At 41.1% G+C, this 140040-nt stretch overlaps 2 protein-coding genes and 1 long non-coding RNA gene across 3 annotated transcripts; 2 read left to right on the forward strand and 1 right to left on the reverse strand.

Annotated features, from left to right (window-relative positions):
* Positions 1-8844: 8844 nt before the first annotated feature.
* LOC111972488 (uncharacterized) lies at positions 8845-9763 on the forward strand. Its single transcript, XR_002878463.2, has 3 exons — positions 8845-8917; positions 9049-9114; positions 9246-9763. It is a non-coding gene; the product is annotated as an uncharacterized lncRNA (long non-coding RNA).
* Positions 9764-45535: 35772 nt separating this feature from the next.
* LOC111973287 (5-hydroxytryptamine receptor 1B-like) lies at positions 45536-48304 on the reverse strand. Its single transcript, XM_024000601.1, has one exon. It carries the CDS (start codon positions 48190-48192, stop codon positions 47035-47037), a length of 1158 nt encoding a protein of 385 aa, XP_023856369.1. The 5' UTR covers positions 48193-48304; the 3' UTR covers positions 45536-47034.
* Positions 48305-53805: 5501 nt separating this feature from the next.
* LOC111973280 (meiosis-specific protein MEI4-like) lies at positions 53806-104271 on the forward strand. Its single transcript, XM_024000596.1, has 5 exons — positions 53806-54087; positions 54414-54665; positions 56844-57403; positions 74707-74838; positions 103344-104271. The coding sequence occupies exons 1-5, from the start codon at positions 54060-54062 to the stop codon at positions 103620-103622; spliced, it is 1251 nt and encodes a 416-aa protein (XP_023856364.1). The 5' UTR covers positions 53806-54059; the 3' UTR covers positions 103623-104271.
* Positions 104272-140040: the final 35769 nt, after the last annotated feature.

The following is a 140040-nucleotide window of genomic DNA, read 5'->3' on the forward strand; positions in this document are numbered from 1 at the left end:
ATCTAATCAAATAATATTATCTCACAATAAAGAATTGTGTAAGTAAAGTCATACAGTACATGACCAAAAGTATGTGGACACCTGCTTGTCGAACTTCTCATTCCAAAATCATGGGGATTAATATGGAGTTGGTCCCCCCTTTGCAGCTATAACAGCCTCCACTCTTCTGGGAAGGCTTTCCACTAGAAGTTGGAACATTGCTGCGGGGACTTGCTTCCATTCAGCCATGAGCATTATTGAGGTCGGGCACTGATGTTGGGCGATAAAGGCCTTCACTGGAACTAAGGGGCCTGGCCCTGGCCCGAACCATGAAAAACAGCCCCAGAACATTATTCCTCCTCCACCAAACTTTACAGTTGTCGCTGTGCATTGGGGCAAGTAGCGGCTCCTGGAAGCCGCCAAACAAAGATTTGTCCGTCGGACGGTGGTGAAGCGTGAGTCATCATTTCAGAGAACGCGTTTCCACCGCTGCTCCAGAGTCCAATGGCAGCACGCTTTACACCACTCCAGCCAACAATTGTACAATATATGTGCAATCCATGGCTGCTCGGCCATGGAAACCCATTTCATGAAGCGCCTGACAATCAGTTATTGTGCTGACGTTGCTTCCAGAGGAACTCGGTAGAGAGTGTTGCAACCGAGAACAGAGGATTTTTACACGCTTCAACACTCGTAGGTCCCGTTCTGTGAGCTTGTGTGGCCTACCACTTTGCGGCTCAGCCGTTGCGGCTCCTAGATGTTTCCAGTTCACAATAACAGCACTTACAGTTGATCGAGGCAGCTCTAGCAGGGAGGAAATTTGACGCGAACTGACTTGTTGGAAAGGTGGCATTCTATGACGGTGCCACAATGAAAGTCCCTGAGCTATTCAGTAAGGCCATTCTACTGCCAATGTTTGTCTATGGAGATGGCATGACTGTGTGCTTGATTTTATTCCCGTCAGCAAAGGGTTTGCTGGGGTGTCCACATACTTTTGTGTATATAAATTATAATGTACAACTTCACATTAGAGATTAATCTTTCAAATTAGGGCTGTATATGTTAGAAATGTCTAAACTTAGATTGTGGTGTGCTTAATAGGTACACCTGCCCTAGCTCATTTAAAAAGTACTCAGAGTAAGAGAAATTGAGTTACTTTTCAAATTAAAACATTGACCTTGATCATTCGTTATTTTCGCTAAGGTTACCTGAATATATTATGCTTACTGGATAAAGTTAAAGCAAGCCAGTCAGACTGCCTTACTGAGACAAAATGCAATATAACATTTTGGGGAAATAGTTTTGGGGATGGCCTTGTCTCCGAGAAATTATCCTGGGAGCCAGCTGATTTTACATTTTGGTCATTAGCTAGCCCTATGGTGGGCAACTGGCATCGAGTCCCCCCAAAATAAATATAAAAGTTACTCACCAGGAAGAACGGATGCAACGAAGCACCAGTTGATTCTTAAGATTAAAAACTGATTAATTAGCTGTGAAAGACAACATCCGAAGAATAGAACGAAAGTGAGATGATGCTGTAATGGAAAGTATTAGCCAATATGAATTGTTCAATATGACATGGCGCTCTCAGCGACGCAATCAAACATTGGATAATGTATTTGGTTGCAATAAAACGTTTGCATGTACGTCGAACCCAACCACACATTCTGTAATGCAATATGTATAGTTAAAAGGAACCGATAGCTGAGCGTTGAAGCGAATCATGATTGCCATACTGCGACAAGATATGGGCACATGCCAGATGTGTCCAGCCCAATGCTGGCCTTGCATTGCATTGCATTGCCTTGCATTGCTACAATTAAGAATGGACAATCATGAAATGGACACCAACGACTATATGTATCTATGTGACTGGATACTCACTAAACGAAGCAAACATTTTCTGAAGGGTTTAGATGAAATGCTACAGTACCAGTCCAAAATTTGGACACACCTACTCATTCAAGGGTTTTTCTTTATTTTGACTATTTTCTATACTGTAGAATAATAATGAAGACATCAAAACTATGAAATAACACATATGGAATCATGTAGTAACCAAAAAAAGTGTCAAACAAATCAAAATATGTTTTATTTTAGATTCTTCAAAGTAGCCACCCTTTGCCTTGATGACAGCTTTGCACACTCTTGGAATTCTCTCAACCAGCTTCACCTGGAATGCTTTTCCAACAGTCTTGAAGGAGTTCCCACATATGCTGAGCACTAGTTGGCTGCTTTTTCATCACTCTGCGGACCAACTCATTTCAATTGGGTTGAGGTCAGGTGATTGTGGAGGCGAGGTCATCTGATGCAGCACTCCATCACTCTCCTTCTTGGTCAAATAGACCTTACACAGTTGATAGTCCCAATAAGCGCAAACCAGATGGGATGGTGTATCGCTGAAGAATGTTGTGGTAGTCATGCTGGTTAAGTGTACCTTGTCTTCTAAATAAATCACAGACAGTGTCACCAGCAAAGCACCATAACACCTCCTCCTCCATGCTTCACGGTGGGAACCACACATGCAGAGATAATCCGTTCACTTAGTCTGCGTCTCACAAAGACACGGTGGTTGAACCAAAAATCTCAAATTTTGACTCATCATACCAAAGGACAGATTTCCACCTGTCTAATGTCCATTGCTTGTGTTTCTTGGCCCAAGCAAGTCTCTTCTTATTATTGGTGTCCTTTAGTAGTGGTTTCTTTGCAGCAATTCGACCATGAAGGCCTGATTCACGCAGTCTCCTCTGAACAGTTGATGTTGAGATGTGTCTGTTACTTGAACTCTGTGAAGCATTTATTTGGGCTGCAATGTTTGAGGCTGGTAACTCTAATGAACTTATCCTTGGCAGCAGAGGTAACTCTGGGTCTTCCTTTCCTGTGGCGGTCCTCATGAGAGCCAGTTTCGTCATAGGTCTTGATGGTTTTTGCGACTGCACTTTCAAAGTTCTTCAAATGTTCCTTATTGACTGACCTTCATGTCTTAAAGTAATGATGGACTGCGGTTTCTCTTTGCTTATTTGAGCTGTTCTTGCCATAATATGGACTTGGTTTTTTACCAAATAGGGTTATATTCTGTATGCCATCCCTACCTTGTCACAACACAACTGATTGGCTCAAACGCATTAAGGAAAGAAATTCCACAAATTAACAAGGCACACCTGTTAATTGAAATGCATTCAAGGTGACTACCTCATGAAGCTGGTTGAGAGAATGCCAAGAGTGTGCAAAGCTGTCAATCAACACAAAGGGTGGCTACTTTGAAGAATCTCAAATATAAAAATATATTTTGATTTGTTTAACACTTTTTTGGTTACTATAAGATTCCACGTGTTATTACGTAGTTTTGATGTCTTCACTATTATTCTATGAGTAGGTGTGTCTAAACTTTTGACTGGCACTGTACGTCTGCTTGTAGGTGAATCCAACCAACGCATGCTGTAATGCAATTTGTATAGATACAATTACGCGCTTGCTGTGCAACAATTATGCGCTTGCTGTGCATCAAACAAGCAGAGAGAGGTAGAGGAAGAAGATATTTCAACGTATAAGCACAAGGACAGAATTCGGTGTTTGTGCGAGCTGAAATAATGCTGCGACCGAAACCCATTAGAGTGCTTAAGAGTATGGAGATAGCGACTAGGGTGTAAAACCAGATCAACAAACATATATAACGAGGAGGAAGGAAAGCCCCTGTGGAAGTTGTAAGCTCACCACAATAAAAAAAAACAGTAAGAAGACTGCCTCAAGAAAACATCAATGCAGAGTGAAACAACCTTGTCTGAGTGTTTGATGTACAGCAGAAAAGGAATAGCAGCAGGTAGCTTAGTATCATGAATAAAACGCTTGTATTACATTGAAAAGTCATACAGATTGAATATGAATAGGACTAGTGTGCATTTCACCCATTGTGTTACGTGAAGCAGTCTCTAGGCCTATGAGCTGAGGCCCACTATTACCGTTAAAACGGAATGCAAGTGCAATGACCTGCAAACTACTGAGCCTGAAAAATCCCCCCAAAGTACATGGATGGTAAAATAGTAAAACCCAGACTCCGAGACGAACTGTCAACACAATGAGATCGTCCAGACAGAGTCCGAGATGATCTGTTGATCCAGAACCGAACCAGTGTGCATATGTAATAAGATCCCGTTTGGAGTGTGATGGAAAAGCTTACGTGGAGCTAGGGCCAGGCGATATGACGATATATATATATATATCTCGTGTGATGGTAGAAAAACATCTATAGTTTATTTAGTTGTGTCGCAAATCACACTCTTTACGGCAATATTTTTCGTCAATTGGACGACGCTTTGGGTTCTTCCACACGTGCTGTGTGGAAGTAAATTTGCTCACATATTTACCAATGTTATCGGTAATTTTTTCAATAAAATCCAGGAAGTAATTTTCGATTAATCCGCGCCGAGCCGCGACTTGGGTCAGAGTCGGAACTTCTTGGTTCAAAGATTTGTATCAACCAGATGACACAAACTGAAGAAAACATTTGCTCTAGTAGGTCGATTTTTGTAACATGTTTTAAAGCCAATCAGATTGGTTTTTGGCAATTCAATGACGAGTCAACATTTGTTGCATAAATACATATAGTTTTTCATACATTCTAAATAAAATAGTAAATGTCACATTTTTAAATAAAATTGCAAAAGTCTAAATACTGATCCAACTAGCCTAAAAACTAACCTAAAAACTGCTACTGCCTAGGCAAAGTTCTAAGGAGGTTAAAAGTATTTTTCGTTGAACCACCAGTTTAAGTAAATGTATTTGAATTATAAAACCATCCTCGCAGTCCTTTCTGCCATGACTCAAGTTGTTTGCTTGCTGTACTCCGTTAGATAGTTTTGTATAATCCTATATGGCGCTCTATAAGTTAAAACACTTATAAGACAAATTATCATTGTACTACAATATGCATTAAACATTTATGTTAAATTAAGCTAAACTGCACATGAATACAGTATTTTTCTGCTTGCTGTATTGTTACAATGTTAATACACCTGCTTTTGTATTCAAATTGTGACTAGTTTCCATCCCCGCTTTACAGCTCAAGGTTTGCAGTCACCCTACCATGCTGTCTTGGAGTGCTGCTTTTGGAGGTTGGAAGAAGGGTGTGGATCCACTAGCCATGTCTGGGAACACACAGTATGACAGACAGTTAAAGAGATTTAATACAGATTCATTCAACCACCTCCTTACAACTTCTAATCATCCCTCCTACTCTCAATCTCTACTCCTCATATTCTGATCATCAACCAACTGTCACGCCCTGACTTTAGTTATATTTGTTTTCTTTATTATTTGGTTAGGTCAGGGTGTGACAAGGGTGGTTTGTTTAGTTTTTGTATTGTCTAGGGTTTTTGTCTTGTCTAGGTTTTTTTTGTTTATCTATGGGGATTTTGTATTGTCTAGGGGAATGTAGGTTTATGGTGGCCTGAATTGGTTCCCAATCAGAGACAGCTGTTTATCGTTGTCTCTGATTGGGGATCCTATTTAGGTTGCCATTTTCCATTTTGGTGTTGTGGGTAGTTGTCCATGTTTAGTTGCCTGTGAGCACTACTTTGGCGTCACGTTTCGGTTGGAGGTTTATTGTTTTGTTGGTGACATCGTTAATAAAGAAGTACGTACGCTCACAACGCTGCGCCTTGGTCCATTTCTTCAACAGACGATCGTGACACCAACAACAATCTATAACACACACCGTTAGAAACTGTTTTTCCTCTCACCATTGTGAGACTTGGAGATGGGTGTGGAACCACTAGCCATGATGTCTGGGAACACAGTATGACAGACAGAGAAAGTGAAGAGATTCAACCACCTCCTTCCAACTTCTGTCCTACTCTCAATCTACTCCTCATATTCTGGTCATCATGCTTAAACCAAACACACAGACAGTCTTTGAAGTTGTGTGTCATTCTCTCCCTCTTTAGATTTTTCACCTCCTGGAACAAACCTGGAAACTCTGAAAATATAGAACATAATGGGCTACCGTTACACTTGCATGCAATATGCCTTCAACTAATAGATTGGTAGACACTATACAACTGCACCTACTAACAGATACAACTGAACCTAATCACAGTATCTATGGGTATATACACAAGTAAACCTGGACTTGCATGCAGGGTGAGAATATTCAGTGGGAGCATCCACAAACAGGAAAGCGTACCTTCAGTCACGGAGAGATTGTCTGAGGGCTCCATTTTCTCGTTAGAGCTCCCTTATTTGAAAGTTTGCAGTGGTTAGCTGCATTTGCATTTCCTGTTTTGACACTAAGGTGAGGTCCTCCTCATTCTCTGTGTCACTTTGAGGTCTGGCCTGGAAGAACAAATTTGTAACACTTACAAATTTAGACATGAATAGGGGACATTTTTTTAAAGACAAAATCCACAAATTGGCACTATTTGTGGCAAATTGTTTAAATGTATTTGGTTGTGTTGAGGATAAATCAGATTTTTATGACAAAGTGTTATGCTAATATTAGTGATTAGTACATTAAATAGGTGAGACAGGGTTAAATTCACCTTTAATGCATCAACTTAAATTGCACAATTAATGCTCAGTGTTAGAAACTTACTTGACATGATATACTGGTCATTAGTTCCACCTGGTGTTTTTTTCCAGACTTGGCCTAATTCCTTTTCTGTGATACACTCTGGTAGAGTAACACAGCTAGTCAGGAAATGACAGGTTTTGCGTAAAGATCCAGCTAGTCAATTTCACAACTAAGCATACTGTAGCCGCCCGCACAGATAGCTGTGTGTTATGTGTTAGGCTATTAGTTAGTTGTGTTGTACTTACCAGTACCCAGTGTTCGCGGGGTCCGACATGCTAATCAACCTGCTATCTGCCAATCACGGGAATGCCTAGAATGTTCTGATGCAGGGCATCCTGGCGGTTGGCGGAGTGGCGTGGAGGGGGGTTGGGCAGGGGGATGGAGCATTGGAATTTAAGACCAGGTTTAGCCATTGTTCTCTCTCTTACGTCTGGTCTTCACAAGAGAAGGTCACCGTTGTTTTATAGGGTATCCTTCATTTATTTGGCGTGGGCTACCGCCAACAGTAGCCTGTGTGAAGTTGGGTTAATAAACTGGACATTCGTAAACTCAACCCTCTGTCTGGACAATTGTTCCTTTATGATCTAGTCAGGTCATTACAATATGCGGGTTCTTTATTTTCTCCCTTCTCTTGCACATTCTGACCTGGTCCTTTTTTAAAAACATTTCTACTACCGTTAGTCTCGCGATCTTCTATAAAGTAAAAATGAACATTATTAGCTAGGCGATAGCTAGGAGCGGCTCACATCACTCACCATGTCTCATACCCCCCTCGCCCCATAATATCATAAGCTGTGTTTGCAACTTAGCTTACTAGCTAGCTATATCTTTTATTTTACCAGGCAAGTCAGTTAAGAACAAATTCTTACTTACAACGGCCTGGCAATCAGCCCAGTTAGTATGTATTAGCTAGCATTTGTACAAACCAGCAGCTAGTTAGCTGGTGGATCGGCCTGCCGAACAACTAACTAGCATGCTACCTACACATACTAGTGAACTTTATACGTGATATAACTAGCTCCTTAGCTAGCTAGGGTTAGCTACATCAGTTATTATTGTTATAGCCAATGTCTTGGCTGTATTATTTTTTTATAACCAAGTTTAACGATTGATAACATTAACCATATCGTGCTAGCTAGCTACGTTAGACTGTGTCATTAGTTGGGTAGCTAGCTAGTTAGCCATGACATAGGCGGGATATCTCTTCCCTGTGCGCTGTCAATTAACAATATATTCTTTCAAATTGTCGCACGTCCCATCAAACTCTTCAGTATTTTAAACTGGAACAATTTCTGATATCCCTTCTTCCTCAACAACAAAAAATTCCACAAGTGCTTACATGTTTGGTGATATTTTAAACTTTCGCCCATGCGCACGATTTAGTTATTCGACAGTAGACAATGGACCTGATTGGACATCTCAGAGCTTCTGCTCTTTTCTGTCCATAAAAAACAAATGTATTGGTGGAAGAGGCAGGGCAGGCCATGAGCAAGCAAGGCATCCCCAGAGGCTAAATGCCCTAATTTTTTTTTTTTTTATCAGAACAGGCATAGATTAGTTTCACCTTTTTCTTTTCCCGACTTGAGTTTGTAATGTTTTCAACAACAAAAAAGAGGAAAAAAAATGTCATTAAGGTTATAGCTCACAACTGTGCACGATTTAGTTACGTAGAGCTTGGCGCCTTTTATGCTTTGCCGCAAAGTTTTTTTTATCGCTAGCTACGGAATCAGTTTCATTAGCAGTTGACGTGATGCAAGCAGTTTTCAACAATTAGCTAATTTGCTTACCCTTGTAAGAAATGACTCCAGTCCGGGTGATAAGGGGACCATATATAAAATGGATGCGTGATGAATACTTCCCTTTTCCTCGACAGACCAGGCAGGAATATTAAGGTATTGTTGTTGTAATATTGCTTTAGCCAGGTGTGAGCTCTAGAAAACGAGATTCATTTTTTAAATGTAGCTACAACCATATTACTGCTTGGGGTGTTCAATTGCTTATGCTATGCTCTTACTGGTGTGTATACAATAGCTGTATATCTGCTAGCTAGATACAGTAACTAGTTAACCTGCTAGCAAGATGGTACATTGTCAATGTTTGTATTCAGTATCTAGTTTCTAGCTAGTTACTTACCAACCTCAATCAACATGGCTCTGATTATTTACAAGCCCCCCCACCCCACACACACACACACACATTCAGTTTCTTAGCCTCACCTTTGTGAAGTCAGAGTCATGTATTCTACCTAATAATTTCATTAGATAATGTTCTGTGTTGGTTTTCTCTGTTAATTTTTTAGGACCCTCTAACACACCCCAATCAACCTGGCTCTGATGATTTAGACTGTGATGATGCCCGAGATGGTGTCAGGTGCACAAACACACACACACACACATTCCGTTTCTTAGCCTTATCCTTGTGAAGTTAGTGTTATGTATTCTACAAAATATTTTAGTTACATAATGTTCTGTGTTGGTTTTCTCCATGTATTCCTAATTTAGGGCCCCCAGACACAACCCAATCAACCTGGCTCTGATCATTTAGACCGTGATGATGCCCCTGAGATGGTTAGTGTCAGGTGCACAAACACACACAACTCTCAGGCCTTAGCAATCTGTTCTACCTTTGCAGATGTATTATGTGTTTCCTTCTGGATTAAACAAATGTCTAAATATACCTTGCATCTAACTCTTTTCAGAACGAAGAAAGGATTTACCCTGGGGCATCAGTAACAAAGGGGCAATGCCTTATGGCAATAATGTTCTTTGTTCTGCGTCATCACCTGACTGGAACTTCCCTGATATACCTACTTGCCTTGCTGAATTTGCTTGTCCCCAACTTGGTTCCAACATCTAAATATCTCTTCAAAAAGTTTTTGGGTAATCCAGCCTTGACAGCTGTCTCATTTATTTTGTGATGAATGCCAAAATTAACTCGAAGACACAGATTGCTCACATTGTGGAACGTCCTTCATCAGAGAAACAAAACGTTTATTTTTGTCAATACCTTTGAGGGACCTTCTGTGAGATACACTGGAGAACCATGGAATAGATATTTTGAGGAAAACGGGGAAGTAAGAAGAATATGGAATTGAGGATGTCATGGATAGATGGAAAGATGTACCAGACATAACTGAAAGAGATGAGGCTATCTGCTGATGATTTAACATTAACCTGGAACTGTGATGGAGTACCTGTTTTTAACTCCTCAAATTACTCAGTTTGGCCCCTTCAATTTACCATAAATGAATTGCCTTACATACATCGGAAAGAAAATGTGATGAAAATGTGATGCAGGACTTTGGTTTGGCCCAGAAAACCCCAGAATGGATACCTTTTTAAAACCTTTTATTGATGAATGTTGCTATTTAGCCCAAAACCCATTACTTTGGAGAGATAACAGTTGGATTCTGAAGAGGACAAAGGTCTTCTCCTTGATTTGTTCCTCAGATGCAATTGCCAGGCCAATCCTTCGTTACTGTAAGCAATTCAATGGTGAATATGGTTGTGACTGTTGCTTGCACCCCGGTAAAGTTGTCCACAAAGGTAGAGAGGGGAGGATTTCGGCAAGGCTGACCAGTAGCGTGTGTCACATAAAGTATTTGACTCTATCCACAAAATTAAGGAAATTAGAAGGGGGAGGGGGGGGGGTTCGGCAAGGCTATTTTCTTGACTACCGAAATTCTCTCCCCCCTTCTATCTTGGGACTGCAAGACTTGGCACACTTCAGAATCATTTTGGTAGCTCATGTTGACCAGTAGTGTGTGCCACAGAAATCAAAATTTGAGTATAAAGAAACAAACTTATTTTAGAAACATTTTGTAATGTTTAAGAAAATAATGGTAATACACAAATATTATCACACAATACAAAAACATCACAGAAAGTTAAGTTTGTTAACAAACATTAAATAAGAAATACAAATTTCGATCTTTGCATAAAATGACAAATCAAATATAAAAAGACAATAAATGACAAACAAATATTGGAAAGCTGCAACAGCTCGACTGAACATTTAGTCCACTTTTTATGGAAAGTTTTCCAGGTGATATCGTCACCTGGAACTCAAGCCTAACCTAGTCCTGACAGGCAGTGCAGACATAATCCTCCAATGGTGAGATGGTTTTCATACAGGACTGGTGGAACCATCGTGGGCAGCGGTTACAACCAATCGGAAATGTAGGATGAAAAATGTTAATATATTTAAAACATTTTCTTGAATTACAATTATTTCATTATCAGACAAAGCAGATGATACTACCTCTAGAAATATTACTGCTTATACAAATTCATACTCGTAAAGATGTGCTTTTAGAAGTGTACAAGCAATTACCCAGTTAGTGTCTTCCTCATTATTGTCCACCTCCCCACAGAAATGGCACAGTTGGCTCAGGTCATCTAGCAAAACATGTCAAGTAGTCTATACATCTTTACATGTATTTTTCTGAGCAAACGGAACAAGGGAATAGTATAGGTTTCGTGTAACATAATTATTGTGTTTTAATGACCATCTAGTCAGAAGTTGGATCAAAGATAACCTTGAAAGATCCATGTAACTTTTTAAAAATCTATAATTATATTAAATTAGAAATTGAACATACCAGTGTTTTGGAGGAGAGTGACTGCTATTTCTTCTCTCATGGTGTTAACATCTTTGTCCATATTTTTAAAGACAATCAACTCCTTCAGAACACATTCAGCAAACTGGGGGAAAATTTGATGGGCTTTTCAGTTTTCCCCAACAAAATTGTTACACTAAAGATTATAATTCGCAAGTATACAATGACACAGCTATAATATAATTTGACAGTTCTGTTTTGCCTTTCAGTCAGTATACTTTCAGTAGGTTAATTGTACATTGCTTATACTCTCATACTTACTTTCAAGGCAAAGACCCCACAAGAAGTAACATATAGTTGGCATGGGTGAGGAAGGGTACCACACGCCCATCTGGAGATATTACCCCCCTTCTCTCTCAGGAATGATCTGAGCAATAAAAGTACAACATTTTGAAACACTTTATTGATTACAATATAGAGATAGCAACTGCGACCTGGCCAAGATAAAGCAAAGCAGTTCGACACATACAACAACACAGAGTTACACATGGAATAAACAAACACAATCAATAATACAGTAGAAAAATCTATATACAGCATGTGCAAAGGAGGTAGGGTAAGAGGTAAGGCAATAAATAGGCCATGGTGGCGAAGTAATTACAATATAGCAATTTAACACTGGAATGGTAGAATGTGCAGAAGATGAATGTGCAAGTAGAGATACTGGGGTGCAAAGGAGCAAGATAAATAAATAAATACAGTATGGGGATGAGGTAGATTGGATGGGCTATTTACAGATGAGCTATGTACAGGTGTAGTGATCTGTGAGCTGGTGAGGGAGGTAAGAGTCTCCAGCTTTAGTGATTTTTGCAGTTCGTTCCAGTCATTGGCAGCAGAGAACTGGAAGGAGAGGCTGCCAAAGGAAGAATTGGCTTTGGGGATGACCAGTGAGATATACCTGCTGGAGCGCGTGCTACTGGTGGGTGCTGCTATGGTGACCAGTGAGCTGAGATAAGGCGGGGCTTTACCTAGCAGAGACAATGTAAATGACGTGATCATCTTGGATTATCTAACATCTGAAAATGTGCAGGCATTCCCTTGGATGAAGAGCATCTCTGTCTTGCTGATTATGTGCTGTCATCCAGGTGGAAATGTCACCTGCATATCTGATGTAGGAAAGGAGATAAGTTGAGTGTCCTGTTAATATGTTTATGTACAGTTGAAGTCGGAAGTTTACATACACCTTAGCCAAATACATTTAAACGCAGTTTTTCACAATTCCTGACATTTAATCCTCGTTAAAATTCCCTGTCTTAGGTCAGTTAGGATCACCAATTTATTTTAAGAATGTGAAATGTCAGAATAATAGAGAGAATGATTTATTTAAGCTTTTATTTCTTTCATCACATTCCCAATAAATTGCAATATCCGTACTGTGAGATGCCTAAGACAGCGCTACAGGGAGACAGGACGGACAGCTGATCGTCCTCGCAGTGGCAGACCACGTGTAACAACACCTGCACAGGATCGGTACATCCGAACATCACACCTGCAGGACAGGTACAGGATGGCAACAACAACTACCTGAGTTACACCAGGAATGCACAATCCCTCCATCAGTGCTAGGCTGAGAGGCTGGACTGAGGGCTCGTACAGCAGGTCCTCACCAGACATCACCGGCAACAACGTCGCCTATAGGCACAAACCCACCATCGCTGGACCAGACAGGACTGGCAAAAAGTGCTCTTCACTGACGAGTCGCAGTTTTGTCTCACCAGGGGTGATGGTCGGATTTGCCCCTTCCTGCAGGCTCATCCTGACATGACCCTCCAGCATGACAATGCCACCAACCATACTGCTCGTTCTGTGAGTGATTTCCTGTAAGACAGGAATGTCAGTGTTCTGCCATGGCCAGCGAAGAGCCCGGATCTCAATCCCATTGAGCACGTCTGGGACCTGTTGGATCGGAGGGTGAGGGCTAGGGCCATTCCCCCCAGAAATGTCCGGGAACTTGCAGGTGCCTTGGGGGAAGAGTGGGGTAACATCTCACAGCAAGAACTGGCAAATCTGGTGCAGTCCATGAGGAGGAGATGCACTGCAGTACTTAATGCAGCTGGTGGCCACACCAGATACTGACTGGTACTTTTGATTTTGACCCCCCCTTTGTTCAGGGACACATTATTCCATTTCTGTTAGTCACATGTCTGTGGAACTTGTTCAGTTTATGTCTCAGTTGTTGAATCTTGTTATGTTCATACAAATATTTACACTAGAGGTCGACCAATTATGATTTTTCAACGCCGGTACCGATTATTGTAGGACCCAAAAAAGACGATACCGATTAATCGGCCAATTTTTATATGTACAGTGGGGCAAAAAAAACGATTTAGTCAGCCACCAATTGTGCAAGTTCTCCCACTTAAAAAGATGAGAGGCCTGTAATTTTCATCATAGGTACACTTCAACTATGACACACAAAATGAGAAAAAAAATCCAGAAAATCACATTGTAGGATTTTTTATGAATTTATTTGCAAATTATGGTGGAAAATAAGTATTTGGTCAATAACAAAAGTTTATCTCAATACTTTGTTATATACCCTTTGTTGGCAATGACAGAGGTCAAAAGTTTTCTGTAAGTCTTCACAAGGTTTTCACACACTGTTGCTGGTATTTTGGCCCATTCCTCCATGCAGATCATATAACTAAAATCTAAAGACGGTGACATCTAGTGGAAGCCCTAGGAAGTGTTTGTTCATCCATAACTAGAAGGGGTATCATTTGACACTGTTTAGAAAATCGACTTCCTGTTTTGACCTCTTCTCAGGTTTTTGTCTGCCAAATGAGTTCTGGTATACTTACAGACATAATTCAAACAGTTTTAGAAACTTCAGAGTGTTTTCTATACAATAGTAATAATAATATGCATGTATTACCTTCTGGGACAGAGTAGGAGGAAATTCCGTTTGGGCACGCAATTTGTTCAGAGTCGAAATGCTGCCCCCTATCCCGATGAAGATATATATATATTTGTAATAATGACAATTACAACCGTACTGAATGGACACTTATTTTAACTTAATATAATACATCAATCAAATCTATTTTGTCTCAAATAAATAATGAAACCTGTTCAATTTGGTTTAAATAATGCAAAAACACAGTGTTGGAGAAGAAAGTAAAAGTGCAATATGTGCCATGTAAAAAAGCTAACGTTTAAGTTCCTTGCTCAGAACATGAGAACATACGAATGAGTCTCCAATATTCCCAGGTAAGAAGTTTTAGGTTGTAGTTATAATAGGACTATTTCTCTCTATACCATTTGTATTTCATATACCTTTGACTATTGGATGTTCTAATAGGTACTTTAGTATTGCCAGCCTAATCTCGGGAGTTGATAGGCTTGAAGCCATAAACAGCGCAATGCTTGAAGCACAGCGAAGAGCTGCTGGCAAATGCAGGAAAGTGCTGTTTGAATGAATGCTTACGAGCCTGCTGCTGCCTACCACCGCTCAGTCAGACTGCTCTATCAAATCATGAACTTAATTATGATATAATAACACAGAAATACGAGCCTTAGGTCATTAATATGGTCAAATCCAGAAACTATAATTTCGAAAACAAAACGTTTATTCTTTCAGCAAAATACGGAACCGTTCCGTAATTTATCTAACGGGTGGCATCCATAAGTCTAAATATTGCTGTTACATTGCACAACTTTCAATGTTATGTCATAATTATGTAAAAATCTGGCAAATTAATTACTGTCTCTGTTAGGAAGAAATGGTCTTCACAAAGTTCGCAACGAGCCAGGCGGCCCAAACTGCTGCATATACCCTGACTCTGCTTGCACAGAACGCAAGAGAAGTGACACAATTTCTCTAGTTAAAATAAATTCGTGTTAGCAGGCTATATTAACTAAATATGCAGGTTTAAAAAATATATACTTGTGTATTGATTTTAAGAAAGGCGCTGATGTTTATGGTTAGGTACACATTGGTGCAACGACAGCGCATTTTTGGGGAATGCGCTTGTTATATCACCCGTTTGGCGAAGTAGGCTGTGAATCAATGATAAATTAACAGGCACCGCATCGATTATATGCAACGCAGGACAAGCTAGATAAACTAGTAATATCATCAACCGTGTGTAGTTAACTAGTGATTATGTTAAGATTGATTGTTTTTTATAAGATAAGTTTAATGCTAGCTAGCACCTTACCTTGGCTCCTTGCTGCACTCGCATAACAGGTAGTCAGCCTGCCACGCAGTCTCCAATGTAATCAGCCATAATCGTTGTCCAAAAATGCCGATTAACGATTTTGTTATGAAAACTTAAAATCGGCCATTCCGATTAATCGGTCGACCTCTAATTTACACATGTTAAGTTTGCTGGGGGTGTCCTATTGAGGGCGAAGGGACCTATTGAAGAGGGGATTCTTCATGGAGGCACATTCAGTCATAGTTTTGTTTATTGTACATTTATTTTTTTCTCCTTTTTTTCTATTATTGTAACAGTTTACTGTGATTATGGATATGCACTCATGTTGACTTGTATATTTGAACTTTCTTTTTGGCCCAGAGTACAAATGTTTGATTTATTATTGTTATTATTATTTTATTATTACTACTGTACCTACATTCTTAACTAAAACAGAAAGTGTAAAAAAAAAAATAAGAAAATCCATAAGAGGGAAGAGCACGACGGGATGAGTAGAGAGAACAGTAGAGGGCTCTGAAAAATCGTCAGGCAAGAAAATAGCCTTGCCAACCCCCCCCCCCCCCTTCTTATTTCCTTAATTTTGTGGCTAGAGTCAAATACTACCTGTGGTACACAGTCAAATACTTTCTATAGAACAAACTTCACGTCAGGATAGGCAACCAAAATTAATAATTAATGTATGTGTGTTATTACACAGAAGAGGGAGTAAAATGTAGGCAAGCAATAAACATTTCAGAACAACTACTAATCGAATAAGACATGGGGGGATGCTGAATTTTGGCAAAGAGATTTATTTATAGACAAATACACTTGAAACAAATAGCCAAACCGAAAACTGCAGACATTACTAGTGCCTCACCCACGATCAAACAGACATTCAAAAAATCAGAAATCTCAAATGGCAAACAAGTCGCAGCAATGAACAATTGAGTGCATGCGCGTTCAAGGAGTTTCAGGGATGCCCATTCGATGATCCGATCTCGGGTTGACATTAGTTCAAGTCCACTCCATTTCATGTATAGATCAGCTACAGCAAAACCACCTGCGTAGCCCCACGGTCGGCTTTCACGGGCCAGGCACGGCAAATTCATGGAAATTAACACTGGTGTTTTATGCCATTCCTATACATTTAGGACAGAACTAAAAGAGAGGCAAGCGCAAAACAGGGTAGAGAAACGGCACAAACACATTAAGCAGGAGAGAGGCCTAGGCGTAACCAGCTCGCAGGCTATACACCTGAAATGAATTATGCATAAACTGCAAATGCGTGCTATTCGTGCTCATTCAACATGACATGATACGTACAGACGTAGCCCTATAATGAGTGAATAAAAGTGCCTCCAATTACACACGAAAGCCACTACAATAGCCTAACAGCTATAATGTAATAATAATTTATGCATTGCGTACAGACCATTGAGAATGAATGTGACAATATATGAAGATGAATGTCATCAGAGAAATATATACATGATTTATACTTGCGAGTCACTTATCCAGTAATGGCTACTAACAGTAGCCTGTGCACTCCTGTCTGACTGCAGAGAAAATATTGGGCTTTGAGATCTCCATTCACTTCCTGCAAAATAAAGTTTGACAAAAAGCAGATAGTTATTATTCCTATTATGAATCCCGAAAGTAAAGAGAACCTAAATGCTCGTATGTATCCCATTTAACAGACAATGCATGAATAGTGCATTTACAAAGCTAAATCTTCTTCTTTGAGATTGGGTTGGCGGATCGCCACCTACCATACTGGAGTGTGAGGCCAGTCACGGCCTACCAACGGTACATTTAAATTGACTTCATTAGTCCTCTTCCTCTAAGTGAAATAGAGCCCTAGACACCACTTTCCTCCCCCCACTAAACCACCCAAACCCCAACCAGGTCCAGCCTCTCTAACGCTTTCACACAATCTCTCCCTATCTACATTATACAGTTAACAAAATATCAACACACGCTCCACTGTTTCCTCCACTAAACACTCATCACACACTTGTTTCATGTCTGCCCATCATCCACAACGTGACATTCAAACTGTAGTCTACTCCACACAACTTCCTCTGTCCTACATCCCATACTCCCCACCTCTTACTTTACTGACCGGTGCACACGGTCAAATTACCTCCCCTTACTACTAGCATCCCAAAGATCGAGTCCTTTTGCCCGGATCAAGGACTTGACTTGCCTGCGGCCCAGCGGGACCTGAATATCTACCCCCTTGCTCCTCACCACACTCTTAGCCAACACAACAGCCTTCTCACTACCCTCCACACCCACATGGGCGGGAACCCAGCAAAAGCTTACCTCCAATCCCATTAACAGCACCATCATATCCACAAACAAGTCTCCCCTATCCGACCTGCCCATCTTCACACTACTCAACACTGCAGCCGAATCAGAGCGGATCACCACTCTGAGTGGTTTCACCACCTCCACCCATCTCAGACCTATAATCATGGCCGCCAACTCGGCCGCATACACTGACACATAATCAGTTAACCGCTTACATACTCTAACATTAAAATCTGGGATATACACCCCTGTCCCCACCCTACCACTGACTGGATCGTTTGAGCCATCTGTATATATCCTTAGAAAAACGAATAAAACTGATTTATCTAGATATCTCTCCGCACACCGTCTAACCTCCTCACCCCATTCTCTCCTACCATCAATCATATCCACATCTACACTTGGTTTCGGAAACAGCCATGGAGGTACGTTCCCGAATGCAATTGCTGGCCCTATCTCTCTCTTTCGCCCAGTCCATATTCTACCACTTTCTGCCCAATTGTCCACCCGTATGCCCTCTGCTCACACTCCTTTCTTCCAGCATTCCCCAGTTGCTGTGACCACAGGATGTCCTTCTGAACTCCCTTTCAACCTCACCCAGTACGCTAAATCAAGTTTGTCCCTCCTTATCCTCAGTGGCAGTTCCCCACTATCCACCTGCAATGCCTCAACAGGTGTTGTCCTGAAGGCACCCACACACAATCTCAGTGCCCTTGACCGTATCCTATCCAGGCGCTCTAGTACCATTTTGGCTGCCGATCCATATACAAAGTAACCATAATCTAAAGATGACCTGATCAATGCCTGATACATATACAACAGTGTTTGTCTATCTGACCCTCAATCATATCCTGCCACTGCCCTCGTGATGTTTCGCACCTTCCTACATTTAATTTCAATAAATGTCACCTTCCTACACTTAATTTAATCTCAACCTCTAATCAAACTACATATCTAAATACTTAAGCTCAGACACCCTACCTTTATCCTTACTGTATATATGCAGCCTAACATCTTTAACCTTCCTCCTAGAAAACACCATCAATCAGGACTTGGCCATAGACATCCTAAACCTCCATGTCAGAGACCAATCTTCCACAACTCCCACAGCTTCTTGCATCTTCCTCATCACATTTCACATTCCGACCTCTTTTCCGTACATCCCCATCATCAGCATACAAGGCCACTCCCTGTCCCACCGCCTTAAATATGTAATCTCTCATCAGGGTGAACAACACTGGACTAACCACACTTCCCTGAGGAGTACCATTGTCCACTTTAATCCACATTGACAATTCTGACCCCACCCTCAATGCCCAAATGCACTCAACTTGAGCTACAATCCTTCCCTCCACATGGTATCATAAGCTTTCTCAATGTCAAAATACACATCACTCATCACCTATTTTTTTGTCAGGGCCTTGGCTATCTCTGTACTAACTGTCACCAGAGCATCCATGGCAGACCTCCCTCTCCTGAACCCACTCTGTGCTACGCTCATCAAATCCTTAACTTCCAAGAAATACATCATCCTACTCACTATCATCTTTTCCTTGGATGTCAACACGATGGCCTATAACTGGTATCACCCCAGTCCGCCACACCTTATTATACAACCCTAATAATGCTTCCAATGCACTGTTCGGTGCATGCTTAAACATCACAAAGCTAAATCCATCTGGATCAGCTGAGATTAATTAAATGTATCAACATCGGATGACCACTAGACATGCAGCATGGTTGAGTGAAAAAGTGGACCACGTGACATGCGATGCAGTAATAAAAAACAAAAGTACAGAGATACTAAATATGTCTGCGTACTAGGTTCGGTTTGCTCCTAGGTTTGCTCCTAGCAGAACTCGGCTAGGTGACGCGAACGTCTGTGCTTCGCATACTAATTCAAACTATTTCCTCAAAATAGTCCGATTTAATCTAAGATAAATCAAGAAATATGTAATTAATTTAGACTTTTTTTTGCCAAGGTTGTAATTTTAATCTAATTCAATCTGTCTGCAATATTAAAGCTGATCTACCCCCTAAAAAATAAAAATACATCTGAATTTTATTGAAGAATCCCTACTGTTGACCAATCACAGGGACGAAGAGCCGTAGACTTCGGCTACCGAATTTCGACAAGCCTCAATAAAGAATGTGTGCTCGAACTGCCGAACACAAACAAACTGTTTTGACTGGGACGCATACGGTAGTGCACCCTTGACTGGGGAAGGACAATGCGAACTCCCCAGCAATTGTATTAGGAGGGTCGGAAAACCAAGATTGAAACATCTGGGTAACCGGAGGTCTGCCCCATGAGTTAAGGAAAACATTCTCACTTGTTTGAATAGGCCTACCGTTCACAGCTTGCCGACCATGGTCATAGATAATATAACTTCAGCTTATATAGTGCAAAGAAAAGAAGGTAGGCTAATTGACAGAGCAATAATTCCCCCACACAAAAAGTATTCTCCGAAGCGTGGTGGCCTACACGACTAGCCACGTTAGGCAAAAGCATCCCAACGTGCCTGAACAAAGATCGAGTGGGTGACTCGACGGCATGCTTCTGCTGCAAGAAGCGAGTCGGAGAGAGAAGTTGTCTGTTGCTGAAAAACAAGAACAAGATGCGTTGACATATAAATACATCCCAAGATTTATACCAATTGGTTGAGAGAGAGAAAAGGCACCCTATTCCCTATATAGTGCACTACTTTTGAACAGAGATATGCGGGCCCTGGTCAAAAGCGGTGCACTAAGTAAAGAATAGTGTACGATTTGGGATAAAGACATACAATTGATGTATTTCTAGTAGCTGTTGGACAAACGGCATCAGAGTTTGATTAAAACGAGGCAAAGCAATTCTCAAACAAAAACATCCCAAATACTGTACATCACCCAGGAGGTCAGTGTGAATAGGACACACTGTACAGTACCAGTCAGAATGACCACACATACTGTATTTATCATTTAAAAGTTGTTTAATCTTTCCCCTTAGCCATCCACAGAGAAAGTGATTAACATATTGTTTGTTGTTAGGCAGCTGTGACACGTGATTTCGCGTCAATGGATCATTGATGCTTCTCCATATGAAAACACTGATAATTATGTTGTCAATTCTTGAGCCACCATAGCATAAAAGCCTCTTTCTGAGGCGTGATGAGCCAGCTGAATGTTTAATTATCCCTTTCTCCTATGCTGGTCTGATGGTCTCAAAAGGCTCATCAAACTGTTTAGCATACATGTGCACAGCCAAAAAGAGGCAGTTTTTCTTTCTAAAATTACTAAGTGTCCTTAATTAGTCAATTTCCCTGCTAGGCTATATATCACAGTCATAGCCAGCCATCACCATGTCTTGAGACGTCTTAACCAAGGTTATTATAGTAAACTAAAAGTCAAAGTGAAAACTAATCATGATAAAACAATTTATTAAACAGAAATAAAATAATGAACAAACCCGTTTCAAAAACGAAAAATATACTGAAACTATTATTTTTGACTCTTGTCAGTGTGATCTGTCAAAGAAAAATTATTGATGTGGGGAGGTACAGTACTTATGTTAAAACACAATCTATTTTGCACTAACATTCTCTGTATATGATTGAGCATGTATTGGATTAAATATGTAAAAATGTATCTGGGGAGAGAATCTGCTTCACGACGTGGTCTCAGCAAGACGCAGACTGCTGTATCTTGACATTTATGTCCAGAATCTCTGGCACAGTGCAATCAAAGCCAACAGTTCTCCTGAGTGAAGCAGGAAAAGAGATAGAAATGAAGCAGCCAGAACACGCTCTGCACATCCCAAATGGCACAATATTCCCTATATGGTGCACTACTTTTGACTGAGCCCTATGGACCCTGGTCAAAGGGAGTGCACTACAAAGGGAATAGGGTGCAATTTGGGACTCAACCGGAGCACACTGGGCAATGGATCCACTCTTCATTCCAGGCCCAAAGCTATGAAATTCATGAACCACCCATGAGACATTTATTTCTCAAAGTGAGAAAATGAGTACTGTACATCTCTAAAAATCTCCCTACATATAACAGCTTGGAGATACAATTGGGAAGACCAATTCGCAATTTATTTTATATGAAGGCAAGTGGTTAATCACGTTCAAAGTCCCTACGTAGATTTGCAACTATGATCTTTTAAATGGAGAGTCACTCAAAAATGGAGAGACAATCATATCTTGTGGATACAGAGATGTACATGAGAGAGATTTGTATAGCCAAAATAGTCCATGTATGAAAATGATTTGACATTTAAAATATATTATTTGTATTCTCATATTATTTGTAATTGATGTCTGAGTAAATGTCGAGACTGAAAAGCTGTCTGAGTTATTGAAGCTCAGGAGGAATTTCACATTGGGCAGCATAATAGTAAAGGCCAAGTTCAGCTACTTTCCAGACAGAATAAGATTATATTTTAGATCGAGGAAGTGTCTGGTGATCAGGGTTGGTGTCAATTCTGAATTGAGTTGCATATTGCTCATTCTTGAATTTGAATTGGCCACACCCTACAGGAAGCAGAATTGTAATTGAATTTGAATTAAAGAAAGTATAATTTAATTCAATGAAATTCAAATGCTTTATTTATTCTGCACATCACCATAATTGTTTTTATTTTGACATCATGTATGGTGACCAATACCATGTACCATGTAGCATAACTCTAGATTGTTGTCATCATTCTTCCTTAAACTGAAAATATTGTGTAAAGATTGTTTTGGAGTCAGTGGGAGTTGGTATGGTGTAGTATATACCTTGGCAACTAAACTATAAAGGCAAAACTATCCTTAGTTATTGGCTGTAGGCCTATAGTTAGTTTCAAAGACCATCTGAGGGAAACTATTAGGGAACGTAAATGTCCTTATAGCCCAATATAAGCCCGGGAGTTCATAAAAGTTTGAGTATGATGTAGGTAACTGGCCCAAAAAATTAATAATTTAATGGCTAAATAGTAGCATGTCTCAAAAGTAAGTCATAAGATTATAGTAAGTGGCTGAGAAGGAAATGCCCGGAATAGTATATGGTCTGCCTTTTGGTGCCTAGTGTGTATCATATTGAGATTGTCTTGTGTATATACAGTTGATGTTGGAAGTTTACATACACCTTAGCCAAATACATTTAAACTTTTTCACAACTCCTGACATTTAATCCTAGTACAAATTCCCTGTTTTAGGTCAGTTAGGATCACCACTTTATTTTAAGAATGTGAAATGTCAGAATAATAGAGAGAATTATTTATGTCAGCTTTTATTTCTTTCTGTCACGTTCCTGACCTATTTTTATGTTATTTTGATTATGTTTAGTTGGTCAGGGCGTGAGTTGGGGTGGGCATTGTATGTTGTGTGTGTTTTGGTTAGTCTATGGGTGTTGTATGTGTATGGGATAGAGTATTGTTAGGTTGTCTAGTTATGTCTATGGCTGCCTAGATTGGGTCTCAATCAGAGACAGCTGTCATTCATTTGTCTCTGATTGGGAGCCATATTTAAGGTAGCCATAGGCAGTAGGCTTTTGTGTGTAGTTGTCTTGTTTAACGTTTGTTGCTCGTCTGGGCACTTGCGTTATTTAGCTTCACGATCATTTGTTGTTTTGTTTGTTTGTAATAGTGTTTTCGTTTCATGTTCATCTTCGTTCGTTTAATTAAAAGAAGATGGCTTATTTTCCTCATGCTGCGTTTTGGTCCGTCTCTCCTCCACACGATCGTGACACTTTCATCACATTCCCAGTGGGTCAGAAGTTTGCATACACTCAATTAGTATTTTATAGCATTGCCTTTACATTGTTTAACTTGGGTCAAACGTTACCACAAGCTTCCCACAATAAGTTGGGTGAATTTTGGCCCATTCCTCCTGACAGAGCTGGTGTAACTGAGTCAGGTTTGTAGGCCTCCTTGCTCGCACACGCTTTTCAGTTCTGGACACAAATGTTCTATAGGATTGAGGTCAGGGCTTTGTGATGGCCCCTCCAATACCTTAAGCCATTTAGCCACAACTTTGGAAGTATGCTTGTGGTCATTGTCCATTTGGAAGACCCATTTGCGACCAAGCTTTAACTTCCTGACTGATGTCTTGAGATGTTGCTTCAATATATCCACATAATATTCCTCCCTCATGATGCCATCTATTTTGTGAAGTGCACCAGTCCCTCCTGCAGCAAAGCACCCCCACAACATGATGCTGCCACCCCCGTGCTTCACGATTGGGATGGTGTTCTTCGGCTTGCAAGCCTCCCACTTTTCCCCCCAAACATAACGATGGTCATTATGGCCAAACAGTTCTATTTTTGTTTCATCAGACCAAAGGACGTTTCTCCAAAAAGTACAATCTTTGTCCCCATGTGCAGTTGCAAACGGTAGTCTGGCTTTTTTATGGCAGTTTTGGAGCAGTGGCTTCATCCTTGCTGAGAGGACTTTCAGGTTATGTTGATATAGGACTCGTTTGACTGTGGAAATAGATACTTTTGTACCTGTTTCCTCCAGCATCTTCACAAGGTTTCTTTGCTGTTGTTCTTGGATTAATTTGCACTTTTCGCACCAAAGTACGTTCATCTCTAGGAGACGGAACGCATCTCCTTCCTGAGCGGTATGACGGCTGCGTGGTCCCATGGTGTTTATACTTGCGTACTATTGTTTGTACAGATGAACGTGGTACCTTCAGGCGTTTGGAAATTGCTCCCAAGGATGAACCATACTTGTGGAGGTCTACATTTCTTTTTTCTGAGGTCTTGGCTGATTTCTTTGGATTTTCCCATGATGTCAAGCAAAGAGGCAGTAAGTTTCAAGGTAGGCCTTGAAATACATCCACAGGTACACCTCCAATTGACTCAAATTATGTCAATTAGCCTATCAGAAGCTACTAAAGCCTTGACATTTTCTGGAATTTTCCAAGCTGTTTAAAGGCACAGTCAACTTAGTGTATGTAAACTTCTGACCCACTGGAATTGTGATACAGTGAATTATAAGTGAAATAATCTGTCTGTAAAGAATTGTTTGAAAGATGACTTGTGTCATGCACAAAGTACTGTAGATGTGTATGTAAAACTTCCGACTTCAACTGTATTAGGGATTGATTGTTTTATATATTAAGGGTATGTGAGACAAGGGTGATGTACCTGTCCATAGTTGTTTATTAGGAAAGGGAATTGTACTAATTATCTCATGTTATGAAACAAACAACAATTTTGTCTGTCATTGTCTGTTGCCACTACAATTGCCATCTAACCTTGTTGCATTCCCCCTTCCCTCTTCAAAATGACCACAAAGGAAATAAGCTTTTAAGCTTTGTGTTATCCTTGATGATTTAAAAAAGAAAAATGGTGGGGCAAAAAAAGTATTTAGTCAGCCACCAATTGTGCAAGTTCTCCCACTTAAAAAGATGAGAGAAGCCTGTAATTTTCATCATAGGTACACTTCAACTATGACAGACAAAATGAGAAAAAAAATCCAGAAGATCACATTGTAGGATTTTTAATGAATTTATTTGCAAATTATGGTGGAAAATAAGTATTTGGTCAATAACAAAAGTTTCTCAATACTTTGTTATATACCCTTTGTTGGCAATGACAGAGGTCAAACGTTTTCTGTACGTCTTCACAAGGTTTTCACACACTGTTGCTGGTATTTTGGCCCATTCCTCCATGCAGATCTCCTCTAGAGCAGTGATGTTTTGGGGCTGTTGCTGGGCAACACGGACTTTCAACTCCCTCCAAAGATTTTCTATGGGGTTGAGATCTGGAGACTGGCTAGGCCACTCCAGGACCTTGAAATGCTTCTTACGAAGCCACTCCTTCGTTGCCCCGCGGCGGTTTGGATCATTGTCATGCTGAAAGACCCAGCACGTTTCATCTTCAATGCCCTTGCTGATGGAAGAGGTTTTCACTCAAAATCTCACAATACATGCCCCATTCATTCTTTCCTTTACACGGATCAGTCGTCCTGGTCCTTTGCAGAAAAACACCCAAAGCATGATGTTCCACCCCATGCTTCACAGTAGGTATGGTGTTCTTTGGATGCAACTCAGCATTCTTTGTCTCCAAACACGACGAGTTGAGTTTTTACCAAAAAGTTCTATTTTGGTTTCATCTGACCATATGACATCTCCCAATCTTCTCTGGATCATCCAAATGCTCTCTAGCAAACTTCAACGGCCTGGACATGTACTGGCTTAAGCAGGGGCACGTCTGGCACTGCAGGATTTGAGTCCTGGCGCGTAGTGTGTTATTGATGTAGGCTTTGTTACTTTGTCCAGCTCTCTGCAGTGCATTCACTAGGTCCCCGTGGTTCTGGGATTTTTGCTCACCGTTCTTGTGCATTTTGACCCCACGGGTGAGATCTTGCGTGGAGCCCCAGATCGAGGGAGATTATCAGTAGTCTTGTATGTCTTCCATTTCCTAATAATTGCTCCCACAGTTGATTTCTTCAACCAAGCGCTTACCTATTGCAGATTCAGTCTTCCCAGCCTGGTGCAGGTCTACAATTTGTTTCTGGTGTCCTTTGACAGCTCTTGGTCTTGCCATATGTGGATTTGGAGTGTGACTGTTTGAGGTTGTGGACAGGTGTCTTTTATACTGATAACAAGTTCAAACAGGTGCATTAATACAGGTAACGAGTGAAGGACGAGGACCTCTTAAAGAAGAAGTTACAGGTCTGTGAGAGCCAAAATCTTGCTTGTTTGTAGTGACAAATACTTATTTTCCACCATAATTTGCAAATAAATTCATTACAATCCTACAATGTGATTTCTGGATTTTCTTTCCTCATTTTGTCTGTCATAGTTGAAGTGTGCCTATGATGAAAATTACAAGCCTCTCTCATATTTTTAAGTGGGAGAACTTGCACAATTGTGGCTGACTAAATACTTTATTCCCCACTGTATGTATGTATTTAAAAATTTTCTAATAAATTGAATCAATCAAAACTAATCCATATGGCTCTTCTGGCTGTAGGGTACTGTCACCTAGCAAAATAGGTGTATATCTTGATTCAGTTTAATTAACTATCTAGTTATCGTTTAAAAATAGTTTCATCATCGCAGAGAAACTGTTTGTTATAGGCAGCTGTAACTCATGATTTCACGTCAATGGACATTGATGCTTCCCATATGTAAAACACTGATAATTATGTTGTCAATTCATGAGCCACCATAGCATAAAAGCCTCTTCCTGAGGTTGATGACCCAGCTGAATTTAATTATCCCTTTCTCCTCTGCTGGTCTGATGGTCTCCAAAAGGTCATCAGACTATTTGCATACATGTTCACAGCCAAAAAAGAGGCAATGTCTTTCAAAAATGACTAAGAGTGTCCTTCATTAGTCAAGATTAGCCTACTAGGCTATAACACAGTCATAGCCAGCCTCATCATCAAGACATGTCTTGAGACGTCTTAAAACTTCTTCAGGCTGCAACCGACGTCGGGATTAATATACAAACAGCCACTGCAAGTGCGGGCGCGAAATTCAAAATCTATTTTTTTTAAATATTTAACTTCACACATTAACAAGTCCAATACAGCATTTGAAAGATAAACATCTTGTTCAATCCAGCCAACATGTCCGATTTTTTAAATGTTTTACAGAGAAAACACCACATATATTTATGTTAGCTCACCAAATACAAAAGTGGAATTATGATTATGATTATGGAATTATGATTCAAGTAGCATGCACAAACCAACCGAAATAAACTAAAACCAACCTAAAGAACCAGAAAAACTACCTCAGATGACGTCATATAACATGTTACACAATAAATCTATGTTTTTGTCATAAAAAGTGCATATTTTAGCTATAAATCAGTTTTACATTGATGCTACCATAAATGCTACCACATAGCTAAAGTCTGAATCCAGACGGAGTAGCCAGAGAAATACATACACCAACGTCGACTACTAATTACACCTCATAAAACATTTCAGAAAACATATGGTGGATAGCTAATGAAAGACAATAATCGTGTGAATAAAGCAATATTTCGATTTTTGAAGTGTTTTACAGCGAAAAACAATATATCGTTATATTAGCTAACAACATAAGCTAGCATAAGACAACACTAGCATAAGTCAAGCGCTAGCCTAGCACAGTTAGCATACAACAGTTCGACAGATATATGAAAAAGCATCCCAAATTGGGTCCTTATCTTTGTTGATATTCCATCAGAATGTTGTAACGGGGTCCAATGTCCAGTAGAGTCTTTAGTTGGGTTCCAGAACGAACTATTTCCCTCTTTGGTTAGCAAGCACAATAGCATTGCGGCGCTAATCTGTCTTTCTTCAAAAAATTCTTCCGTCTCATCACATCTAAAGTCCAGAATAAATTGCAATAATATAATTAAAGTATATTGAAAAAACATACTTTAGGATGATTTTGTGACATGTATCAAATAATATCGAAGTCAGAGATCATATTCACCTTTATCGACCTTCTTCCAGTAGCCGAGACCAAATTATGCTTCGCGCCCGGAATTTTTTTTTAACTGCGCAGGTCTCACAAGAAGGGTTGTTTTCAGTCCATGGACGAGATATTCGACTGCTTTCAATCTCACTTCCGCATTACACCCTGATGAAGGAGTGTGACGTGTTTCTACGGTCCCAAGTCTAATGACCTTTTATAGACAAGGTCTTAAAGACACACATCGCATTTTGGAAAACTCAATTCGGCTGGGAAAATGGCTGTAAAAATATTTCTGTTCGACTTAGAGAAATAATTCAAACCTTTTTAGAAACTATAGACTGTTATCTATCCAACAGTAGTAAATATATGCATATTGTAAAATAAAAAGTTTCTTAGGAGGCCGTTTGAAAATGTGCACATATTTTCCAGTTTTTTCAATATTCACCTTGCAGCCATAAGAAGTTAACCAAGGTTTTATGGTAAGCTGAAACTGAAACTAATCATAAATAAACTATTTTGTAAACTGAAATAAAAAAATATACCAACCTGTTTAAAAAACTAAAACTATATTAAACTATTGTATTTGGCTCCAAAACTAACTAAAACAAAAATCACCATGAATTATGTTCAGTTTGAGTTATTAATGTAAAATACATATCCAGGTGTTGTAAGATCTGGCAGGCGTCAGCGACATCTGAGCAGAGGAACGCACCCATTGAGATGAGCCTCGCGCTTCAACTCTCCTGGTTGTTGCGGAAATTGACCCGCTACTACTGTTTACTTTGTGCATTTACGACATCTCGCTGAGTCTACCTTTAAAGAAGCACTCAGCAATTTTTTAAATTACTTTTCCTGTTGAAAAACAATACACCTGGACTTCATCACTACCTTGATTACTTCCCCTTTATCTAGCACTCTGTAGCCTCACTCATCAGGCAGTATTGGTTCTGTTTTCTTGTCCAGACGCTTCATTTCTCTTGTTCTGTATCTATCTATGTTCGTTATTATTAAACTCACCAACTGCATCTGCTTCTTGCGTCTCCGTTACAAAAGAACAAAAGAGGAAAGGCCAACCCCCCCCCCCTTGTGCCATGTCATGACATAGCTGGACCACATATTGAGATGTGTCTTTTGTTAAGAAAATCAGGTGATAAATTAAGTGAAAAGGAGACTGGTGTAGGTCTTTTAAATCTAACTTAACGTATGACCTGACCCATCACCTTATGCAATACTGCCCCACAGTGGCAAGAAGTGACATCCCCAAAAAACGAAATAGCTATACAACACATTTGTCACTAACACTAACACTGAAACTAAAACTAAATAATAAAAACAAAATAGAAATGTTTTTATAGAATTTTATTTAAAAAAATGTAAATAAGATCTGAATTATAACTGAATCTAAACTGAATCACAAATAAAAATACAAATAAAAACTAATATAAAAACACAAATTTATCATATCCTTGGTCTTAAAGGGGAATTTCACCCTGGGGTAATCTGGGCTTGTTTTCATCATGACCGAGGCATTTCTAGGTCAGTAAGATTTGTTTCACACATAATTGCCCTGGGGGAAGGCAGGTCGGGTCTTCGCTCACTGAATGATACACCCTATGACGGATATATTGTGAATGGCTGGCTAACATACTACTGTGAAACAGTGGGGGAAATCTAATTATTTTCTGTTTGCTTACTTAGGTAGCTAAACAACCACATGTAGGCTTATCTATGGCTAAATATAGGAGAGGTTTTACAATCAGAGATCTATTGTATTTCGATTGTAAAACCTCTTTTCTTTTTAGTCGTAGATATGGCTACAAAACAGCAACATTATATAACATTATAACCAGCCACCTAAAGCTAGGTTTACCAGCAACCGTTAGCACATGACTGGAGTTGGCTAGCTCGTTAGCCTGGCACCTGCTAACTTGTTACAATGCACCAGGCCTCCCGTTTTTAACTTTTTAGCAAACGTGTAACATCAACAACTGCAAATAGTTTTACTAGCTAGTTATGTAACATAATTAATGAGGGCTGACATTGGTTATGATAATGACAGTAGACAATACTGTGTTGTGCCTGGGCTTCTTCCTGGAGTAGATTCCGAGAGATACAGAATTCCTTTGCCTGCGTGTGTCATTGTAGCAGAACTGTATCCCGTGAACTGTATCCCTCTCGATGGATTGGACATTATGCTGGATTTCAAGTAGAAGATGACTCAGGAGGAGCTGAATGGCAGTTTGGTCATGACAACACTCTTCCCACAGCTGAACAAGTGTTCCCTGAATTTAATGTATGTTTTTTTGGAATGGCAGTTTCATCACAACCACCTCTCCGATCATCTGCTAATCACCAGGTCTCTTAGCTAAAGATTGTTACACCAGATAATGTGATTTAACCAAAGATTTTTGGTATCCATTACTGGGAGTTACAGGATAGGTACTGTTTAGTGTAGCACAGAATTTTCAACCAACCTTAGCTTGGCAATGATGTCTTCGTCCTTGATTCATGGAAACATGCCTCTCATAAAATGTCCGTGTCCAGTTGCAAGGGGTCAGTTAGAATTGAGAAAACGCTCAGTTATTAAAATAAATACTTTTGAATAATCCAACAATGTGTACGCCTCCATCTTGTCCATTTCAAGTCTTCTCTCATTGATCGAGACAGGTGTTTGTCATCATGACATGCGGAACTTTGGGATGGACACTCACCTGTCTCGATCAACAAGAGAAGATTTGAACACGGTTGGATTTCTTCGTGGAGCAAAAAAGTATTTATTTTAATAATGCATTTTCTATATTCAAACGGACTCCCTGGTTAAATCCCTATCTGTTGTAACAATCTGTAGCTACAGTTCTCTACACTTCACTACACCTGAGACACACTGAACTGTACAACAATGTACTGTATTTTTTTGTGCTACTTTTACCATATACTGTAACATTCTTGTTGAATACCCAGTTCTCTTTCTGAGTAAACATTAAATATGGTACACTCCCCTGTATTTTAGATTTTGACAAATAAACATTATTTGGATATCTGAATGTCTAACATCTGTTTGATGCTTCAGAGACCTGTACAGTTTATGTTAATATATTCTGTGAATCCATAAGGCAGATACATTTAGAAGATTTATTGAAAAGATCCCTATTTATTTACGGTCCTTTATCCGGCTTCGGTACACTGACAATGGTGTTTGGCATAGTAGGCTATGGAAGCAGAGTGCTAGTGGTAAATGGTCTTGGGGGCTGCAGAAGGTGTGAAAAGTCTTAGGAGGGATGTTCTTACACGGTATGTATTGTTGTGCATGGGAGATTGAGGAGAAATTGCACCTTTCAATCATTGTCCTACACAACAATACAAAAAAAACCTTCCTCATCTCAAAGACCTATCTGTAAAACTCCCCCAGCCCATTGACTTTGACAGATCATTCTTGTCAATAGTAGCAGGGGATTTTGTTATACGTGTCTTTGTATCATGTTTTGAGAATTTGCAGAGAGAAGAATGAGGTGGTTGTGATTAATTTTACATGGTCTGGAATGTACTCTGTGGTCCTCAGGCTACATCTAACCACCTGTAACTACATCTAACCCCCTTTAACCCCATAACACAAACACTATCCAATTCATGTTTATGCCATGCTTACTGTAAATGTAGCTATCTATCCGCTTGTAAATATTTTTTGCCAACTAACCTTCATCTTGTGCAGGGCAATGGATTGGAAACATGCTGGTGGAATCAGATTATATACCACCTACAACAAAACACACATCAATACATAATTTTACCACCCCACTAATTGTATCGATCTCTATTAGACTGGCTAGCTTAGCACACCTAACATGCTGTTAGCTAGTTAGTGTCACTAAATTGGCAGCAAGATGATTGCTAGCCAGCTGAGAAACTAACAAACCATAGACAATTTATACACATTCATTATTACTACCAACACACCGAGAGTGAGTTAGCTATATCGACAATATATTTTTTTAGTAATGGAGTGTTTTCCAGACAAGGGTGGAATAGATGGCTACTAGATTGAGTTACTATTATTTGCTAACGTTAGCTAACTTACGATATCTAATGTTAGTCAAAGATAGAACGAACAGACAAACATGTTTACTCTTTCGAAGGTAGCTACTAGTCTAGCAGTGACTACCATGGCATATGCAAAATTGATTGACAATGTGTATCCGAAAGATAGCTAGCTATATGATTTAGGTGATGGCTTTTAGAGTTCAATACAGCAGGACTGTAACATTAGCTAATGTAGCTAATTTACCTGGTCCAGCTAACGTTACCTTACCTCTAATCGAGAATCTTCCGGTTTGTTGTGAAGGGAGAAAACTATGGTATCGTATCACTTCTCAGCTGTCATCTAAATGGATTCCCTATCCATTCAACCTGAAAATACCTCTGATAATCTTTGGTCACCGTAAGTGTAACAGTTTAACTTTAGTCCGTCCCCTCGCCCCAACCCGGGCGCGAACCAGGGACCCTCTGCACACATCAACAACAGTCACCCACGAAGCATCGTTACCCATCGCTCCACAAAGGCCGCGGCTCTTGCAGAGCAAGGGGAACCACTACTTCAAGGTCTCAGAGCAAGTGACGTCACCGATTGAAAGGCTATTAGCGCGCACCACCGCTAACTAGCTAGCCATTTCACATCCATTACATAAGCATCATTCTTGATAGCCGCAAACCATTGGCAGCATCAGGGTAAATTTCTGGTAGGTAGAATGGTGAAAGATAAATATTTTTTTTCGCTTGTTTGTAATTAGCACAGGCAGACAGAACACCAAACAGGCATGATGACAAACGTTAGTGAAAAACAAAAATTTTCCCCCAAAAATGCCAAGAGAAGTTCTGAGATTACTGTGAGTTGGTCGTTCGAAGTAAACAACGCCATGGACCAAGTTAGTGGGCAAGCCCCATCTATCTAGTGAGCAGTGGTGTAAAGTACTTAAGTAAAAATACTTTAAAGTACTACTTAAGTCGTTTTTTGGGGTATTGTACTTTACTTTACTATTTATATTTTTGATAACTTATTTTTACTTCACTGCATTACTTCCCGATTTACCAGTGAAATGAAAATCATATCTTGTGGAGAGATATTTGTATAACCAAAATAGTATGAGAATTCTTTGACATTTAATATATCTTATTTGTAATTGATGTCTGAGTAAATGTCGAGACTGAAAAGCTGTCTGAGTTGTCGAAGCGCCGCCAAATGTTGAGGTCAGAGGGAATTTTACCATGGGCAGCATAATTGTAAAGGTCAAATTCAGCTACTTTCCAGACAGAATGAGATGATCGAGGAAGTGTCAGGGTTGGGGTCAATTCTGAATTGAGTTGTGAATTGCTCTTGAATTCCAATTAAATTCTTGAATTTGAATTTGCCACACCCCACAGGAAGCAGAATTTGAATTTCATTTGAATTAAAGGAAGTATAATTGAATTCAATGAAATCAATGACATTCAAATGGCTTATTTATTCTACACATCACCATAACATTTGTTATTTTCACTGACCTTAGAGAGCCTTTTTTATGTCTCTTTTTGGTTTGGTCAGGGTGTGATTTGGGTGGGCATTCTATGTCCTTTATTTCTATGATTTGTGTTTCTATGTTTTGGCCGGGTATGGTTCTCAATCAGGGACAGCTGTCTATCGTTGTCTCTGATTGGGAATCATACTTAGGCAGCCCTTTTTCCCACCTGTGATTGTGGGTAGTTATCTTTGTTAGTGGCACTATAGCCCTCAGAAGCTTCACGTTTGTTTTGTTTCTTGTTGGTGACATTCTATAATAAAAGGAAATGTATGCTCACCACGCTGCACTTTGGTCCACTTCTTTCGATGGCCGTGACAGTTTTTGACATCATGTATGGTGAACAATACCAAGTAGCATTGGTTGAAACATTTCATTTTTAAAACTCTTTCTCCTAAAACAATTTTAAATAAATACAGTGGGCTGGAAATATTCTAAGATCATGTTGTGGGCTATCTATAATAAATTAATCCAAACCCTTGATAAGTGGCATATCCTTGTGATAAAATAATTGTCGAATGAGACTTCATGTTCCACATCTTAGTTGAATTGGTTTAAATTGCTTCAAATTAAGTTATAGTTCCTTCAATTCAAATTCAATAAAATGTTTGCTTACTGTGCGGTGTGGCCAATTAAAATGTATTGTTTGAATTTGAATTAAACTCTGAAATTCCTAATTGACCCTAACCCAGCAGGTGGTTTAGATGAGATATGTTTTACAATATTCATCTCTGAGCATTGAATCTTAGCCCTCTATCATACTATGGGCTTTATTTTAACAAACCTAACCCAATGATACATCTTAGCGCTGGCAGCTATTTTTCACTGCAGGAATTATTAGTGCAATAACTGGTGATGGCGCAAAAGGGCTGGGTTTTGATGAGTAAATAAATCATACAGTGCCTTCAGAAAGTATTCACACCATTATATTTTTCCACATTATGTTGTGTTTCATGACCTACGGAGCAGCGACCAACATGCATATCAAAGAGTATCTCTCCTCTTTCAGTAGCAGAAGTTTGAGTTTCACGTTAAAGCAATGGTGTTGGGTTTACACAGATGCTTTTCCATAGTCGGCCTATGGTTTTTAGGGGTTCTTCATTTTAAATATACTAAACGTTCCATGTTCTGGTCGTTTCATGGACACTCATGTTAATCGTATTTTCATACACTCCAAGATTTAAGACTAGCAATGGATCATTGGTTTTAATCACTACAATTAACACTGCTTTTGATCCTCTCTTTCATGTTATGCTACCTGCATGCCGATCACGGGCGGCACCTGGCAAACCTCTCTTCAACATTGATGCTAGCAACAATGACAAGATACTGGAACTCATCATGGCTCTGGTTCCTTCGCTATCGCTGCGGGCTAGCTCTGAGCTATAGACATCTCACTCCAGCATGGGTGCTGCTACTGCTTCGCAATCGGTCCCAGCTTCACCCTGAAGATTATGGGCCGATGATCCTCTGCTGCTTGTGAACGTTACATTTGATTAAATGTTCTGAGATCGTGGACGCCTAGAGGAGTTCCTGCAGTAATTGCTAATTTTGCCATGACTGTCTAGTAGCTATGTTGCTTTTCTCTTGCAGCATTGCAATCTGCTATATAACACTGACTGTATATATAGCTGCAACTGGTTGGCTGGGTTCCCAGGTAGAATATTGTCATGTACCAGATGACAGCTCATTTTGCCTCCGCGAGGGCACTGGGCTGTGCGTCACATGAGAATTAGCCTACTCATAAGTCTCAGAAGCTATCTCAGTGGCGTGATTACGGCACAGTGTAGATGTGTAGATTATTTTCATTTATCAAGATGGCAGGTTCATCTTGCCTCAGCAAAGTCACTGGGAGCTGAGTAACATGGGAAATGAACTTACTGCGGTTTTCTGAGGTGCTATTTCAGTAAGGTGTGCCTGCTATAGCCCACAAATAGTTTCACCTGCTTGCTACACATACAGAGGCTTGCGAAAGTATTCACCCCACTAGGCATTTTTCCTATTTTATTGCCTTACAACCTGGAATTAAAATAGATTTTTGGGGGGTTTGTATAATTTGATTTACACAACATGCATACCACTTTGAAGAAACAAAATATGTTTTATTGTGAAACAAGCAAGAAATAAGACAAAAAAATGTAAAACTTGAGCGTGCATAACAACTCACCCCCTACTCACCCCAAAGTAAATACTTTGTAGAGCCACCTTTTGTAGCAATTACAGCTGCAAGTCTCTTGGGGTATGTCTCTATAAGCTTGGCACATCTAGCCACTGGGATTTTTGCTCATTCTTCAAGGCAAAACTGCTCCAGCTCCTTCAAGTTGGATGGGTTCCGCTGGTGTACAGCAATCTTTAAGTCTTACCACAGATTCTCAATTGGATTGAGGTCTGGGCTTTGACTAGGCCGTTTCAAGACATTTAAATCTTTCCCCATAAACCACTCGAGTGTTGCTTTAGCAGTATGCTTAGGATCATTGTCCTGCTGGAAGGTGAACCTCCGTCCCAGTCTCAAATCTCTGGAAGACTGAAACAGGTTTCCCTCAAGAATTTCCTTGTAGTTAGCGCCATCCATCATTCCTTCAATTCTACCAGTTTCCCAGTCCCTGCCGATGAAAAACATCCCCACAGCATGATGCTGCCACCACCATGCTTCAGTGTTCTCAGGGTGATGAGAGGTGTTGAGTTTGCGCCAGACGTAGTGTTTATCTTGATGACCAACAAGCTCAAGTTTAGTCTCATCTGACCAGAGTACCTTCTTCCATATGTTTGGGGAGTTTCCTGCATGTCTTTTTTTTGCGAACACTTAAAGCAATTGCTTTTTTTCTGGCCACTCTTCTGTAAAGCCCAGCTATGTGGCGTGTACGGCTTAAATTGGTCCTATGGACAGATACTCCAATCTCCGCTGTGGAGCTTTGCCGCTCATTTAGGGTTATCTTTGGTCTCTTTGTTGCCTCCCTGATTAATGGCCTCCTTGCCTGGTCCGTGAGTTTTGGTGGGCGGCCCTCTCTTGGCAGGTTTGTTGTCGTGCCATATTCTTTCCATTCTTTAATAATGGATTTAATGGTGCTCCATGGGATATTCAAAGTTTGAATTTTTTTTATAACCCAACCCTGATCTGTACTTCAATACAATTTTGTCCCTGACCTGTTTTGAGAGCTCCTTGGTCTTCATGGTGGTGGTGGTGACCTCAATCCAATTGAGAATCTGTGGTAAGACTTAAAGATTGCTGTACACCAGCGGAACCCATCCAACTTGAAGGAGCTGGAGCAGTTTTGCCTTGAAGAATGAGCAAAAATCCCAGTGGCTAGATGTGCCAAGCTTATAGAGACATACCCCAAGAGACTTGCAGCTGTAATTGCTACAAAAGGTGGCTCTACAAAGTATTTACTTTGGGGTGAGTAGGGGGTTGATGGTGTCCCTCTTCATTGTAAAGGGTTTAAACACATGCTTGTTCAATGAACCATAAACAATTAATGAACATGCACCTGTGGAACGGTCATTAAGACACTAACAGCTTACAGATGGTAGGCAATTAAGATCACAGTTATGAAAACTTAGGACACTAAAGAGACCTTTCTACTGACTCTGAAAAACACTAAAAGAAAAATGCCCAGGGTCCCTGTGCATCTGCGTGAACGTGCCTTAGGCATGCTGCAAGGAGGCATGAGGACTGCAGATGTGGCCAGGGCAATAAATTGCAATGTCCGTACTGTGAGGCGCCTAAGACAGCGCTACAGGGAGACAGGACAAACAGCTGATCGTCCTCGCAGTGGCAGACCACGTGTAACAACACCTGCATAGACAGGATCGGTACATCCGAACATCACACCTCCTTGGATAGGTACAGGATGGAAACAACAACTGCCCGAGTTACACCAGGAACGCACAATCCCTCCATCAGTGCTCAGACTGTCCGCAATAGGCTGAGAGAGGCTGGACTGAGGGCTTGTAGGCCTGTTGTAAGGCAGGTCCTCACCAGACATCACAGGCAACAACGTCGCCTATGGGCACAAACCCACCATCGATGGACCAGACAGGACTGGCAAAAAGTGCTCTTCACTGACGAGTCGCGGTTTTGTCTCACCAGGGGTGATGGTCGGATTCGCTCCTGTACTCTGGAGCGGGATCGATTTGGAGGTGGAGGGTCCGTCATGTTTTGGGGCGGTGTGTCACAGCATCATCGAACTGAGCTTGTTGTCATTGCAGGAAATCTCAACGCTGTGCATTACAGGGAAGACATCCTCCTCCCTCATGTGGTACCCTTCCTGCAGGCTCATCCTGACATGACCCTCCAGCATGACAATGCCACTAGTCATACTGCTCGTTCTGTGAGGGATTTCCTGTAAGACAGGAATGTCAGTGTTCTGCCATGGCCAGCGAAGAGCCCGGATCTCAATCCCATTGAGCACGTCTGGGACCTGTTGGATCGGAGGGTGGGGGCTAGGGCCATTCCCCCCAGAAATGTCTGGGAACTTGCAGGTGCTTTGGTGAAAGATTGGGGTAACCACACACAGCAAGAACTGACAAATCTGGTGCAGTGCATGAGGAGATGCACTGCAGTACTTAATGTAGCTGGTGGCCACACCAGATACTTACTGTTAATTTTGAACACCCTCCTTTGTCCAGGGACACATTATTCAATTTCTGTTAGTCACATGTCTGTGGAACTTGTTCAGTTTATGTCTCAGTTGTTGAATCTTATGTTCATACAAATATTTGTTAAGTTAAGTTTGCTGAAAATAAACGCAGTTGACAGTGAGAGGACGTTTCTTTTTATACTGTGTTTATATAATGATATCATGTGACAGATCATGTGACACAGGTGGACTTTATTTAACTAATTATGTGACTTCTGAAGGTAATTGGTTGCACCAGATATTATTTAGGGGCTTCATAGCAAAGGGGGTGAATACTCGCACCACTTTTCCATTTTGAAAGTTTTTGAAACAAGTTTTTTATTTTATTTCACTTCACCAATTTGGACTATTTTGTGTATGTTCATTCCATGAAATAAAAATAAAAATCCATTTAAATTACAGGTTGTAATACAACAAAATAGGAAAAACACCAAGGGGGATGAATACTTTTGCAAAACACTGTAGTGTTATACAGATGACATTGCTGAATTATCTTCAAGCTCTTAAATGGTGCACTTCTACCATACACATAGTTTGTTGTCTGATAACAGTTCTTCTGCTGTTTTGGGGATTGGGCTATGGTCAAAAGTAGTGCACTGTTTGGGAATAGGGTACTATTTGGGACTGCCTTCCAGCCGGCTGACAAATCTGGGAACAAAAATTATCTGATAGGTTGCAAGATGTAAATAAACCATCACATTGGCCTTGCTATTACCCTCAGCCTGAACTTGCTTTTTTTCCTGTTATCAACTCCACAGAAAGAATAGGCTGCATTAAGCCTTTACGTTTGGGGATTCCTCCCTATGATGGCATTACAAGCCCTCCAAAACACTCCCATCAGTACTTTTAAACAGTCCTCGTAAATTGTGAGAAATGATGGAAGTTTTGGCCGAGCTGGAGAGTGGGGAGTTGGCAGCCTCTTCTAACTGATCCATGGATCAGAGAGGCAGTGTGGGACAGAAAGAGACTGCGACCCAATGGCACCCTATTCCCTATATAGTGCACTACTTTTTTACCAAGCTATTCCCTATATAGGCACTACTTTTGACCAGGGCCTGGTCAAATGTAGTGCACTATATAGGGAATAGGGTGCCATTTGGGACACACACGGAGTGGCGGTGCCAGATATAGAAGGGGCTTGGGCTCTGTTTGCCAGATGGATCGACACGACGCTGCTGGCGAGGGTCTCATTACAACGACTCGGGGGCCTTCCTAAGATAAAACAGGCATGGGGATCTGAGGAGAGAAATCCAGTCAGCATTCTGGCAGCCCAGCGCGCTCTCTCTCTACCTCGTCCCCTCCTCGCCCCTCACCCTTCAGCCGACCCCTCCCTGGCTTCATCAGAGCGCTATTGTTTGTGCTGTGGCAGAAAATAGCCCTGTCCACCATGCAGCCCAGCAGTGACATAGGAACACTCAAGCAGAGAGGAGAGATTCTGTCTGCTGTGAGCGATGCACCTGTGTGGTGACTAGCCCAAGATGGAGTGGCAGAGTTGGCAGGTGTTGTTGCTCTGTCAGGTGGTTATTTCCCTGGTTGTTATGTAGAGCTGCAATTAGAACTTGTGATGAGTTGGAGGAAATGGTAAACAACCATGTTGTGTGAATAAATACAGCCAGTAGAGGTGGTATACTGCTAATGAATGTTTATATACTGTAGGCTAACAGTGGAGCTGATGATCTAAGGGGAGATAGCATGACTCTTGCTGATCCGAGCGTTCCAATGCAGGAGGGGAGAGGATAAAGACATCTCTTACAGGCACCGAGTGCTGGATGACAGCGAAGCTGAAGAGATTGAGCTTGGCGCACATGTGATAGATAGGCTGCACGAGCCTGCATGAGCTTCTGTGACTGGGGTTTGAATCTTGGCTGTCTGTCACTACGGCAGAAGAGGCTTGGCATGTGGGCCAGCTAAATAATCACACCACTGAGATTACTGGTCCATTTCTAACAGGATAATCCGCTGTGAAAGATGAATGGGGAAGTTATGTAATTGTGAGGGATATTATGGAGCGGGACCTAGCTACAGTACATCAAGCCATTTTCACATCTATCTCTGCATTCACACCTTCAGTGTCTTTTGTAGTATAAAGTAAAAGTAGCCTTGGCTGGCTTGTGAGAGCCAGAAATACTCATAGGAGCAGGAGCCGGTTTCAGTATCATGAGACAGTTTCATGTACAAGTACACCCTCTGAGCAAGACGGTAGTCTGTCGCAGGGCCTTAGCCCCAATCTATTTCCTTGATGCTGAGTGCCAAACGGACGCATCAGGTCCCATTTTAAGGTCTTTGGTAGGACTCGGCCAGATAGAACTCCCAACCTTCCAATCCCAGGGCGGACACTAACCACAAGGCCCCTGACTTGGTCTGTTGCAGTGTATCTGGCATTGATTGTTTTTGCCTCGTCGGGAAAATGTGATTGTTTGGATAGTATACTTTATATTTCCAGTTGAAGTCGGATGTTTACATACACCTTAGCCAAATACATTTAAACTCAGTTTTTCACAATTCCTGACATTTAATCCTAATAATAATTCCCTGTCTTAGGTCAGTTAAGATCACAACTTTATTTTAAGAATGTGAAATGTCAGAATAATAGTAGAGAGAATGATTTATTTCAGCTTTTATTTCTTTCATCACATTCCCAGTGTGGGTCAAGAAGTTTACATTCGTCATTAGTATTTGGTAGCATTGCCTTTAAATTGTTTAACTTGGTCGTGTTTCAGGTTAGCCTTCCACAAGCTTCCCACAATAGTTGAGTGAATTTTGGCCCATTCCTCCTGACAGAGCCGGTGTAACATGAGTCAGGTTGTAGGCCTCCTTGCTTGCACACACTTTTTCAGTTCTGCCAACAAATGTTCTATAGGATTGAGGTCAGGGCTTTGTGATGCCCTCCAATACCTGACTTTGTGGTCCTTAAGCCATTTAGCTCAACTTTGGAAGTACGCTTGGGGTCATTGTCCATTTGGAAGACCCATTTCGACCAAGCTTTAACTTCCTGACTGATGTCTTGGGATGTTGCTTCAATATATCCACATAATTCCTCCCTCATGATGCCATCTATTTTGTGAGTGCACCAGTCCTCCTGCAGCAAAGCACCCCACACAACATGATGCTGCCCCCCGTGCTTCACGGTTGGGATGGTGTTTTTCGGCTTGCAAGCCTCCCCTTTTTCCTCAAAAATAAGATGGTCATTATGGCCAAACTTTCTATTTTTGTTTCATCAGACCAGAGACATTTCCCAAAAAGCAAATCTTTGTCCCGCATGTGCAGTTGCAAACCATGTCTGGCTTTTTATGGCGGTTTTGGAGCAGTGGCTTCTTCCTTGCTGCAGCAGCCTTTCAGGTTATGTCGATATAGGACTCGTTTGACTGTGGATATAGATACTTCTGTATCTGTTTCCTCCAGCATCTTCACAAGGTCCTTTGCTTTTGTTCTGGGATTGATTTGCACTTTTCGCACAAAAGTACGTTCATCTCTAGGAGACAGAACGAGTCTTCTTCCTGAGAGGTATGACGGCTGCGTGTCCCATGGTGTTAATACTTGCTACTATTGTTTGTACAGATGATCGTGGTACCTTCAGGCGTTTGGAAATTGTCCCAAGGATGAACCAGACTTGTGGAGGTCTACAATTTTTTTTTCTGAGGTCTTGGCTTATTCTTTTGATTTTCCATGATGTCAAGCAAGAGGACTGAGTTTGAAGGTAGGCTTGAAATACATCACAGGTACCTCCAATTGACTCAAATTATGTCAATTAGCCTATCAGAAGCTTCTAAAGCCATGACATAATTTTCTGGAATTTTCCAAGCTGTTTAAAGGCACAGTCAATTTAGTGTATGTAAACTTCTGACCCACTGGAAATGTGATACAGTGAATTATAAGTGAAATAATCTGTCTGTGAACAATTGTTGGAAAAATGACTTGTGTCATGCACAAAGTAGATGTCCTAACCAACTTGCAAAAATTGTAGTTAGTTAACAAGAAATGTGTGGAGTGGTTGAAAAACGAGTTTTAATGACTCCAACTGTATATAGTGCTGTGAAAAAGTATTTGCTCCTTCCTGATTTCTTATTTTTTTGCACATTTGCCACATTTAAATGTTTCAGATCATCAAACAAATTTTAATATTACACAAAGATAACCCAAGTAAACACAAAATGCAGTTTTTAAGTGATAGCTTTTTTCCTTTAATCAATAAAATGATCCGAACCTTCATGGCCCTATGTGACAAAGTAATTGCCCCCCCTTGTTAAATCATGAATTTACTGTGGTTAATCAAATTTTTGGGAAAGCTGAGTTTAATAATAATCACTAGCCACACCCAGGCCTGATTACTGCCAGACCTGTTGAATCAAGAAATCACTTAAATAGAACCTGTCTGAAGTAGGCCAAAAGATCTCAAAAAGCAAGACATCATTCCGCGATCCAAAGAAATTCAGGAACAGATGAGAAACAAAGTAATTGACATCTATCAGTCTGGAAAGGGTTACAAAGCCAGTTCTAAAGCTTTGGGACTCCAGTGAACCACGGTGAGAGCCATTATCCACAAATGGAGAAAATTTGGAACAGTGGTGAACCTTCCCAGGAATGGCCGGCCTACCAAAATTACCCCAAGAGCGCAGCGACGACTCATCCAAGAGGTCACAAAAGAACCCACAACAACATCTAAAGAACTGCAGGCCTCACTTGCCTCAGTTAAGGTCAGTGTTCATGACTCAACCATAAGAAAGAGACTGGGCAAAAATGGCATCCATGGCAGAGTTCCAAGGTGAAAACCACTGCTGACCAAAAACAACATAAAGGCTCGCCTGACTTTTGGCAAAAAACATATTGATGATCCCCAAGACTTTGGGGAAAATATTCTATGGACTGACGAGACAAAAGTTGAACTTTTTGGAAGGTGTGTGTCCCGTTACATCTGGCGTAAAAGTAACACAGCATTTCAGAAAAAGAACATCATACCAACAGTCAAATATGGTGGTGGTAGTGTGATGGTCTGGGGCTGCTTTGCTGCTTCAGGACCTGGACGACTTGCTGTGATTGATGAAACCATGAATTCAGTTCTTGACCTCAAGCTAAAGCGCACTTGGGTTCTGCAGCAGGACAATGATCCAAAACACACCAGAAAGTCCACCTCTGAATGGCTTAAAAAAACTAAATTAAGGTTTTGGAGTGGCCTAGTCAAAGTCCGGACTTGAATCCGATTGAGATGCTGTGGCGTGACCTTAAAAAGGCGGTTCATGCTCGAAAACCCTCAAATGTGGCGGAATTAAAACAATTCTGCAAAGAAGAGTGGGCCAAAATTCCTCCACAGCGATGTGAAAGACTCATTGCCAGTTATCGCAGTTGTTGCTGCTGAGGGTGGCACAACCAGTTACTAGGTTTAGGTGCCAATTACTTTGTCACATAGGGCAATGAAGGTTCGGATAGCTTTTTTCCCTTAATAAATAAAATCATCACTTAACTGCATTTTGTGTTTACTTGGGTTATCTTTGTGTAATATTTAAATTTGTTTGATGATCTGAAACATTTAAGTGTGACACATGTGCAAAAAAACAAGAAATCAGAAGGGGGCAAATACTTTTTCACAGCACTGTATATATCTATCTTGGCAGTGATCAAGGTGAGCTCTTCAAAAAGATTTTGCTGTGTTTTGTTTGTTTGATGTGGAGGCAGCCTTGCTCCCATTCAATCGGCTGAAAACAGAGCTGGAAACTAAACTCCTCAAGCCACCATTCACCCCTATCACAGCCCGATGAACTGAGTCATTTGTAGACAGTGCAAGAGAAATAGGCACTAAAGGCAGAGACTAATAACTTCCTGGCAGGGTTGAATCTAGAGCAGCAATTAATATTGCCCTCTTCATATCAACTTCAGATCAAATACAGTATGTAACCAGAAATGTGTCTCGATTCATCTCACTCTGTTCATATCAAGTTTATATCAAACAAGCAACCTTCAATATCTCAATACTTTCTCAATTCACACCACCCAGAGAAACATTAAAATTACATGCCTTTTGTAATCTAACTTTTGAATTTATACAGATTCCTCTCCTCAAAGGAGGTTTATCTACACAAAATTCACATAACAAAAAGTACAGATGAAGAAAAATGCATTTGGAGCGTACCTTTTCTTCTAAAATGAAGTGCACCCCTCTTCATCTTTCTTCATCCATATCCCGTTCAATATGTTTTTTTGGCTATAGCAAAATAACCAACTACCCACTGAACCTCTGTTCCTGTTTGATAAAGCGACGCGAGTAACCATGGAAACAGTAATCAGAGTGCAGACTTTTAAATGTGTCAAAGTTGGCCTAATCGATCTCAGAAGCAGAGCAGGATATTAATTTTAGACTGGGTAAGAGTAATATTGTTGCCATAGAGTCTGTCTCCCCTAAGCAAAGAGGCTTTTACCTGAGAGCAAAATGTACCACAAGAGGGAAAATGACATTTTTCATATCATAATACAACTGAATCTAATGTACAGAAGGCACCATCCATCCAAAATCCCAGTACGATTCTAAATTGGTCAATTTAGAAGGTGCCCACCGCGTATGTTAATTCTCCTATACACACACGCACACGCACACGCACACACAGTGGGCAGCTTCTGGCAAAAAAAAGAAAAGGATGCCCCATCATCCACACATCCGGTCTCTGACTTTCACATGAATTAATGATTGCCTATATTATTTTGAACAATTAGGATTTGCAATACCGAGCTGTGAGAAGTGCCTTGACGTGATGAGAACAGAAATATTTTTTAAAAAGCAACAGTGATAGTGAACCTCGTTAAATGTCATCTGGAGCATTTTCAGCAGTGATGTCCAATAATTCAAATGGTCTTTAAAGTTGTGTTCGATTATTAACTTATTAACATACCAATAAAAATGGTTGTTCAGTGTTCAAGGAGGTCGTAAACACCTGGCGTATGCCATAACACACTCTACTAGCCTTTTAAGTTTGTTACCTGTTTTGTTACAGCATTCAAAAGATGGCTTTATCTCATCTCCACAATTATGAGAAACCGATACAGCAAACAAACGTTATTACTATTTCGACATCATGATTTAACAATATCACACCTCTACAAGCTTTTGGCTGGAATATAGCAGTTGGCCAGCATCATCATATTTACCACAGTCTGTTCTGAATTATAACCTGCTATGTTATCTAATACTTTGGGCTTTTTAGTTGCATTTCCATCTGACGTATGAAGTGCAAACTCATCATTACCATCCTTCTACCATCTTGTTTTTTTCCAAGGAAAATGGCCATACCCTTAGATTCCATTGAATGTTTTATTTCTTGTTTTTCACAATAGCAGAAGTGATTTGGACTCCACTGGGATGGACCTCTACTCGCAGAGTCAATGCAATTACAGTGCATTGCTTATGAGCAGAGAAGCTTTATTGTACAGCATTAGCTAATTTGGATCAAATAGAACCTCCATTACATGAGTACTTAGCTGTTTCATCTCTGTAGTTTACTGTGGTTGTATTCCTCAAAATGTGATGTTTAACAATCAAATCTCAATGGATCTTCAACAGCGTATTATTTCTGTAAATTCTGTCAACTTTATCTAGCACTTTTAACACATGCAGCCTGGAATGTAAAGGGAATGCTGAGACATCTTTGAAACATTATCAATATGAGAAATGGTACTGTAGGTGAAGAAATGTGTTAGGTGTCTGTATTCTTGTCTGCCATATTTGACTTTGATTGGTATAATTCTACCAACAGCAGTATTTTGTAATACCCAGAAGGTTGCAGCAGAGTGAACTCACAGGTAATTTAAGCAGCTCCATAGCAACATATAACAAAAACGACACAAATAAAAAAAAATACACTTGTTACAATGCATACAGATATAGATACATTGATTGAGGCTTGTTTGATAAAACAAGAGGTCAGTTTATAGTCCAGTTTGAAGTAAACAACCTTATTCACAATAAAATAATAGTCAAATAATTATTTTTACATTGACCATGAGATTAAATGAGAGATGGTGTTTAATCATAAAATCCACGCTAATCTCATTAAAGAGTTGGAACAAAAGTAAACATACAAGAAATGGAACGGAAAAGGTCTCTGTTGGCACCAAGATTTGTGACGTGACTGACTATTATTTTCCTAGGGGGAGGGGCCTTCCCAGGTGGCTCAGAACCTATTTGTGCTCATCATTCCCACATGAGTTAGCCTACAATAAGTATATGTCCCGAATGGTACCCTGTTCCCTACAGTGTGTACTACTTTTGACCAAAAGTAGTGCACAATGTAGGGAACAGGATACCATTTGGGACACAGCCTAAATCTGTCATACAGCAGGCATTCCATGAATGTTTAAATATTAAACGTTATATCAAGCCTCTGTTCCTCCAAGTCAAAGAGCTATTGATATCCAACACATATTAACCTTGATACCAATAACGCAAAAAGGTTATTGCTGGTTTAGGTTGGAATATGAATTGTATAGCCTGGGTGGGTGGTAATCTCATGACTGACTGCCAATTATAAGGAAGGTTGCAGACTGTATATAGCCTATTTCTGAATATATCGTTCAATGATGTCAGTGATTAATTAATACATTTTTGCTTTGCAAAATAATCAAGTTTCCAAACTTGCCTGTAGGCCATGTAGATAGGCTTATGAAGTATAATATCATGTTCCTGGGCTTTTTGAAAACATGCTAGATACAATACTGCACATGTTTGCAGGTTGATTACGACTGAGTTAGCTAACATGCTGTAATTATTGGAGAGCTGTAGTTTGTGGTGCTGCTGACGTAGCTGAGTAAAATGAAATGGGTTTGGCACCCTTTGTCTGGTAGGTAGCTTATTTTCAGGACCTGCAACATCTAAAGCGTATTAGTTTGTGGAAAGCCTTTTTGAAATCCTCATTGGACATGGTGTAAATGATGGGGTTTATTAAAGAGTTAAGATAACCCAACCAAGTGAATATGTCAAATAATTCTGGATAGAAACATGACGCACAGACTGAAACCACTAAAGTGTAAATGAAAAACGGTAGCCAGCATATGATGTAAGCTCCGAGAATGATCCCTAAAGTTTTTGTCGCCTTTCTTTCCCTGGCAGCGGAGATCCTCTTCTTCTCCAGGAGCGCGTCGGATACAATGACTTTCACATGGTTCACATTGGCAGTTGAGCTATTAGCGTCGCAAGAAGAGGCTTCGTTCGTCCCGTAATTTAGAGAGGTGGTGGATGCCACAGAATGTGTACCCGGTGAGTTTGTTATCAAATGGGCAGAAGTGAGTCTTTTCCCCGGTTTATTAGACGACTGTTTCAAGATTCTCTTTCGGGCTTCCACGTAGATCCTACCGTAAAGGGCTATGAGTAACAAAGTGGGAATATAGAAGGCTCCAAAAGTGGAATAAATAGTGTAGAAAATGTGATCGGTGTTCACGTTGCAAGTGGTAACCTCGTCCGTTTTCACCTGACGCCAGAAGAAGGGCGGCAGTGAGATGGAGATGGCAATCACCCAGGCAGTGGCGATCATCCCCGCTGCGCGCGCTGGTGTGCGCTTCTTGGTGTACTCAACCGCGTCTGTTATTGCCCAGTAACGGTCCAGTGCAATTACGCACAGGTGAAGAATGGATGCGGTGCAACACGTAATGTCTGAAGACAACCATATGTCGCACATAACTTGTCCTAAAGTCCATGTTTGACTCACCGTGTATAGTGCGCTGATTGGCATCACCAATACGGACACTAGAAGGTCTGTCAGGGCGAGTGATGCTATCAGAAAGTTTGCAGGCGTATGCAGTTTTCTGGATTGATAAATAGTAGCAATAACGAATGCATTTGATAATGTTGTTGCAAAGGTTATCAGAGATAATGTAAATGCTAAACCGGCTTGGAAAGCCAAACTATCCTCCTCCTCTCCTTCAGTCGTAACATTTACATTGGTATCATTGGTTGACATATTCCAGAACTCTCCATAAATAAAAGAAGTTGGCTTCAACTGACTGGCGCGCTCCATCCTTCGACACTCTTTTGACAGATGTCATTGAGCTTTGAAGGAAAACCCTTCAAAAAGGGAGCACAGGGACTGCTTATCCAACGTAAACGTCGCATTTATTGTCATATTTTCCAGGTTATGCGCAGCTCCATCCCCTTCGGTGTCCATCAGACGCACATTGATTATCCAAAAATCACACGAAAAAAATGTGAACTCTTCTTCTTGAAATATCCTTTGCCTTGACTTCCCATTAATGTACTTTATTGTTTGTTATACATTCAGCTTTTCAATGGAATGTAGATATGAGAACCTTCCCATTCTATCCATTATTGATTGTCGTTAGTTTGCCCAATTAAACGTGCATTTATTAATTATGTAGGCCTATCACAGTATTGATAAAACATTTAAAGAATGATAATGATCTGTAGTAGTTTGCTTTCTTTATTGTTGTTCTTTGAGTCTGTTAATCCGCTCTCCTAGGCACTGTGCTGGATCTGCGACACTTCAGAAGTTGGGCGCGGGCGAGGCTTCACACTTGGTTTTATAGAGAACGCTCGAGCTGGCAGAACCCTACAGATATCACACTGGTCCTCCTCTCTCTGTCTCTCAAGGCTGAGCAAGTGGTTTCATACACCGGGTCATAATGCCCTTGGGTTTAGTATGAATCAAAGCTAGAAAAGGGCTATCATTTGCATATTAAACTATTTTGACATGCAAATATTGTTATGGTATCTGAAATAGGCCTAAATAATAACATAATAAAACATCAATCTTACATTTACAAATGCATTCCGCCACATAACATTGATTGAGATGCAGTGCAACGCCAGAAAAGTGTCAATCAGCACCTTGGATAGCTCCATTCAGGCGGTCCACTGCAAGGACCCTTGGACAGCTCCTCTTCGGAAGTTTGTTACAATGTCATCAGTTCAACCGGGAAAGACACGCTTTGTGATGATTATATAGTACTTTGATATGTTGTTGGTGATATTATTATAGTCTATACTTAGACTAGGCCTATACGATACTGGTTGTGCTCTGTTCTTTAGAAAATGAAAATACAGGTGTTGTAGGGTGTATAATGAATGCCAATGTCAAATCAAAATCAAATTGGTCGTGTACACATATTTTGAAGATGTTATCGCAGGTACAGCGAAATGCTTGTGTTTCTAGCTCCAACAGTGCAGTGCTACCTAACAATACAAAACAATACACACAAATACAAAACATTTAAATCAAGTAATTAAGAAAGATGAGGATGAGCATCCGGAATATAAATATATATGTATATGATGGTGTGTATAGACTTTATGGATAGTATATGAATAGAAAAGGTGTATACAGAAGCAGTTATATAGGATGAGCTTTGACTAGAATACAGTATATTCTGTACATATGAAGTCGGTAAAACAGTATGTATTAAAGCGACCAGTGTTCAATGACTATGTACATAGGGCAGCAGTCTCTAAGGTGCAGGGTTTAGTACCGGGTGGTAGCTGGCTAGTAACAGTGACTAAAGTTCAGGGCGGGGTACTGGGCGGAGGCCGGCTAGTGGTGAAGTCTGCTGGCCTGGAGATTAGATCTGGGGCTACATGTCTGCTGAATGCATAATTGGTCGTCCAGTCAGGCCTTTGTATCTAACGATGTATCCTATGATCAATCAATGTAAAACCATAATGGCATTGCCAATCTGCCTGTTTTGGATATCTTTGAGTATGGCATATAAACTTTCTCTGTCTGTCTTTTTGTATCTCCACAAGATGAAAATAGAGAGTTGAGACTGAGATGGGCTTTGTGAACTTTGTTATTAACTTTGTAAATGATTAATATGTTGGTGCATAAATTATAGAAGACGATCTCTGTTAGCGTTCAAATTAGTTATCCTCACAATCCCTCAAGTCACTATAATAGGGGAAATCAATTGTGCAATGCATATTGAAAAGGTTTGAGTTATCTTTGTGTAAAGAAGTTGAAGCCAACTATGTCTCTACACCAACTGGGGATTTTATAGTTTATTAAGCTTCTTGGATTTTACTCCATTTTATGCCTTAATTCTAAACTCAACTTAACTTTTAAGTGGGTCATTATGAATCTTTATTAGGCAGTCATTTTCAATGAAATGATATCTGGGGTTCATTCTCTTTCCCCAACCCAGGTCTTGAACAGAGTCAAGGATGGGGACTTTATCGAAATCTGCTGAAGAGAATAATCATCCTTATCAGCTAGTGAGAAAAATAAGGTCAAGCGGTTGCTTATTGCATTTCTATTGACAGAGACACTTTGCAATCGTGTAGAATTTGCCTTTGCAACACGAAAGCTGATTGTGATATTGAGGTGAGCCTAATGCTAATTATGACTAATGTATAGTGACTGTACATTATCATTAACATCTTCATTAAGTACTCATTTAGAACCTGTTTGTCAGACTGTCTTTGTTTCTTCCTGGCTGTCCCTCCGCCGTCGAAGCTATGCTTTTCCAATCCTAGCTGCCTTAACTCCCAGGCTTCCACCCTAAGCCAAATAGAGACATTCAGTGTCTCTACCATCTCAATTGAAATGTGTTGTTTGTTTGCTTTTTATGAGCTTTGAAATAATTTTCTGTAATGAAAAGTGCTATACAAGTTAAATAAATTATTATTAATCATAATCAAGTGAATCTGTATTAAAATAGGCTATATCATTCGTATTTATCAAAGCTAGATTGAATGTTTGAAACATGACCTAGAATCCTTTCTTTGTGATGAGAACCCTGAATATCACTGATTTAATTTATTTGATCAAGTCAATACGTTTCTTTCATCAGATCGATTTAGTCTAAATTAGACCATCATTATGACTGGGACAAAAGTCTTCTCCCCAAGACTTGAGATAAAAAACAGTAGGCCTATGGTGTTACTGGGAAGTCCATCTTGTATCACTTCACTTGATTACAATGTTAATGTATTTGACGGTAAAAGGCCTGCCTGAAGCTGGCAACGGTCTTGTTCCATCATTGTTTGGTATGACAGTGACTTGCAAAAAAATCTGCAACACATTGGCTTGTGAAACGCACACTCGGTAGTCTGAATGGATCAGCAAACTGTCAATCAACACAGGTCGGGTGAGCTAGCGAACATATTGCTGATTTGCTGTACAGCTATAGGATCTATTTCCATTGCAGCACAAACGTCAAATTGTAGGAAGAGAGGATTGCCATAATAATGAAATATGCAGCTCCAAAAAAAATTGGTGATCAAGAATATTAGCTGTTTACTTTGCAAGCTCACCAGCAATGGGACAAAAATTACTAGCATATGCCCACTGGTCATTTGGTATGTAACAATTACTTGAAATTGATAATTGACTTATGAAGCTTGCATTTGGAATGTGTTGTTCAAATTATTACTGTGGCGAAGATGCACCATAGGCGCGGCTCTTCACATGCACTCTCCAAACTTCCACCACTGGAAGGTGCTTTATTTGCTCTTGTTGAAATGTTTGCTGTTGCTTTCCATATTTAAATGCATAGGCCCCATGAGATGAATCTATGTTCCATCTAATACTACAATAATTGCTAGCGTTTCATCATTCCATCCCTGTACCATGTATTGCAACAAATTTCTATTCAATGTTTGATAGGCCTACATAGACATTTCTGTTTCATGTTTGATAGGCCTACGATACATTTCCATTTAGCCAACCATTTGTTACCCTGCTCTGAGTGGGCACGATGTTTATAGTGCACATGCACATTCGTAAGACTCATGAGGTAAAAGTTATGTTTATTTAATTCAATGTATGGTTTCCTTTGTTTATATTTCCCGGGTTATGCCAGAGTTATATGCGTCTGTGTCCTCTGTAATTTTTGTTGTTCATAATGAGCGCGAGCCTCAGTGCGCATAGACATAGGCTACGTGGCCTGCGCTCCACGCTTTGGAGTCAGAACGTTGAATAAGAGAACATTATTGTTCCATGTATGCATGGTGTTTAAATATAATTAATAATCATTAAGTCTGAATAAGACGAATATACCAATGTATGTGGATGTGGAAATTGCCTTTTACATTGTAGAACCAATGTATTGGTTGTAATTGTCAATTGGGTAATTGTGTGGTCCTGGGGGCCAAGTGCTTATATTATGCAGGCCTACCTGTTTGAGCTCCTGTTAGACAGATTCGATGTGGTTTCTCAAGGGGAGGCTGTTCAGTCTTGCCCTCTAGCTGTGTCCGTTCAGATTGTATCAGGCTTAACCTGTCCTAAGACTATTTCTTTTGGGCTATTGCCCTTGTATATTTGGTAAATCTACTTGTATATTTTGAATGATATGGCGTTTTTACCATTGGATCACCAAGATCTATAAATACATTTACACGATGAGCACGTCAACTTGCCTTGCCTTCTGCTGATACAAGGTCCCTATTTTAAAATGACATGGGCTAATCAAAATGTGTTGTAGACAAAAGAATGCAACGGGCTGTCTGGTAGCCTCAATAAATATACAAAGATTTGTATTTGAACAAGTCATTGTATGTATATATTTTTTTTTACTAGACTTGAGACTCTTAGAATGCATGACTTGGGCTTGACTTGAGTCTTGACCTGTTTGATCTACTTGGGACTCGACTTGAGACTCGAGTCTTGTGACTTGCTTGTGACTCGAATAATAGTGATAGTAGTCCCACCTCTATAATTTCTCAAAGATGGTACCGATAGACTCATTATATATATATCAGCTAACCATCCTCAAACCTAATAAGAATAAGGTGGTGTTTTTGGTGTAACAGTAACGTTATACCTTTATATTTGGTTATGTGTAACAGTAACGTTATACCTTTATGTTTGGTTATGTAGAATACCAATGAATCATTATGTGATCATCCGAGACATTGATTCAGCTTTGATCTAACTTTACTAAACGAGCACCATTGTGAGAAGTGGCGGGGTGCTATGGTAGCACTATACCGAACAAGCAATTGAAGCGCCCATAGCCTACTCTTTTGCCTTAGACAAAATTTGGTGACGAAAAAACGAGAGACCACCTGTGTGGTCCACCTGTTTTATGAAAATCTGTGAATATTTGGCCAAGGAAACATTTCTGGTTGGTCTTAAAACAGTTAGGAAGAAAGGAGACTTTTAAAACGGGATTGAGTGAAGTAGCAGCAAATATGTTGAATGAGCATCTAATAAGCATGGAGAGCCTCACATGTTTGACTAATTTACCTTATATCTTTCAGTTTAATACGGCTATTTACTTACTTTTGTAGCTCTTCACCAAAAGCACGCTAGTTAGGCCTAACTGTGATTGGTTGACGATAGGCCTATGACGTTACCCTACGTCTCGTCTTGCGCTGCACAGCATATCAGATCTCAACAATGATTGGAGATGCGTTTAACATCACCAGTAAGCTTACGTTACCACATCCTTATGGTATATCTTTTAATACCCGCAACGCGACTGCAAGAGGGGTCTGAATGTCTGACTGAAATACGGGACAAATTATATCGATTTTTTTCTAAATTAGTCGCGTTTGATTGTTCGGTTGCGGGACAAAGGGCCAAAATGCAGGACTGTCCCGCAAAACCCAGGACACATAGTCACACTTCAATTAATAAATTGAAAGTACTGGATATGTTCAGTAAAACATATCGCAGGTTTGGTCAGTCTCATGCACACGCGCTTTCATATGATTGACAGCGATCATCATGCGCGAGAGGCTACCTACTGGTAACAATGGCCTAGTTAGCCACCGAAAGTGCTCGTTCAGGAAGGCATCATATCTGATATTTTCACAACATAACGAGAACAAGAGTAACTAGGGTTACTAGCCAAGTTAGCTAACTATATGAAGTTAGTAAAAATACCAATACCTTGGGGTAATCCGCCTCAGGTTTTTATGAACTCGGCTTGAATGATGGAGCGAAGTCCTGCTACCAATGGTAAAATTGCGTAGCTAACTTTGGCTAGCTAGCTTGTTAGTGTGATGTTGTGTTTGCCTGCTTGTTCGTTTTAACGCAAGGTGTGTTTACCATTCTCCAATGTTAGGCAGCCAATTATCGTGACATTGATGGGCTAGCTAGTTAAACTACTTCTTGCAAACATTGGGCAGACGGTTAGCTGCTAACGTTAGCGCCAATATTGTCGAGGAAGATGGCTAATTGCGCATAGGCGGGAGTGTCTGGTGTCGAACGAGACTAGAAGATGCATAGCTAACGTTAGCTAGCTAAATGAACACAACAATATGATTGTTTTCCCTTGCTTTCAGGGACAGACACCGCGGAATGGGGTCTTAGAAAAGCTAAACTTGTCGTGGCCGTTGCCATAATAAAGAGTAAACCTCCCGGGATAAGTGGTCGGAAGCATGCGGAACATTTGGCCAACAAGCTGAATAGCCAGACTGAGGCCTGGAAGACCAAAGCCCAGAGGCTGCAGGAGGAAGTGCTCAGAATGCGTCAAAAGCTCCTTCTCTCCCAGATGCTCTCAAAGCCAAAGAACACCAGTGGAACAGCAGCTGGTGGTGGGTCTCATTCATCCTCTGCTAGTTTGTAACTAGCTAAGCCTCAGTCCTTTAAAGTGTGACTAATAGCATATACCCTATGCTAGACATTTAATTTAATAAAAATGTGTATTCTATTGGTCAATCACATGTGAATACAGTATACTCAGTAGGTCCATTGTACTTTAGGTCTGCTGGATAGGACCAGAGCAATGCATTTAGAATTAGATATATCTGTGCCTCTGGATAGGGCTACAGCAGTGTACTGTCAGTAAATAGCCTCCCAGTTTTATTATTTTTTTCAATTGATTAACAGCAGGATTCATGCTCATTTAAATGTAGCATATTTTCAGTTAGTAAAGGACTGCTCAGCATGGATTGTAATTGGATTACAATGTCTACATGAGGAGTGGAGTCTAGTTTTCATACCTTAGCTATCAGCCGGGTGTAGTCGTGGCCAAACATTTTGAGAATGACACAAATATTAATTTCCACAAAGTTTGCTGCTTCAGTGTCTTTAGATCTTTTTGTCAGATGTTACTATGGAATACTGAAGTATAATTACAAGCATTTCATAAGTGTCAAAGGCTTTTATTAACAATTACATGAAGTTGATGCAAAGAGTCAATATTTGCAGTGTTGACCCTTCTTTTTCAAGACCTCTGCAGTCCACCCTGGCATGCTGTCAATTAATGGACCCAAAATATCAATGTTTTGTTCCCCGAGCCACTTAGTTATCACTTTTGCCTTATGGCAAGGTGCTCCATCATGCTGGAAAAGGCATTGTTCATCACCAAACTGTTCTTGGATGGTTGGGAGAAGTTGCTCTCGGAGGATGTGTTGGTACCATTCTTTATTCATGGCTGTGTTCTTAGGCAAAATTGTGAGTGAGCCAACTCCCTTGGCTGAGAAGCAACCCCACACATGAATGGTCTCAGGATGCTTTACTGTTGGCATGACACAGGACTGATGGTAGCACTCACCTTGTCTTCTCCGGACAAGCTTTTTTCCGGATGCCCCAAACAATCGGAAAGGGGATTCATCAGGGAAAATGACTTTAGCCCAGTCCTCAGCAGTCCAATCCCTGTACCTTTTGCAGAATATCAGTCTGTCCCTGATGTTTTTCCTGGAGAGAAGTGGCTTCTTTGCTGCCCTTCTTGACACCAGGCCATCCTCCAAAAGTCTTCGCCTCACTGTTCGTGCAGATGCACTCACACCTGCCTGCTGCCATTCCTGAGCAAGCTCTGTACTGGTGGTGCCCCGATCCCACAGCTGAATCAACTTTAGGAAACGGTCCTGGCTCTTGCTGGACTTTCTTGGGCGCCCTGAAGCCTTCTTCACAACAATTGAACCGCTCTCCTTGAAGTTCTTGATGATCCGATAAATGGTTGATTTAGGTGCAATCTTACTGGCAGCAATATCCTTGCCTGTGAAGCCCTTTTTGTGCAAAGCAATGATGATGGCACGTGTTTCTTTGCAGGTAACCATGGTTGACAGAGGAAGAACAATGATTCCAAGCACCACCCTCCTTTTGAAGCTTCCAGTCTGTTATTCAAACTCAATCAGCATGACAGAGTGATCTCCAGCTTTGTCCTCGTCAACACTCACACCTGTGTTAATGAGATAATCACTGACATGATGTCAGCTGGTCCTTTTGTGGCAAGGCTGAAATGCAGTGGAAATGTTTTTTGGAGATTCAGTTCATTTGCATGGCAAAGAGGGACTTTGCAATTAATTGCAATTATCTGATCACTCTTCATAACATTCTGGAGTATATGCAAATTGCCATCATACAAACTGAGGCAGCAGACTTTGTGAAAGTTAATATTTGTGTCATTCTCAAAACCTTTGGCCACGACTGTATTATTGAACTGAAGGCCATTGTGGCCAATGAGCGTCTTGCTCATTAATGAAGTTGAGCATCATGGACACACAAGGTTGTTTTGGAAACAAGGCCCATTGATGTGCAAAACAAGTAAGAATTAGACCTATATGAAATTACACAAGGTGGTGGTGAATTACTTAAAAGGCGACAGAGACATAATTGAATGGAGTTTAATGACGAAGCTAATTGTGTGAAAACTGAGGGTGTTTTAATTATAGGGCCTAATGCTTAATTCAGTGACACAGAGTATAATGAAGCTGACAATGAGATGTGCATAGTGATGAAGCTCATGTCCTACTTGGTGCAACCTGCAGGAGATGGCTTCATGGACCTGCTCTCTCAGGACTTGGTGAAAGATCCGCTCAACTCAGACATGGACTCCGGCTGTGGGATGGAGAACAACACAGAGACACTTCTGCCCACTCAAGACTCTGCAGAACCCAGTGCCCAGCCAGCCTTCCCACCTGTCACCACCACACCCCCCCAGATCCCATTCTCCAGCCTATGTGAGGCAGACCCTCGTGGGAAGGCCATGCTGCTCCACATGCAGTTTCTCCAGAGCTTGTGTGGGCTGAACAGGGTGGAGTGGGAGGCAATGGGTGCGGAGGCTGGAGGGTTTAGCCTAGACAGGGACAAGGACAGGTCCGTGGTGGCAGACTCGGTGTGCCAGCTGCTGTCCTGTGTGGTGTCTGCTAGTAGGGATGACAGACCCCTGCCTCCACGCTCACTGCTCCTGCAGGCGTCCAGGGTGGCGGCCCAGGCAGTGGATCACTGGCTCTCCCACAGACAGCCCTCCCAGCTATTTGTGACAGGCATGGAAGATTCCCTGAAAGAGCTCACTGATGTTCTATTACGCAACGGACAGCTCAACAGGGTAAGAGAACATAATGCATATCGTAGTGTATTGATGACAATATGTTTTACAGTATTATATTTGTGTAGGTGTTTAATACATACTTCCTTTAGTAGGTAACACCAGACATTAAATTCCAAAGTGAGAGGTTCTCAGTCCTAGTCTCACTTACATTTTGGATGATCATTGCATGGCTAAATGTAATATCAAATTGACCGAAGATTGATGAGTTCAGTGGTTCTTAGTATGCAGTCCAGAATAACAGCCTGTATGTTTCATTACCCTCAGAAAGAAATGACAGTCATCAAAGTGGCATTGAGGTTTATAGATGATCATATCACCAGCTGACTGGTTTTCTGATTCACGCCCCTACCTTTAAGGTATCTGTGACCAACAGATGCATATCTGTATTCCCAGCCATGTGAAATCCATAGATTAGAGCCTAATTAAATTATTTCAATTGACTGATTTTCTTACATGAACTGTAACTCAGTAAAATCTTTGAAATTGTTGCATGTCGCATCTATATTTTTGTTCAGTGTAAATTGAAGACAGACAATTTTCTGTTTTAATGCACAGTAACATTAATATACACTTGAGACTGTAGGAGGAAGGAAATGAGAGCATGGAGACACAAGTGAGATAAAATGGGGAACGCCACCACACCCACTGTTATGACTAATCATAAGATATGACTGGCAGCACCAATACTTATTAGCTTCTGAGGGGACAGACAATCACCTTAGTGTCAGCAGGCTTGAATAAAGGCTGTCACAGTTGAGTTGTGAAGGGCGTGTTGTCCCTTTCCGAATGAAGATTAATAGGTGGGAGGTTATATGTTGCTTTTAGGCCAATTGTTATTACAAATCTAGCCACAAGTCACTTTGGATTTCTTGAAAAACTGCTTGAAAGATTCTTACCTGGCGCTAAAGCATTATGGTGATTATGTTATACCAAACAACTTCCAGTAGTTAGACCATTGGTTGAGAGGCTGCTGAATCATAGTTATTTTGGTGACCAGATTATATGAATGGCCAGAAATTTGCATGTTAATCTCAGCTGGAACCCAGAAACAAATCTGTCACCAGAGACTAATGTGTCATAACATTTACATTATCCCCAAATAGACTGTATGTTGTCCGTATAGGCTAGGTCAGGGATGGGCAACTTTGATGGGGGTGGGGGCCACAATTAATCTGAATTCATCACGAGGGGCTGCAGTTGTGCTGCCAACACGCCCTGACCGCGATTACTATAAGTTTAGATATATGGCCGCTATACTAACAATCTAAAACTTTTAGCTGATATGGGCTAGTTGAGTGACTCTCAGTAATTGACATAACAAGATAAAAAACTGCTGATGCACAAATTTCGAAATTGCACCTTGTGTATTCTACTACTCTAACTCGCAACAGTAAATTGAGACCCGAACTGAGTAAAAAAAACTAAGATATCTTGTATACATTTTGGGGGGGGGATTGATCCGAGGGCGATCAAAAGTTGCCCATCCCAGGGCTCGGTCATTGTGATGAGTGTAAATAATGTATAGATTGATTTCCATTGGGAGCTCTCAAACATGTCTGGCTAAAGTTCCGTTAGATATTTGCAAACGCTGTATCCCAAGTGCCACCCTACTCCTTTTTTAGTGCACTACTTTTGACCAGTGTCCACGATCAAAAGTAGTGCACTGTATAGGAAATAGAGTAGCATTTGTGACACCTAGCACGCTTTGGTCTCTGCCTCTTTAGCATGTCCTCAAGGTTACTGTTATTTAGAGGGACGGTAGATTGATGACCAGTCAGTCAAGAGGGAAACATATAAGCTAGAAGTCAGCTTAATGTCAGTCAAGGAGGAACAGTCACGGCTGCTCTAGTCTAGAGAGTACATCATGTTTTCCCAATTGTAATACAGTGTGTACAAAACCCTCACAGCCATGTTGCCTGCACCTGCCACCTGCTGCCAGTATTTCAGAGTGGAATAGCCTAAATCATTGCAATGGTTTCTGCATCACCAGTATTCACACAGTTTGAGGCAGTCTGGGACAGTTTATTCTCAAGTGCAAACTACTCAATAATGACCGTTGTTGAAAAGTTAGAGAAGTTATGATATCAAATTAATTGACATCAAGTTTCCTTATGAATATAATATATATATAATTCCTTTAAAAAATAAATCAGTCAATTTGTCTCTGTTAATCAAATCAAAGTCTGAACGTTTGGATAGGGATTTGTTTGTTTGTGGAAAACCCTCCTCACAAAGTCTCTGAGAAGAGTTTCCTTTCCATTGTGCACTAAGCTGGTGTTTGGTTGAGTGTTGGCAAAGTGTAATGCTTTGACAAATAGGATCAATGTTTGCTGTAAAATGTTTGCCATTATGCCATGACTATTAAAATCTCATGTTCATAAAAAGACAAGGGAGGAAAGCTAACTTTGATTTATCTTAATATAGAGATCAATTGGCTGTGTTAAACTATCACAATTCTGAAATATTTTAAACTTGTCGGGTGCCCATGGGCATCAGCAACAAGCCAACATGTTGGCGTGAAGTGGTGCAGCATGGTTGAGTGGACCTGCAATTTAGGACTGCGTAATACATTGATTGTTAAGTCACTTATAATGAAAACAGGACAAACAAGTGCCCGCAGGGAACCAATTTTAGGAGGCTCTCAAACTCACTCCAAGCGGGTGTCCTCACTCCTTTGGTCCAATAGTTTCTGGTGTTAAATACAACAATAAGAAAGTCCGAACTAAAGTGGCTTGTTCGGAGGAGAGCACCACACAATAACGCTGTAACTCTCTTTTCACATGGCCATTTACAGGACAGTGAATGATCCGGACCAGGACGAACCTGCAGCACTCTGTGCCTCTGTGTGTATGAATCACAGACTGCTGAAATTGGACTGTAGCTTTGGGACAGGAGGGCATGATGCAATGTCCTCTACTGCTGTGACAGGGACTAAGCTCCTCAGCCCTGTTCTGTCTGTAGGACTGTGGAATCAGCAGCAGAATAACAGAGGCTACATCCCAAATGGCACCGTGTTCCCTATAGCAGTGTTTCTTAATCCTGGTCTTGAGGACCCAAAGCGGTGCACATTTTTGTTTTTGCACTAGCACTACAACGCTGATTCAAACGATTAACTCCTCATCAAGCTTTGATGATTTGAATCAGGTGTGTAGTGCTAAGGCAAACACAGAAATGTGCACCCCATTGGGTCCTCAAGACCAGGATTAAGAAACACTGCTATAGGGAATATGGTTCTATTTGGGATGCAGTTTCTGTCATTCTGTTGCTGATTCCCCAGGACCAGGATTAAGAACTGCCCTATAGAATGCACTACTTTTGACCAGTGTCCTTAGGGTGCCTTTTGTGACTCACATCACTCCAGACATCCTTGATTGTGTTTGTAAAGAAAAACAATTCTATTCACCTCATGCCTGACGGATATTGCCGGTGAATAAAGTCATTAGCCAGGTAATTTTTACTCCGGCTGCCTGTATCAAGCCAAACAGCAGTCGGACTTTGGGTCATTTCCATGCAAATGAAGGCTGCTCACTGCTCAGAAGGCAGATCACTGACACAGCTTGAGTGACTGAGGAAGAGTAGGCTGTATGCCGTTTCAGCAGGAGGAGTATCACTGCCGCAGAGTATTATTTTTTTGAGATGGAGGCATCGGAGATACCGAAGGAGTTTAAATGATTTCCAGCTCCATCCTGTAATTAGCGTAATAGGAGCTGTCTCCTCTGCTTTGGGATGACGGTGATGCTACTGGAGCTTATTGATGTCATTTGCAGTTGTGGAAATAGGATCCATCAGTGATGTGACTTTATATTTTTAACCCTCATTTCATTCAAGTTGATTGATTTCAATTAAAAAGAAACTGTAAATTAAACCAGATCCCATCCTATTGCTGGCTCGAGCTGTGTTAGTTAATTCTGCTGAGTAACTAAATGTGGGTGTAATTTTTTTCTTCCTATTTCACACATGTGGAAGTGTGTTAATGTGTTTACTATGTTATGAATTGGTGGTTTGGTTTATAACAACTAACAAAAGCATGAATGGTTATCAGCATCCTCAAGGAGGAAATCCTTAATTGAAAAATATGTTGTATTTTTATTCCTGTTCTAAACTGTGCTTCTTTAGGCCTCCTGGGAATCTGCCTGCAATTTTCTATTAGGCTTAAATCTCTATCTTGACTTCAAATGCACGCTTCATTCCCTAGCAATGTGAAAAGAGATGAACTGTTACCATCAAGATGATGATGATGAAATACGCTATAGAGGCCTCTCTCAATAGCTGACATACTGTCAAATAATTTGGACTGGGTATTTCATCTGGAGACGTGAAATAGGTAGGCGATATCATTTACACCGACTGCAGCCCTCAACCTTGGTGATGATGGTAATGCCATAGAAGACAGGACTAGATTGAGATTCTATGGTTAATGCTGAGGCCCTTATGTCTGAATCTTTACCTGGCCCTGTCTGTCTGTAATGGCTTCACAGCTGTCTAGGGACCAGTCTACTCTAGTCATGAAGGTGACGCGCCTAGATGAAATGGAATATCGTGACTCCCCAGAGGCACCAGTCAAATGTCACTCTCATAGCGTAAAAGGCTCAAGACTATAAGGTGATATTATTTCATGACAGTATTTTATTTCAACTGAGAATAGCACAAAGTTTAGTTTTCTGTCTGGTCACATAGTAGTCTCACTTATTATCATGGCTCCCTTTTCTCTTAGGGTGCTCAGTTATTACCTGTATCTTATGTGAAGGCTTTGCGATATCGAAAAACCTTAGGCCTATAGTCTGAAATCTGAATACATCTTGTGTTCACGGTAGCCTATTGCATAGCATAGCCCTGCATACTGTGCAGAGATGATATTATAGTACAACCGTTCTCGTACGCTGTTCAAAACAAATTGCCAGTAGCCTAGCTATACACTGTGTGTATTCCATGACATAGACTGACCAGGTGAATCCAGGTGAAAACTATGATTCCTTATTTATGTCACCTGTTAAGTCCACTTCAATCGGCGTAGATGAAGGGGAGGAGACCGGTTAAGGAAGGATTTTTATTATAATTGAGACATGGATTGTGTACACTACCGGTCAAAAGATTTAGAACACCTACTCATTCAAGGCTTTTTCTTTATTTTTACTATTTTCTACATTGTAGAATAATAGTGAAGACATCAAAACTATGAAATAACACATATGGAATCATGTAGTAATCAAAAAAGGGTTAAACAAATAAAATATTTTATATTTGAGATTCTTCAAATAGCCACCCTTTGTCTTGATAGCTTTGCACACTCTTAGAATTCTCTCAACCAGCTTCACCTGGAATGCTTTTTCAACATTCAACAGTCTTGAAGTAGTTCCCACATATGCTGAGCACTTATTGGCTTCTTTTCCTTCACTCTGCGGTCCGACTCATCCCAAACCATCTCAGTTTGGTTGAGGTCCGGGGATTGTAGAGGCTAGGTCATCTGATGCAGCCCTCCATCACTCTCCTTCTTGGTCAAATAGCCCTTACACAGCCGCCTGGAGGTGTGTTGGGTCATTGTCCTGTTTAAAAACAAATGATAGTCTCACTAAGCCCAAACCAGATGTATTGCGTATCGCTGCAGAATACTGTGGTAGCTATGCTGGTTAAGTGTGCCTTGAATTCTAAATACATCACAGACCGTGTCACCAGCAAAGCACCCCCACACCATAACACCTCCTCCTCCATGCTTTACGGTGGGAAATATACAAGCGGTGATCACCCGTTCACCCACACCGCTTCTCACAGACACGGCGGTTGGAACCAAATATCGCCAATTTGGACTCCAGACCAAAGGACACATTTCCACCGGTCTAATGTCCATTGCTCATATTTCTTGTCCCAAGCAAGTCTCTTCTTCTTATTGGTGTACTTTAGTTGTGGTTTCTTGCAGCAATTCAACCATGAAGGCCTGACTCACACAGTCTCCCCGGAACAGTTGACGTTGAGGTGTGTCTGTTACTTGAACTCTGAAGCATTTATTTGGGCTGCAATTTCTGAGGCTCGTAACTAATGAACTTATCCTCTGCAGCAGAGGTAACTCTGGTTCTTCCTTTCCTGTGGCGGTCCTCATGAGCGCCAGTTTCATCATAGCACTTGATGGTTTTTGCGACTGCACTTGAAGAAACTTTCAAAGTTCTTGAAATTTTCCGTATTGACAGCCTTTCATGTCTTAAACTAATAATGGACTGTCGTTTCTCTTTGCTTATTTGAGCTGTTCTTGCCATAATATGGACTTGGTCTTTTACCAAAGAGGGCTATCTTCTGTATACCCCCTACCTTGTCACAACTGACTGACTCAAACGCATTACGAAGGGAAGAAATTCCACAAATTATTTTTAAGGCACACCTGTTAATTGAAATGCATTCCAGGTGACTACCCCATGAAGCTGGTTGAGGGAATGCCAAGAGTGTGCATAGTTGTCATCTAGGCAAAGGGTGGCTATTTGAAGAATCTCAAATATAAAATATATTTTGATTTGTTTAAGAGTTTTTTGGTTACTACATGATTCCATATGTGTTATTTCATAGTTTTGATGTCTTCCCTATTATTCTACAATGTAGAAAATAGTAAAAATAAAGAAAAACCCTGGAATGAGTAGGTGTTCTAAAACTTTTGACCGGTAGTGTATGTGTGCCTTTCAGAGGGTAAATGGGCAAGACAAAATATTTAAGTACCTTTGAATGGGATATAGTAGTAGGTGCCATGTACACCGATTTGAGTGTGTCAAGAACTGCAACGCTGCTGGGTTTTTCATGCTCAACAGTTTCCTGTGTGAATAAAGAATATCCACCCACCACCCAAAGGACATCCAGCCAACTTGACACAACTGTGGGAAGCATTGGAGTCAACATGGCCCAGCATCCCTGTGGAACACTTTCGAGACCTTGTAGTCCATTGATCAGATTTATTTTTTTAAATGTACTTTACTTATCTATTTGTTAATATTTAAGCATAGGTTTACAGTACAGCAATTCTTCATAGAGGTAGTGGAAACATTATCTGCATCATCATCATCATTATTGTTGTCCAGCTCCCCTATCCATTCCCCAACTACATTGAGTCAGTATGTGTGACAGCAGCATGGTCTGGGTAGCTGCATGTCCAGCCCCCATACCCTTTCCCACCACTGCGGAGTGAGTGTCAGCACTATATGTCTGCTATGTGCAGTCAACTAGTATAATTAGTGTTTGTGAAGCAAATATGATGGTTATTATTAAGGTTCTGCTCTTCTGAGATACAAACAAATATACAACAAACCAAAAAAATATACAACTAAACAACTAAAATAAAGAAAAAAATTAAAATGCAAATTTTTTGTCCATTAAAATAACTTCAAATGGATCAGAAATACAGTGTAGACATTGTTAATGTTGTAAATGACTATTGTAGCTGGAAACGGCAGATTTTTAATGGAATATCTACATAGGCGTAGAGGCCCATTATCAGCAACCATCACTCCTGTGTTCCAATGGCATGTTGTGTTAGCTAATCCAAGTTTATAATTTTAAAAGTGTAATTGATCATTAGAAAACCATTTTGCAATTATGTTAGCACAGCTGAAAACTGTTGTTCTGATTAAAGAAGCAATAAAACTGGCCTTCTTTAGACTAGTTGAGTATCTGGCGCATCAGCATTTGTGGGTTCGATTACAGGCTCAAAATGGCTAGAAACAAAGAACTTTCCTCTGAAACTCGTCAGTCTATTCTTGTTCTGAGAAATGAAAGCTATTCCATGCGAAAAAATTGCCAAGAAACTGAAAAGATTGTACAACACTGTGTACTACTCCTTTCACAGAACAGCGCAAACTGGCTCTAACCAGAATAGAAAGAGTGGGAGGCCCTGGTGCACAACTGAGCAAGAGGACAAGTACATTTGTGTCTAGTTTGAGAAACAGATGCCTCACAAGTCCTCAGCTGGCAGCTTCATTAAATAGTACCCTTAAAAAATCAGTCTCAACGTCAACAGTGAAGAGGCGACTCCGGGATGCTGGCCTTCTAGGCAGAGTTGCAAAGAAAAAGCCATATCTCAGACTGGCCAATAAAAATAAAAGATTAAGATGGGCAAACGAACACAGACACTGGAAAGAGGAAGATTGGGGAAAAGTGTTATGGACAGACGAATCTAAGTTTGAGGTGTTCGGATCACAAGAAGAACATTAGTGAGATGCAGAAAAAAATGAAAAGATGCTGGAGGAGTGCTTGACGCCACCTGTCAAGCATGGTGGAAGCAATGTGATTGGCTAGGGATGCCTTCGGTGGTGGTAAAGTGGGAGATTTGTACAGGGTAAAAGGGATCTTGAAGAAGGAAGGCTGTCACTCCATTTTGCAACGCCATGCCATACCCTGTGGACAGCGCTTAATTGGAGGCAATTTCCTCCAACACACAGGACAATGACCCAAAGCACAGCTCCAAACTATACAATAACTATTTAGGGAAGAAGCAGTCAGCTGGTATTCTGTCTATAATGGAGTGGCCAGCAGTCACCGGATCTCAACCCTATTGAGCTGTTGTGGGAGCAGCTTGACCGTATGGTACGTAAGAAGTGCCCATCAAGCCAATTCAACTTGTGGGAGGTGCTTCAGGAAGCATGGGGTGAAATCTCTTCAGATTACCTCAACAAATTGACAACTAGGTTAGCCTAGAGGTTAGAGCGTTGGGCCAGTAACCGAAAGGTTGCTGGATCAACTCCCCGAGCTGACAAGGTAAACGTCTGTGGTTCTGCCCCTGAGCAAGGCAGTTAACCCACTATTCCCCGGGAGCTGAAGACGTGGAATTTGATTTAAGGCAGCCCCCCGTATCTCTCTGATTCAGAGGGGTTGGGTTAAATGCAGAAGACACATTTCAGTTGATGCAGCATTCAGTTGTACAACTGACTAGGTATCCCCCCTTTTAGAGTGCATACATAATTAAATTTAAAAAACGTACTGATCCCCCGTGGGAATCAAACCCACAACCCTGGCATTGCAAGCGCCATGCTCTACCAACTGAGCCAGACGGGGCTCTTTTTTTAATGATAAAAGGTGCAGATAAATGTCCATTTACTCTGACTCTAGCGTGGGGGGTTGAATAACGGATTTGGACCAATCTAATGAAGTTGGGACCAAATACAAATTCATGCAGCATTTTAAACAGATAAGGCAATGATACCCAATCAAAGGCCTTCTGTGCATCCAGGGCCAGTGCCATATTTTCCCCATCCTTAGTCTGGGCAGATGATGTTACATTTAGGCATCTTCTCATATTATCCGACAGTTGAAGGCCAGCATTGATCGGACATAAAAGACAAATGTACAAACAAATGAGAGGCCGAACAAACGGGTCCATTTGACAATTTCAGTGCTTTGTTGTCTTGTCTAATTTAGCCCATTCCTCATCTTCCTGCCATCATTCCCACAGCCTCCCGCCTTGATCTTACGTACTAATATAGAGCTAGCTAGCAGTGATGATGCAACTGGCTGTGGTGAACCCTGCAATCTTGTTTATTCTCTGAGCTAGCCTTATGCTACACCATGTCTTTCAAAACATCTAATCCATAACCAAAACCCCATCCATAACCCCACCCCTATCCATAACCCGCCCTCCTGTCTAACTGTACTCTGACTCAAACTGTTACATGTATCCGACTGACACAAGTATATCCACCCAACCCACAGGCGTTAAGGTCTTTATAACCCCATCATTCAGCACAGTGGTCAGGGTGAGTGAAAGAGTATGCGTGACGTTGTTGCTGTGTCCTGTGTTAACGTGTGTCTCTCTGGCCATCATCATTTCAGGACAGGTGTCTATAACCCTGTGTGGTTCAGCACAGTGGTCAGGTTGAGTGTTAGTGTTACAGTATGGGGGGTGGTGGTATGCATGTTAGTGTGTCCTGTGACCCTCTGGCCCCCATTAGTTTAGATGTTTATTATGGATCAGGTTACTGTATCCTGTGTTAACGTCTCCTTTTGCCTCCCATCACTATAGGTCTATAAAGCCCAATGTCGAGTGTAGGGTTGACCCCAATTAGTTGACTGGTCGATTGTTTGGTCGATAGGCTGTTGGTCGACCAAGATTTTTTTTTTTTTTTAAATTCGAGCAGTGGCATGTGTAACGTCCTGACCAGAGTTATTATGTGTTTTGCTTGTTTAGTGTTGGTCAGGACGTGAGCTGGGTGGGAATTCTATGTTGTGTGTCTAGTTTGTCTGTTTCTATGTCCAGCCTAATATGGTTCTCAATCAGAGGCAGATGGTAATCGTTGTCCCTGATTGAGAATCATATATAGGAGGCTTGTTTGGTGTTGGGATTTTGTGGGTGTTTGTTTCCTGTCTCTGTGGTTGTCTGCACCAGATAGGTCTGTCTCGGTTTTTGCACATTTTGTTATTTTGTATGTTTGTAGTGTTTCACTTGTTCTTTTATTAAACATGTTGAACACTAGCCGCGCTGCACTTTGGTCCTCTCCTTCAACTATGGAAGAAAACCGTTACAGCATGTATATACAGTACCAGTCAAAAGTTTGGACACCTACTCATTCAAGGGTTTTTCTTTATTTGTGCTATTTATACATTGTAGAATAATAGGGAAGACATCAAAACTATGGAATCATGTAGTAATCAAAAAACTGTTAAACAAATCAAAATATATTTTAAATTTGAGATTCTAAGTTAGCCACCCTTTGCCTTGATGACAGCTTTGCACACTCTTGGCATTCTCTCAACCAGCTTCATGGGGTAGTCACCTGGAATGCATTTCAATTAACAGGTGTGCCTTGTTAAAAGTTAATTTGTGGAATATCTTTCCTTCGTAATGTGTTTGAGCCAATCAGTTGTGTTGTGACAAGGTAGTGATGGTATACAGAAGATAGCCCTATTTGGTAAAAGACCAAGTCCATATTATGGCAAAAAAAAGCTCAAATAAGCAAAGAGAAACGACAGTCCATCATTACTTTAAGACAATCTGGAAAATGTCAAGAACTTTGAAAGTTTCTTCAAGTGCAGTCGCAAAAACCATCAAGCGCTATGATGAAACTGGCTCTCATGAGGACCGCCACAGGAAAGGAAGACCCAGAGATACCTCTGCTGCAGAAGATACGTTCATTAGAGTTACCAGCCTCAGAAATTGCAGTGCAAATAAATGCTTCACAGAGTTCAAGTAACAGACACATCAACATCAATGGTTGAGGAGACTGCGCGAATCACGCCTTCATGGTCGAATTGCTGCAATAAAACCACTACTAAAGGACACCAATAAGAAGAGACTTGCTTGGGCCAAGAAACACAAGCAATGGACATTAGACCGGTGGAAATCTGTCCTTTGGTCTGAGTCCAAATTTGAGATTTTTTTCTGCAGCAATACGCCATCCCATCTGGTTTGGGCTTAGTGGGACTATCATTTGTTTTTCAACAGGACAATGACCCAACACACCTCCAGGCTGTGTAAGGGCTATTTGACCAAGAAGTAGAGTGATGGAGTGCTGCATCAGATGACCTGGCCTCCACAATCACCTGACCTCAACCCAATGGTTTGGAATGAGTTGGACTGCAGAGTGAAGGAAAAGCAGCCAACAAGTGCTCAACATATGTGGGAACTCCTTCAAGGCTGTTGGAAAATCATTCCTCATGAAGCTGGTTGAGAGAATGCCAAGAGTGTGCAAAGCTGTCATCAAGGCAAAGGTGGCTACTTTGAAGAATCTAAAATATATTTTGATTTGTTTAACACTTTTGGTTATTACATGATTGCGTGTGTTATTTCATAGTTGATGTCTTCACTATTATTCTACAATGTAGAATATATATACATACATACAGTTGAAGTCGGAAGTTTACATACACTTATGTTGGAGTCATTAAAATTTATTTTTCAACTACTCCACAAATTTCTTGTAAGCAAACTATAGTTTTGGCAAGTCGGTTAGGACATCTACTTTGTGCATGACACAAGTAATTTATCCAACAATTGTTTACAGACAGATTATTTCACTTATAATTCACTGTATCACAATTCCAGTGGGTCAGAAGTTTACATACATTAAGTTGACTGTGCTTTAAACCTGCTTGGAAATTCCAGAAAATGATGTCATGGCTTTAGAAGCTTCTGATAGGCTAATTGACATAATTTGAGTCAATTGGAGGTGTACCTGTGGATGTATTTCAAGGCCTACCTTCAAACTCAGTGCCTCTTTGCTTGACATCATGGGAAAATCAAAAGAAATCAGCCAAGAAAAATTGTAGACCTCCACAAGTCTGGTTCATCCTTGGGAGCAATTTCTAAATGCCTGACGTTAAACCGTGTACAAACAATCGTACGCAAGTATAAACACCATGGGACCATGCAGCCGTCACACTGCTCAGAAGACGACGCGTTCTGTCTCCTAGAGATGAACGTACCTTGGTGCGAAAAGTGCAAATCAATCCCAGAACAACAGCAAAGGACCTTGTGAAGATGCTGGAGGAAACAGGTACAAAAGTATCTATATCCACAGTCAAACGAGTCCTATATCGACATAACTTGAAAGGCCTTCAGCAAGGACAAGCCACTGCTCCAAAACGCCATAGAAAAGCCAGACTACAGTTTGCAACTGCACATGGGACAAAGATCGTACTTTTTGGAGAAATGTCCTCTGGTCTGATGAAACAACAATAGAACTGTTTGGCATAATGACTCGTTATGTTTGGAGGAAAAAGGGGGAGGCTTGCAAGCCGAAGACACATCCCAACCGTGAAGCACAAGGGGTTGCAGCACCATGTTGTGTGGGTGCTTTGCTGCAGGAGGGACTGGTGCACATATACAAAATAGATGGCATCATGAGGTAGAACAATTATGTGGATATATTGAAGCAACATCTCAAGACATCAGCCAGGAAGTTAAAGCTTGGTCGCAAATGGGTCTTCCAAATGGACAATGACCCAAGCATAGTACCAAAGTTGTGGCTAAATGGCTTAAGGACAACAAAGTCCAGATATTGGAGTGGCCATCAAAGCCCTGACCTCAATCCTATAGAACATTTGTGGGCAGAACTGAAAAAGCGTGTGCGAGCAAGGAGACCTACAAACCTGACTCAGTTACACCAGCTCTGTCAGGAGGAATGGGCCAAATTCACCAACTTATTGTGGGAAGCTTGTGGAAGGCTACCCGAAATGTTTGACCAAGTTAATCAATTTAAAGGCAATGCAACAAAATACTAATTGAGTGTATGTAAACTTCTGACTCACTGGGAATGTGATGAAAGAAATAAAAGCTCAAATAAATCATTCTCTCAACTATTATTCTGACGTTTCACATTCTAAAATAAAGTGGTGATCTAACTGACATAAGACAGGTAATTTTTACTAGGATTAAATATGGGAATTGTGAAAACTGAGTTTAAATGTATTTGGCTAAGGTGTATGTAAACTTCCAACTTCAATTGTACATAAAATAAAACTGTGTGTGTGTATATATTATATATATATATATATATATATATATATATATTATATACAGTGGGGAGAACAGCATTTATTACACTGCCGATTTTGCAGGTTTTCCTACTTACAAGCATGTAGAGGTCTGTCATTTTTATCATAGGTAACTTCAACTGTGAGAGACGGAATCTAAAACGAAAATCACATTGTATGATTTTAAAGTAATTAATTAGCATTTTATTGCATGACATAAGTATTTGATCACTACCAACCAGTAAGATTCCGGCTCTCACAACCTGTTAGTTTTTCTTTAAGAAGCCTCCTGTTCTCCACTCATTACCTGTATAACTGCCCCTGTTTGAACTTGTTACCTGTATAAAAGACACCTGTCCACACACTCAATCAAACATACTCAACTCTCCACAATGGCCAAGACCAGAGAGCTGTGTAAGGACATCAGGGTAAAATTGTAGACCTGCACAGGCTGGGATGGCTACAGGAAAATAGGCAAGCAGCTTGGTGAGAAGGTAACAACTGTTGGCGCAATTATTAGAAAATGGAAGAAGTTCAAGATGACGGTCAATCACCCTCGGTCTGGGGCTCCTGCAAGATCTCACCTTGTGGGGCATCAATGATCATGAGGAAGGTGGGGATCAGCCCAGAACTACACGGCAGGACCTGGTCAATGACCTGAAGAGAGCTGGGATACAGTCTCAAAGAAAACCATTAGTAACACACTACGCCGTCATGGATTAAAATCCTGCAGCGCACGCAAGGTCCCCTGCTCAAGCCAGCGCATGTCCAGGCCCGTCTGAAGTTTGCCAATGACCATCTGGATGATCCAGAGGAGAATGGGAGAAGGTCATGTGGTCTGATGAGACAAAATAGAGCTTTTTGGTCTAAATCCACTCGCCGTGTTTGAGGAAGAAGAAGGATGAGTACAACCCAAGAAACCATCCCAACCGTGAAGCATGGAGGTGGAAACATCATTCTTTGGGGATGCTTTTCTGCAAAGGGGACAGGACGACTGCACCGTATTGAGGGGAGTATGGATGGGGCATGTATCGCGAGATCTTGGCCAACAACCTCCTTCCCTCAGTAAGAGCATTGAAGATGGGTCGTGGCTGGGTCTTCCAGCATGACAACGACCCGAAACACACAGCCAGGGCAACTAAGGAGTGGCTCCGTAAGAAGCATCTCAAGGTCCTGGAGTGGCCTAGCCAGTCTCCAGACCTGAACCCAATAGAAAATATTTGGAGGAAGCTGAAAGTCCATATTGCCCAGCGACAGACCCGAAACCTGAAGGATCTGGAGAAGGTCTGTATGAGGAGTGGGCCAAAATCCTTGCTGCAGTGTGCAAACTGGTCAAGAACTACAGGAAACGTATGATCTCTGTAATTGCAAACAAAGGTTTCTGTACCAAATATTAAGTTCTGCTTTTCTGATGTATCAAATACTTATGTCATGCAATAAATGCAAATTAATTATTAAAAATCATACAATGTGATTTTCTAGATTTTAGAAACTTCAGAGTGTTTTCTATCCAATGCTAATATAATAGGCATATATTAGTAACTGGGACTGAGGAGCAGGCCGTTTACTCTGGGCACTTTCATCCAAGCTACTCAATACTGCCCTGCAGCCATAAGAAGTTAAGAAAACTAACAGGTCTGTGAGAGCGGAATTCTTACTGGTTGGTAGGTTATCAAATACTTATGTCATGCAATAAAATGCTAATTAATTACTTTAAAATCATACAATGTGATTTTCGTTTTAGATTCCGTCTCTCACAGTTGAAGTGTACCTATGATACAAATTACAGACCTTTACATGCTTTGTAAGTAGGAAAACCTGCAAAATCGGCAGTGTATCAAATACTTGTTCTCCCCACTGTATATGCGCCCATCTCTGTGAACTATTCCATTGCGGAGGCCTAGACTAAAAGACAATTTATGCTTGATATGAAAATGTGGTGGAGGGTGTGAGGCAAATGCAGAACCTCCGTACCGCATCGCCATTCGCCTCCCAAATGTTGTAACAATGCGTAGGGCTCTGTATAGCACCGCATTGACATGATTGGTTGACTGGAGGTGGGGGCGGTACATCCTGTATAAACACAAACTCACTTTCTTCACAGCTCTGACCTGTTCTGCGACGCTCAAGAAGTATGAATGCCCTGATTTCTGCTGATTCTGTATCACCGTAAATTCGGCATGGCCGATGCAGACATTAGATTGACCATGCAGCGCCCAGATGCACAATGCTCTCCAGGAATGCGCTCTCTCCCGCCAATTTATGCACATTCATTGTTTCTTAARTTCATTGTGTGAATTATTCGCATTTGGTTGTTAGTGTCTATCAATTCCCCCATTACATATATCACCAGTCGTACATTTACCGTTAATTCCTATAATTTCTAATCTACAATGTTTGTTTGGTTATGGTCATTTCTGTTAATGTATTCAATATATTATTATTCCAGTCTTAAGGTTCTCATTGTCGGAGTAGACACATTGTTTGCATAGCGCACAATCTATGCTACTCTTGTGAGAAACAAGTTTTGGTTTATTTATTTGACAGAAGCGCTCCAAACAAAAGACAATGTTGAGTAAGGACGCGCACCTGATTACGCGTAGAAGTATATAGGCCTAGAGGCTACCTGGCCTGCACGCAAATGTAGGCATATAAATGTGCCCATTTAGGGATCTGAAAGTATTTCTGATTGGCTTAACGCACCACCACTAATGAGCTGTGGAGCTTCTCAAAGTAATGTTTTCTTCACCTCAAACAGCAAGCAAACAAAGTCTGTTTTTACATCCATTGACAATGAAAATACTTCCTCAATGTAGGCTATTTTAAAAAATCTTTCCAGCTCTCTCCCTTTCGATAACCACTCAGCGTGAAAGGGATAAAAAGTAATGCTCTGATCCAGTGGAAATGTCATAAAATAGGCCTACCTGATAACTTCTTATCAGAGCTTGACTTGGACTGAAGTAGGTTCCAGTAATCATTTTGGGTGCTGGTACTGTTTATATTTAGGTGCAGAAGCTCCACAATACTTTTGAGATAATATTCTATAAGGGGAACAGGAGTAGAACATTTGAGGTGCCAGTGCTCAGCTCCGGTGAGCTCCTGCCCAAGTCAAGCACTGCTTCTTATCCCTTGCGCAAATAGCCTACAGCTGTGTCTGTCTCGAACTCACTGGCATGGGAAACTGAGGGCCCAGAATATTTTATATAGCAAGTTCGCTAGTTCAAGCTTCTGGCTGAACCCAAGTTAATAACTGATACAATGTTTCAAGTTCGTTGCAGACAGACCATGTATAGCAAATGTGATTTTTAGAATATTTTTTCTTTATCAGGATATTTTCTACCTGCAGGTTGCAATGTTTTTATTTGTTGCCTTTATGTAGGCTATTTTTACATAGTTGACAATGGCAATAGAAGTTACTTTTTAGGTTTGTATCATTTTCATTTAGATTAGGATAGAATTCTAATTAACCACATGACAATGATTTGGAGATATGAAAACGATGTTTTAAATTAAATGAAAATGTTCCATGAAAATGTGCATATGAAAACCATAACTGGCACGCAGATCGGTATAAATAATAAGATGTATTGGCATTCCGCATGGGAAAGGTTACCGACTCCTAGTATAGTCTATTACCGGCTTAAAGCATCAGACAAGCTCAATATATATAGTTGATTTTATTAAAACACATAGGGTGTGTTGATATATGCAAAAATACACCAATTGATTGGTCGAAGGAACAAGACTTTCGGTTGACCAAGATTTTTTGGGGGTCAGGGACAGCCCTAGTTAAGTGAAAGAATTTGGGGGTTGGTGGTATTACCGTGCCGTGTTTTGATGTGTTTCCCTCTGGTCTGCATCAGTTCCAGGTTCAGGAGAGGCTGACGGAGTGTTTGATCCTGCTGGGAGGGAGCAACTTGCTTAGGTCCCTGCTCATCCGTCATGTGCTGTCTGAGATCAACCGGCTGTCAGAACACCTCTGGATCACCTGCCAGGTAAGGACCAGGACACGCACACACACACACACCTCTTGATGGCCAGTGCTCTCCACACAGACCTGGCGTGGGGGAAGGGAGGATGTTACAGGTTTATATAGGATGAGTCAAATCATTGAATTTAATGCTGTTTATAGTACTGTTTATTATGCATATGTAGTGAGCCAGTATTGGGACAGTGACATGTATTTTGTTGTTTTGCCACTGTACTCCAGCACTTTGGATATGAAATGATACAATGACTATGAGGTTAAAGTGCAGACTGTCAGCATTAATTTTAGGGTATTTTCATCCATATCGGGTGAACCTTTAAGGATTACATTACTTTTTAGACAAAGTCCCGCCATTTTAGGGGACCAAAAGCATTGGCACAAATGTACTTCAAGTAGTAAAACGTTAAGTATTTCGTCCCATATTCATTGCACGCAATGACTACATTAAGCTTGACTACACATTTGTTGGAAGCATTTGCTTGTTTGTTTTGGTTGTGTTTCAGATTATTTTGTGCCCAATAGAAATTAATGGTATATAATGTATTGTGTCATCTTGGAGTCACTTTTATTGTAAATAAGAATAGAATATGTTTCTAAACACTTCATTAATGTGGATGCCACCATGATTACGGATCCTGAATGAATCGTGAATAATGATGAGTGAGAAAGTTAGACGCACAACTATCACCCCCCCCCCCCCCCCCCCAAAATGCTAACCTCCACTCTTATTGTAATAGTGAGAGGTTAGCATGTCTTGGTGGTATAATATTTGAGTGTCTGTAACTTTCTCACGCAGGGCATATCGCACAAGCCTACATGTCACAACATTGGTCTCAGGTAGCCTACAAGGTGTGGTGGGTGATGCTGTTTGACTGGCACGTCTCCTCTGAAAGCCAGTGTATACACACAGCCCAGCCGCCAGCGCTCATGAAAAATAGAAATGTGTGAATAGGGAATTGAAAGCAGATTATTCTCCCTTCTCGTGGCGCTCAACTCCCACTGTAGAGAGACAGTTTGTGTGTTTTTCCTTCATCCTATTGAGAAAAGCCCTTATTGAAGCAGCCCTGAGCAAAAAGCGGAACACATTGCTGCTGTACCAAGTGAATGAGAAAAGAGAATTTCTGTCACATCATTTTGTCTGGAAGCAAAGTCCTAGACATTGGTTTATTAAATACTATAGGACCTTTTCTTTGCTGAGACCATTGATGTTGAGTTATTTAAGTACAATGTGGCTGCTACTGTAGACCACTGTCATTTGGTTATAATGTATTCAGATGACCTGTAATTGCTCACTTAATTTTTGGGACTGTTGACTTGCCTTCTACCCCTCTAACATTGAGGTCTTGACACTTGACACTTGTGCCACTTCAAAGCCATTATGCTCTTGCACTTGACCCCTCTGCTGTCAATGTAGAAAAAGTGTCGGATAAATTGCTTGTAAAGACCTCTACCGTTTGAAGACTTAGCTAATTAGTACAGCCCGACCGATATATTGGTTCACCGATATCGGCTGATATTGGCCTTTTACAAACATCGGTATCGGCCGATAATTCCACCGATATCCTAAATTCAATAAATAGGATGAAAAGGGGAATCTCATGCTTATCCGAACACTTGGATGGCAATATATCATTATTGTCACAATGTAAGAAATCAACATTTGAAGCATATTTCTTGGACAATTGGTCTTTTGGATGGCAATTTATGAGAACTTGTATGGAAGAATTACACGTAAAACAGTATATCGGCAGATGTATCGGTAAGTTTTGTACCCTACAAAATATTGGAATCGGTATCGGACCCCAAAAACACATCAGTCGGGCTCTACTAGGCATAGTACCTCACCCCTCAGAGAATGGAAGTCCCTGTCTGTGTCCCAAATGGCACCCTTTTCCCTTTTATAAGACACCACTTTTGACTAGGGCCAATAGGGCTCTGGTTAAAAGTAGTGCACTATATAGGGAATAGGGTGCCATTTGGAATGCATGCCCAATGATGCGGTTGAAAGGCACACTGCCCTAACCCATCTGGACAAGAGGAATACCRATGTGAGAATGCTGTTCATCGACTACAGCTCAGCATTTAACACCATAGTACCCTCCAAACTCGTCATCAAGCTCGAGACCCTGGGTTTCGACCACGCCCTGTGCAACTGGGTACTGGACTTCCTGACGGGCCGCCCCCAGGTGGTGAGGGTAGGTAACAACATCTCCACCCCGCTGATCCTCAACACTGGGGCCCCACAAGGGTGCCTTCTGAGCCCTCTCCTGTACTCCCTGTTCACRCACGACTGCGTGGCCATGCACGCCTCCAACTCAATCATCAAGTTTGCAGACGACACTACAGTGGTAGGCTTGATTACCAACAACGACGAGACGGCCTACAGGGAGGAGGTGAGGGCCCTCGGAGTGTGGTGTCAGAAAAATAACCTCACACTCAACATCAACAAAACAAAGGAGATGATTGTGGACTTCAGGAAACAGCAGAGGGAGCACCCCCCTATCCACATCGACGGGACAGTAGTGGAGAGGGTAGTACGTTTTTTAAATTCCTCGGCGTACACATCATGAATTGGTCCACCCACACAGAAAGCGTTGTGAAGCTGCGCCTCTTCAACCTCAGGAGGCTGAAGAAATTCGGCTTGTCACCAAAAGCACTCACAAACTTCTACAGATGCACAATCGAGAGCATCCTGTCGGGCTGTATCACCGCCTGGTACGGCAACTGCTCCGCCCACAACCGGAAGGCTCTCCAGAGGGTAGTGAGGTCTGCACAACGCATCACTGGGGGCAAACTACCTGCCCTCCAGGACACCTACACCACCCTGATGTCACAGGAAGGCCATGAAAGAGCATCAAGGACAACAACCACCCGAGCCACTGCCTGTTCACCCCGCTATCATCCAGAAGGCGAGGTCAGTACAGGTGCATCAAAGCAGGGACCGAGAGACTGAAAAACAGCTTCTATCTCCAAGGCTATCAGACTGTTAAACAGCCACCACAACATTGAGTGGCTGCTGCCAACATACTGACTCAACTCCAGCTCACTTTAATAATGGAAATTGATGGGAATTTGTTCAAAAATGTATCACTAGCCACTTTGCATGTCATAAGTATTTGATACATCAGAAAAGCAGAACGTAATATTTGGTACAGAAACCTTTGTTTGCAATTACAAAGAATCATACGTTTCCTGTAGTTCTTGACCAGGTTTGCACACTGCAGCAGGGATTTTGGCCCACTCCTCCATACAGACCTTCTCCAGATCCTTCAGGTTTCGTGGCTGTCGCTGGGGCAATACGGACTTTCAGCTTCCTCCAAAGATTTTCTATTGTGCAGGTCTGGAGACTGGCTAAGCCACTCCAGGACCTTGAGATGCTTCTTACGGCGCCACTCCTTAGTTGCCCTGGCTGTTTTTCTGTTCGGGTCTGTCATGCTGGAAGACCCAGCCACGACCCATCTTCAATGCTCTTACTGAGGGAAGGAGGTTGTTAGCCAAGATCTCGCGATACATGGCCCCTCCATCCTCCCCCAATACGGTGCAGTCACCTGTCCCAATTGCAGAAAAGCATCCCCAAAGAATGATGTTTCCACCTCCATGCTTCACGGTTGGATGGTGTTCTTAGGGTTGTACTCATCCTTCTTCTCCTCCCAACACGGCGAGTGAGTTTAGACCAAAAAGCTCTATTTTGTCTCATCAGACACATGACCTTCTCCCATTCCTCCTCGGATCTCCAGGAGGTCATTTGGCAAACTTCAGACGGGCCTGGACATACGCTGGCTTGAGCAGGGGACCTTGCGTGCGCTGCAGGATTTTAATCCATGACGGAGCGTAGTGTTTACTTCTTTGAGACTGTGGCCCAGCTCTCTTCAGGTCACTTGACCAGGTCCTGCCGTGTATCTGGGCTGATCCCTCACCTTCCTCATGATCATTGATGTCCCACAAGGTGAGATCTTGCATGGAGCCCCAGACCGAGGGTGATTGACCGTCATCTTGAACTTCTTCCATTTTCTAATAATTGCGCCAACAGTTGTTACCTTCTCACCAAGCTGCTTGCCTATTGTCCTGTAGCCCATCCCAGCCTTGTGCAGGTCTACAATTTTATCCCTGATGTCCTTACACAGCTCTCTGGTCTTGGCCATTGTGGAGAGGTTGGAGTCTGTTTGATTGAGTGTGGACAGGTGTCTTTTATACAGGTAACGAGTTCAAACAGGTGCAGTTAATACAGGTAATGAATGGAGAACAGGAGGGCTTCTTAAAGAAAAACTAACAAGTCTGTGAGAGCCGGAATTTTTACTGGTTGGTAGGTGATCAAATACTTATGTCATGCAATAAAATGCAAATTAATTACTTAAAAATCATACAATGTGATTTTCTGGATTTTTGTTTTAGATTCCGTCTCTCACAGTTGAAGTGTACCTATGAAACAAATTACAGACCTCTACATGCTTTGTAAGTAGGAAAACCTGCAAAATCGGCAGTGTATCAAATACTTGTTCTCCCCACTGTATATACTGTACTCTATATCATCTACTGCATCTTGCCATCTTTATGTAATACATGTATCACTATCCACTTTAAACTATGGCACTTTTATGTTTACATACCCTACATTACTCATCTCATATGTATATACTGTACTCGATACCATCTACTGCATCTTGCCTATGCCGTTCTGTACCATCACTTATTCATAAATCTTTATGTACATATTCGTTATCCCTTTACACTTGTGTGTATAAGGTAGTTGTTGTGGAATTGTTAGGTAAGATTACTCGTTGGTTATTACTGCATTGTCAGAACTAGAAGCACAAGCATTTCGCTACACTCGCATTAACATCTGCTAACCATGTGTATGTGACAAATAAAATTTGATTTGATTTGGTACATTATTACAACAGGCTTCATTTGCTCTACAAGCTTGCCTGTGCTGTTGAACATTTGCTTGAAAATTGAGACATAACAGGCTTCTTTTTGTTGATTTAGAGTCTTGGAATATGCTCTCTATACAATAATACATGAATGCAATTGTGGAGAAGAGGCCAGTGCATTGAGAGCTGTAGGCTGGGCTTTTGTAAAAAAATATATATTTCACCTTTATTTAACCAGGTAGGCCAGTTGAGAACAAGTTCTCATTTACAACTGCGACCTGGCCAAGATAAAGCAAAGCAGTGCGACCAAAAACAATAACACAGAGTTACACATAAACAAACGTACAGTCAATATGTCACAACTTCCGCCGAAGTCGGTCCCTCTCCTTGTTCGGGCGGCGTTCGGCGGTCGACGTCACCGGGCCTTCTAGTCATCGCTGATCCACCTTTCATTTTCCATTGATTTTGTCATTGATTTTGTCTTTTTTTTTTTTCTACACACCTGGTTTTCATTCCCCAATTACATGTTCATGTATTTAACCCTCTGTTTCCCCCATGTTTTTGTGCGTGATTGTTTCTATGTTCATTTCGGTTCATGATGGCTGGTTTTTCGACGGGTGCTGTTTTCAACCGTGCGTAATATTTACCGTTTGTATTTGTTCAAGTGTATTTGTTACCTTGTGCCTTTATTTTTTAGTAAAGTACGTTGCTCACTCATTTTGCTCTCCTGCGCCTAACTTCATGCACCAGCTAGACTCACCTTCTGACACAATAACACAATAGAAAAATCTATGTACAGTGTGTGCAAATGTAGAATATTAGGGAGGTAAGGCAATAAATAGGCCATAGAGGCGAAATAATTACAATTCAGCATTAACACTGGAGTGATAGATGTGCAGATGATGATGTGCAAGTAGAGATACTGGGGTGCAAAAGAGCGAAAACAAAAATAACAATATGGGGATGAAGTAGTTGGAAGTGCTATTAACAGATTGGCTGTGTACAGGTACAGTGATCGGTAAGCTGCTCTGACAGCTGATGCTTAAAGTTAGAGAAGGAGATATAAGTCTCCAGCTTCAGTTATTTTTGCAATTCGTTCCAGTCATTGGCAGCAGAGAACTGGAAGGAAAGGCGGCCAAAGTAGGTGTTGGCTTTGGGGATGACCAGTGAAATATACCTGCTGGAGCGCGTGCTACTGGTGGGTGTTGCTATAGTGACCAGTGAGCTGAAATAAGTCGGGGCTTTACCTAGCAAAGACTTTTAGATGACCTGGATCCAGTGGGTTTGGGGACGAATATGTAGCGAGGGTCAGCCAACGAGAGCATACAGGTCGCAGTGGTGGGTAGTATATGGGGCATTGGTGAGAAAACGGATGGCACTGTGATAGACTACATCCAGTTTCCTGAGAAGAGTGTTGGAGGCTATTTTGTAAATGACATCGCCAAAGTCAAGGATCGGTAGGGTTGCCTGATTTGCCCATCAAAACAGCGAGGGAATTGTATAACGCATCAAGCCTCCGTTACTGCATCTTGCCTCGCAATGCAGTGGGGCAGTTTGTGTTAATACTGTATGATTTTCGAGAGCTGTGGTTGAGTCCTGGGAAATAATGTTTGAAGACTTGCCAGCAGGGCCTAAAACTAACTTTTTTTGTATACCAGCCACTGTGGCAGGTACTGTAGATAATAAAATCTACCAGCCATACTGATTCTCTTACCAGCCAAAATATTTTTGGGGCCATAATTACACAAAGAAACACACAAAAAAACGGATGCGCGTGCTTAATGATTCTAAGCATTAAATGTATTACTAGTAAGAAGTAATGTGGTATATTGCTTGATTTAATATTCTGTGACCTATGATTTTTGCTAGCAGTGGGAGCAAACCCAAACATTGAAAAGCAACCGAGCTTGTGAACAAAACAATGTAAATAGCCAAGAAATGCAAGGAAAACTTGAGTAAATTAGACCAATTTATATGCCTGTGCCCAATGCTTCTAAAAACAAATCTTTCGGGCACTCACAGCCCCCCATACAGGCAGTGTTGCTGCATGAGGTGGGATAGCTACAACGTTAGGATTCAGATTTCTTTGTGCCTTACCAGATATGAAACAAAATGGCAGAAATACTTTGAAAAAAGCTACAGCAGCATTTATTTTGCTATAAATCACAACTCGCACTTGTGGCCATGATTAACAATTTTTTTCCAATTGCTCACACTGTAGAACCCGGAGTGTTACCACGCGCTAACGTGGCTGGTAAATCAGACATTCTTACCCACCAATGCCAAAACTCTCATTTGGCAGGTGGCGGGTGTTAATTTTAGGCCCTGCTTGTCACACTCTAGTCTAGCCGTGGCTTGAAGCTCTTGTGAAATAAAAAAAACTGTACTAATTTATCAGTCTCTTCTGTTCCGTACTCGTGGCTTGGTAATGCACGGTACTGTATGCAGGGAGCATCCTCAGACTGATAGAATCCCTGTGCGTTTGAGCCTCCCCTGTGTCCGTGCGTGTTACCCCTGTCTTTCCCCCAGATCTGCAGTGGGACTATGATAAAGGCAGACCTGTCAGGTGAGGTGTATTTCTAGGGTGATTTATGTGAGCATTAAGATTCCGTTAACCCTTTACACAGAGTGACAGAGCCACATGGTTTCCTCCTGCCTCTGTAGCTTCATGCACTCAGCAAGGAGTAACGCTGTGGGGGCTGCTCCTCTGGGATGGAGGTAGGGATGATCAGTTCAGTCCACCGACACACACACACACTGCCGCAACATAAACACACACTACCTTGGCCACTAGAGGTGAGATAGGCATCCCCATCTGTTTGCTAGACCCTTCCCATGGTAAAAAAAAAAAAAGTCAGGACTTGGTAATGGTTGTATAAGGGACAGGATCTGTGTTTTGGCCTAAAATGTAATTTCTCAACCATGTCACTAGTTGCTTCTCTGTTAATGTAGCGGTCTGGTAACACCTAATAACAAGACAGTTCTAAGGACAACATGGAGAGGATGCTCAATTATGCCAAATTGTTTTAATGATGAGTCAGTCAGAGCTCTATTGGATCTGGTTGTATTCTGAGAAGTAATTTAGGATCAAATTGTTGGATAATTGGTTTGTTGCCTGATGGACATTGTAATCATGATTATTATGAGAATGATTGCATTTCTAATTGGTTTTTCTACAGACATGCTGTAGGCTGCATATAGCCTAATACTGAACCAAAGAGTGGTGTTGCCTCAAGTCTCTAGTGATGACAATCAATTAAAGAATGATTACTTCAGTAGTATTTTCTTTAAGCCATTATTATTTAATCGGCAGAGTTAAAAAGGGAGTAGTGACTATTAGGGTTGGGCGAGATTACGACACAATCGGAAATCAACAACGTTTGACAGACATCGTTGATGGCAACGACATCATGATGTGACAGACGATAGTTTTTATATGTTTAATTTTTTTTTACAGACGATAGTTTAACCTATTTGAACATGACTGGCACAGCAGAAGTCGGCCAGCGCATAACAGTGCAGCTCACAGCCGGGCGACACGCCAAATGACCCACCTATTTCTATTTGCCGTAGCCTTTTTCATGAATTATGTAGGTACACTTAGGCTACTATTAACATAACGCACGAGTAGGCCTGCAATGTCGACGGAGCGGAGAGCGCCAAAAGCTGCGCAAAACGTCAGATAACATTTCTCTCGCTCACCTCTCCAATGTCGGATGATCATGGGCCTTTTGCAGCAGACACTCCGTTGTGTGGCTTGTTCTGAAATCTTCATTTCCCTTTTTGTCCCATTCCCCATTTTTTATTTGCATGTGACTAGTTAGTCTAAGCATATATTTCACGATCAACATTGAAATGAAACCAGGAGGCCAGTAACCGAGTTCTATCTCAGTTATGTTTGTGAATATCCTAAATAAAAACATGATATGGTAATAATGAGAGAGGAATAACCAAAAATTGCAAGATGGAATAATTGAATGGGAGGTTAAACAAACCTTAAACGTTTTTGGACTCCAACTGACCAAAGCTTTAGGAAAAACAAAGTGTGCCGCCGGAAATTCCTTGCAAACTAAACAGCCAATAATATAGCCCTACACTAGGCTACTGTCAATAAAATGAGCAGTTAACGTTACTAGTACAAGTTTAAACAGATATTTGTATTAGTGTTTATTCATATGCTTGAATTGCGCTACGGGCATTACATAACCACCCGCAGCAGCGCTTTTGATAAGCGCAATCAAAAAATATATGTTGCCTATAATAAGAGTGGCTACAAATTACAAAATGAATCAAGTAAACAAAATAAGTATGAAATTAACCGAATAAATGAAAGTGCAAATACGTTTTAAAGCACACAACAGAATATTCTAGCCTAGGCTACATTTATTTTGAATAAGACACATCTGTGAATACAGGCTTTGAAAATTAAACAAATAATGCAATGAAGAACCATTTGACTATTTTTCTTTTCATTATTTATTAACCTACCTAAAGGTTACTGGCAAGGAACACAAGCATGTTCACCTTTTCTGGCTTTAATAGACTCTGGAGTGGCATGCTGTATGTAGACCCACTGAAAACACATTCAGACCGAACACTTTTTGCACGAGGTTTGAACAGGTCGATAGGACGATGTGTCATTCCAGACATCTCCCAACCCTAGTGACTATTCCATAAGCAGAGTTTAGCCCAGCCAGGCAGCAGGTTTGCAGGCTCTGGTGGTGGGCAGGCGGGTTGCCACTGCCCTTGGACCATTCAGAGAAGCCCAGCCATCTGGGCCCCGTGTTGCACTGTGACAGGGCATGACAGTCACAGCACATAGCACCCAACCCAACCCAGACAGACAGACTACCCACACAGCCCATAGGACAAACGGTACAAACACTCACTCACTTTTCCAATAACACTATAACACTGGGCAGTAAAAATGACAATCTGGACTGTTTTTCTGACTGTGCTTTATGTCAAGTTTAAATCATGGTTGTTCTGTGGCTATTGTTGAAGCAATTTATCACCCTGGCCCTGCCATTTTGTAATTAGTAAAACACTTTACCTGAGCCATATATTTAGATATATGGCTCTGCTATTTACTGATGGTTGTCTTTTTCACTCCAAGGACAAACCCATAGCCTGAATATGATCTATCAGACTCGGTGTCCAAGCAGCAAACCTGTTTTTTATTGTCTAATTAGAGTGTGCTAGCTAGCCCAGTCTTAAGTCTGGGGAGGGAAGGGATTGTCAGGGATGACTACCTTTTAATAATATGAAGTTTGGCTCCAGGATGATGAATGAAAGTTATCAGATGTGCAGAGCTCGGTCAGTTATCATGTCAGCTAGAGCCAGAGGAAATGAGTGTCAGAGCTGAGGCTTGTAAAGGGCAATGGCAGCTAAAACTGTTCTGTTTAGCCTCAGAAAACTGCAGTGTAATGCTCGGGGGAACATTTTCACTCCGGATTACGCTGTCCATCTACAGTAAGCAGACCACTTACTTTTCATCCCTAAATGTCACGAGTGAGATATCTGTATCTGTACATTTTTAGCCAAAGCTTTCAGTAGAATCAGCTTTCCCTTTCATTTCTGGAGAGAGTATGCTAATCTTTCCTGAGTTGGGAAGGATGCACACTGAAAGTTGAGAGCGTAATTATATGTGATCATTGTCAGTTTGAGATGTGTTATTTAGAGACTTTTTAAAGAAATTTCATAGCATCCCACTTCACCATTTATCATTTATCAATAACTAGTTTCTGATGCAAAGCACCTTCTCGTCATCATAACATCCTGTATGTCGCCATAGCAGCCTGAAGACCTATGTCTACACTGCAAATTGGCCGGTATTACCTAGTGTTGATTTTCAGTGTAACATGTAAGGGAAAGGGGTATATCTAGTCAGTTGTACAACTGAATGCCTTCAACTGAAATGTGTCTTCCGCATTTAACCCAACCCCTCTGAATCAGAGAGGTGCGGGGGGCTGCCATAATCGACCTCTTCGGCTCCCGGGGAACAGTGGGTTAACTGCCTTGCTCAGGGGCAGAACGACCGATTTTTACCTTGTCAGCTCGGGGATTCGATCCAGCAATCTTTCGGTTACATGTAGTGTTGATTCAAGTGTTAAATTAACACTAATTGGTGTAAAATAACCCTAGTGTTGGTGTTAATAACCATTGTTAAACCAAGACCACGCCTATCATATTTCCCTGCATGCTCTGTTGCAGGTTGATTTTTAGAATGGTTTGTTTCATGCTATTTGTTTGCATGTACATTGATTAATTAATCTTATGCATCTCAAATATAAATAACAAATGTTTCTACTAATCCAATCTGTTACTTCAACTTATTGCACCCGTTACTGAAATGGTTGTTCCAGTTTAGATGCTTTAGGTAGTCTCATATCTTAGTCTTCCCAACCCGGCAGTCATTCGGAATGCATGTTGCGGGTGAATTAAAATTCAAAATGTTGGATATCCCCACTCTGGCTGGATTCCAATAAGACTTGTTCATCACTTTACACACCAGCATAAAGTGACTTGCGGGTCCGATGTGGCTTGTTAAAGAATATAATTTGAATGATAACATATTTGCTTAGGATTTCATCACAGGACTGAAAATGGATAATTGCAACAACCATGTCACTGACAAATACAGTCATGGGTGGTAACTCTACAATTCACTCGAAAGGCAAGGCACTCTGGGGAAATATGCAAATGGCGCTTTACACTAAGCATTGTGTTAGTTTAACACTGGAGAATTTGTGGCGTAGTAATGGACATGTACATGAGAGATTTCAGCTGAGGGACACTGCCTGCCCTACCACGACAGAGTCAGCAGCTCAGACTCCAGCCCCACACACACATAGTGACACAGAAACACACACTCACACACTCATGCCTGCTCTGCTCCGCCATCCGTCCTCCATTAGTTAGTGGTAGAGTGAGGTCAGGACCCTGCTTAGGACATCCTGTACCCTCAGTGCATCAGGATATTTGTACAGCCGTCCTCTGAGGGACACAGTCCCTGCTTCTGCCTTGGGTTAACTGCAAAGAGCCTTGTCAGGAAAAATATTCCTCTCTCACACACACATGCGCAGTGACACACACACACACACACAAAGGTTGTCCCTATAAAGACAGAAAACGGATTATTCTGTGTGCATTATTCTTACCAGAGAGAAACTAATAACAGTCATTTTGTACTAAAACATTTGAGGTCATCGTTGTTGTTTTTCTACCCACTGTAAAACTCTGAAAAATGACACTGAAGTCAGATTTATTTTTCACATCTCACTGAGTCAGCGGTAAAGTGACCAGTGAAGATGGCTTTTCTTCGGCGGGAGAAAGACACCTTTGTCTATGAACAGCTTCCGTACCAGTCACACTATTTATAGCTCCTCAGACTGCAGACTGCAATTGCGGGCCTGTTGAACTTCTCTCGGCGGGATCATAGAGATCTACAGGCCGATCTATTACATTTTCAGTAGATGACAATACCACATATCTCACAACTCCTGTCTAGGTCCCACAAGACATGACCAGGCATAGCCCTCCTTCCCTAGTAAGAACAAGTTATTATATCTGCTATGTGAACTGCTTAAAGGATAAGTATTTAGTGGTGTCATACACAATTTTTGTGTAATTGTATGATTTAATGTCTATTGACTGTTTAGTGATGAGCAAAACAGGAAAGTGCTGTTCTGTGACGTTTTCATGGAGGATCTCTGAGATGACTAATGCAAGAAATGGATAGACATTTTCAATGATCTACAGTATTCAGACCCCTTGACTTTTTCCACATTCTGTTACATTACAGCCTTATTCGTACACACAGTCCTCCATAATGACAAAGCAAAAACAGGTTTTTAGACATATTTACAAATTATAATTTTTTGTACTTTTAACTATTTTTCTTCTCCCCAATTTTGTGATATCCAATTGGTAGTTAGTCTTGTCCCATCGCTGCAACTCCCCTACGGTCTCGGGAGAGGCGTAGGTCGAGAGCCATGCGTCCTCTGAAACACGCCCTGCCAAGCCGTACTTCTTGACACACTGCCCGCTTAACCAGGAAGCCAGCCGCACCAATGGGTTGAAGGAAACACCGTACAACTGGCGACTGTCAGCGTGCATGCGCCCGGCCCGCCACAAGGAGTTCGCTAGAGCCCAATGGGACAAGGACATCCCGACCGGCCAAACCCTCCCCTAACCCAGACGACACTGGGCCAATTGTGCACCGCCTCGGGTCTGTAGTGACCCATCCTATTTCCATTGATCATCCGTGAGATTTTTCTACAACTTGATTGGAGTTCACCTGTGGTAAATTCAATTGATTGGACATCATTTGGAAAGGCACACACCTGTATATATATTCCCACAGTTGACAGTGCATGTCAGAGAAAAAAACAAGCCATGAGGTCGAAGGAATTGTCCGTAGAGCTCCAAGACAGGATTGTGTCGAGGTACAGATCTGGGGAAAGGTACCAAAAAAATTCTGCAGCATTGAAGGTCCCCAAGAACACAGTCAAATCAAATTTCAAATCAGATTTATTTATAAAGCCCTTCTTACATCAGCTGATATCTCAAAGTGCTACACAGAAACCCAGCCTAAAACCCCAAACAGCAAGCAATGCAGGTGTAGAAGCACAGTGGCCTCCATCACTCTGACAGAGCTCCAGAGTTCCTCTGTGGAGATGGGAGAACCTTCCAGAAGGACAACCATCTCTGCAGCACCAGACGGAAGGCACTCCTCAGTAAAATGCACATGACAGCCCGCTTGGAGTTTGCCAAAAGGCATCTATTGGACTCAGACCATGAGAAACAAGATTCCCAGGTGTGATGAAACCAAAATTGAGCTCTTTGGTCTGAATGCCAAGCATCTGAAGGAAACCTGGCAGCATCATGCTGTGGGGATATCTTCCAGCGGCAGGGACTAGGAGACTAGTCAGGATCGAGGGGGAAAATGAACGGAGCAAAGTACAGAGAGATCCTTGATGAAAACCTACTCTAGAGTGCTCAGGACATCAGATTGGGGCCTTCCAACAGCACACAGCCAAGACAACCCAGGAGTGGCTTCGATAGAAGTCTCTGAATGTCCTGAGTGGCCCAGCCAGAGCCTGGACATGAACCCGATCGAACATCTCTGGAGAGACCTGAAAATAGCTGTGCAGCGATGCTCCCCAATCAACCTGACAGCTTGAGAGGATTCAACAAAGTACTACGTAAAGGGTCTGAATACTTGTGTAAATGTGATATTTCATTTTCTTTTATATACATTTGCAAACATTTTTAAAAACCTGTTTTTGCTTCGTCATTATGGGGTATTGTGTGTAGATTGATGAGGGAAAAAACAATTTAATCAATTTTAGAATAAGGCTGTGGCGTAACAAAATGTGGAAAAGTCAAGGCGTCTTAATACTTTCCGAATACACTGTAAGCCTTTGCAACATTGACCAATTAAAAGCAGTTCTGTAGCGATTAAGTTTCTGCAGTATACTATAGGCCAAATACATTATCACTGCTATGCTTGCCCTGCCGATGTTGTTCTTTTCAGATCATTTTAAAATTATATTTCAAAACTTGAGTTCTATGATCACGCTGGTAATAGATTATAATTTGTGGCACAGCTGAGTGAGCATAAATTGAAATAATGTACTTTCTTTATAGACTTAAACATGAACTCACTCATAACAGCTGTATTCATTGACATGTGACAGTCTCTCTATTCATCATTTTAGACATTTAAAATCACAGTAGTATCAACTGACTTTGCTGTTTGTTTGAGGAAGCTGCAGAGTGCAGGCACTGTGATCTGAGCAATCCGATTGGGTAGTGGTTGGCCTATAGGTGTATTTGATTTGCTCTCCGGGCACCCTGAGTAGGCAGAGTTTACCTTCAGACACATGAAATGGTTCAAAATGGGAACACTTTGCCTACCCGGCGCAAGGAAGCTGAAACAAGTGCACCTACTGCCAACAGTATGGTGTGGTATGACTAACAAAAACAAAACATCAATGTGTATCAAATCTTACAGTAGTGCATTTATACTAAAAGTGTAATAACTGGTTAGAAAGTGGCGGAATTGCCCTTTTTTAAAGGATAAAGGTAGAAGGAAAAACTGATGACTAGACTTTTCATGAGGATGTCAAACTCTTATAGCCTAGTAATGGGTGGTGTGCAGTGCACCTGAGGAAAAACAACACCCTTTGCCAATTTATCCTTTACAGAATAACCTGGAGTGTAGAGAAGGAGAAAAATAGTGTGTGTGTTCATTCATGTCCAAGTGAGTCTCTCTCATAAAAGTCATTTTATTCTAGCATTGTTTATGTCCCCCCAGCTGACATGCACCCGAGCTGAACCGCCTTATATCGTATCCAGCAAGCCTACGAGTCTGAGGGAAACGTGACTTATGGCTCTCAGCACTTCATGATACTGATGCTCATTAAAACCCTGGCCATTCTGACTGAGCTATGTCTCTCATTACACATCTGCCTAGTGTGTGTGTGTGTGTGTGTGTGTGTGTGTGTGTGTGTGTGTGTGTGTGTGTGTGTGTGTGTGTGTGTGTGTGTGTGTGTGTGTGTGTGTGTGTGTGTGTGTAACAAAGTGCCGCCTCTCTCTTTGTGCTCTCTCCTATTCTCCCTTATTCTCCTCGGTTGGTGCTTTCCCTTCTGGGCCAGTGACCGGTTTCAAGGAAGATCAGATTAAGAGCTGCAGCAGAGGTTTTGCTGGACCGTTAAATAGCCAAGGATCAAAGTCGTACTTGGCCCCTCAAAGCAGCACAGATCTCTAACCGAGAGGGGAAATGAAGCTGTTTGATCAAAGTCATGTTATGATGAAACAAAGCCAGGAGCCACCAGTGCGTTGGTAAATCACCTCATTTTCCACTTCCTTCGACAGACTCTCACACTCTGCTGATGGCAAACAAATTTGTATCATGGTAGACAACGTGTTTTTCTCTGTGATATCTTAAATAGCCAAGTACGACTTTGATCCTTGGCTATTTAACGGTCCAGCAAAACCTCTGCTGCAGCTCTTAATCTGATCTTCCTTGAAACCGGTCACTGGCCCAGAAGGGAAAGCACCAACCGAGGAGAATAAGGGAGAATAGGAGAGAGCACAAAGAGAGAGGCGTCTGTGTTGTGAGATGGAACATAGTATACAAATAGTATTCTTTTTAGTTGTCTTTTGGTGCCTTGACAATATAACTTTTTATTTCAATTGTAATAATATTCTTATGTTATTCTTGTCTATAACTGTTCTGTACTCTGTCATGTATTTTATGTTTTATTTGGGCTCCAGGAAGAATAGCTGCTGCATGTGCAACAGCTAATGGGGATCCTAAACTAGGAAGCCACCAGGGAAGAGGATATGGTAATGCTCTGCAGACCAGCCCTCTTTGTCCTTCAGCTTAGCACGTAGCAGCAGCAAGCGTCTCTGTGCCATCAGCATTGACCTACACACAGAGGTACTGGAGATGAAGAAAATAAAGCCTTATCTGAGCCAGAACGCCCCACAGGGCAGTAGTCTATCTCCTGTGTCTGTAGTGTGAGGCATCTTGATGTACAAGTAAACCCTCTGGACAAAAAAATGGATTAAAAAACACCCCCCAAAAAACAGCCCTGGTAAATAGAGCAGAGAGGCACCTGGGCAAGGACAGGCTGGGGAGAGAGGTAACTGGGGAGAAGGTATACTGTGGTGTCAGGCCCAAGGCGGGCGGGCGGACAGAGGGGGCTGTAGCCTGTGGGGTTTCTGTCTGTCAAACCGAATTTCTTGGGGAAATTGACGGAATATTGCAGTTCAACCCAGGTGAAGTAATAAATCTCTCTGAAGGTTGATGTCACTTTTGGTCTCTTCATGAGTGTAGTGGGCAGTGAATGTGCCAGTGAGTCAGCGTCCGTATACTCACTACATCACAACGGTTCTGACTGAGGAAAGACCTCGAGAGACAGTTTTCTGAAGAACTACAAAATGCTTTTCTTCCTCAGAGAATAGCCTAGATTTTGATGGTGTTGCTTTTGAGGCAAGCTTGAAGAACTTGGTGTTTCTTTTATCTTGTAACAAAAGGTATATGTCCTCACACTAAAAGCGGTCAAAATGCAGTCAGATATAACTCGGAGAATTCCCTCGCGGATGAGATGGGATCGATTAGCTGTCGGAGAAATCAGTGTATTGTCAGTCCACCGCCTTGAACGAGATGCTATGAAACACATTGTAGCTTTCTCTGAGGCAGAAGACAAATCAATTCTGGGGAGTTGTTTTCCTTATCTTGAGCCAAGGTGATGACGGCTGTGTGGGCTAGTATTGTCTGCCTTTGTAGTGCTGGCTACAATAGGCTTCGGTCAGATGGCTATCAGAAAATATTTTATTCACTAAGCACATCTGCTCGGCTCTGCTCTCCACAGTTTACACACCGACTTCATGACATAGAATGGGATTGCAAATACCGGACCAACAGTCCTGGGAAGAACCCATTTTTCGGCAGCAGTTTTGTTTCCACTGAAAGAGATTTATTGAAACTTATCCTGATTTATGGTCCAGGATTTTGGTTTTGGTTTTTTCACGCCACATAACATGTCCTGCACAGATCATTGATTTGCTTTATAGTGTTTATGAGTGACTTGCATAACATCATTTGCAAATAAGTACAGTACAATGTTCATCAAATAAATGGATTGAAATTGAGTTCAAAAGTTACCTTTTAAAAATGATTTGAAGTGGGTACTAGTCATCTTTTGGCTGCTGAAACAAGGTAAGTCCCAAGGGGCCTCGTAGTCAAATATCTCAGACTCCAAATACTATAACATTTTCCAAGTTTGGAAGATCAACCCTCCAAATGTGTGGCCTGCAGGCAGGTTTTGTTTGACATTTGATTTTAACTCTAGCATTTTGGTTTGTACAGCCAATCTGTCACAGACGCGAAGGTTGGTGTTTTGAGGATCTGGCTATTAAGTAAAGTGAACAGTGTTAGTGATGAGCAAATGTCTATTTGCTTTTGTGTTGTTGGCTCTGTACTGAAATGAGCAAACACTGCATGGATATATTGTCCAACCTCCAATACAAACAGACACCTGTGCATACAGTCAGGTACATAATTGTTGGCACCATTGATAAAGATGAGCAAATAAGACTGTACGAAGTAAGTAATACAAATACTATATTGTATGCTCCAAAAACTGGGAAATTATACTGAGCAAAAAAATAAATGCAACATGCAACAATTTCAAATATTTTACTGAGTTACAGCCCACTCCCCACTGAGGAGCCAGGCCCAGCCTATCAGAATGAGTTTTCCCCCACAAAAATCAACATTTTGCAATGGCCATCTCAGTTTCCAGACTTGAACCCCTTTGAAAACCTGTGGTTTGAATTGAAGAGGACTCTACATAAGAACAGACAAAGGATATCAATGATCTGGAAAGATTCAGTATGGAGGAATAGTCTAAGATCCCTCCCAATGTGTTCTCCAATCTCATTAAACATTTGTGAGGATAACGGGTGCCAATAATGTATTTTTCATAATTACTTGTTAAACCAAATCTCTTTCTCTGAGCAATTTTATTAGTATAAAATATAACTTTTTTGCTCATCTTTATCAATGATACCAATAATTATGGACAGAATTTGATACTGAGTTTTGTGTAGAGATCAGGTACCTGTAATATTAGAATCTTAGCATCACTAACCTTATCTGTGGTCTACCCACAGTGGATATTAATTCCATTCAGGCAACATTGGAGGCTGTTTTACCGTCACCCATATTAACCGCCAAATAATTACTTTTTCTGTCCTTCTCTATCAATTGAAGGCCATTAATTTATTTGTTTATTTGGATCCCCATTTAGCTTTTGCAGAAGCATCAGCTACTCTTCCTAGAGTCCACAGAATACCAAAAAAACATGACAAGTAACAAAACATTGATACACATTTAAAATACGATATACAAACAACACTACCAGGGTGTCTGTGTGTGCGTGTATTTGTGTGTGTGTGTCCCCTCACAGTCCCACCGTTCCATGAGAGATGTTGTTTAATCCGTTTTTTAAAGGTAATTTTGCTGTTTGCTTAAGTAATTGTAGATGGAAAGAAGTTCCATGCAATCAAATCAAGTCTAATTGTATTTGTTGCATGCGCCGAATTCAACCGGTGTAGACTTTACCGTGCAATGCTTACTTACGAGCCCTTTTCCAACAATGCAGAGTTAAAAAGTAAAAGTCATTTGCAAAAAATGTCAAAAGGAAATAGTAACACAATAAAATAACAATAACGAGGCTTTATACAAGGAGTATTGGTACCGAGTCAATGTGCAGGGGGTAATTGAAGTAATATGTACAAGTAGGTAGGGGTAAAAGTGAGTAGGCAATTCAGGATAGATAATGAACAGAGTAGCAACAGCAGATGTGAAAGTGTGGTGTGTGTGTGTTTTTTTCAAGTTAACCTTTATTTAACTAGGCAAGTCAGTTAAGAACAAATTCTTATTTACAATGACGGCCTAGGAACAGTGGGTGCAGAACGACAGATTTTTACCTGGTCAGCTCGGGGATTTGATCCAGCAACCTTTCGGTTACTGGCCCAATGCTCTAACCACTAGCCGTATGTGTGAGTGTGTGGGTAGAGGCCAGTGAGTGTGCATAGAGCCAGTGTAAGAGGGACCGTGCAAAAAAAGGGGGGGGGGGGGTCAATGCAAATAGTCTGGATAGCCATTTGATTAACTGTTCAGCAGTCTAATAGCTTGGGGGTAGAAGCTGTTAAGGAGCCTTTTGGTCCCACACTTGGCGCCCTTGTACCGCTTGCCGTGTAGCAGAGAGAACAGTCTTTGACTTGGGTGGCTGGAGTCTTGGCTCTGTATAATACTGTGCGTTGCCCTCAATTCGTTTTGGACTTGGGGACTGTGAAGAGAACCCTGGTGACATGTCTTTTGGGGTATGTAAGGGTGTTTGAGCTGAATGTTATTTGATTATACAGACAGTCTGGAATTTATCTCATAAAAACTAGAAGAAAATCAGTTCATCTCTCGTCAACCCTCAACCAGGAAAGACTGGTATGCATGTTGTTGGTTCTGTATGTGCAGTTAAGGGCAAGGTGTCCTGGTCTGTTCTGAGCCAGCTGCAGCTTTGCTAGGTCTTTCTTTGCTGCACTTGACCATATTACCAGACAGTAATCAAGACTGGAGCCTTAACCTTTTACTGCAGTGGGCTAAATCAGGGTCACACAGTGTTTCTTGGTAGTCTTAAACAAATCTACTTTGAAACAAAAATATACACCTCATACCCATGGTTATGGGCTTAAAAAAAAGAAGACACCTGTACCATGTCAGATATAGAGTTGAAATGTATAAAACGTTTAGTTTGCATACCAATATTACTCTTTTATATATACTGAACAAAAATATAAAACATGCAACAATTTCAACGACTTTACTGAATTACAGTTCATATTAGGAAATCAGTCAATTGAAATAAATTCATTAGGCCCTAATCTATCGATTTCACATGACTGGGCAGGGGCGCAGAGTGGACAGGGGCGCAGAGCATGACTGGGCAGGTTCGCAGAGGAAGAGATTTAACTGGAAGTGAACCCCCCCCCCACTAAGCAGACACAGGCCATTTGACCATAGTTATGGGCCCTGGTCAAAAGTAGTGCACTATAAAGGGAATTTTGGATACATTTTGTGCCATTTTGGATACAAGGCTATGCATTTAGATGAGCGTTAATACTGAGCCTGCCCGCTGACTGGCCGCCTGGACACAGTATTGTTGAGTTAGTGAGCACTGAGAAGGGGAGCAGTTCTGCTCTGGAGAAGGGAGAAATTGTATTTTCCCTTATCTTTCCTCCTTGTCTGAATCAAACTGTGGGCTTTTCTGTTTTGCCTCCGCTCTGTCAACGAATCAATCTCTGTCTATCATTATATTACTACCCCTTTAGGCCTCTTAGCACAGCTTTATCATGCTGTCTATACTTTTTCTCTCCCAATCTCTGAGATTGTGATGGCTGACTCTCCAATCAGAGAGTGGGACTGTATGTAGTCTCCTAGCTTTAACGAGTCGCAGGTCTAATCAAAACGGCCAATTGAATTACGTTCAGGGTCCACTTCATTATCTCAAACCTCTGCAATCAAGGTCACAGCACATTATGATTAGAATCCCTGCAGACAGACAGATAGATCCAGTACAGGAGGCCCTGACACCACTGAGGCAGAGCCGGACTACCGCATTTGGGATACTTCCTGCATATCAACAGATTTTGTGTAGGAAAAAGGTGCGGTTTTATTATGCTATTCTACATATTATGTCATGAGGCTAAGAGAAGATGTTTGACAAGGGGCCCCCAACCTCCCAAAACAAAAGCATAAAATTCACACATGTATTAGCACACACCAAACAGACACACACACACAGCATTACAAAGAGAAGGGACTAGTGGAAGTTGTAATTGGACAGAAGGAAAGCATGTATTACACAGTAGCAGCAGATAACTGTATAATAGCAGTGTACTACTATATGATATAAATAACAATATGCAATACAGCAGCTAATGTAGTAGCGTAGCATAGTTAGAGGCTAGCAATGCTAGGGAAAAGCCATGGAGGCAGCCATCTTGGGTTGCATAACAACACCGCAGCCATCTTGAGGCCTATAGTAACAGTGGAGAAAATACTCCTAATGGCCTGGATACTATACTGTAGGGTTGGGCGTTATACTGTGTTTTACGATATACCGGTATTGATGAACGGACCGGTTTGGGTTTTTACTTTACCTTCTGTAACGGTTTTTGAATGTTTGGTTTGCTAAATGTGATACGCCGTATGTAACATCCATTTTTATAATTTACTCCGCTACTTGAGTCATCCTCTCTCCTCTCTCTCCATGCCGCTTCCCACACAGACCTAGCCCCGCCGCCTGTCACTCAAAGGGCGCATTTGTTTGTTCAGTCTGCATTGTCAATACAGCCCTTGCAACAATATTGATGACAACGATGCTGTTTTCACTTTGCTTCTTCATATTAATCCAGTAGCGTTCTATAATTACACTATTAGTTTGTGTTTCTTACATATGCAAATGGCTAGTTTGCCTTTTCTTAGCTAATTTTAGATCTTCTGAGTGGAAAATTGAACGTTGTTCGAATTTTGTGCAAATTCCGGCGCGTGTTTATAGTGAACTTTTAGATAGTAGCCAATAGGCTATTATGGCAATTTGAGCATAATGTAGGCTTATCAGAGTGGCCTACCAACAAATCCAATGGAGCAAATCCCATAACATTTTCACATGTAAATAGCTTTTGATTTCTATGATATAGCCTACAGTAGCCTATTTGTGGTGTTCAATGCAGGCCTAAATTGCATTAGACGTTTTTACATTATGCAAGGCTTGACATGAATTCATGATTTTTTTACTTGGTCTATAACACCATGGGCCAAATAGGTGACTGTAAATTGCATTGTATTGTGTTGTATGATGCAAGAAACCACTTTACAAAATACAATTGATTATTATCGTCAGACAGAGAATTAGACAATGTAGGCTACCCCTCAGCCTATTTGCTTATTTGCACATTCATGCCTGTCTCAAAATACAACACCGCCCCATTAATTAAGACAAAACTTGCTTTTCAAAGACAGCTTGAAATGTAGCCTACACGTTTTGTCCTTGAGTAGGAAGCAGTAACTCTCTATTGCTGACCTATACTTACCTATAGCTGGGCTAATAACGCGCTAACTAGCAAAAAATATCAACAAATGTGCACATGCGGGCTCTGATCTGAGCTGATCTGAAAAGCACCTTAAGCATGTTCACTTGCGGGTGATTGAAAGACCGCTTGTGTGCTAACTACCTGCCAATAGAATTCTACTCCTTTGCGCTCTGGCTCTGCCTACAACAAAATCAGACTCAATCTTACAAAGTTAGATTTGTTTTGTTAAATTGAAAGGGGTCTGAAATAATGTTGATTCTATCACAGAAAAAGCATTGCTCTATATAGTGCAAACTAATGAGGCGAACTCAGTGAAGTTCTGCGTGGCCTGGCCTTTCCTCTGCGCCGCAGTCCTGGAGGATTGTTTTAGCTTGAAGTTTAATTGAACAGTTTAAAACAATCAGAATGGAGAAAGACCTATGGAAATCACTTAGAATGTATGTGCTGACCCTTGGATGGAATACGTATTTCTTTATTTATAAATACCTTGATATGATATTTTGCCCTACTGTACTGTACCCAGAACTACCCCAAGGGCGTATGTGGCAGGGGCTTCTAACGATCACGTATTACCAAAAAAAAGCCAGTCACGTTGCAGACACCAATGTCGCCCTACTGGACAAGCTAAACACCTTTTTCTCACGGTTCAAGCAAAACGACTCTGAGCTGCCGAGGAGAGCCTCTGAGGACAACGAGGGTTACGTCTCCACGGAGGATGCATGCAAGTCATTCAAACCTGTTAACCCCTCGCAAGGTTCCTGGCCCCGATGACATCCCTAGCCACACCCCCCGAGCAAGTGCAGACCAGCTAGCTGTTGTGTTTTTGGACATCCTGTTTTCCGTTATCCCCACCTGCTTCAAGATGTTCACTATCATCCCTGTGCCCAAGAATGGAAAAGTAACTGACCTGAATGACTACAGACCCGTACCACTCACTTCCGTCATCGTGAAGTGTTTTGAGAGGCTAGTCAGACTACATCACTGCCTCCCTCCCGACACTGAACCGTCTCCAATTTGCCTACCGCCCCGACAGATCCACGGACAACCCAATTACCATTGCACTGCACACTGCCCTCACCCACCTGGACAAGCGGAATGCATATGTGAGAATGCTGTTCATCAACTACAGCTCGTTCTTCAGTACCATAGTGTCCCTCTATGCTCACCACAAAGTTCACAGCCCCGGGACTGAACTCCTCCCTATGCAACTGGGTCCTGGACTTCCTGACGGACCGATCTAAGGGGAACAGTAGGGAAGATGTGGTCTATGTAACATTAACTATAACACTGATATGCATTAGCCTGCTAACACACTACATTGAATGAAACATGTAGGAGTAGTATAGTAGGCAGTAATACAGTAGCATGTTACATTTGAATAGATACAGTACATGCAGCAGTTGAACCCTAACCCACTAGGAGTCCACTTACATGGTCATTCCATGCACTAACCCAGTGGTTCCCAACCAGGGGTAGTAGGGCCCCTGGGGGTACTTGGCCTATCCACTGGGGGTACATGAGAAGACTCATGAGACCATAGGTGTACTGGTAAAATACACATGAGGGGGTACTTCAGGGGTACTCCTGGCAGAGCAAAATTCAGTTGTTGGTACAGTAACCAAAAACGGTTGGGAACCACTGCACTAACACACAGTTAGCAAGTCCAGATTAGAGGATTGTCCATGTGGAAATTGGAGAGGTCCAGTTGCTGAATTGTGATGGAGGACAGAGACACTCAACCTGCCCTCCTGGGAACAACTAAAGCACCAGCAGGAATTGGGGGCCTGTTACCACCACCAGGTTAGACCGCTGATTGGCTGGGCAAGGTCAGCTGACCCACACCAGGAGAGAGATCCAGAAGAGGTGTGAATAGTTTGGGGGCAGAGAGACCTGTAAACAATGGAAAGCCGATTCCCTGAGTACCTCTGCTCTCTGCTAGAGTAATAAAGGTCCTATTCCCACTACGAGATATGAAGGAGAGTCTGTAGAGCGGGGTGGCGAAAGATAATTCAACTTTTCAATTCACATTACATCCTTGCCTCCCTCACCTTTCGTTGTGGCTGGCAACACAACATTCTTGGTCCGCAGCTCAAATTGACTGTAAATATCACAGTAGCCACTAGCCAGTAAACACAAACAATTCAACAATAACAGAACATGTTCTTCTAAAACATATGACACTATTGAATAATGCAACCAAACCATATTACACTTGAATAATGCAACAATTCACAAGCATGTATGTGCAGACAATTTATTTTCTCGTCTGTAGACTACACTCATTACATTTAGCTTCAAGACCAAAGCACAGAGTTGCTATAAGAGCATGTCTTCATCAAGTAACGTTAGCCTATCAAAAATGAATGATTAACCCTCTCATACCAATATAAAAGTACAGTAGGCCTACCTTACATTACTCCAAATCAGCTTCATTCTTCTCAATATCATGCAAATCATTACGTGTGGTAAAAGCTAATTGCGACTGACAACATGGATATAAGTGAATTCACCATGATAAGCGGTGGAAGCCTATGGAAGCCCCCCCCCCCCCCCCCCCCCCCCCCCTCCCAAAAAAGAATCTGCGAGTTATGACATAGTAAATCATAATTATGAGATACTAAGTCATAATTATGATATAGTGAGTCTGGATCATGGACTTTGAAAAGGGGCAATCTGTGATTCAAACAATAAAGTGGCCCCGCTTATTTGTTTAAAAGCTGAGGAATGGGGCAGGAGAAATGTAACCACTCTCAAATATGTACATAGTCTCAAGGACTCTCACATAGGGATGCAAGGACTGACCATCCATGAGATCAAAATTATAGTTTAACCATGTTTTTAAGCTATACAGTGTTTGTTTACAATTTATATTGTTTACAAACAATTGACTTAAACGTGCTTATATTTTGGTTTCTGATGGGGTAAGTAAGAACGTTGCTCATGAAGCATTTCTATGTTACATTCTTCAAGAATCAATGGCTAATATTAATAAATTTAAAAGGATGTACCAAACCCAGATTGCCCCTTTAACAGATTGAATTGAATTAATTCATTAGTCATATCTGATCAGATGTGAACCAGATGTCATCAAGCAGGCACCAACTCATATCGCTCACACACACACACACACACACACACACACACACACAACACACACACACACACACACACACACACACACACACACACACACACACACACACACACACACAATGTGATTGACTATAGGATATACAGTACATAAGGCTGTCCTTGAAAGTTAAGGGCCTGATGCAAAGTGCACATCGGATTAATGTGATACAGATCGCCTGAACATACTATCTCATAGGTATGACTTGCTATCTCATAAGTATGACTTGCTATCTCATAAGTATGACTTGCTATCTCATAAGTATGACTTGCTATCTCATAGGTATGACTTGCTATCTCATAGGTATGACTTGCTATCTCATAGGTATGACTTGCTATCTCATAAGTATGACTTGCTATCTCATAAGTATGACTTGCTATCTCATAAGTATGACTTGTATCTCATAAGTATGCCTTGCTATCTCATAAGTATGACTTGCTATCTCATAAGTATGACTTGCTATCTCATAAGTATGACTTGATATCTCTTAAGTATGACTTGCTATCTCTTAAGTATGACTTACTATCTCATTATTTTCACTTACTATCTCATTATTATGACTTACTATCTCATAACTCGAAGTCAGATTAAATAAAATTGATTTTGTGGCGGGAACAGACTTCCATAGTCAACGTGCACAATTAGTCTGTGCTTCAATCTGACCAACTGTAGCCTACTGATAACAACCACAGCTGCAGGTAACCTAGAGAAGCCTATACGCATCTGGGCAAACATAACGTCATGTTTTTATAGCCTAAGCTATGTATTTATAGCCTAAAATAGGCCCATTTATTTATGTTCTGAGAAAATGTGAATGATCAAATTTGGTTTATATTTACACTTTGGGTGGCTAGGCAACCTAGGCCTTTTTAATCACAAATCATTGACTGGAATTAATCAATCAACACAATAGTGATGACATACTGAATGAGTATATGTTTTATTACAGATGCAAATGCCTACAGGATGCAACCATGTATGCAACCAGCGCAGCCATGTTCGTTTTTGTCCGATCACAGTTGTCTCTGTCTGTGTAAAGGGTTTTCACAGTTTCATCCTCCCTAGGGTTAGGAGTTTTTCCAAGATAGTTTTTTTTTTTTTTACCATATGACCTGATCATACGCTACAACTAGGGTCCGCAGTTGGTTAGGTACCAGATCAGGAAAAACTCTGGGCCCCAGGAAAACAATTTCCCCCCACCACTCTGGAACCTGTAGTGCCACCTTTGAAATCACCACGCATTGTTACAAATGAAAAAACATATCCTATTTGTATGACCTACATTTTACACGTTTTTGGTGGTGTGGATGGGCTTCCATACTTTTACATGGCTCAGTGCAGCCGGCAGTTACTGCGACAATTTCAGAATGTAACAGGCTGTTACTGAAATTTCAGGTAAAAAAAATCTCAATAAAAGTCTATACATTTCAGCTGTTTGAAAAACATTGCTCTGCTATTACCATTTATATTGTAAGACTGTTGACTCATTGAGACAATTCTGTTTACCTTGTTTCAAGGGGGGCAACTGTCGGGCGAGTGTCGTAGCGATCGAGACTTAGCAAGTATGCACGTTTACATTTGAGTAATATGTGTAGCCGACTGTATTTTTTTGTCTTGGAGTTGTGTCTCTGAAATAGGGTAAGAGAAGGCTGAGAGAAGTGTTCAGGAGCAACTGTACGGGTTTTCTACACCGTTACTTTCTTCTCTGTATATCAGTTATGATACCCAAAAACCAGAGAGTTGTTTTAGTGACTCAAAGATTAGAGTACATTGGTCTCCAAAGAGAAACGTCTAAGGCTCTTTTCCTTCTGAATATCTCTTCAATATCTGTTCAAGCTGTAAGGTGCCCAAAAGGTAGTTGTTTTAGTGACTCAGTGTGTCTGGGCTGTTTTCCTTCTTCAGGAGGACTCTTATCTGCAGACCGTCGGTGTTCTGGGGGTTTGTGAGCTACTCGAAATGTTTACTACTAGGCTACTTTAGTTTGCCCTCTCAGCGTATTTTGTCTTTGCAATGTTGACACAATACTCATGTAATGTTAGCCAGCAGAAGGCATTATCTGCTGCTGTTTATTGTGCTTGTTCGGTGCTATTCTCCATGGTGGCATTGGTCAGCTCATTGAATAGCTTCCTCTATTATAATAGCAGGATATTTACCATGGGACCTAAGTGGAAAGTTACTTCTGAGGGGAAATGTGTCTGTGCCCTTGAGCAAGGCATTCAACCCTAATTTGCTCCAGGGATGCCGTACTACTATGGCTGACCCTGTAAAACAACACATTTCACTGCACCCATCTTATTTATTTATTTTAGTTTTCATGGCAGCAGCCATATTGAGACTATACCATTAGCACCCCAGGGAGAGGAGGTGTATGTTCGCGATCTACCCAGATGGGGTCCGAGTGAGTCAGGCAGGAGAGACTATTTCACATCCTGTCAGCTCTCTGGAGACAGCCAGCAGCCTGGAGCCGCACCTGACAGCCATCTGGCTGCTGTTCTACTCATTTTCACTCCACACACCCAAACACACATACACACACACTCACACAAACAGCACAAGCGTAAATGGCACTCACACACATACACAAATACACGCACACAGTGATACCAGTCAACTGGAATTAGGCTTCAAAGCACAGTTTTTGCACACAAGTCCATTTTTTGGTCATCAGTTTTTCTCTAAATTCGGTTGAGTGTATATAATTATTTTTCATGTATCTTTTTAGAAGCCTGTAAAATGACCTGAGAGCAGGTTGAGTTCAAATATTAAGTGTGAGATGCTGTTGGTATTTATTCCAGCCAGGTAGTTTACTTTAATTGCCTCTGTGATGTTTGTGTTTTTCAGGGGGAAAGCAGCGAGGGGCCCGGCCAGTTTGACGTATCCCTGTATGAGAACTCCTTCTACCTGTTCTGGCTCCTGGAGCAGCTCCTTCAGGTCGGACAAGGACCCCCAGGGGCAACAGGGGGAACTGGGCACCATTGGAGCCCAGAGCAGAGGGCCCTTCTGGGCCGGCTGGAGCATAGCGTCTTGCTCCTGTCCGATGATTTCCCTCTGTACTCCCTCTACATGTGGAGGATAGGGGCTCTCCTCGCCCCCTCCGACACCAACAACACCCAGACCTGAGACTGGCGTTCCAGGAACGAGCGAGGCACCGCCACACGCATGTAATTCCACCTCCAGATCTTTCTACTTCAAAGGGCTGCAGAAGTTGGTGCAGTTAGTCAAGGAGGATTTGACTAACATAGCAGGAATCAAAAGACAGGACTTGACAGGACTGGAGAAGGAGGTGGTGGCTCCATTTGATATTCTCATCGGAAGAAGAATCTAAAAATAGTGTTGTGGCACGTAGAGTAAGCTAAACCAATTATTATTGTGTGGCAATGTGAGAAAGACTACAGTGGATGACATTAGAAAAAAAGGAAAGCATGACATTTTTAATTCGTTTTTATTTACAGACTGTAATTGTATAATTAACATGCTGAGCATTGCATGAGCAGCTATTTATAGGAACATATTACTGTAAGGAAGGAATGTACAGAATGTTTGTGCTTAGATATCCACGTTTTAATTTGTTGATTCTATTAGCAAGATGCAACATTTTTACTAAAAGGATTTGAAGAGAAAAAAAGCCAAAAATGTTTGTATTCTAGATTTTCCCCTTTCTACTCACAGATTACAGTCCATGTAAATATATGGCTTTTAGACTTTGATTTATTAGACCTGTTTATGGAAGTATTTACTGGTATATTTAACATGTTGTAATAAAAATAAATCTGCCATTTTAAAAGCAACGTCCTGCTCCTTACCTGACTTCTCCAAAATATTTGTACTTTACATCGCTCTATTGTCAGAATTTTTAAATCTCAAACAGAAGGGCCCTGGACTGGATTCTACTAAGCTAACATATGGAATTGTTTTAAGATTGTAATACCACCAATGAACATTTAGCTATTTGATTTTTTTTTTTTAATATATTTTATGAATAATTTAATGAAACACTGAATTTGGCCTTACTGCTATTAGCCCATAGAAACGCATTGAATAACATTCATACATGGCAAAACAGATAGTCCAAAAATGTATAAAAGAAGTTTGTTTTGAAGTGTCTGTCCTAAATTGGAGATATATAAGAAAGCTCAGGAAATTAGTATATCTATTTTTTACACATTTTTAACCCCTTTTTTGCCACTTAAGTACTTCCATATGCCTTCAAAAAGTATTTACCCCTTGACTTATTCCACATTTTGTTGTGTTACAGCCTGAATATAAAACATATTAAATAGATTCGCTCTCACCCATCTACACACAATACCCCATAATGACAAATTGAAAACATGTTTGACATATTTTGCAAATGTATTGAAAATTAAAAACATAAATACCTCATTTACATAATTATTGACACCCCTGAGTCAATACTTTGTTGGCAATTACAATCTCTAAGAGGATTGTACAATATTTGCCGATTATTCTTTTTAAAAATTCTTCAAGCTCTGCCAAGTTGATTGTTGATCATTGCTAGACAGCCATTTTCAAGTCTTGCCATAGATTTTCAAGCCAATTGAAATGCACCATGCTCAGGGATATTAAGCGTCTGTTTATTTATTACATTTTTTGACACATCTACCAATTGGTGTCCTTTGCGAGGCATTGAAAAACCTCCCTGGTCTTTGTGGTTGAATCTGTGCTTGAAATGTACTACTCGAATGAGCGACCTTACAGATAATTGTATGTGTTGGGTACAGAGATGGGGTAAGCGTTAAATGTTTGTTAACCAGGGGCCTCCCGAGTGACACAGCGGTCTAAGGCACTGCATCCCAGGCTGTGTCACAGCCGGCTGTGACTGGGAGACCCATGAGGCGGTGCACAATTGGCCCAGCGTCGACCGAGTTATGGGAGGGCTTGGCCAACCCGGATTTCCTTGTCCCATTGCGCTCTAGCGACTCCTTGTGGCAGGCCGGGCGCCTGCAAGCTGACCTTGGTTGCCAACTGGTTGGTGTTTCCTCCGACACATTGGTGTGGCTGGCTTCCGGGTTAAGCGAGGTGTGTGTCAAGAAGCAGTGCGATTTGGTAGGGTCGTGTTTCAGAGGACGCATGGCTCTCGACCTACACCTCTTCCGAGACCGTAGGGGAGCTGCAGCGATGGGACAAGACAAACTACTAATTTGGATATCACAAAATTGGGGAGAAAAAGGAGTTAAAGTACAACGACAACAAAAAACATAATTATCATAACCTTGTTAACAACTATTATTTAACACTGAATGAGTCCATGCAACTTATAATGCAATTTGTTAAGTCCATTTTTACTCCTGAACTTCAGGCTTGCCTTAACAAAGGGGTTGAATACTTATTGACTCAAGACATTTCAGCTTTAAGTTTCCCAAATTTTCAGCAACCAAAATTTCACTTTGAGATTATGGGGTATCAGTGACACAAAATCTACATTTAATCAATTTTAAATTCAGGCTGTAACACAACAACATTTGGAAAAGTAAAGGGTTGTGAATACATTCTGAAGGCACTGTACTTCCATAATTTAAAAAAAACTGGTACAGGGTTACCTTCAGACAAGTCTTGTGAGGCTTCTGGGCATCCTAGAGCAAAACACATGTTCGTGAGAGTCATCTTTCCGTAGAGGGGTTGTTATTAATTTGTACACCAAACCATTACGACGCTACAGACATTTTTGTGAGAAGACGATTTTTGGGATGTCTCCTGGTTTGACAAACACCGCTGTAGCTCTGCCACCTTCCAACGCAGATGCGGAAGGACGACAACGGAGGATGCGGTGGGTTGAGTTGCGGCCCATGCAAAAAAATCTGATAACAGACTGATTTTGCTATTTATTATGCTAATTAGATTTCCACAGGAGCACAGACATCAACTCTAGGGAGTTTTAAGACATGTTTGTATAGATTGTCAGTGACATTAATTATCAGTAACACTAGAGTAAGTCTGACTTACTGTTTTTACTATTGTAAGTCGATAGCAGGGGTATTCGACCAGGGTTCCGCTGCCCCTACTGCAAGTGGATTTTTTTCTCAATGTTTTGATGAATATCGCTAGCAACAACAGAATAAACTAATTTTGAATTACATACCTATAGTAGAAACGATGATAATATCTTTCTACTTATGTAAACTTCTCAACTCCGAATATTGAGCAAATTCCACTCACTGGAGCCAATTACAGTCACTGGAGTATCTGACATAGGCTTTGAAAAAGCACCCGTGAATAGGCTACCAGTTGCTGCTGGTAAGCTTTCTTGACTTGCACATACATTTTTGCCAACACGTGGCTAACCTTTGTTTAAAGGTCCAATGCAGCAGTTTTTTTTTTATCTCAATATCAAATAATTTCTGGGTGAAATCATTTCTGTGTACCTTACTGAGGTTGTTTTCAATGAAAATGGTCAAAAATAAACAAAAATTGCTTCTTAGCAAAGAGCAATTTCTCAAGCAAGAATTCTGCTGTGACTGTATGGGAGTGGTCTGAGTGGGGAGGGAAAAACTGGAAATTGGCTGTCATTGGCAGAGAGGTTTGGAACTCCATTTCTTGTTTGTCTTATTAACTAATTTACCGCATGGTCACCATGGACGGCCAGAACTCCATCCTACCAAAACAAGCTGAAAAAACAGCTCTTACACTAAAAGGGCATTATCCTCATTTTCACAATTTCACAGTATTATTCCAACCTCATAGTGTGGAAATATATATATAAAACACAGGAAACTGCACTGGGCATTTTACCATCTAAACAGCTGCTCTGAGCAAAAATGTATTCGGCGCTACCTTTCTAGCTAATAGGCTATGTTAGAGTTTACACTTCCTCTTCCAATTATAATGTGGGGAGGTCAAAAGGATAAAAAATGATCTACCAAACCTATTAATTTGAAAATGTTGATTACTTCTCTCCATTATCAGTCACCTGATGATAAGAAAAGATGTGAAAACGTATGATGGGGTCCCTTGGTCTCCAGTTTGCCTGGGAAGTGGTCCCTGGGCAAGATAAGGTTGAAGACCCCTGTTCTACAGCAGTGATACAATAAGTCTGGCTTACTGTACTGTTCTATAGCAGTGGTACCGTAAGTCTGACATACTATAGTGTTTTATTTAGTTATTTATTTAACCTTTATTTTAGCAGGGCCTCTTTTTCAAGGGATCCCTGCATGTAGACAATTCATACACATTCACAAATACAATATTTATTTACAAGCAATTTAAGAAAAGCAATCACATTCCTCAACACGGAGGTCCTCCATCAACAACTTGAACTGCCCTAGAGGTAACAGAGGATCAGGGTGCAGCGAGCTCTGCAGATAATTCCATACATGGGCGCAAAAACACTGAATACAGATGTACCTAATTCTGTAGAGATCAACAGGACCTCTAGAGTTAGCCATCCCTGTGATGGGGTCTGGTAAGTCTTTAGTTTAACAAGGAAGTAAGGTACAGCGGAAGTTGGTGCAAAAGGGCTTTATAAACAAAAAGAGAGCAGTGTATCAATCTATGAGACTTGAGATGGCCAGCCTACATTCTGATATAGGATGTAATAATGTGTACTAAACCTGTCGCCCGTAATAAAGAAAGGTGTTCTGTGGTAAACTGGATCTGATGGTTTCGGTGTAGTGGCAGCTGCATTCATATAAATGGTTTTACCTTAGTCTAGCACTTGCAGGAAAGTTGACTGAATTATCTGTGATCAATGTGGGCACTATCCATTATACATATACATAAATCATCGGATACATTTTTAAGTAAGTTGGAAAACATCATGTACTTGGTTTTATCTGTATTAAGTACCAACCTCAGTTCAACAAAAGCTTTCTGCAAAGCAGAAAAAGCTAATTGCAGCTCCGAAAAAAAAGCCTGGTCAACCGTGTACTCTTATTATCCACCCCTCAGAGCCTTGTTGCTCTCTAGATTTCTTCCTAGGTTCCTAGCTTTCTAGGGAGTTTTCCCTAGCCACTGAGTTTCTACATCTGCATTGCTTGCTCTTTGGGATTTTAGGCAGGATATCTGTATAAGCACTTTGCGACAACTGCTGTATGTAAAAAGGTCTTTATAAAATAAATCTTGATTGATTGATTGGGTGCAATAGCATACACAACATTTTCATCTACATACAGGAGTATGTGATTTTTTTTGTTACATATAGACCAATATTATATACAGTATATAGACAGTATACAGTACAGAACCTAAAATCAACCCCTGTGAGACACCTTTTGTAATATAAAGGAAACTTGACTTAACGCCATCAGAAAGTACACATTGCGTCCTATCTGTCAGGTAGTTTTAAAAACAATTACAAGACGCCTGATCCAGGCCAATTTCAGGCAACCTTTGAATTAGTAAAGAGTGGTCGACAGTGTTGAACGCTTTAGACAAGTCAATGAATAGAGCAGCACACTGTTTCTTTCTATCCAAACAATTTACCACATCATTTAAAACCAGTGTTGCTGCTGAGATGGTGCTATGGTCTGAAGCCCGACTGATGCACATTTCAAATAGATTCTGTGGTTAAGAAAGATTTAAGCTGAGTGTTGAATAAAGCACTCTATTGGCTTTGACTGACAGATGTTATAAACTTTGTTACAAGAAGATGTCCCCATACCTCCCGCTAATTGGGCTACCTTTGCGCATATTTTGTTGTCTGAGTGTGGGAAATGCTAGAAATCGAGAGGAGTCGATGTGTTCTGAAAGAGGAGATGTTGAGGATTATAATAAATACCGCTTTGATGTCATCAAGCAAACCGCACACCCATGAGTCCAAATGTGCACTTCACATTTCCATATCATGAAACTCATGTAATTTACAGGATCAACTTTTATGATTCGCAGTTACAAGGATGACATGCGTTATACCCTGGGTTGTCCTGAACAGAATGAGCCTATGTTTGTTGTATTGTGAATTAAAATGACCTGCAGAAAACGCACGACTCCATTCTATGTGCATCAAAATTACAATGTTTGTCTAAAGTGCCTTTTGAAAGTTTATTTTAATTAAAAAAAAATATTATTTACCCCTTTTTTTCTCCCCAATTTCGTGGTATCCAATTGGTAGTAGTTACAGTCTTGTCTCATCGCTGCAACTCCCGTACAGACTCAGGAAAGGCGAAGGTCGAGAGCCATGCGTCCTCCGAAACACAACCCAACCAAGCCGCACTGCTTCTTGACACAATGCCCATCCAACTCGGAAGCCAGCCGCACCAATGTGTCGGAGGAAACACCGTACACCTGGCGACCTGGTCAGCGTGCACTGCGCCCGGCCCGCCACAGTAGTCGCTAGTGTGCGATGAGACAAGGATATCCCTGCCGGCCAAACCCTCCCTAAACCGGACGACGCGGGGCCAATTGTGCGCCGCCCCATGGGCCTCCCAGTCGCGGCCGGCTGCGACAGAGCCTGTGCTCGAACGCAGAATCTCTGGTCCTTTTGAAAGTTGAACACTTATAAGATCGCTTATAACTTAGCTAGCCATGTTGGCAAAATAATAAACGTTCAAATGATGCCTAACTGACCCATATTGTGATTTATAATGGAAGTATTGCGTTAACAACAGTAATTGTTTGATGGTGGGGATGCAGGGATGTTACAAACAAAAAACTACAAGTGTGCTTGCTTCAATTCCTCAATGGAAAAGCTAGGAGAGCTAAAAAAAAAAACTAGCACCTTATAGTTGAAGGCTCTTTGCTTGAGTCATAAAAGCGCATTGAAATTACTTAGGAATTGTGCACAATAGGAGAGGTTTGTGGCCACTGGGAGACCCCACTTAGACCTCTCACTCAAACCCTTGTAATATTTTTTTCTTATCTTGCACCTACTCCAAAATGTCCACGAATATTCTTATGTTATTGAATGTATCCAGAGTATTTTTAAATTGTGTTTTGGGCAAATGCTTTGAAATGTACCGTTTTCTTTTGTTAGTTTAAATGTTGTGTCCTCACTTTGGTCTAATAATTTCCCCATAATTTCCAAAGTGTTCTCTTTCAATTGCTACCATGGTCACGCATATGCTTTTTCTAGTTCTTCTGTTAGAAACATTTACATTTGCCATATTCTTATAGGCCAATTTCCACGAGTTTAAGGGGTTATTAAGCAGAGTGTGTAGCACATCACAAGTATAAAGTTGTTGAAAGGAAAACAAAGATTCACTACAAATTGACAGATTTTCCATCATGCTAACTAGTGGCTGTGAGGGGGAAGAGCGGTCGATTGACTGACCAGGGTCAATTAAAGCACAATTTCTTTCAAATAAAAAGTCTGCCGAGATGAATTGCTGATTAAAAGCATCACTTATCAAATTGTTCTTAGTAAAGATGTTAGAGTCTGACATAATTTGCTTAGGTAGGGAGGGAGAGGAATTCCCACGCTTCAGTGCATAGCAGCGATGGCTCTGTGGACAGACTGAATAGGGTCTATAAAGCTGCGTTTAGACAGGCAGCCCAATTCAGATCTTATTCTCACTAATTGGTCTTTTAACCAATAAGATCAGCTCTGAAATATATCTCATGTGAAGAAGACCAATTAGTGGAAAGAAAATCTGAATCGAGCTGCCTGTCTAAACTCAGCCTTACATGCTGACGTGCGTCATCGCGCGCACGTTGATTTTGTCCATCCACACCAGACATGATCAGGACACGCTGGTTGAAATATCAAAACGAACTCTGAACCAACTATATTAATTTGGTGACATGTCGAAAAGCAATAAACATTCATGGCAATTTAGCTAGCTAGCTTGCTGTTGCTAGTTAATTTGTCCTGGGATATAAACATTGGGTTGTTATTTTATCTGAAATGCACAAGGTCCTCTACTCTGACAATTAATCCACAGATAAAAGGGTAAACCGAGTTAGTTTCTAGTAATCTCTCCTCCGTCAGGCTTCTTCTTCTTTGGACTTTATATGGCGGTTGGCAACCATCTTTAAGGTGCATTACCGCCACCAACTGGACTGGAGTGAGTACCTCAGTTCATCTTTCAATCACCCACGTGGGTATATGCTCCTAAAAACCAATCAGGAGAGGGGAGAGGCGGGACTTGCAGCGCATCAAGCGTCACAAATAGAACCAAGTTCTATTTTAGCGCCTGGCTACGCAGAGCCTGTTGACGTGCGCGAGCAGTTTGGATGCAATTATTGAATAACATTGCAGTGTTAGTGCTGCATCTTCCTCCCCAGTCCCCACTGTCGTTATCCTCTCTTAAATTGCCGTGGAGCGAAGGCGAGGCAGACTGCCTGTGATGTGCTCTGCTCTGCTCTGCTCTGCTTGCCTCCGACTCCAGGTTATTTGTTTTTGAGTGTAATAATGGCCACGAAACACTGAATAAGTCTGCGTCCCAAATGACACCCTATTCCTCATATAGTACACTACTTTTGACCAGAGCCCAGGTTCGGGACGTATGCTAAGTTTGCGGCGGTGCATGGTGAATGACCTGCTCTCGCTCTGAGAAGCCCTGGCTCTGCTGATAGGCATCACTCCCATTGTTTCTGTCTCTGTGTCCCTGCCTGCCTCACTGCCTGTGATCTCCTCATCTTTCATATCCTGTTGCTAGCAGGGCAGGCAGGGATCCGCCTGCGGAGAAAAAACATACTTATTTTATGTGCCTAGACATGTGATGTGTCTTGGTTCAAAGGGAGACAGAAATCTAAGGGAGGCAGGCAGAAATACCTCAACACATACGTACATGCAATGGCCAAGGCACTAAGATAAGACACATCTCTATGGGCCAAAGACGTGCATGGTTGCTACTTGTGTCATTGTAAAGGCACACTCCATATAATTACATAGAACGCTGAACTATAGGCAGGGGTGAAAGTAGACTTAATTTCTTCCCGGTATGTGACAGCCTAACAATTGCTGTTTATCAGCCTAACAATTGCCACCCCCCCCCTATCCCCGCTAAACTAGAATAGTGTACAGCAGGGGTCGGCAATTGGTTTGGGCTACAGAAAAAACACATAGGCTACTACACTTTCTACCGTAGGCTACATAAGTTATGTTAAATGAATTTGATGGAGCATTGTGTCTCTCCAACATCACCCTGGAGAGGCACAGTGTGCATGGACAAGCTAAGTATGTAGCTAATGCTATGGACACCAGAACATAATCAGGTAAGGAAGTAGCCTAAGCTCTGATTTAAAGCAATACTGCAACTGTGGAAACGTGGAACATTTCATTTGTAATTATTTCACTTGTTCTTCTCCCTCAGCCTACAGCCTTAAATACAGTTGTGTCATGGTGCTTTGAGCTTGTATCTCTTGCACAGGAGGCTGCTGAGGGAAGGACGGCTCATAATAATGGCCGGAAATGTGATGTAATGGTATCAACACCTGGAAACCAGTCATTACCATGAGCCTGTTCTCTCCAATTAAGGTCTCACCAACCCCCTGTGATCTCTTGTTAATCCCTCAGGGCTTTGTGACAAAATAGAAGAGCAAGTCCTGGAGTGTGTTCGCCTTTTTTGAGTTGTGCTCCTTATCTCTCAGATCCATGTTAGTGATGTAGACCTCTAGGTTTCTTCCGGGGTATCCAATTAACTTTTTAAGAGACCCTTAATCGTGCCAGTTAACTTCCCTGTTTCAAAGAGGTTTAACATAAAATTCCATCCTACTACCTGTATCCTCTGCTTGCCCTGTGTGAGCTCAAAGCTAACTTTGAGTGATGCCAAAGTACAATTTTGTTTAGATATTTTACCATCAAGATTTCTTGCTTGGTTTTGTTTCTGACATCAAAACAATGTATTTTCGAAATTCTAACATTGTGCCACAATAGGACACCCAAACAATCAAAAAACAAAATTAATAGACCATCAGAGCTGACATTTTTATGTGTATTTATGATTAATTAGTCCACCTTTTTTTTGTTCAGGAAGCTTCAATGATGTGTGATGAATGTGTAGCTTTGATTAATCCCCCATCTGACTCTAGATACTAGCCAAGGTTATATCCAGGTTATAACCAGCCAGCGCCTTGAAGATTGGTCGTTTATCCTCTTCCTCTAGGGTTAAAATGACCGCAAATGTTTCATGGGGTAGAGCCACACACACACACACACCACACACACACCACACACACACACACACACACACACACACACCAACACACACAACACACACACACACACACACACACACACACACACACAACATACACACACACACACACACACACACACACACACACCACACACACACACACACACACACACAACACACCACACACACAACACAACACACACACCACACACACACACACACACACACACACCACAGCCTCTCTACTTCTCTGTATCACCTTTTATTGGCCATGTCCTGGAGGATACCCTGATATTAGAGGTCACATCTAGGCTGCGTCACCAAATGGCATCCTATTCCTGTATCAGCGACTCTCAACAGATGGGTTGCGACCCGAATTTGGAAAAATGATGAAATACTTCAGTGTGAACTTAAATGACTAAAACCAGGATGAAAGTGTGTAGAAATAATAATAACCTATATTTAAAAATATACTGTACAAAAATAAAAACACACATGTAAAGTGTTGGTCCCATGTTTCATGAGCTGAATGAAAGATCCCAGAAATCTTCCATACACAAAAAAGCTCAAATTTGTTTACATCCGTTTCTGTTAGTGAGTATTTCTCCTTGCCAAGATATCCATCCACCTAACAGGTGCTGGCATATCAAGAAGCTGATTAAACAGCATGATCATTACACAGGTGCACCTTGCGCTAGGGACAATAAAAGGCCACTCTAAAATGTGCAGTTTTGTCACACAACACAATGCCACAGATGTTTCAAGTTTTGAGGGAGCATGCAATTTTTATGCTGACTGCAGGAATGTCCACCAGAACTGTTGCCAGAGATTTGAATGTTAATTTCTCTACCATAAACCGCCTCCAACGTAGTTTTAGACAATTTGGCAAGTCCAACCGGCCGCACAACCGCAGACCACGTGTAACCACGCCAGCCCAGGACCTCCACACCGGCTTCTTTACCTGCGGGATAGTCTGAGACCAGCCACCTGGACAGCTGATGAAACTGAGGAGTATTTCTGTCTGCAATCAAATCAAATGTTATTTGTCACATGCGCCGAATACAACAGGTTTAGGCCTTGCAGCGAAATGCTTACTTACAAACCCTTCACCAACAATGCAGTTTTAAGAAATACCCCCCAAAAAGTAAGAGATAAGAAAAACAAATAATTAAAATGCAGCAGTAGATAACGATAGCGGGGCTATATACAGGGGGTACCGGTACAGAGTCAATGTGCGGGGGCACCGGTGTCAAGGTAATTGTGGTAATTATGTACATGCAGGTAGGGTTATTAAAGTGACTATGCATAGATAATAACAGAGAGTAGCAGCAGCGTATGGGGGGGGTGCAAATAGTCTGGGTAGCCATTTGATTAACTGTTCAGGAGTCTTATGGCTTGGGGGTAGAAGCTGTTTAGAAGCCTCTGGGACCTAGACTTGGCGGTCCGGTACCGCTTGCCGTGCAGTTTCAGAGAGAACTGTCTATGACTGGGGTGGCTGGAGTCTTTAACAATTTTTAGGACCTTCCTCTGACACCGCCTGGTATAGAGGTCCTGGATGGCAGGAAGCTTGGCCCCGGTGATGTACTGGGCTGTATGCACTACCCTCTGTAGTGCCTTGCGGTCGGAGGCCGAGCAGTTGCCATACCAGGCAGTGATGCAACCCATCAGGATGCTCTTGATTGTGAAGCTGTAAAACCTTTTGAGGATCTGTGGACCCATGCCAAATCTTTTTAGTCTCCTGAGGGGGAATAGGTTTTGTTGTGCCCTCTTCACGACTGTCTTGGTGTCCATGGACCATGTTAGTTTGTTGGTGATGTGTACGCCAAGAACTTGAAGCTCTCAACTTGCTCCACTACAGCCCCGTCAATGAGAATGGGGGCGTGCTCGGTCCTCCTTTTCCTGTAGTCCACAATCATCTCCTTAGTCTTGATCACATTGAGGGAGAGGTTATTGTCCTTGCACCACACGGTCAGGTCTCTGACCTCCTCCCTATAGGCTGTCTCATCGTTGTCGGTGATCAGGCCTACCACTGTTGTGTCATCAGCAAACTTAATGATGGTGTTGGAGTTGTGCCTGGCCGTGCAGTCATGAGTGAACAGGGAGTACAGGAGGGGACTGAGCATGCACCCCTGAGGGGCGCCCGTGTTGAGGATCAGCATGGTGGATGTGTTACCTACCCTTACCACCTGGGGGCGGGCGGTCAGGAAGTCTAGGATCCAGTTGCAGAGGTAGATGTTTCGTCCCAGGGTCCTTAGCTTAGTGATTTTTGAGGGCATTATGGTGTTGAATGCTGAGCAGTAGTCAATGAATAGCATTCTCACATAGGTGATAAATAAAGCTCTTTTGTGGGGAAAAACTTATTCTGATTGGCTGGGCCTGGCTCCCCAGTGTGTGGGTGGGTCTATGCGCCCCTGCCCAGTCATGTGAATTCCACAGATTAGGGCCAAGTGAATTTATTTCAATTGACTGATTTCCTTATATGAACTGTAACTCAGTAAAAAAAAGAAATTGTTGCATGTTGTGTTCAGGATGATTTTACAAATGTTTCTTCAATCACAGTATTTTTTCAATATAGGGTCATTAGAAGCGCTAATCAGCAGATCTCAAACCAGTGAGTGTAACGAGTGCGCTGAGAGTCGGGAAGGAAGTTCAGGGAGTGAGTGTTGAAATAAATAAATGTAACATAATACAAGACAAGAACACACGAACAACGCACCGACATGAAACAGAAACAGAAACAATAACACCTGGGGAAGGAACCAAAGGGAGGGACATACAGTGGGGAGAACAAGTATTTGATACACTGCCGATTTTGCAGGTTTTCCTACTTACAAAGCATGTAGAGGTTTGTAATTTTTAAAAATCCAGAAAATCACATTGTATGATTTTTAAGTAATTAATTTGCATTTTATTGCATGACATAAGTATTTGATACATTAGAAAAGCAGAACTTAATATTTGGTACAGAAACCTTTGTTTGCAATTACAGAGATCATACGTTTCCTGTAGTTCTTGACCAGGTTTGCACACACTGCAGCAGTGATTTTGGCCCACTCCTCCCTACAGACCTTCTCCAGATCCTTCAGGTTCCGGGGCTGTCGCTGGGCAGATCACCGGACATTCAGCTCCCTCCAAAGATTTTCTATTGGGTTCAGGTCTGGAACTGGCTAGCCACTCCAGGACCTTGAGATGCTTCTTACGGGCCACTCCTTAGTGCCCTGGCTGTGTGTTTCGGGTCGTTGTCATGCTGTAAATCCAGCCACGACCCATTCTTCAATGATCTTACTGAGGGAAGGAGGTTGTTGGCCAAGATCTCGCGCATGATACATGGCCCCATCCATCCTCCCCTCAATACGTGCAGTCTCCTGTCCCTTGCAGAAAAGCATCCCCAAAGAATGATGTATTCCACCTCCATGCTTACACGGTTGGATGGTGTTCTGGGGTGTACTCATCCTTCTTCTTCCTCTAAACACGGCGAGTGGGAGTTTAGACCAAAAAGCTCTATTTTGTCTCATCAGACACATGACCTTCTCCCATTCCTCCTCTGGATCATCCAGATGGTCATTGGCAAACTTCAGACGGGCCTGGATGTGCTGGCTTGAGGAGGGGACCTTGCGTGCGCTGCAGGATTTTAATCCATGACGGCGTAGTGTGTTACTTCTTGAGACTGTGGTCCCAGCTCTCTTCAGGTCATTGACCAGGTCCTGCCGTGTAGTTCTGGGCTGATCCCTCACCCTCCTCATGTCATTGCTGCCCGCCACGAAGGTGAGATTCTTGCATGAGACCAGACCGAGGGGATTGACGTCATCTTGAACTTCTTTTTTCATTTTCTAATAATTGCGCCAACAGGTAGTGTTGCCCTTCTACACCAGTGCTTGCCTCAATGTCCTGTAGCCCATCCAGCCTTGTGGAGTCTACAATTCTAACCCTGAATGTCCTTACATCGCTCTCTGGTCTTGCCATTTGTGAGAGGTTGGAGCTGTTTGAATTGGATGTGTGGACAGGTGTCTTTTTCATCACGAGTGTCAATCGTAAGTACAGAACGTCAGTAAAAACGGTATGAAGTGGAACAGGAGGGCTTCTTAAAAAAACTAAACAGGTTGGCGAGCGGCATTCTTACTTGGTTGGGTAGGTGATCCAATACTTAATGTCCCTGCATATAAAATCAATAAACTTACTTAAAAATCATAGCAACTGTGATTTTGGATTTTGTTTTAGATTCCGTCTTCTCACCAGTTGAAGTGTACCTATGATAAAATACAGACCTCTACTGCTTTTGTTAGAAGAACCTGCAAAAATTGGCAGTGTTCAAACTTGTGTTCTCGCGCCACTGTAATATGGGAGAGATACAGGGGAAGTGATGAGTCCAGGTAATCGTGATGACGCGCAGTGTGCGTGAACGATGGTGACGAGGTGTGCGCCAATTAACAAGCACCTGTGACCTAGAGGGCAGGAGAGGGAGCCACACGATGACAGTAAGCTTAAATTCTTCAATTCAAGACATATGGACAAAAATGGAATTTATTGACAATCATAAAAGGTGGGACCTGTTGTTCCCTTGTCAATATACAGTGTGGGAGAACAAGTATTGATACACTGCCCGATTTCTGCAAGGTTTTTTCGCTACTTACAAAAGCAGTAGAGGTCTTAATTTCTATCCATGACGCGTACACCTTCAACTATGAGAGACGGACATCTAAAACAAAAAACGAAAATCCATTGTAATGATTTTTAGATAATTAAGTTTTGCCATTTATTGCATGACATAAGTATTTGAATACATCAGATAAGCAGACTTAATATTTGGTGACAAGAAACCTTTGTTTGCCAATTACAAGAGATCAACGTTTCCTGTAGTTCTGACCAGGTTTGCACACACTGCGCAGGGATTTTGGCCCACTCCTCCAATACAGACCTTCTCCAGATCCTTCAGGTTCGGCCTGTCGCTGGGCAACTACGGACTTTCAGCCTCCCTCCAAAGATTTCCTATTGGTTCAGGTCTGGAGACGGCTAGGCACTCACTCCAGGACCTTGAATCTGCTCTACGGTCCACTCCTTAGTTCCCTGGCGTGTGTTTCGGGTCGTTGTCATGCTGAAGAACCCAGCCACGACCCATCTCAATGTCTTACTGAGGGAAGGAGGTTGTTGGCCAGATCTCTGCGATACATGGCCCCCATCCATCCTCCCCTCAATAACGGTGCCACAATCTCCTCAACCCCCCCGCCCCCGTACCCCCCAGCTCTCGCGCATATTCATTCCATTACTCCCCCGTACACACCATTTGGCAGAAAAGCACCCCAAAGAATGATGTTCCACCTCCATGCTTCACTGTTGGGATGCGTTCTTGGGGTTGTACTCATCCTTCTTCTTCCTCCTAACACGCGCGAGTGGAGTTTAGAACCAAAAAAGCTCTATTTCGTCTCATCAAACCACACCATGACCTCTCCCATTCCCTCCTCTGATCATCAGATGGTCATTGGGCAAAACTCAGACGGGCCTGGAATGTGCTGGTTGACAGGGGACCTTGCGTGCGACTGCAGATTTTAATCGCATGACGGCGTGTAGTGTGTCTAATGTTATTCTTGAGACCTGTGGCTCCAGCTCTCCTTCAGGTCATTGACCAGCGTCCCTGCCTGTGAGTTCGGGCTGATAACTCACCTTCTCATGACATGAGCCCCACGAGGTGAGATCTTGCATGGAGCCCAGCCGAGGGGCGATTGACCGATGCATCTTGAACTTCTCCCATTTTCTAATAATTGCGCCAAACAGTTTGTTGCCTTCTCAAACCAAAGCACTTGCTTGCCTATTGTCCTGTAGCCCATCCCAGCCTGTTGCATGTCCTACAATTTTAATCCCTGAGTCCTTATACCAGCTCCTGGTCTTGGCCCATTGTGGAGAAGGTTGGAAGTCTGTATGATTGAGTGTGTGGACAGGTGTCCTTTTATACAAGGTAAACGAGTTCAAAACAGGTGCAGTTAATACAGGTAATGATTTGGAGACAGGAAAGGGCTTCTTAAAAGAAACTAACAGGTCTGTGAGAGCCGGAATTCTTGACTGTTGGTAGGTGATCAAATACTTATGTCCATGCAATAAAATCGCAAATTAATGACCTTAAAAACATACAATGTGATTTTCTGATTTTGTTTAGCAAATTCCGTCTCTCACAGTTGAAGTGTACCTATGATAAAAATTACAGACCTCTACATGCTTTGTAAGTAGGAAAACCTGCAAAATCGGCAGTGTATCAAATACTTGTTCTCCCCACTGTAGTTGGTACATTTACCATCGATATAGTATTAAACATAGTTTTCCAGATTCCATTTTGACAAAAACAAAATGCTATGTGAATATTGGATCACGACTGAGACAACCTGGTTCAATTTGGGTCCCGAGGCAAAACGAGTTGAGAACCACTGCCCTATATAGTGCATTACTTGTGACCAGAGCCCATAGTAGTGCACTATAAAGGCAATAGGGTGCCATTTGGGACGTAGCCCTAGAGTTGCACGCACCAGCCAGCTCTGTTTATAGATCAGTGTCAAGTGGAGCAGTTACTCTCCTATCAGAGTAGAGTATTTAACCTCTACATACAAGAGACACTGAGGCTGCATTTATACAGGCAGCCTAATTTGTATATTTGTTCCTAATTATTGGCAAAAGAGCTGATCTGATTGGACAAAAGACCCAGTTAGTGAAAAAAATATCAGAATTGGGCTGCCTGTGTAAACCTAGCCTAAATTATTCCCTCATCTCAGCTGTTATATCAAGGTTCAATCAATTAGGCTATAAGCTCAATATAATGTTGATGATGAAACAGATAGCTCCTCTAAAACATGTTTTTCATCAAGGTTTTACATGCAGTAATTATTAGGCTGTAACCTAAAGGGATAGTTCACCCAAATTATTAAATTATATATTGGTTTTGGTTTGGCTTTAGACTGCTTACAGAGTAAGGTAACCAATATGTAAATTGGTGAACTATCCCTTTAACATAGTGTAATTGCTATCTGAGCTGATTAAATATAGTAGATGACTCCAAGGCCAAGGGAACTTTTTGCAACCCTGATTAACATAAAAACGGATGTCATTGCCCTGTCATTGATGTAATTTATGTCTGCTTGTTCCAGATGCTGTCCATTTTTACTTAATAGATCACTAATTTTATTTGGCAGCTGTTTTGGATATCAACTCTAATGTATTTTCTAATGATTTAATTACTACAAAGCTATTACCGTCCTGAGTTAAACATTAAAAACACATTCATTAGGGGTCACTGAGAGGGTTATTAACCTAGAGCAAATGTCAATTGAATGAATTATTTTTACTTTGCAAAGTTTCAATATACATTGATGAAGAGATATTTATTAATCTAAAGAATAAATATATTGATATATGTTATCATAAACCAAAGGCTTCAATTTATATGAAACTTACTGCACAGGCCATAAACAGAATTTGTCAACATTAAAGGGGAGAAACACTGTAGTGTACTTCTCTAAGTCAACTCTTATACATAGTATATCACTTACAGCCCACTCATTGTCTCGAAAAGGTTAGCAGTTATCACTCTTACTTAGTCATAAAGCAGTCCCCGGTTGGTTTACGCCAATGCTCTAGGGCTGTTGTGTTGAAGTCATCCTGGGTCTATGTCATAGATCACAGCACTGACCTTGAGCCCAGAACCCACGTCACGCTGAGTTGTGGCGATGATGCGGCCATCGTAACAGTGTTAGTGCAATTTATGTGACAGCGTCTGATCCACCACGTTCTTCACGCTTGATAACAAGTAATGAAACGTGCGACGATCTACACCAGAGGTACTCGTGTGCAGGAATTACAGTCATGTGAATTACATTCATATTGGTGTGAACTTAACTCTTGTCTGAACGTCATGGCATTGCGATATCAAGTCTGTCTCTGGCCTGTGAAACAAGGTTTAATCAGAACTTTTATTTCAGAAAGTTGGAACATCACCTGTAATAATGAATCCCATAGGTATAGTTCAGATCATAATACAGACATAGAAAAATCACTGAGGAACCCAACCACGCATTTCCCCCATTTAATGTAATATATTTTGGAAAGGCGTAAATTGGCCGACTTATCCTCATTCGTCTTCATTTTACATGTTTTTGTCTCTCCGCCAAGATGACAAAATTATTTTCCCTCTACAGCAACATAAAGCTGAAATATGACATCTTAGTGGAAGCAGAACACAGTATCTGGATCCCAAATGGCACCCTATTCCCTTTATAGTGCACTACTTTTGATAGTGCACTACTTTTGGCCAGGGCCCTGGTCAAACGTAGTGCAATATAAAGGGAATAGGGTTCCATTTGGAATGCACTCAGTGAAAGAAGAATTGCCCACAGTCAGGGTACTCGGGAGAAGCTACACATGTCTATCAGTCTTCATGTAAGGAAATGAGGGGCCTCCTTAGCTCTCCACACCCCACTGGGTCATATTGAAGAGGAATATTATCAGGATTTATGGATGGAGGTCAACACTGCACATTCTTTGGCATGTTTGCAGTTATCCGAAGTAATGAACAATAAGTCATGTTAAAAGGATACTCCACGATGACTGTAGAACTCAGCAGTCAGTGTCTGTTGGGTTTTGGTTCTTAAAGCTGCAGTATGAAACTTTTTGGGCGACCAAACCAAATTCACATAGAAATGTGAGTTATCAATCTGTCATTCTCATTGAAAACAAGTCTAAGAAGTGATAGATCTGTTCTATTTGTGCTATTTCTATGCTTCCCGTTATTAACTTTCGTTTTTACGTCTTTTACTTTCGGTTTTGTACACCAGCTTCAAACAGCAGAAAACACAATATTTTTGGTTATTGAAAATATATTTCACAGCGGTTTAGATGGTACAATGATTGTCTACACTATCCTTGCTTGTTTTGACACATAAATTGAAATTAGGCAAACTATTTAAAAAATCGCAGCAGGAAATGGTAGAGCAATTTCTGCATAGTGCACCTTTAATTTTCAACAGGTGACTGATTGAGATCAAAGAAACCAAGTGTTGGCATCCTGTCGCTAATTTGTGACAATTAAGTTCCAGCAGGGAGAAATTAAAACCAGTAGGACTAGAGCCCCCAGTTGTGCACACCTGATCCGACAATGGTTAACATGTTGTGAGAATATGTCCCAGAATGAGAACATCTTTCACTTCATTGAATTAATGGTTGTGGTAATAGCAGTTCTAAGCCTCTCTTTGGTAACTCCTAAGGATGGTTATTATTAGAAAATCAAACGATTATACTCGAATGTCTGATACAGGTTTAGCTCTGGTCCAGGGCGTTACGTGCGGCTTGTTGAAACTAAGGAAGGCTCAGCTTCAGCAAGCCTCACATAACACCCTGGACCAGAGCTAGTACAGGGTGTATAGACCAAGTAGGAAAATGTACTTCTAATTACAAAAACTAAGTGACCTGTTGTGTGCTGACGTGACTTCCAAACTGGAACCTTGTACATTATAGTGTTCTTGTAATGGAACTCATGTTCTTCGGGAGGACTGACGTGTGACACATTAATGTGTGCTTAACCTCCTGTCCACTCCAGAGAGCTGTGCGTTAGATGGTGCATTCTGGTGCTGTCTAGCTCAGAGTCAGAGATGGAATGGCCATAGGGCAGTTCTGGCAAATGCCAGATGGGCTGGTCCATCTTTAGCCCCGTGGGCCTGCCTAAATTGATGGGGTTGCGCAAAATGATCAATATTTGACCAATAATGTGGGCGTCAAGGAAAAAAGGCAAAGCAAATGTCTGTACCTCGCATACTCACCTAAAAGCACTTTGCTTGAAAATTTAGAAAAAAGTGGCAATATTACTGTTTGTCCTTCTTGAGACGCCATAACAACAACCTAGCCAGTATACACTTCCTCAAAATAGTCAGAATCAATCTAAGATAAATCAAGAAATCTGCAATTAATTTGGACATTTTTGCAGAGGAGGTCTTAATCGTGCAATGTTGCCTCTAACTAAGATGTTTGGTGCAGTATTTCTGAAGGGAAAAAATTTGCATGAAAACTAGTCATCTCTCGTTGATTGACAACAGACAATTCATTGAAGAATCCAATCCATAGTTCCCACTCCTACTAGGAGTAGTACTGTTGACTAATCACCGACTAAGGGACATAGACTTCGGCTACCGAACTTCGGCTTGCCTCAAGAAAAAAATTGGTGTGCAGTAACAGCTGGAAAAAAACCCTGTCGAACACCAAAACAAGCAAAAAAGTCACAAAATTGTTTTCGACTGGGAAGCATAAGTCAGGCTTAACACTCAAACCTCTTTGTCTGTGTGGCTTACAGAGAGACAGTTTGATTTAATTTGTGTAAAGGTCCAATATTAGTGCTGAGGGGAAATGTAATAATGCACAAAGTCATCCGACAGAATAATCATGTGTCTGTTTGTGACCTTTGTGTTTTAAAGCTCCCTGGATGATTCACCACGACCCTAATGAAACAGACACTATTCTCATTAGATCACAGTTATAATGGCATGATCTGCTGCGCTGCTGCGCCCCATAGAAAACAGGCACTGTGGCTGCATCTGAAATGGCACACTATTCCTATATAGTGTACTACATTTGACATTATGTTGCCAAAATGTGTATTATGATGCCAGTACATTTTTTAAACTGTTGCAGAGGCAGTATGTGTTGTAATTGGCCCCCTCTTGTCATTAATTAGTGGGCAATGCTTCTTCAAAAACAGGGTTTGGTTAGAAGATCACAAACAGCACTAATCGGTCTTAAATTATGTTGTACAAGAGTTCTTTAATAAGTAATAAGAATGTTCTTCTCTCTCCACCACTGTGCCCTATTCTCTCTTTGTGTCTGACACTAAATGACTTTCGCCGTCCTGCAAACTGGGCTATAAATTACCACTGCCGGAATCCCCATGATTCGATTTTTCAATTTAGCGAGCGAGCATGACACCAAATGCTGGAATTCAGTTTTAATTTATCTAAAGCAATTTTGGGCTTTTGCTTCCACTCTGACGTTGTATGAATATGTTAATAAGCAAGACATGGTGAAATGGTGAGAACACTCAGAGCCTCTTGTCTTGTTGGGTTGTGTTCACCCTCACATCCACTTTCTCTTCAGTTTACTTCTGAGTGACATTTTATTAGTTCCCATCACCAAATGACCTATCCAAAAGTCAAAGTTGGGAAACTGCAGAATAAATGTCAACAGGAATTCTTTAGGATCTCACTTTATGTGGTTGTCCAGCTCACTGCTATGCTTTGAGAGAATGAGGTTGTATGCTGGTGATACATTGTCAGAGGCAGATGAGCATAGCGCTGACATTTATGGAGTAAACATGGCCTTCCTACGTGACTACAATGCAATGCACTTTTTCCACATTTTGTTACATTACAGCCTCATTCTAAAATTGATTAAATTGTTTTTTTCTCTCTCATCAATCTACACTCAATACCCCATAACATGACAAAGCAAAAAAGGTTTTTAGAAATTTTTGCAAATGTATTAAAATAAAAAAACTGAAATATCACATTTGCTTAAGTATTCAGACCCTTTACTCAGTACTTTGTTGAAGCACCTTTGGCAACGATTACAGCCTCGAGTCTTCTTCGGTATGACTCTACAAGCTTGGCACACCTGTTTTTGGGGAGTTTCTCCCATTCTTCTCTGCAGATCTTCTCAAGCTCTGTCAGGTTGGATGGGGAGCATTGCTGCACAGCTATTTTCAGGTCTCTACAGAGATGTTCGATTGGGTTTAAGTCCAGGCTCTGGCAGGGCAACTCAAGGACATTCAGAGACTTGTCCCATACATTCAGAGACTTGTCACTTCTGCATTGTCTTGGCTGTGTGCTTTGGGTCGTTGTCCTGTTGGAAGGTGAACCTTCACCCCAGTCTGAGGTCCTGAGCCCTCTGGAGCAGGTTCTCATCAAGGATCTCTCTGTACTTTGCTCCGTTCATCTTTTCCTTGATCCTGACTAGTTTCCCCATCCCTGCTGCTGAAAAACATCCCCACAGCATGATGCTGCCACCCCCATACTTCACCGTAAGGATGGTATTGGCCAGGTGATGAGCGGTGCCTGGTTTCCGCTTGGCATTCAGGTCAAAGAGTTCAATCTTGGTTTCATCAGACTAGAGAATCTTGTTTTTTGTCCGAGAGTCCTTTAGGTGCCTTTTGGCAAACTCCAAGCGGGCTGTCATGTGCCTTTTACTGAGAAGTGGCTTCAGTCTGGCCACTCTACCACAAAGACCTGATTGGTGGACTGCTGCAGAGAAGGAAGGTTCTCCCATCTCCACAGAGGAACTCTGGAGCTCTGTCAGAGTGGCCATCGGGTTCTTGGTCACCTCCCTGACCAAGACCCTTCTCCTCCGATTGCTCAGTTTGGCCGGGCAGCCAGCTCTAGGAAGAGTCTTGGTGGTTCCAAACTTCTTCCATTTAAGAATGATGGAGGCCACTGTGTTCTTGGAGACCTTCAAAGCTGCAGAAATGGTACCCTTCCTCAGTTCTGTGCCACGACACAATCCTGTCTCGAAGCTCTACGGATAATTCCTTCGACCTCATGCCTTGGTTTTAGGTCTGACATGCACTGTCAACTGTGGGACCTTATATAGACACACGACAAATCATGTCCAATAAATTGAATTTACCACAGGTGGACTCCAATCAAGTTGTAGAACATATCAAGGATGATTAATGAAAACAGGATGCACCTGAGCTCAATTTCGAGTCTCATAGCAAAGGGTCTGAATATTTATTTAAATAAGGTATTTCTGTTTTTTTGCAAACATTTCTAAAAACCTATTTTCGCTTTGTCATTATGGGGTATTGTGTGTAGATTGATGAGGGAAAATGTATTTAATCCATTTTAGAATAAGGCTGTAATGTAACAAAAAGGGAGAAAAAGTGAAGGGGTCTGAATACTTTCCCGAATGCAATCTATATGTGGATTAAGGAAGAGCCCAGAATATACTGAATAAAATCACTGGAATGTGTGCAAAGCCTGTGGGGTAACATTTCATTTTATGGGTTCCTTATTACAGTGTAATTAGATATTTAATTACACTGTAACAAGTATTGTTATTCAGTGTAATAATTCATAGTTACACTGTAATAACATGTAACTGGTGATAATTGCAGTCTGTAATTACAGCGGTGTAACAACAAATGCTTGTTACAAATTTTACCAAGTTTCCAATAGCATCCCAACGTGCCATATTTCAGCCTGCACAAACCACATGATAAGTGTTACCAAATTGTAAACCGGCCACCTCATTGACGCAACTCTGCAATACAGATCTGGAGTATGATCCCCAGGCCCAATTGCAGAAACGGGTTCACAAACGGTTCACATCAAAAAAATACTTTAAATTGTTAAATCATTTAACGTTGCATTTGACAATTGGTCAATGACTTTACCATCAATTAAAAATGTTTATACACATTAATAAACAGTTATGGTTAAAATTGTGAGATAGTCATTTGTGCTTGCCAAATTGGAAGCCTATTAATCTTGGTTGAATAATGGTTTATAAATGCACTTAAAATGGTCGTACAGTGCCTTCAGAAAGTATTCACACCCATTGACTTTTTCCACATTTTGTTGTGTTACATCCTGAATTTAAAATTGACTAAATGTAGATTTTTTTTGTCACTGGCCTCTACACAATACCCCATCATGTCAAAGTAGAATTATATTTTTATAAATTAATTACAAATGAAAAACTGAAATGTCTTTTAAGTCAAAAAGTTTTCAATCCCTTTGTTATGACAAGCCTAAATCAGTTTAGGAGTAACAAGTCATATAATTGGTTGCATGGACTCACTCTGTGTGCAATAATAGTGTTTAACATGATTTTTGAATGACAACCTCATCTCTGTACCTCACACATAAAAAAAGACATGTCCTCCCACTGTCAACTGCGTTTATTTTCAGCAAACTTAACATGTGTAAATATTTGTATGAACATAACAAGATTCAACAACTGAGACATAAACTGAACAAATTCCACATACATGTGACTAACAGAACTGGAATATTCTGTCCCTGAACAAAGGGGGGGTCTAAATAAAAAGTAACAGTCAGTATCTGGTGTGGCCACCAGCTGCATTAAGTACTGCAGTGCATCTTCTCCTCATGTCATGGACTGCACCAGATTTGCCAGTTTTGCTGTGAGATGTATCCCCACTCTTCCACCAAGACACCTGCAAGTTCCCGAACATTTCTGGGGGGGATGAGCCTGCAGGAAGGGTACCACATGAGGAAGGAGGATGTCTTCCCTGTAGTGCACAGCATTGAGATTGTCTGCAATGACAACACGCTCAGTCCGATGATGCTGTGACACACCGCCCCAGACCATGACTGACCCTCCGCCTCCAAATCGATCCCGCTCCAGAGTACAGGCCCATTCCTTCCAGAGTAAAGGCCCATTCCTTCGACGATAAACGCAAATCCGACCATCACCCCTGGTGAGACAAAACCGCGACTCGTCAGTGAAGAGCACTTTTTGCCAGTCCTGTCTGGTCCAGCGACGGTGGGTGTGTGCCCATAGGCGACGTTGTTGCCGGTGATGTCTGGTGAGGACCTGCCTTACAACAGGCCTACAAGCTCTCAGTCCAGCCTCTCTCAGTCTATTGCAGACAGTCTGAGCACTGATGGATGGATTGTGCGTTCCTGGTGTAACTCGGGCAGTTGTTGATGACATCCTGTACTTGTCCCGCATGTGTGAGGTTCGGATGTACCGATCCTCTATAGGTGTTGTTACACGTGGTCTGCCACTGCGAGGATGATCAGCTGTCCGTCCTGTCTTCCTGTAGCGCTGTCTTAGGTGTCTCACAATACGGACATTGCAATTTATTGCCCTGGCCACATCTGCAGTCCTCATGCCTCCTTGCAGCATGCCTAAGGCATGTTCACGCAGATGAGCAGGGACCCTGGGCATTTTTCTTTTAGCGTTTTTCAGAGTCAGTAGAAAGGCCTCTTTAGTGACCTAAGTTTTCATAACTGTGACCTTAATTGCCTACCGTCTGTAAGCTGTTAGTGTCTTAATGACCGTTCCACAGGTGCATGTTCATTAATTGCATGGGAAACAGTGTTTAAAACCTTTACACAATGAAGATCTGTGAAGTTATTTGGATTTTTACGAATTATCTTTGAAAGACAGGGAAAAGGGACGTTTCTTTTTTTGCTGATTTTATCATTATCTGTAAGGCCCCTCCATTGGCAGTGAATTTCAAACACAGATTAAACCACAAAGGCCAGGGAGGTTGTCCAATGCCTCACAAAGAAAGGCACCTATTGGTATATAGGTAAACAATAAATAAAAGCAGACATTGAATATCCCTTTGAGCATGGTGAATGTATTAATTACACTTTGGATCGTCAATCAATACACCCAGTCACTACAAAGATACAGGCGTTTTTAATAACACAGTTCACGGAGAGGAAGGAAACCGCTCAGGCATTTCACCATGAGGCCAATGGTGACTTTAAAATTCTTACAGATTTTAATGGATGTGATAGGAGAAAACTGAGAATGGATCAACAATATTGTAGTTATTCCACAATACTAACCAATTTGACAGATTGAAAAGAAAGAAGACTGTACAGAATAAAAATATTTCAAAACATGCATCCTGTTTGCAACAAGGCACTAAAGTAATACTGCAAAAACACTGGCAAAGAAATTAACTATTTGTCCTGAATACCAAGTGTTAGGTTTGGGGCAAATCCAATCCAACACATTACTGAGTATCACTTATGATGTGGCCACCACTATTTTCAAGCATAGTGGTGGCCGCATCATGTTATGGGTATGCATGTAATCGTTAAGGACTGGGGAGTTTTTCAGGATAAAAAAAGAAACCGAATGGAGCTAAGCACAGGCAAAATCCTAGAGGTAAACCTGGTTCGGTCTGCTTTCCACCAGACATAAATTCACTTTCAGCAGGACAATAACCTAAAATACAGGGCCAAATCTACATTGGAGTTGCTTACCAAGAATACAGTGAATGTTCCTGAGGTATTGTGTGTAGATGGGTCTGAAAACAATTATATGTAATCCATTCTGAATTCAAGCTGCAACACAACAAAATGTGGAATAAGTCAAAGGGTATGAAAAAAAAGTCACTGTAGCCTACATTTTCTGATTTGGATGAGAATTGTGTTATGCTGTTGCTACTTCTGTGAATGTCTGAACATTGCATCCAAAAATAAACTGCTCAAATTGAGGATATATTATTGTAAACACTGTTCTGTGACAAAAATCAGTGTGGCCAGCTGACTGTTGCATCAATCGTAACTAGACGTTCTAATGAAGCATTCTAATCACACCAGTTTGTGCGTACACTGCAGGGACCACTGTAGAATGATCACACCCCTGTGTCCGTACGTGTCAAAGGTCACTTAGAGCACAATATGTTCTAGAAGAAGTGGTCTTGGATTCATTCCTACAGAGCTGCCAACTCTCTTGCATTTGACCCTCCTCTCACCCTCTCACGCCTCTCACACCTCTTATATCTCACGCATTGAAAAGTACTTATTTTATTTTTCTAATTAGTCCATTGTATAGCCAGTGCGTTAACCTTTCAACTATGCTCCAAATCGGAGCATCTGCGCGTGCAATTTAACATCACAAGCGGAAACCTCTATCATTGTCCTGTCTTACCACAGCACTGTGAACTGCGGCCCATTGAAGCATATGATTCGTCTAGTTATGTAAGGGATCAAGGGGATTGGATGCATGTTTTAAAGAAGCTGAATGGAAAGATAGAACGTTTTTAGCTGAGTTTATAAAACTGTAAAAAGAGCAGCGCGGTAGTGTTGTTTTATGTACAATGCTGTCAACAAAATGAGGTTGCTGTTGCTCCTGTCCCTATTATTGCAGAATGCAGCCTTTTGACAGCATGTTCTAAAGTCAACTTAATCCACACTTTCATTAGTCTCCTCGTTTGGTGATTTAGGCTGTGACAACGAAAAGGAAGCAGACAGACCTACAGTAGTATTTTTTAGCAGGGAGGTTTGGCAGGGTGACTTGATTTGTAACTATGAAAATTGTTTTGTCAAATAGATTGTAAATCGACAAGTGTACATTTGAATCTAGAGGGGGGGCAATGAATAGAACAATTATTTGGTTAGGGTGTAGGTGCAGATTTTGTCATCTTGTCTTCAGGAGATTTTATTATCTATTTACTTTATTTAGTCTGATCAGTGGAACAATTATTTTTCTTAACAATGGGCTCAAATATAGAATAATTACTGTGCTTGTCAGCAAGACCACTAGTTATTCCCCACACTTATTTTATTATTCCACTTATTCACAATTTTGCCAGTGTAATCACATATTTGAAATATGATATGCCTACTTGTGTCTTTCAAAATGAATTATATGAGGCTATGCATTATTGCAGCCATTCATGGACAGTTTTGAATAAGTCATTAAAATAAGCATTGGATATTAAATGCTCCAGGAATCAAATCATTTTTTTTTTATGTTAGTATTGTGCACGTACTAGGCAGAGATGGTAAGGGGACTCACAACTAATAAACACATCATATTTTGTCTATGTAGAGTAAGATAATGGCAAGGATCTTCAACTAGTAGGCATAACCCACCTGAATATTGATATTCATTAGATATTCAATGTTTCTAGCATTTGCCTGTCTCCCAATCTCATTTATTTACTGTCTGAATAAAGTGTCAAACCACCTAAAAAAATATGTTAAAAAAAATATTTGCATGCTTCAAATTGCATCCCCCAAAAATCTCAAAGTAACAAAGTCGTCAAATTTTGTGTGTTCATTTAATGTTCAAAGCATCTTGAATACACACATTTTTTAATATATTTATTTAATCGATTATTTTAGGGGGTGGATCAGCTTTAATATTGCGGATAGATTGTAGCTTCCATCAATGTAATTGTCTGCATAATTTCCAATCCCCCATATATTTATATATATACACTGTAGTGAGGTGCGTACTGGCGGCAGAGAAGTCAGGTGCAGGAGAGTGAAAACGGATTTACAATGGTGTCGTTAAATATCCATAACCACCGTCAACAGAACGCTACAATAAATGGGTCAAACAAAACCCGGTAAATACCAGCATACCATGCATAAGCACTACAAGAAAACAATTACCGACAAAGGACATGGTGGGGAAAAGAGGGTTAAATACACATGTAATTGATGGAATTGGAACCAGGTGTGATGGAAGACAAGACAAAACCAATGGGAAATGAAAAGTGGATCAGCGATGGCTAGAAGGTCGGTGACTTCGACCGCCGAACGCCGCCCAAACAAGGAGAGGGACCAACTTCAGTGGAAGTCGTGACATATACATAGATACACATACCCACATACATATATATATATATATATATATATATATATACACATATATTTTTAAAATATATTTTCCTTTATTATTTCCCACAAACCCTACCACCTATACCCGTAATTGGAGTAAACTAATAAACAATAACACTTACGCTTCAATTTCCAGCTTATACATACTATATACATTGTACGAACACAATCTATATTACAATAGTTCTATTTTGGTTGTTTTTAGTTCTGGCCTTCCTCTATTTCTGATGTCCATCCAGTTTGATTTATATTTGCCACATATTTTGAACTGTGCCATTTCACAAAAGTTCTGAACCGATATACATTTTACAGACACAGTATATTTTACATTTGTTATCTTGCTGTTATTAGTCCCTCACTTCAGCTCCATTCAACCCCTCCCATTTACAGCATCTCTTAACACTATCCATATTGGATTTCTATTTGCCATATATTTTTCAACTGTGCTGTGATGCTTCACAAAAGTTCTGAACCTTTCTATTCTCATAGTTTCTACAGATTGTAAATTAAAGATAACAAATGTTGCTAAAAGTATTATTATATTATTGATCCATTGACTATGGCTTTTCAAATCACCCAGTGTTGCTATCTGCAGCGTTAGTTCTAGGTAAATGTTGCAATTCTTCAGCCATTCCTGAACCTGTGACTAAAAACGAGCTACATATGGACAGTACTAAAATAAATGATCTAATGACTCTGCCTCCTCGCAGCAAAATCTGCAGAGCTGGGAAGGTTGTATCCCCATATATATATAAAACATTCAATTGGTTGCAAGAATTTTGTATAATAATTTTAATTGATCCATCGTCATTCTGCGTGTCAATTCATATCCTCGTGCCATGGAATCGATACATCGAAAATCTCTTCCCAACTATTTTGCAATCTCTATGACACAGCTGTCAATTTTTTGGTCCTTAAATGAAACTGGTATATATTTTTATTTATCACACTTTTCTTTAACCAATTTTGGTCTTTCAAACCTTTACAGGATCGGTGGGTGCCCCGCGGGACAGTTGAGCTAATGTAGGCTAATGCGATTAGCATGAGGTTGTAAGTAACAAGAACATTTTCCAGAACATAGACATATCTGATATTGGCAGAAAGCTTAAATTCTTGTTAATCTAACTGCACTGTCAAATTTACTGTAGCTATTACAGTGAAATAATACCATGCTATTGTTTGAGTAGAGTGCACAGTTATGGACTTGAAAATGTATTAATAAACCAATTAGGCACTTTTGGGCAGTCTTGATACAACATTTTGAACAGAAATAGAATGGTTCATTTGATCAGTCTAAAACGTTGCACATACACTGCTGCCATCTTTTGGCCAAACTCTAAATTGCACCTGGACTGGAATAATACATTATGATGGCCTTTCTCTTGCATTTCAAAGATACAAAAAAGCATGTTTTTTTCTTTGTATTATCTTTTACCAGATCTATTGTGTTATATTCTCCTACATTCATTTCACATTTCCACAAACTTCAAAGTGTTTCCTTTAAAATGGTATCAAGAATATGCATATCCTTTCTTCAGGTCCTGAACTACAGGCAGTTAGATTTGGGTATGTCATTATAGGCGAAAATGTAAAAAAAGGGTCATATCCTTAATGTAGGGCCAACAGACAAGCTCCTTACTTTTTTCCCCTTCCATTTTTGTGTTATATTCTCCTACATTCATTTCACATTTCCACAAACTTCAAAGTGTTTCCTTTAAAATGGTATCAAGAATATGCATATCCTTGCTTCAGGTCCTGAACTACAGGCAGTTAGATTTGGGTATGTCATTATAGGCGAAAATGTAAAAAAAGGGTCATATCCTTAATGTAGGGCCAACAGACAAGCTCCTTACTTTTTTCCCCTTCCATTTTTGCGGTAATGCTGCAATTAGTTGGTTGTAATTTTTGATTTAATTTCCATATATTGGTGTTAGCTGCATGTGTGACATAACTCCACCAGTACTATTTATGATTTAATTTACAAATATTATACCTTTTTTTTTTAAATATCAAAAAAAAAAAAAAATGTAATCAATTAATATATTTGAGTAGAACCACAATATTTGTTGTATTATTTGTTCTGTCTTTTCTGGTGGATTAAACTGACATTGCAACAAAAATTCTATGGCTTGTTTAAAAAATAAAGATATTTTAGAGATTATTTCATTTTCAAATAACCGAAAGTGAGCAGTTGTAATCTGAATAAAGGGAAAAAGCTCATTCTTGAACACGGGGTGAGACATTCTTACTAATTTGCTAGAGAACCAGTTCGGATTTAAGTATAACTTTTGTATGTCTGACGCCTTTAGTGAGAGGTCTAATGCTTTAATATTTAATCATTTCTGCCCTCCGAATTCATATTCATTATATAAATAGGCCCTTTTAATTTTGTCTGGCTTGGCATTCCAAATAAAATGTAATATTTTTTTGCTCATGTAATTTAAAAAAACAGGTCGCTAGGCAAAACCATAAGCAAATACTGTAGGTCAACTGTGATATGACTAAAGAGTTAATCAGGGTGATGTTTCCACAAATAGACATGTATTTTCCTTTCCACTGTAGCAAGATCTTGTCTATTATTGCTAAATTTCTATAAAAATGTATTGGAGTGAGATCATTTTTTTATTTCGGGATATGTAGACAAAGTATTTCCACATCCCCGTCAGACCCTTTTATTGGTAAACTACATGGTAATATAAAAGTTGTCTTTTTTTGTGATCCAATACGTAATATAGTACACTTATCATAATATGTCACTACAGTCCCTGGTTCAAATACAGGCTGTATTACATCCACCACAGGGTGGCGCACAATTGGCCCAGCGTCGTCCGGGGTAGGCCGTCATTGTAAATAAGAATTTGTTCTTAACTGACTTGCCTAGTTAAATAAAGGTTTTACACACACACACACCACCACACACTGACAAATTTTTTATTTTGTTTGCATTTACATGCATTTACAACCTATTTCTTTCACATACTTGTTGTTTCATTCTTAACCAGGATTTCATCATACATGTCAAGCAGTGACGTTTCAGCTCTGTCTGTCTGTTTCCATCTTATCCAGCTGGGTTTGTAGCATTTCACGTAAACTCTGTTTCTTGTCTGCATCGAAGTAGCGGTCCTTGTACCTACAGTAGCATCGAGCATGGTGGCGACACAGTAAAGAGACTCAGAGAGAATAACACCGAATCGCTTGTTCACAACCTCGAGTAATTTGTAAGTTTTTTCCCCCACAGTCTGTGTCGGCAGTTTTGTTGAGCAGGCGTTTCAACGCCATGACAGAGGGTATCACGTCTGCTGCAGATACAGTTGATTAGCTTATTTCTCGAGTCAGTAGTTCGAATGGCGCTAGGAGTGTGTTCATTCATTCAAATGCCATTGAAATGGCAGCAACGGTATGAGAACCAGCACATTTTTGAGCATGCAATACGGCTTTCCTGCATGCAATATGACCCACTGTGCTGTCAGACTCAGCATGCTCATGGTGGGACATCTCTGGTCCAAATGTCAGTTGTGACACCCATAGCAAGTAGCGTACTGAATTAATGGATTTCGCCTTTGAGATGTCTCGCTGAAATTGTTACTTTTTCAAATGACTGCTCAACTTGAACTTGTTTAGTTGTTGGAAGTGTGCGCTTAGTGTTTTTTCTGCTTTTGTTCTGTGTAGCGCTGTATTTTTTTGGTGTCAACACGTAATCTACTACAGTTACATACGTAAGCTTTGACATCGGTTTTGCACATTGGCGTTAAACTAGACATCGAGCCGATGTAGGCATTTTTTCCTCCAAACATAACGATGGTCATTATTGCCAAACAGTTCTATTTTTGTTTCATCAGACCAGAGGACATTTCTCCTAAAAGTACGATCTTTGTCCCCATGTGCAGTTGCAAACCGTAGTCTGGCTTTTTTATGGCAGTTTTGGAGCAGTGGCTTCTTCCTTGCTGAGCGGCCTTTCAGGTTATGTCGATATAGGACTCGTTTTACTGTGGATATAGATACTTGTGTACCTGTTTCCTCCAGCATCTTTACATGATCCTTTGCTGTTGTTCTGGGATTGATTTGCACTTTTCGCACCAAAGTACGTTCATCTCTAGGAGACAGAACACGTCTCCTTCCTGAGCGGTATGACGGKTGTGTGGTCCTGTGGTGTTTATACTTGTGTACTATTGTTTGTACAGATGAACGTGGTACTTCAGGCATTTAGAAATTGCTCCCAAGGATGAACCAGACTTTTGGAGGTCTACAATTAATTTTCTGAGTTCTTGGCTGATTTCTTTTGATTTTCCCATGATGTCAAGCAAAGAGGCACTGAGTTTGAAGGTAGGCCTTGAAATGCATCCACAGGTACACCTCCAATTGACTCAAATGATGTCAATTAGCCTATCAGAAGCTTCCAAAGCCATGACATCATTTTTCAAAGCTGTTTAAAGGCACAGTCAACTTAGTGTATGTAAACTTCTGACCCACTGGAATTGTGACATAAGTGAAATAATCTGTCTGTAAACAATCGTTGGAAAAATTACTTGTGTCATGCACAAAGTAGATGTCCTAACCGACTTGCCAAAACTATAGTTTGTTAACAAGAAATTTGTGGAGTGGTTGAAAAAACGAGTTTGAATGACTCCAACCTGAGTGTATGTAATCTTCCGACTTCAACTGTACCTTGAGGATCTGTTTGAACAATTTGTACATTTGGATTTAAGTTACTGTTAATTAATAGCATCACCCCTTTTGAATTTCTTTGCACATGGGAGAAATATATTTTTGCCCCCACTGTCCTTTTTCTATCAACTTTGTTGAATGAGTTTCCTGTAAACAATATATTATATTCCTTATCTTTTAGCCCGGTAAATACTGATCGTCTTTTGATATTATCTGCTAAGCCATTACAATTATAACTGGCTATACTTATTACACCATTTGACATAATGAAATACAAGTTTCAAATCTATTTTTCATCATATGTTTATAAACTCACCATTAAAAAGTACCATAGTGATTGAGTGTCCATATAGCTATGCCATGATATATGCATTGCTACTAAGTAAACCTCCAATTGGTCCCCACTATTCCACCCGCTAAAACCCTCCCCAACTCGGGATGGGTTGTCATCCCAGTGACCGACAGATCACCCCAACCCCCCAGATCCCATGGCCCCGGCGAGACCGGGGCCCATCCTTCTAAAAGAGCACACAGAGCCACCCACAGAACAGAAGCAGATCAGCCGCCAAAAGCATTTCCATCACCCTCAACTCGATTTTTATTACATATAGCTATTAAGAAAAATATATTTATAAAATCCTGCTTATCTTAATTTCCATAATTAACAATTAATATTTGTAATAATGTAGGTAGTTCATGCAAACGATTGTTACCTCTTACCAGTATTGCCGTCACAAAAATTAAATTTTGGCAAGCAATTATTATTTTAGCAAACAATTATTGGGATTCATCCTATATTGTCCCTAACATCTTTACTCCCTAACAACAGTTGTGGGATACATACACACACACAAACATTCATACACACTCAACCCCTTTCCCCTACAAACAACCATAAACTCAGATGTTCAAGTTTCATCCCAGAGCCCAACTCAAGAAAGGCCTTGATTTAGTAATGCATATACAGTTGAAGCTGTATGAGAAGGCATGTCAAATTTAGGAAAAATTTGCAAAAATGGGGAGATTTGATAAACCATTGTCAAGGCCTAGGTGATGGAGATCAGATATACCCCCCTAGGTGATGGAGATCAGATATACCCCCATCCCCTGAAACACCCACACGCGGTCCCCCGTTGTGACCATATTCCCAAGCATCTCTGTGCAGTCAAAACTTTGATGATTTTGTGCCACCAGGGCCACAATAATATTCCCCCTCTCTGAATGTTCAAGTGTGACCCCCTCCCCATGGGTTACTGCAGCTAGTGTTGCCAGCACTGCCACTGCCTGGGTGGGGGCACCCCACCGAAATCCCCCCGGCTAGGTTCAAAGTCATCAAGGTTCTCATTAGCAGCTTTGACAATTTCCTTGTATATTATGGTCTCCCATCAGGGGGCTTTGACTTTGTAAGACCAACCCTGCCAGGCAGGCTCAGAATCTTGAGGGGGCGGTACTGCTTTAGTAGGTCTCACATACATCTTTCTGATTTGGCTGCGTATAGGCTGCTTACACTAGCTGTGGTGACCTGTGGTTTTATTATTTTTTTAAATTCACCCTGGTCATAGGCCTAAACCATGTAAAATTACATAGTATTGCAGGAAATTAGATGTAAAACAGTCAAATGTTCCAGTCCCCCGTCTAGGGGTTGTGCCAGGGGGCAAGGAAATTAAAATAGCAAATCTCACTCCAAGCCGCCTTCAAAAGTTGGCAGCCCTGTTCCTATTCTATGCTCCACTCTGGCTACAGTATGCCACCCACATGCCCGCGGTGGCGCCTCAGTCCTCACTCAACTAATTGAGGACATAGTAGAGCGGGGTGATTTGGACAAAAGTCTATATTAGGATAAATTGACTGAATTATCATGATAATTATATATTTAACGATAAGTTCATTAATGTTCACCAGTTATTTTTTATATTAACCCTAAAACTACTACTACTACTACTTTAAATGTTGAGGCTATCAATTGTGCCATCAACAATCACCCATATTAGCAAACTTCATTCATTTATACATCACATTTCTCTAGTAGGGCCCGATAGGTTGTTTATCATAATGAACGATATCAGCTAAATGTCCACGATAAGTGGTCGGTTTGGTCGGTGTCAATTCATTTTGGTTCATCGTCCCAGCTCTAGGAGAGAGCACTAACAATGTACGCAGATACATAAATTAGACTGCTCATGAACACAATGGCAGGGGAACGGTGGAGACTAGTAAAGACAGAGGCGGCATTCCAAATAGCACCCTATTTTAGCGTCAAAGTAGTGCACTATATATGGAATAGGGCACAAACAGAGCACTCGAACTGAATGGGGATGTGCCTGTAGCCCTTTCCTGCAGTCAAATGACCTAGTAGCCTCATGGGTGGAATGTTATTCATATTTTTCATAATTAATAAACATTTATTTTTTTTACACAGGAAATCCGGTGTTTCTATGTCAAACTATTTTGTTATATTTCAGTCTTCTGTGATGTAATATTGGGATGTAAACTAAAAATTCAATACATTTGAACTCTATATCTATTTTTTAAACTCATATCCATATGTGTGTGAGGTGTATTATTTTGTTTCAAAGTAGATTTGTTTAAGACTACCAAGAAACACTGTGTGACCCTGATTTAGCCCACTGCAGTAAATGGTTAAGAGGTCAGAAGTGTACTAATTGAGGTTTATGGTTGGTGGGGGCATCCATGTCGACTTATGGAGGTGTTTCACTTAGAGGTATTTACAGGTTGAAATGTTTATGAATCAAACGGATACCCTACTCTCTGATCTCTACAGTCAACCGCACAAACAAAAACATGGTATGGTCATTCAAAATAAGATTGAGCATCATGATAAGTTCTTTATGAATAACTGTATTATAGGTTGAATGTTGTCAAACCTGTGCATAGCCGCAGGAAGATGTTTTGAGTAGTGGGTGCTGATCCCCCCCCCTCAATTTCGATCCGACCTCTCCCATACACACACGCGTGCTGCGCACCCAAGCTTCCATTAGACCTGCAGAAATGACTGCCTATAAAAACGGATCTAACTGATGGGATACACAAACAAGACAAGGTACATTCCTTGCCAAATGCGAACTGCTAGTGGGCCATTTAGAATAGGTCACAACCCCCCCCCCCTAAACCTAGGCAGGTTCCAGACTAAAATATGCAACAAAAACATTTGTCTTGAAGGCAAATGGCGTATTCCTTAGTCTACTACTTTGTTTCATGTTAAACAGAAGCCTACCCATCATCTCAAGGTTAAGCACACAAATCAAACACAGGGCAAAAGGAAACACACGCCAAATGCGGGTATCTAATGGTTAAAAAAGGGATGCATTTAGCTTTTTAATGCTTTTAACTATGTCTCAACTACAAATATTAAGAAAATGACACCCTCTTAAATATCAAGTACATTTTCCCTCAACAAAGTATTTATCAGCCAAGTCAGTGTTCGTGGGAAAACAGAAGAGGCTTTAAAAAATATATATATAT

Source organism: Salvelinus sp. IW2-2015, linkage group LG14, assembly GCF_002910315.2.
Source record: "Salvelinus sp. IW2-2015 linkage group LG14, ASM291031v2, whole genome shotgun sequence".
NCBI classification, from domain to species: domain Eukaryota; kingdom Metazoa; phylum Chordata; class Actinopteri; order Salmoniformes; family Salmonidae; genus Salvelinus; species Salvelinus sp. IW2-2015.

Excerpts from the sequence above, each read along its gene's own strand:
- LOC111973287 (XM_024000601.1), bottom strand. The coding sequence starts at position 48,192 with ATGGAGCGCGCCAGTCAGTTGAAGCCAACTTCTTTTATTTATGGAGAG.
- LOC111973280 (XM_024000596.1), top strand. The coding sequence starts at position 54,060 with ATGATGGAGCGAAGTCCTGCTACCAATG. Across the intron at positions 54,666-56,843 it reads CAGTGGAACAGCAGCTGGTG|GAGATGGCTTCATGGACCTG; the intron begins GTGGGTCTCATT and ends TGCAACCTGCAG. Across the intron at positions 57,404-74,706 it reads GCAACGGACAGCTCAACAGG|TTCCAGGTTCAGGAGAGGCT; the intron begins GTAAGAGAACAT and ends GGTCTGCATCAG.